The following is a 144,179-nucleotide window of genomic DNA, read 5'->3' on the forward strand; positions in this document are numbered from 1 at the left end:
AAGATGCTTAACCAACTGAGCCACACCCAGTACCCCTCACCCAATCTTATTTGTGAATAGAAAGAGTGCCTTCAGTATGTTTGCTTTCCCAGAACTTTCTCATCAGTATAATGTGAAGAGTTTTTTAAAACACAAGTCCCCAGGAAAACCCCAGATTTTTTTTTTTTAAGATTTTATTTATTTGACAGAAAGAGAGAGAGCACAAGTAGGCAGAGAGGCAGGCAGAGGGAGAAGGAGAAGCAGGCTCTCCACCAAGCAGGGAGCCTGATGCAGGGCTGGATCCCAGGACCCTGGGATCATGACCTGAGCCGAAGGCAGCCGCTTAACCAACTGAGCCACCCAGGTGCCCCAAAATCCCAGATCTTTATCAGAAACTCCAATAAGTGAGATACAAGAATCTGTTTCGTTTTTTCTAAGTTGGCTCCATGCCCAACATGGGGCTTGAACTCATGACTTTGAAAGCAAGAGTTGCATGTTCTACTGACTGAGCCAACCAGGCACCCCAAGAATCTGTAATCTTAACAATCCCTCAGGAGTTTTTTCTGTGAAGCCTGCCAGAGGAAGCTGGAAAGGTGGGTGGGGGATCAGACCAAGCCTTCAGGTAAAGATTTTTGTCTTTATTCAAAGGCAATTGCCTTTCCAGCAGTTTCCACCTCCCCATGAGAACATGCCCCACAGGAAGGACCTCCTCCACCCGCCCCAGAAGGGGAAGCACACGAGGAAGCGCCTGGTGCAGAGCCCCAGCTCCTACTTCTCGGAAATGACTTGGCCAGGTTGCTACAAAGTCACCACCGTCTTCAGCCAAGCACCAACGGTGGTTTTGCATGTGGGCTGCTCCACCATCCTCAACCAGCCTACAAGAGGAAAAGCAAGGCTATTCCAATAAACAGACTTTGGATACAAAAATAAATGAATGAATAAATAAATAAATAATAAAGGCAATTGACTCAATTAAAGGCATTTAAGACAAGGAAAAAAACTTGTTAGGATTCAAATTTTAAAAGATTACCCCAAGGGAGGGTAAAGAGAATTTCTGTTTCCACTTTCTTACTGCTTCTCTACGCATTTCCAACTAGCTTGCGCAGCTTTTGTAATTTAAAAAATAATAAAATTAGCGGTGGATATGTTTATTATCTTGGTTGTTGGTAATAGTTTCACAGGTATACACATAGGTCAAAATTTATTTACCTGTACACATTTGTTTTTCCTCAGCCTCCAAACCCTTTACTTCCCCCGACACCCAGTGGGGGTCTCCAGGGGGCAGAGTGGGCCCAATAGTGCGGGGTGACAGGGTCTAGTGCGTTCGCGTCCGGGCGTCGGAGCCCTCAGGCGAAGGTGGAGCCGTGCCCGCCCACGCTGACCACGTTGGTGTCTCAGGAGTTGGTGCGGATCCTACCCAGGCTGCAGTGCCCGCGACCGGCCAGGACGCCGCACGGCAGCTGTAGGAGCCGTTCTGCGCACAGATCTCGCCCATGCGGAGCAGAATGCGGAGCGCGCTTCTCCCTCCAGCCCTGAAGGCCACGAGCTGGCCAGGGACCCACGATGTCCCGGGCCGGCTTGTCAGTGGCCTGCACCAGCTGCCGAGTCACTTCGGAAGGGAGCCCGGCCGGCGCGGAGGTGCTGGGAACATTGGTGTTCATCACCAGCACTAGCATGCTGGCGGAGGCGCGGAGGCGCGGGTGCACAGAAGCCCACCATGCGCGCGGGCTGCAGCCCCGGAACCTGAGCTAGTGACCGCCGCCGGTGCCACTTCAACTTGTACACTTTAAATATATCCAGCAGAGGGGGGTCTGGGTGGCTCAGTCCCTTAAACATCGCCCTCAGCTCAGGTCATGATCCCGAGGTCCTCGTATCAGCCCCTGGGGGGTGGTTCCTGCTCAGCCAGGAGTCTGCTTCTCCCTCTCTCTCAAAAAACCCCAAAATCTTTAATATAAATCAATCAATCCAGCATATTGTATTATTTTAAAAGTCACTTTGACCCAGACAAAGGTAAGGATAGGAAAACAAATTAGCAACTACTGAAATAGCTTACTTGCATAACAGATGGGGGTGAATTGAATTATGATGGTTGCAACTGGAATGGAGAGATATAAAGATTTGGTGATTGACTGGATATGGAGGGTGTTTGGGGATAAAGAAGAGAAAAGGATCTAGGGGATTTTCCAGATTTCTGGCTTGAACAAGCTGAGTAGAGCAGGTTGCGTTCCCTGGAGAATAGAAATTAGTAGGCAGAATTTTAACTAGACTGCTTTGCGGATCAATACCAATCGAACAGAGAGAAGGAAGTAGAATTAGACAGACTGAGAATTTGATCTACATACAGTCCCAAGGAAGTCTCAACATACCCTATGTGGAGTTCTGGAACTGAGATGTCCCTTCAGAATTGTTCCTCCAATAAGATGAAAATGAAAGAGCCAGACGTCTACGCCCTCACACCAATCAGACATCAGAAGGTGGATGCCTCTGGAAGGAGGAGGAACCTTGCGCAAGGCAGCTTTCTTTAGAAGAGGCAATCCCCAAAGAGGGCTCATATCTGAGGGCAGCCAGCACTCCCAGGAGCTGGTAAAATAAGTCATTCTTTTCCGAAGGGAGGTCTGGGCAGCATAGCTCAGGGTCCTCCACAGCTGATAGCCCTCTCCCTGGGACACAGGACACTTATTTCTCAGATTGCTAACACCTTTACAGATTATGAAGGCACCAGCTGCAAATACTATACTAGACTTAATAAAATTCTGAATTTGGTGCATACAAAGAGGTTTTAGAGGGCTTGCCTTCTAAAATCACACCGTTGGGAGAATAATTCCCCAATTTCTTAAGATGATAATGATGAGGTTTCTATGGAAATAAAAACAACCTGAGGAAATGGCCTCTGCCTTACCTTCCCTCCTCCATACTGCTGGATTCAAACCCTTCTATGAGTAGTCCTTGGATTACCATTACAGCCTTCTAAAACAGATGCTCCTGGGCCCAGGTAAATCATTCTCTACATTTTGGCTAAATAAATGTTTCAACCATTAGCCTTTTGGATCCCCAGCAACTAGCACACTACCTGCTACACCCTACATGCTGAATTAATCATTGTTGGGGGTGGGGCGCGCCTGGGTGGCTCAATCAGTTAAACAACCAACTCTTGATTTCAGCACAGGTCATGATCTCAGGGTCATGGAGGGTCATAGGATCCAGCCCCATGTCGGGCTCTGCACTTAGCAAGGAGTCTGCTTGAGATTTTCTCCTTCTCTCTCTGCTCCCCAACCCACTCACACTCTGTCTCTGTCTCTGTCTCTCTCTCTAAAATAAATAAAATCTTTAACAAAAATAATTATTGGGGGGGAATGACTAAGGAATAATATACATTAAGCTGTATTTCATGTGTGATGTCAATAAAGACTACAGATTTTACCTACATTACATAACATCCCAGTTTAAACCCATTCAAAGGCTCCTCTTGCCTCTGGGATAAAATCCAAACTCATTACTCTTTGCATACTGGTTTCGGCTTACCTCTGCAAGTTTGCTTTTTTTTTTTAAAGATTTTATTTATTTATTTGACAGAGAGACACAGTGAGAGAGAGAGCACAAGCAGGGGGAGAGGGAGAAGCAGGCTTCCCGCTGAGCAGGGAGCCCGATGCGGGGCTCGATCCCAGGACCCCGGGATCATGACCTGAGCCGAAGGCAGATGCTTAACAACTGAGCCACCCAGGCGCCCGCAAGTTTGCTTTTTTGCTCCTACTTCTTTTACTTTCTAAACAGAGCTGCTGAGATACTTTAAAATCCTCAAACATGCCATGTTCCCTTTGGCTTTGGGGGGTCTTTCCATTTGATATTCCCTCTGCCTGGAACATTCTTCACCCTTCCCTATATGTAAGCCAACTTCCCCTCTCGCCCCAAACATTGTCCTACCACATGCTACCATACTTTTCCCACCACAGACACACACTAACTCACTCATAACACACACATACACAAGCATGTAGCTAATTCCTGTAATATGTTTGGGTTCATCTTCCCTGATCACCCTTCTCTGCAAATCTGGGTTGGTTGCTTTTCCTTTGGACTCACCTGGTACGTTTTAATTGCCTTGTCAGAGCATTTACCACCTTTAGTCATAATTGCTTATAATTTTTTTTTTTTACCTTATTCCTCCCATCTCACTTGACTATATGTTCCCTGAGAACAGGAGTTTAGAATGTCTTGCTCATTTTTATGTCCTCCGTGACTGGCACAATAGCTGATATAAGTTCTTAATGAGTATTTGTTGAAGGAAAAAAGTAAATCAAGCATAGCATACATTAAGTTAAATGTTCCATATTAAAAATAAAAGCAAATAATACAGATTTATAATATATGACATGACGCTTACAAATAGCAAATATACAATTTGAGTAATACATTAAGAATTCCCATTCCATTTATTTTCTGTGATCCACTTGAAAAAGGTGACTCCTCCCTGTCATTAGGTCACAGAAGTGACCTAAGGAATTTCTATGCAGAGGCACCTGGCTGGCTCAGTGGGTAGAGCATGTGAGTCTGGATCTCGGGGTTATGAGTTGGTGTAGAGATTACTTAAAAATAAAATCGTAAAATTTCTATGCAATGCTTACTTCTAAGATTTATGCCAATTCTTTAAAGTCAAATTGCTTCTTAGGTGATTTGAGAAAACTTTTTTCTTTTTTCTTTTTTTTTAATATTTTATTTATTTATTTGAGAGAGAGAGAGCAAGCACAAGCAAGGGGAACGGCAGGCAGAGGGAGAGGGAGAAGCAGGCTCCTTGCAGAGCAGGGAGCCCGGTGCGGGGCTTGACCCCAGGACCCTGGGATCATGACCTGAGCTGAAGGCAGATGCTTACCTGACTGAGCCACCCAGGTGCCCCAGAAAATTTTTTTCTAATACAAGATGATAATAGTTATGATTTGTTAACAGTGTTCTTCTTCCTACTAAAGCCATGAAACCCTCAGCTAGTACCATGATCAGCTTAAAAGTCACACTGCTAGAGAAGATGCAACAGCTCTTCTTCATTAAAGACATTTTTCTCCACTGTTCCTGGAAAAAGCTTACCTTTTGCAAGTTTGGGTGCTGAATAAATAATAATAATCTTGAGACCAAAATTTTCTCTTATCCTTTGGCCTTAGGTAAAGCTCAAAATGCCACAGTAATAATTAGAATTTATATTTGCACGGTTCTATGTAAGTTAAATGCTTTCCCATTATCTCATTTCATAACACTCATTAAAATTGGATAAATAATTAATGCATTGCTGAATTGTCAATTCAACTGGAATTTTAAGAACAGTGACTAAGGAATTAACTCACTCTCTAAATCAGTAATCTAGTTTAGTGTTTTAAATTGTATCAGATAGACCAAATTACTAATGATCTATTACTTAATGATTTCAAGCAATAGGATTTCTTGCTTTTGTTATTGCTCTTTTACCAATGGATAGTATTTGTTCATGCTTATTCTTTTTGTTGTTCTTAAAGAATCACTTGAAATCACCTTCTGTCACTGAAAAGAGGGAGATTCCACCAGCACAGGTCATGGGGTACAATGCTCTGTGGACAGAGAAAGAGCCTGGTCTCATCAACAGCATCAGTCACCATACCTCCAGGTCATAGAGCAAGTGATGAAGAGATACAGACCTTGAACGAAAGGTCAGAGAGAGTGTACAGGTGAGTTTTCCAGGCAACCTGGAGACTGCAGAGTGGATGAAGGCATCAAATTTGTTTGAAGTTAGGGCGCCTGGGTGGCTCAGTTGGTTAAGCGACTGCCTTCGGCTCAGGTCATGGTCCCAGAGTCCTGGGATTGAGTCCCACATCGGGCTCCCGGCTCGGCGGGGAGCCTGCTTCTCCCTCTGCTTGTGCTCTCTCTCTCTGACCAATAAGTAAATAAAATCTTTAAAAAAAAAAAAAAAAAAATTTTGTTTGAAGTTATACCGCAGTCCAAACAGCAACAAGCTCTATACCGATTGGCATGGTGAGTTCTCAAAGCAAGCCATTTAACATCTTGGAACCTCAGTTTTATAATCCGTATTGCAGTTTGCCATGTAAAATGATGTGTGTGAAGGACTTAGCACCCTGCTGGCCCCCAGTAAGCATTTGATAATTGGCAGCTGGAACAGGATAGAAGGAGTTAATGCAGCAATGACAACCAGGTGAGCACCACAACAATGATGTGTCCAGTTGATCCCAGGGGGCTCTTCGGGACTAACTTCTTAGTTGTCTGCAGCTTGGCTAACCCCGAGGATTAAAAGAATCTTCTGTGGCATCAGACAAGGCTCCTTTCCTGTTAGTGGTCTCCGGCAAGGATATCTTCTCAGGCAGATAATAGGGACCCAAAGCAGAGTTGAATGTGGAAGTAGCTTGGAACCAAGGTCCATGCCTCCACTTCCTTGTAGTCAGCAGAGGGCAGCCAACTATCCTATTTTGCCCCAGACTGAGAAGTTTCCGGGACCATGGGATTTTCAGTACTAAGACCATGAAAGTCTCATGCAAACTGGGATGACTGATCACCCACCCTACCAGCATCTTCTCAAAGTTGGACAAGTGGCCTGGTTACATGTAGCCTAAAAGGTAGCACAATTTTATTTTATTTTATTTTTTTAAAAGATTTTATTTATTCATTCATGAGAGACAGAGAGAGAGAGAGGCAGAGGGAGAAGCAGGCTCCCGAGAAGCAGGGAGCCTGATGTGGGACTCGATCCCAGGACCCTGGGATCATGACCTGAGCCGAAGGCAGACGCTTAACCATCTGAGCCACCCAGGCGCCCAGCACAATTTTATTAATCATTGCAATGATTAAGACTTTCCACTTAAAAATTTCATATAGGTAATATTGAATATTGAAATGAAGAGAGGTTTATTTCACTGCAATTTACCCAGGCTGCTAAATACTTTGAGAAGCTTTTTCTCAATTCGTTCAATCACTATCCCTTTTCTCTTTTCTTCCTATTAAGACTGTGCCCTATAAGGTTAACAATGGCCCAATCCCTGGAGTATTGTACTATGAATTCCCATGTGAAGCAATCCTCTGAGACACTCAGCAAATCAAAGAAATTCTGAAATAACTGTTTAATTAAACCCAGCAGAAAGAAGAATGGATAATGCAAAGAAACAAAACCTGAACTAGGCATGGGCTGCTGATACTTTGTAACACATGAAATTCTCTTTTCTATAGGAAGTCTAAAATTACAGAATTACTTACAATAGCCAAGATATGGAAGCAATCTAAGTGTTCACGGATAGATGAATGGATAAAGATGATGGGGGGGTGTATGTGTGTGCATGTGTATACATACATATATAAATAATGGAATACTACTTGGCCATAAGAAAGAACAAAACCTTGCCATTCCTGATGACATGGATGGACCTAGAGGGAACTATGCTAAATGAAATAAGGCAGACACAGAAAGACAAATACCACATGTTTCACTTATATGTGGAATCAACAAAACAGACAACCAGAAACAGACTCATAAATAGAAAAAAACTGATGGTAGGGGGATGGGTAAAATACATGAAGGGGATTAAGAGGTATAAACTTCCAGTTATAAAATAAGTAAATCACAGGGATGAAAAGGACAGTATATAGAATATAGAAAATAATATTGTATTAACTTTATATGGTAACCGGGAGTAACTACACTTATCAAGGTGAGCATTTTGTAATGGATATAAATGCCGAATCACTTTGTTGTACACCCGAAACTAATATAATATTGTATGTGAACTATACGTCAGTTAAAAATAAAACAAATACCTAGTCCCAGTGCTAACAAAGAAATGTACTATCAACCTTACTTCTCTTAATTACTATGGAGCAATAAAAGATGAAATAAAAAATGAAACTGGGGTGGTTCCATTTATACATTGTATATACAACTGGTCAGGGAGGGGGGAAAAAGTGCCTTATACTTTGAGAAATGCTACAGGCAACACCCAGTGTTACAATTTTAGAGGTAATTATTGAGCACTGTATATCCATCAGGAATATGTCAGGTTTCTATTTTCTGGGCTAACAAGTTAAGACATCCCCTATTCAGTACCTTCAATTACCCCCTGGCTAGTTTCCTTTTTAACCTTTTCTGCTCTGCATTCCCTAGACCCACCCTCTTTCCCTTTGGTCTCTAGATTCTTGCCCTTTATCATTACTCACTTCCTGACTCTGGTGAAATTCCAGCCTAAGGCAAAGCCGTGAGCCTGGCAAATCTGTGTTCTACTGTTTTCTCCTATCTCCTATCTCTTCCCTCCCTGCTTCCCCATGCTCCCAAATATCGTTCTCTGTTCATCAACAACACTATACCCTCTTGACTTGGGTCCACTGCTCCAAGAATTTAGTTACTTCGCTTAGCTAAGAAAAATCTGGAGAAATTCTGGGTGGACAGCAAATCCCAGTTAATTCAGATTTCACTAACATAGGACTTGTGATAAACGAGTAACACTTTTAACCAGATTGTACTTTTTATTCCATTATAAGAAAGATTTGCTGAGCCAGTTCATAATAGACTGATAAGAACAAAGATATTTATTCCACTTTATATAATGTAATATTTTATATGTGACATATAAATGTATGCATGTAACCTCTTACATGTATGTAGTATGTAACCTCTTACAACTTGACAAAAGGTAATTTTTTTGAGGCACTGGCAATATTTTTCTTTATTAGCAAAGTTCAATATCTGTTGAAGTTAAGAAAATTAGATTACATTTTCATACAGTATTTGGGTATTATGATTTTCATTACATCAGGCTTATAATGTTTCACAGTTTTACTAAATATGATTTGCTGGACTATTGGTGAAAAGAGACCAAAATTGTCCTGTGCACATAAACCTTTAAGAAACACTACTACTGGTGCGCCTGGGTGGCTCAGTAGTTAAGCATCTGCCTTCAGTTCAGGTCATGATCCCGGGGTCCTGGGATCCAGCCCCACATCGGGCTCCCTGCTCCATGGGAGGCTTGCTTCTCCCCCTCCCACTCCCCCCGCCTTGTATTCCCTCTCTCGCTGTGTCTCTCTCTATCAAATAAATAAAATCTTAAAAAAAAAAAAACCACTACTACTTGATGGACATTGGGGAGGGTAGGTACTATGGTGAGCGCTGTGAATTGTGTAAGACTGATGAATCACAGACCTGTACCCCTGAAACAAATAATACATTATATGTTAATAAAAAATTTTTTTAAAAAAGATATACTACTACTAATAAAGCATGATATGGCCATTGATTCTTTTATCTTTTACCTAATATCTCATAAATCTTCAGTGCCCCTAGGTTTATAGAATCAGTCCTAATGAGAAGGGTAGAAACTTAAAGCCAAACAAGGGGCGCCTGGGTGGCTCAATTAGTTAAGCATCCGACTCTTGATTTTGGATCAGGTCATGGTCTCAGGGTTGTGAAATTGAGCTCCATGTCAGGCTTTGCGCTCAGTGTGGAGCAAGCTTAAGATTCTCTCTCTCCCTCTCCCTTTGCCCCACCCCCACCCCCTCCACTCATGCACATGTGCACTCTCTTTCTCTCAAAACAAAACAAAACAAAACAAAAAACCATTAGCAAATAAGACTAGGCAATCACAAAGAAAATAGGTCATATTCTTTGGAGTATCAATTTGTTTTCAGTAAGAAACAGTTTGCCTGGTTGTATTTCACCAATTGGCAATTTGATAATGTAACCCTAAAATTAATTTTTAGAAAAAGCAGAACTGGAAATTGAATGACAAGCTTTCATTCACTATGTCATGAGAACATTTCCATTATGACAAATTTGCCTATGCTGAAGGAGTGTTAGGAGAGGTGCGAATAATACAAAACAAAGTAAATTTTAAAAGAATATTATTTGGCTCTGGACATTGGACCAATACCTAGAGATTTCAGTCTGATTTTCCCCAAGATACTGGAAATAAGGGAAATAAGACTGCTCTCTGAGAGCTAAACTTTAAGATTACACACAATGGATAAGACCAAAGTAAGCAAAGTCATCTTTAAAACACAAACTGGCCTGACCTGACTGTAACTTGATTTTTATTGAAACAATTTTGCTAAGAGGTTTGGGTAGCCATGGAAACGGAGAAAGGAGCATACAGGAGCACTTCAGTGCCCATCCGAGTGCTGTCAAGGAGAAAGCAGCTCAAATCAATAGCATGGCAGGATGTCCCTACTGTATTGGAGATCAATGCAGAAAGTTGCAACCATTGGAAATTGAGTATTTCTATCTTTGGGACAACATCATCCTGTCATGGAGATAGATGAATCAAGAACAACCTATACACATAACTCTACTCGTTCTGAATCTGTGCTCAGCAAGCAGCCTTCAGTAAGTTTGTCTATGTAGTAAATACACTGGCTTTGCAGTCTTGAGTCTTCAGGTATATAAATTGAAAATTAATAAATTAATATTCTGGTTATATATATCATTCTCATGACCTTGGCTAATATAAATTCATCTGATTGCTGGAGCTGTTTTATGTTGCCAAAGAAAGGTACTTCTGAGGCTAAAACATTCTAGGCCAGATCCTAGAGGGTTGGGAAAAATTCACCAAGGTAAGGCTTCCCTGTCCTCTTGGGGACAGTCAGTAGACTTTCCCCTGGCAATGACCCTACATCAGCCAAGCTTTTCCATTTCAAAAGACCATTGATACCAATGGGGGGCGGGGGGGGAGGTTGGTGTGTGCTTGTGAACTTACCTCTGTTTATTATTTTATTTATTCTAACATTGCTGCAGTGACAATCCTTGACCAGATTGGTGGGAAATACAGCTCAGACCAGGAGAGATGGCAGGGAATCCTTGAATTTAAAATATACCATATGTAATTCATAAAGTGGACACAAGTTTCCATTTACCACACATCTACCATATGCTCAAACTCAATATTATCATCATTACAGTCCCTTACTTATAGATACCCTCACTTCCCTACATTATACTTGCCTGGTAAATCCCAGCATGGATGAATGTATCTATCTCCTTCATAGCTGTACCAAAATGCTCTACACTGCTGGAGAAATCATATAAATAAACTGAATGACATATTTTACATCCAACATCACAAACATCAAAAGTGCTCTCAGCAGAGCATGCCAATCCTACTCTGTTCCTCACAGTAGGCTTAATTTTTCACTCTCTTACTTTTGAATCTTCCCCTCAAACTCCCACAAGCCAAGCCCCCTCAGCAGATTTCCTTGCTCCCTACTTCACTGAGAAAACAGAAGCCATCAATGGGACTTCCCTTTTGTTTCCAACATCGAATCATCAATACTCCCTACAGCTGCACCCACTTTCCCTTTCAAAGGTAAATCCTCCATCGGTGCCCTGAATCCACACCTTCACACCTTCTCAGGGACCTCCCTTCCTTAGGGTTCCCTCTCTCTTCTACATAATTGTTCCTCACCTCCTTCTGGATTATTCCCATCATCATACAAACATCATCTACTGTCTCCAATATTTAAAAATGTCTCTCTTTACTCCACATTCCTTCCAGCTACCTTGTTTTTCTGTCTTGGCAAAATTCAAGTTCTGGAAATAACTGACTATCCATAATCTCCACTTTCTCAACATCTATTTCCTTTTCAACTCACCATCATATGACTTTCTGACCTCGTTACTCCACCAAACTTCTTGTAAAAAATACTAGTAACCTCCATGTTGCCAAACACAATGGACACTTTTGGCTCCTTCTTCATATGACTTGACCTCTCAGCAGCATTTAACATATCTGAGTGCTCATGCCATCTTGTAATTCTCTCCTCTCTTGCCTTCTGTGACATCATCATCTTCAGGCTTCCCAGTTCTCTGGCTTCTTTGTTCTTTGCTATGTTCTCCACTCCCACCTAACCTTTACATATTGCTGTTGTTAGGACTGGCCATTTTTTTTCTTCTTTTCCTCTCCCTAAATGATCTAATCTGCTTCTACCACTTTAAACACATGTCTATGGAATGTGTGTGTATAAGTCTGAAACCCATATCTATGAGACTCAAATCTCTCTCTCCAACTCTGACTTCTCCTCTGAGCTCTAGACGTGCATGTCAACTGCATACTTGATCTACAGTTAGACATTACATGAACATCTCAAATTTAACATGTCCAAAATTTAATTTTCCCCAATTTTTCTTTTTAATATTGCTCCACCAACCAAATGATTTTCCTTCCCTCTTCCAACACCATAATCTCTATAAACGTTGCTGTCATTCACCCTATTGCTCAAGCCATAAATCTGTTGTCATTGATTTTCTTCTTCCCCCACATTTAGAAGCCATCATGTCCCACAAGCAAGTGTATTTTAGCTCCAAAATATATGCCAAACCTGTCTACTTCTCTCCATCTCCATGCCTCCATTTTAGTCCAGGCCACTATCATTCTTCACCACTGTAATTACTTCATCACTGCCTAGCAGGGCTGCTGGTTTCCTTTCTTGCCTCCCCACAATCTATTTTTCACACTCTTCACTCCCAGTAATCTTTTTTTTTTTTTAAGATTTTATTTATTTATTTGACAGAGAGAGATAGCGAGAGGAGGAACACAAGCAGGGGGAGTGGGAGAGGGAGAAGCAGGCTTCCCGCCAAGCAGGGAGCCCAATGTGGGGCTCGATCCCAGGACCCTGGGACCATGACCTGAGCCGAAGGCAGACGCCTAACGACTGAGCCACCTAGGTGCCCCACTCCCAGGATTGTTAAAATGTAAAACATCAGATCATGTGGTTCCTCATCTTAAAATCTTCCAAAAACTTTTCACTGCACCTAGATGACATTCTGAACTCCCTAATCTCGCTTCTAAGGCCCCTCTGAATCCAGCCCTCATCTTTCCTTCTAGCATCAAGTTGTGTCACTCTCTCTTTTAACTAAGTTCCAGGCATACTCCTCCCCTAGTTCCTACAACATTCCAATCTCTTTCCCAGATCAGGGCATTTGCAACTGCAGTTCACTTGGTCCAGAGCACTTTCCAGCTCTCTTCGCATTACTGCTTATTGTTATCATTTAGGTCCCAGTTTAAATGGCCCCTTCTCAGAAAGGTACTCAGTGACCACATTTTCTAAAGTAAATTCCTCCTGCTCTTCTCCCTGGTTATTTTTTATCTTGATATCCTGTTTGTTTCCTTCATTGCACATATCCAAACCTATTATTGGATCTGTATCACTAGACCAAGGTCTTAATTGTTCAGCACCTTTATATTCCCATTACCTAGCACAGACAGAAGGTGCTCAGTACATATTTGGCAAGTAAATAACACAAATTTGAGTAGATATTATTTTTTTATGGAAGAATAATTTTTGTAATTTTTTAAATATTTTAGGGGCACCTGGTTGGCTCAGTCGGTTAAGCATCTGCCTTTGGCTCAGGTCATGATCCCAAGGTCCTGGGATAGAGCCCCCAGTGGAGGCCCCCTGCCAGGGGAGCCTCCCGCAGTGGAGCCGCAGGGAGTGGAGCCCCAGGAAGTGGAGCCCCTAGTAGAACCTGCTTCTCCCTCTCCCTCTGCCTGCTTCCCCCACTCCCCCTGCTTGTGCTTTCTCTCTCCCTCTGTCAAGTAAATAAATAAATAAAATCTTTAAAAATAAATAAATAAAACCTAAAGAATATGTAATTCTTTATGAAACCTAAACAAATACCACATATAGTTACACACATACAGTATATACACTGTATGTATGCCCACATTTATCATTTGTGTGTCATAACAATTTTATGACTCACAAACTTCATTACACCTTAAAAGTGATTTCTGATTATAAAATCAGGAAATTATAGAAGGCATGCATACAATTTTTTTTTTTTTTAAGATTTTATGTATTTGCGAGAGAGAGAATGAGAGACAGAGAACATGAGATGGGGGAGGGTCAGAGAGAGAAGCAGACTCCCTGCTGAGCAGGGAGCCCGATGCGGGACTCGATCCCTGGACTCCAGGATCATGACCTGAGCCGAAGGCAGTCGCTTAACCAACTGAGCCACCCAGGCGCCCCCATGCATAAAATATTTTTAAAATCTGATTGTCCTAAGAAAACTATTGTTTGTTTGCTTTTTAAGATTTTATTTACTCATTTGACAGAGAGACACAGCAAGAGAGGGAACCCAAGCAGGGGGAGTGGGAGAGGGAGAAGCAGGCCTCCCGCAGAGCAGGGAGCCCCAGGCGCCCTATGTGGGGCTGGAGCCCCATGTGAGGGTGGGATCCCAGGACCCTGGGATCGTGACCTGAGCCGAAGGCAGACGCTTAACGACTGAGCCATCCAGGCGCCCCTAAGAAAACTATTGTTAACATTACCATTATTAACATGCAGAGTACATTTTTTTTAGTCTTTTCTATGAATATGCACATATGTGGGTGTTTTTATAGCATAATTATGGCATAAGCACATTATGGCATAAGCATTTCCCTGATCATTAAGTATTAATCTGAATTTAATGGGTTCAGAATAGTCCATTATGTGGATGTATCATAATGCATTTATCTACCTTAACCAACGGACAGGTTTTGGTATTATGAATATTGTATTCACATTTCTGGAAAATATCAAGATACCGTCAAATAACAAGGTTAAAGATTATGCATAGTGTAATGTTGTTACATAGTGCCAAACTGTTGGTTGAACCAATTCACACACCCATCCACCACATGCAAGAGTGCTCACTTTCCTGAGGCATATCAACCTACTACAGTCGCCGCCATCTCCTCAAAGTTCCTAGAGAGAGCTCAGGCAAAATCTTTACCGGGCAGCGGGAATTTCGACTGCAGGAACTCCCTCCTTCCAGCAGGAGGCACCGTCGCCTGTCGCCGGGGTTGGGCCGCCACGGAGGCTACACGTGATCTGGCCGTCTCTGCGCCGGGGGGCGGTCTTGCGGAGATTTGCCATACGTACGCCGCGGCATGACGTAGTACGTAGGGGCTGGCTAGCCGCCATCTTGCTTCTTTTTCTCGCTCGCTCTCTCCCTCTCGGGAAGCAGCGAAAGTGCTTTGGCGGTTCGTCCATCCGCAGCTTCGGCTTTCCCAGTCCGGTGGCTCTTCCAGCCACCCCCTACCCCCAAACTCCCCTTCCCCTTCCCTCGATCAGAGCCCGGCGGAGACTCTCGAAGTGCGCAGACACACTCCGCTTGACACTCGCCCTGGCCGGTAAGGAAAGCGAGGGCGTAGGGGCTGTGATCAAAGCGGGCCCCATCGGGGAGGGCTGGCGTGGGGCGGCCTGGGGCGTGGAAGCGCACCCCGACCCTGGCTGGCAGATACTGGGAAGCCGCTTGGAGGCGGCCTTGGGTCTAGCCACCCCCCTCTTTTTTTTTGGTTCCCATGATGTCTGTGTCTGGGGGAAGTCTCGGCCTCCTGGTCGGGGAGCGGGAAACCGGAGTCATACCCGCCCCATGTGGTCTCCAGCGGGAGTTCCGGACCCGTCGGTCTCTTTCTCCCACCCAGTCCCAAGCTCAGGCCCTGCGGGGGGGATTACTCGCCTTGCCGGCTAAAGAAGGGAATTTCCATCCTTGGGATAGGCGGGCGCGCGGTCTTTTTTTCTAATGTGTGGGATGCGTCCCCCAGACAACTCAAGGGCTTCATCTAGGGCCTTGGCTGCCTACTTCTTTCCGTATGTAGTGAGGGTGGAATTTGCAGTGAGCAGTGTCTGAGAGAGACCGGGTTAAAGACCTGGCTCCGTGGGAGGCTCTTGGGGGGAATCTGGACCAACCCTACTTCCGCTAGGGACGTGCTGCCCCAACTCCAGAAGAGGGTTTGGTAGTCATTTCATACCCTAGGCCTCGCCATCCCTTAACCTGCGTAGTGAATCCCACTCTGCAGCTCTCTGTCTTTGAGATAGCGTTAATATTATTGGTGTTACGGTAAAGGCCCCGCTTTAGGACTTGAAGAAAAGGGCATGGGGACCAATGGGAACACTGATAAATTGTTCTTTTGCCCGAGAGGAATGCGTCTAGTTCCTTTAAAGGGATGCATATTTGTTTTGACTTGGTTTGAGGTTTGGTGTGGGTTTTTTTGTTTGTTTGTTTTTGAGGTTTCCAACATGCCTGATGTTTGCTACCCAGACTTCTGCATTGGCCGATCTTCAGCCTAGGTTCATAGATTCATGCCTTGCTAGGGTACTTGGAATTAATTGTACGGTAGGCGGGTGTGCTGTAAGATTTTCATTTGGAATGCACCAGAAGAATCACGATTCTTGATTAAGTGCCTGATAACTTACTCCTTCCTGCAAATAAAAACGATAGAATGATACTTAAGCGCCCACCAAGTCTAACTCCAGCATTTGTTAAAAGTAGATTTAACCTCCTCTGTTGGTGATTAAGATGCTGCTCTGACTGGAGCCATTTTTAGGTGTGTGTCACAGATGCACTGCAGCATCGTTTCTGGCCCACCTCAAATGCATTGATCCCCTAAAAAATTAGGAATAGGTTGAATTTGGATTTTATCTTGAGCATGTAGTCAAATAGTAATTTTTTTCTTTTCAATAATGGACTTGTGAGAATCTAGGCTTTTTACTTTTATATTTTGGTTTGGTGAGCATATATATGTGGCTGTTTTCCCTCCACCATTAGTTGATGTTTTAATTGTACTGAGCATAGTAATAAGCCCTTTACATATATGATCTTTCCTTGAGGGAGGTGTTGTTGTTATCATCATCCCATTTTACAGATGAGGAAATGAAATCTACGATACTAATTTGACCAAGGTCACTGCTGTAGAGATTCAAGCCCCAACTGTCTAAATCCAAAGGATGCTCTGGGCCGTCAAACTGCCTTCCTGTTCCTTGTAATTTTAGGAACTGTAGTAACTAAAGATGCAGCATTGTTAACCTAGTTTTTTCTTTCCTTTGATTTCAGTATAGAAACATTGTTGCTTACAATGGTGAAAGTGTTGCAAGGTGTAAAAAAATAGTTATAACTACTTTGGGGATAGGATAGAAGCTAGTTTTTCTGTCTTTTTCTATTTAAAGGCCAGTTGGTTAAAACTCTTAAATGTATAGTACGGCATACAGTTTTTAAATTTTGAGATCTGGCCTCTATTATTGATAAAATATTTCCTCATCTGTAAAATGGAGGTGATGATAATAATAGTACTTCCCTCCAAGGTTTGCTGTAGTATTAATAAAGATAATGTGTGTAAAGGGCTTATTACTGTTCTTAGTACATAGTAAAAGGCCAACTAACAGTGAATTGGCAGAATATTGGTAGAAGAAAGTACTCTCCCAAGCAGTGAGTAATCTGTTTATTCTTAGAAAAGAGTATATATTCTTTGGGAGTTTAGATAGTTTTTCTTTCTTTCTTTTTACACCACACACTAGATTTTGTTTCTTAAAGATTTGTTCATGCTCTACAGTCAGTAACCCTGGGCTCAGTATGTTGAGCACAGCTGAAAATACAGAAGTTCTGACTCATTCCAGCCCATCTCCCCGCTACCCTTACGCCACCCCACCACCTTTATTGGTAAAATGTCTTTGAAGATTATATTATTTTCCCCTCCCTGCAAGTGGTTTCCTCTTGCCCTCCATCCAAACACTGCTTCGGCTTGTAAGCCAGTTGAGTAACTTCTGTTTCAGATGCTGTTTATGCCATATTTGTGTAAGACAAGGATTGATTACTGATAAAATGATATTGATAAAATTGATAAAAACAAATTGGTACAGAACCCTATTCTTACAGTGAAGGAGATCCAAGAGTTGTGTCTCACTGAGTTATGACTAATACACTTTCAGTAAAGTGAGATTTATAACTTATGAAAAGGTAACACAGTGATAGCTTATCTTCATCATTGTTAGCGTTAACTGTTGCTTAGAAGCTTGAGAATTAATGTTAGTTTTCTGAGTCATAACATTTTAAATTTCTCAATAATAAAGCCTTTGATGCATCAGTGAGGACATTTTGTGGTAAAAGAATTCTCTAGAGAGGGTAACTTCAGTACGTTTCCTATTATATATTTTTCCCAATCCCCAGAAAGGCTAAGTATAAACTGATGTTTTTGCCAGTTATATTTGTAGTCATTTTGCTGTAGATTAACAGAATGCCAGTCATATTTTAGGGCCTGTGTGTGCGCATGTTTGCTGGCAAATCACATGAAACAAGGCCTATTAGTGAATTTCAACAGTGGTCTGGTTGGTAGACAAAAACTTTTATATGGTTAGCATATACCTGAAAACAAGGTAGCAGTTAAGTTATTACTGTTAATGTGATGTAATGTTGTCAGCCCTGTGTGGTGCTGCTAGGTGCTCTACGTTAGAGGAGGATGGGGTGTAGTCAGCATTTGTGGAGCACACAGAGTATAAAAAACACTTGGGTATTACGTACATAGCATATTATCTAGTAATTTTCTTCTTACCTGTGTTCCAGTGCTAGTCTGTTTTCTTTTACTAAATTGTTTCCAGGTCTTCACCACCTTATACAGTGGTTGGCATATACCTAGATTTTATTATTGAATGTATGAGAGTGGGAAACAGAAGAAGAGACCCACAACTAAGATTAAACTGACAGATATCTTAGTGGAGCAAAGGCATACCTTGTCATCCCCCCACCCCCCTTATTTACACATTAGAATAGTATCAGATGCTTTCAAACAGTTTGTGTTTATGTACTATCCATTGTGAGATTTATTTGCAGCAGATTTTCCTTTCTGGTTTTTAGATTTATTCAACAAACATTAAAGATTCTTTTAATTTCATAAGGCCTAGTGAATCAGAGGAATATGGCTTTTGGTTCCCACTGCCAAGATGCTTACAGTTTTAAAGATTAATGTTTAAAGTTATCATGTGATGTTTGGATTTACACCAGAAGATAAAAATAAAGACATAAAAGCAGATAAGGGAAGTTTGGGGCAGAAAATCCATAAATGAAAATTGTCCATAGTATAGATCACGTGTCTAGTTGATTACAAGTGAAGGCATGATGGCCAAGAGAGGTCATGAATAATTGCAATTATTAATATTTGTTGAGCACTTTCCATGCCAGGTACTGAGCTAAGAAAGTTTTGTGGATTATCTTTTTCAATCTATACAGTACGCCTGGGTGGTGGATTATTTTATCCCTGTTACACAGCTAGAAAACTGGAATTTAAAGAGGTTTAAGTAATTCTTCTAGACTTACTTAGCTAGTATATGGGATTCGAATCATTGACCCAGAGCCTAACTGTAGTGCTTAAGTTCCACCCTACATGGACTTCCCAGTGGCCAGTATTGCCCAAACTTAGGACAAGTCATGACTTTTTACATCTTCAAATCACCTGTCTTAATATTTTTCTTTAATAACTTACCGTCTTTTAATTAAGTGAATTTCAAAGAAAACATACAGAATTATTTGGTGTTATGTTTTTTTTTTCCTCAATGTGCTTCAGAATAAACATAATTTTAAATATGCTTCTATGGACCACTTAAAATCATCTAATATGTCATCAGTAGTCTTTTGTATTTCACGCTTTAGGACATAAATGCTATAAGAAATGAATGCTGGGTAGGATCAGGCAACAGTTGGAATTGATGAAGGCCAGAAGTGATGGAAGCCTAGAATGGAAGAGATTCATCGCAGGCAATGGCAGCATTACAGGAGATGAGCTATAATTTAGAGCCTTAACTACATACTCGGGGCAACCATTTCCATGATAAACTGCAAAGTGAAGGTATTTGTTTAGACAGAAATTTAGCAGGATATCTTAGACAATCTATGGCAAGAGAAGGAGAGCAACGATGAATAAGTGACGAAGGAAGTCACTACAGAAATCAGGATGGAAGAGAATAATCTAAAAAATAGGATTATTACAGCTGAATGTAGCGGAGTTCAGAAAGATCTAAGAGAAGTGGCCTTTGGATTTGGCTGAGAGATCCTTGGTGACCCTAAAAGAATTTAGGTAATAAGGGTGGAAGGTGGGCGCCTGGGTGGCTCAGTTGGTGAAGTGACTGCCTTCGGCTCAGGTCATGATCCTGGAGTCCCGGGATCGAGTCCCACATCGGGCTCCCTGCTCAGCAGGAAGTCTGCTTCTCCCTCTGATGCTCCCCCATCTCATGCTCTCTCTGTCTCTATCTCATTCTCTCTCTCAAATAAATAAATAAAATCTTTAAAAAAAAAAAAATAAGGGTGGAAGGTTAAGCAGGGAGGAATAAGTAGTGAGACTTCTTGACTTTTAGGTGACTTGAATACTCAGTATGAGCTCTGGACTATGAGTGTAAAAACCTAGGTTTAAACCTTTTATCACCTAAGTTTTGTCCTTTGTGCCTGCTGTTAACTTTGGGGGCAAGTGACATGACTTCTTCAAATTTTAGATGCTTTTTGAAGGTTCTCACTACCCCACTTTGCTTTTATGAAAGACATACATTATTACTTGCTTTTTCTAACTGAAAATTCTGAAGACGATTTTTGTTTTTACGGAAAAAGGCAAAAAACGGAAATAGCAGTCAGCCATTATAGAGGCAGGGCACACCCTGAGCAGCAAGAGTCGTGCCACCAAGCTCCTTCCCCTGGAACTACACTCAGCATCTAGTTTGTCTCTGTGCTTTATCATCATCTATTTTGTGAATTTGTTAGCAAGACGTGTCCTAAGGTGTCAGAAAAGCCTAAGAGGTTATTTCTCGGGTCTGGGAACAACACAAAAAGTTTTCCATATAAATTAATGGTAATTGTTTCTTTGCTGTAGCCATTTCAGCTTACAAAAGGTTTCAGAGGAATACTTTGCTTTCTGATAGCAGGGGAAACCTGTTTATTCATCTGTGAAATAAGGAAAATACCCATGTCCCCTATCTCAGAGGATTGTTGCAAAGATCACATTAAATGTTTCCATTTATGTTTAGAATTTTATATTCTTTGGTATTGACATGAGCCTTGACCATATTTAAAACAGAAAAGAGAACTATGAAAAGTAGAAAGTTAAAGGTGAGGGTGGTTCTCTATGATGTTTGAAGATCTCCTCCAAATATATCTTGAGTTTACAAGATAAGAGATGGATGCACGTGTGGTTGGAGTATGGGTGGCTAGAGAAGTTAATACTTGATCATCCTTTCCTCTTTACTAATGAATAATCTGAAAGTGTAGGGCTGCTGTGTATAATTGTACAGTTTGTGTATTGCACATATGTGTGGGGGTGAAGGAGGCAACAAGGACTGAAACCTACTCCATGCTCTGCTTGCAGAGAGTCCTATGCTCTGGCTAGGCCTCCCAGGGGTAATTGTGCCTTCATTTCCCCACTTTTTCCCAATGCATCAGCACCTCACCCAGAGGATTACGTGTATCTTCCCGGAAGGGTATGTTTTTTCTATTTGCACAAAGACCCTGTGGAGGCCAGTGGATGCTCTCAAAGACTCCTAAGGAGATATATTAAGGATAATTTAGAACAAAACCAAAAACAGTTGGGAGACTGGAGAAGTGGTCACCAAGGAACAAAGCTTAGTACTTTTTACTAAAATGGTTTAAGTAGTTGGGCAAGTACACATTGACTTTATCCAGTGTATTTTATTTTAAAGATTTGTTTATTTCAGAGAGGTAGAGAGAGTGAGCAAGCATGCACGCACGAGCAGAAGGGGCAGAGCGAGAGAGAATCTCAGGTAGACTCTGGGCTGAGTGCGGAGCCCAACACAGGGCTCCATCTCAGCCACCCTAGAGATTACAACCTGAGTTGAAACCAAGAATCAGAGGCTTAACCAACTGCGCCACCCAGGCGTCCCTATCCAATGTATTTTAAAGATGAATATTGTAGCTTATTCAGTATTCCTGGTAACTAGGAAGCAGATCATATATGTAGATCTTAAGTAAAGAAGCACAGCATAAGAGGTATAGAATTAACTTCTGGAGGTCAGGAAAATGGAACAGATAGAGAAAAACTATAAGTTGTCAAAAAGAATAATGTGGCATTCACCTCATCTAGTAAATGGTAGACACACAGATTTGTTACTTTGCTAGAACAGTAATTTATGGTACAGAAGGTTTGATAACTACATATCTTTTCTGATTGTTAAGGCATTCTGCCCCAGAAACTTAATTCACATGTTTCAGTTTCTAAGAACAGCCTGAGTCCTTCTTCCATTCTGATTAGAATTCCAACAGATTTATTTATATTACACTTTGTTTTTAAAAATGACAATTTTTAATGCTTTTGCTGTAGTGCTATTTGAAGTAGAGGCACTCAACATATGGTGGTATTCTTAGCTTTTCTATTACAGCAGCAAATGTGATCTTAAAAAATATTTGATGTCACCCTAACTTTAGAATTACTGATTATAACAATTGGAGATCGAAATGAACTTAGAAGTTGACCAGTTCAGACTCTTACCCAAAGCAAGACCTTTTCATTTTAAATGGAAAATTTAGTTTCAAATTTGATAGACTAAATGTTTTCTGAAGTTAATTCATCAGTCTCCCCATCCTTACCAACTCCAGCTGCCATGAGAAAATACCATAGGGGCACCTGGGTGTCTCAGTTGGTTGAGTGTCTGACTTCGGCTCATGTCATGGGGCTCAGGTCATGAGTGGGCTCCCTGCTCAGCAGGGAGTCTGCTTTTCCCTCTGCCCCTCACCCTGGCTCATTCTCTCTCTCTCTCTCTCAAATAAATCAATAAAACCTTAGGGAAAAAAAAGGAAAATACTGTAGACTAGGTGGCTTAAGATGAATTTATCACAGCTCTGGAGGCTGGAAAACCAAGATCAGGGTGCCCACATAATCAGGTTCTGGTGAGGTCTTCCTGGCTTGCACATGGCTGCTTTCTAGCTGTGTGTCTTCATGTGGTTGGGAGAGAGCTGTGGTGTCTTCTCTTTAAAAGAGCACTAATCCCATTATGAGGCCCCATGCTCATTACCTCAGCTAAACCTAATTATCTCCCAAAGGACCTATCTCCAAATACCATCTGTCAAGTTGGGAGTTAGGACTTCAACATATGAATTTTGAGAGGGGAAACAATTCTTACATAGCTACCCCCCCTTTTTTTTTTAGTCTTTAGTGCATTGAGTCTTAAGACTTTTTACATTATCATATTTCTACAACAGATGGAATGCATTTTTACTGTATTTTGTTACTATAATTGTTTATTCTTGATATTTTATTCTGTATTGTAATACAGTAAGTTTTGAAAATAAAAACTTGAATCTTAGAATCTCTTAGCCTAAAATCACGTATTATTACATTTTAAAGATTTGATGTTTACCTCTTTTATAATGAAAATTAAATTCTGATTTTCCTATGGTGAGGTTATCTGGGCACTGGCTTTGCCATCAAGTCTGGATTTAATCTTGGCCCTATCTCTTCATGGCTACATGAGTTTGGGGCAAGCTATTTTTACTTGTCTAAAGTTGTTTCTTCATTGGTAAATTTTGGTGACTTGGGCTTTGAGCTCTTTTTCCCAACTTGATATTTTTACATTATAGAGTTCAGATTTTTTTTAAATGGCTTCAAGAGACATCACTACACTAGAGCGTATAGAACTTACATCCCTCTTCATGTTAGAAGTGGGAGACATAAATATGGAAGATTATTCAAGGTTTTAAATCTAGAGGTCAGAGAGGGGTGCCTGGCTGGCTCCAGTCGGAAGAGCATGCAACTCTTGATCTTAGGGGTCATGAGTTCGAGCCCCACGTTGGCTGTAGAGATTACTTAAATAAATAAATTTTTAAAAAATCTAGAGGTCAGGAAAGGTGGTTATGGTGAAGTTGGGGAGAAGAACGTGTTTGGGAAAGCAGGTGAGCTTTTTGTTTTTAACTTGTTTTTTTATTTTTATTTTAAGTAGGCTCCACGCCCAGTGCAGGTCTCAAACTCATGACCCCAAGACCAAGAGTCACATGCACCAGCTAGGCGCCCATTTTAAACTTTTTCTTTTGGAATAATCTTAATCTCATAGAAAAATTATAAGAATAGTGTGAAAAATTCTTGTATTCCTTCATCCCTATTCCCTGATTGTTAGCAGTTTACCATATTTATCACTCTCTGTGGGTATGTGTACACATGCACACTCAATCACATATACAATGTGTGCTTGACTTTTAATGTCTGATGTTCTAAACCCCTCTCATCACCTGAAACCTTAAGTTCAAATCACAAGCTCCTGTGCCTCCAATTTTCTTACTCAGTACATTTTCTCCTGTTTTTATTTTATTTTTTATTTTTTTAAAGATTTTTTTTATTTATTTATTTGAGAGCGAGCGAGAGTGAGAGAACACAAGCAGGGAGAGAAACAGCGACAGCACGAGTGGGGAGGAGAGGGAGAAGCAGACTCCCTGCTGAGCAGGGAGCTCAATGCAATGTGGGGCTCCATCCCAAGACCCTGAGATCATGACCTGAGCCTAAGGCAGACGCTTAACCGACTGAGCCACCAAGGTGCCCCTCTGTTGTTTTTATTAAATGAACAAAGCAATCCATACTAAGCTTGACTCAATAAGCATTTAATAATTACTATTGGTGGAGCTTTTATACAATCATATTAAAATTGGCAGTTCCTTCTGCTGTCTTCCTTATTCTCTTCCACCTTCTCCTGCTTTACTCTGTGGCTTAGACTTCCATGAAATGTTATTCTAACCATTTTCCTGGCAGTATCTTCTGCCTTGCTTTTCTTTACACATATATGGCACAGCTCTAATTCCTTATCATTCCAGCTGCTGTGTGCTTCCCACCACTCCCCACTCCTGAATGTGCTGCTGGACATTAATGAGAGTCTTCAAACTGGCCAGCCTTGGGAATACTTTATATCACTGGTTTCCAGCTTCTACTGGGGTGTCAGCACTGATTGTCAATGCCTCGTTTACCTAGTTGTCTGTCTTTCCTGCCAGTTCTTTGCGAACCTTTTCCAACCTTCTCACATTTCCTGTTATCTCCACTCAGTTGATGAGGACAACATGTCTTTTTCATTTGTTCCTAGGAGTGCCTGATAATGTGGTAGGCGCTGGATAAACATTTGTATGAATGAATAGGGGAATCAAACATTTTGAGTTTGTAGTTCTGTCTAGAAATTTGAGTGGAAACATTTTGTACTATAGACAATTAAAAATGTATGTCTGAAGATTGTAGTTTGAAGGAAAGTTTTGGGAATTATCCTTAGTGAAGCAGTGAACAATAGATGAGATGGCCAAGGAAGAAAGCACATAGAGGGAGCTGGTAAAGAGATGGCAAAAGCATGTTAACATTTATGTAGAGGGATAGAAAAAAAGAGCTGTCAGAGAGTCGCAGAAACCAGAGAATATGGTTTACACAGAATCTGTTTGCTTTTTATATTCGTATTGATACTTGACTATTACTTATTACTTACTAGAGATTTTTTATTTGTTCAGTAAAACATTTGTTGAGTGCATATAGTATGCTCATCTGGTTGCAGGTTCTTTTTAATGTTAACTATTTAAATCAGTGGGACATTGTATTTCATTTTCCAGAGGAACTAAATTCTCACATAAGGTTAATGAGGAAAGAAAGGTAAACAGAGCTTGGATACTTAGAAGCCCATGGTGGCCAGAAAGATAATTGTCATTTAATTGAATTGAGCAGATTGGCAATTTGTGAAAGTGTGTTCTTTTTTTTCAGAAATGCTAGATTTTAAATATCACTAAAAATAATGTTTTTCATATTGAGTATTTTTAAATACTTTTGTAATGGTGAGAAACCATAGAATCTTATAATTTTTGAGACTGAAGGAATTTTAGAGATCGTAGTTTATCTTGTCTTGATGTGGAAACCCTTTACAGATTTTTAAAAAATTTTTAACCTATGATAGCTGTCCTTCATGAAAACCATCCTTTTGTAACCACTGTTGGGTGTCATCCTTTCATTTTGAAAGGTTGATATTTATATTATGACAAACCGCTGTCTTCCAAATTTCCCTTAGACCTTTTGGAAATTGTTTGTTTTTAAAATACTGGCTTTTTTCCTTCTTGATTTCTTCTTTCATCTTAACATCCCCCCCCCCCCAAAAAAAATTGTTAAAAGGTAATATATATTCATTGTTCAAATCTGGAAAACGCAGATGCTCATGTTTTGGTATATCAAATTTCAACGAAAAATACTAGTTTCTTACTGTCATTGCTCAGGGTCACAGAAATATGATTACTTTCTCTTCCCTTAAAGGGGGTGTATTTATTATTCAATAGGCTCTTTTTGTAGACTGACCCTCAGACCCTAATGATTCAGATTTTTAGGTACATAGTAAGTAGGACAGTAATGTAAAAAAATATATATTCTTAATAGCTTGCAAATAACAAAAAGCTTTTAAAAAAAAAAGAAAAGAAAGATTTTATTTATTTATTTGACAGAGAAAGAGAGCACCAGCAGGCAGAGGGAGAAGCAGGCTCCCTGCTGAGCAGAGAGCCCAATGCGGGGCTAGATCCCAGGACCCTGGGATCATGACCTGAGCGGAAGGCAGATGCTTAACCGACTGAACCACCCAGGCGCCCCAAGCTTTTTTTTTTTTTTTTTTTTTTTAAATATTTCATTTATTTGACAGAGAGAGAGAGAGCACAGCAGGGGGAGCGGGAGAGGGAGAAGCAGGCTCCCTGGATCCCAGCACCCTGGGATCATGACCTGAGCAAAAGGCAGATGCTTAACTGACTGAGCAACCCATGCACCCCCAAAAAGCTTTTTAAAATTAAAAATGATACAAATGGAGGATGGAGATCCTTTGTTCTTCTGTGACTGTGCCAGTACATTTTTTGAAATCAGAATCTGACAAGTTGAAAAGAAATGCCCCTGTTGAGCTTACTGTTTCAAGGATTTTTAAATTACTAATTGTGTAAGTTGTACCATTTTGTTACTTAAGATGTGGATCTGCAGAATGCAGCCATACCTTTATTCAGCAACTGAGATTTTTTTAATTAATTTTCTTCAGTAAATAAACTGGGCATTACTCCTTAGCCTAGCCTACTAGACTTCTGCCTACTCTGACTTCCTCTCCTTCCTCTCCCCATGACCTTTACACCTGAACCCTTTTATCCCAGATCAAAATTGGGTTTTTCCCCCCCCAGTGCTTCTCAACTGTGGTTATAGTTGCATACCTTGGGGATATTGAGGGTTCAGTTCCAAACCAGTGTAATAAAGCAAATATTTCAATAAAGGGAATGAAATGAAATTTTTTTGGTTTCCGAATGCATATGAAAAGTATGTTTGTGCTATATTGTAGTGTATTAATTGTGCAATAGCATTATGTTTTTAAATATCTTTTGTATATATGTTTATTTTTTAAGATTTTACGTAATTATTTTAAAGAGAGAGAGAGAGACAGCATGAGCAGGAGTGGCAGACAGGGAGGGAGAGAGAGAATCTCAAGCAGAGTCCACCCTGAGCTCGGAGCCCAGCATGGGGCTTGATCCCAGGACCCTGAGATCATGACCTGAGCTGAAACCAAGAGTCAGATGCTTAACTGCCTGAGCCACCCAGGTGCCCCAGCAATGTATATGCCTTAATTAAAATTTACTTTATTGCTAAAAATGCTAGCCATCATCTTAGCTTTCAGAGTTGTAATCTTTTTGCAGTGTAAGATTCTGCCTCCATGTTGATGGTTACTGACTGGATTATTTTTGCAGCTTCTACATCAGCACTTGCTTTAGCTTGCATTTGTATGTTATAAAGTGGCTTCTCTCCTTTAACCTCATTAACCAACCTCTTCCAGTTTCAAGTTTCTCTTGAGTTTCCTCACCTCTCTCAGCCTTCATAGAATTGAATAGAGTTAGGGCCTCACTCAGGATTGGGTTTTGGCCTAAGGGAATGTGACTGTTTGATCTTCTGTTTGATTGGGATCACTGAAACTTTCTCCATACCGGTGGTAAAGGTGTTGCACTTTCATTCTTGTGTCCACTGGAGTAGCACTTTTGATTTTCTTTAAGAACTTTTCTTTCGGGGCGTCTGGGTGGCTCAGTTGTTAAGCGTCTGCCTTTGGCTCAGGTCGTGATCCCTGGGTTCTGGGATTGAGTCCCGCATTAGGCTCCCTGCTCAGCGGGAGGCCTGCTTCTCCCTGTCCTACTCCCCCTGCTTGTGTTCCCTCTCTCACTGTGTCTCTTTCTGTCAAATAAATAAATAAAATCTTTAAAAAAAAAAAAAAAAGAACTTTCGAATTTACAACTTGGCTAACTTTGGTGCCAGGGGCCTAGCTTTTGGCCTATCCCTTTCTCACTGAACTTAATCATTTCTAGCTTTTAATTTAAAGTGAGAGACATGAGAATTTTCCTTTCACTTTAACACTTACAGACCATTGTAGGGTTATTAATTGGCCTAATTTCAATATTGTGTTTCGGGGAACAGCTGGTTGGTGGGTGGTCAGAGCACACCCAACATTTATCAGTTAAGTTCATTGTCTTAGTTTGTGGTGCCCCAAAACAAGGATAATAGTAACCTCAGAGATCACTGATCACAGATCACCATAACAAATATAATAATAATGAAAAAGTTCAAAATATGAGAATTACCAAAATGTGATACAGACATGAAGTAAGCAAATGCTGTGGGAAAAATAGTGCTGACAGATTCGCTCATTTGATGCAGGGTTGCCCCAGACCTTCCATTTGTAAAAAACACCGTATCTGCAAAGCACAATAATGAGGTAATGCCTATACTTAAAGAGACAGCTGAGGAGCCAGACCCATTCTGAGAAATTCTGATTTAATTGGTCTGGCACAGGGACTATAGTATCTTTAAAAACCTTCCGGGATAAGTCTGCAGCCTGTTGTTGAGAACTACTGATTGATTTTTCTTCCCTTGTGTCATCTTTTCAGAGAGATCTTTCAGACCTTTACCATTGTATCCAGTCTCTTTCCCCTCTTTGCTATCCCTTTACCCAGCTGAGTTTTTTTTATTCTTGTATTTTTATTTACTTATTGTTAAAACTTCCATGAAGGCAGGGGCCCCATCTATCTTTCCATGATAGATCTTAACATCTAAGACAGGGTTTGGCAGCTTATTCTCAACACATTTGTTGTATCTTGTTGAATGAATATTTGTCATTGTAGCAGTGAGGAGGCAATATCAGTCGTATTGTTTCTGTGTAACCTGTAGAGGATTGCTTTGTGAAATTGTATTTCAGAGAATTTACTAAATCATCCAGCAGGCTTTAAGAGGACATTGGTTTCATTATTTAAGGTTTTAGTATCCAAGGACAAACACACACAAGGTATGTTACCCCTTGGAATCTTATGGATGTGAGTTAGGTTCTTATGCCAGTGCTCAAAAGGAAGAGATGTTACCATACTTGCAAGTACCTTTGATGGTGTAAGGAGCATTAATGACAGTTGTGTTATGCTCAGTGAATATTCACTTAACACACAGTAGTTATATGCATCTTTTTGTTACTTTCTCCCATTTTTATTTGCATAAACCACAAGAAGTCAGACGAACGCACACTTATCAACTACTTTTTGTTTACCTATAGTCTTTGTTATTATTCTTCCATATTTTAGTTATGTGTTACACCATTGAGGATAGATGTTTAAATTCTTTTTACTTAATCATATGCATTTTTTCATCTACTGGTCTTGAAACTAATTTTTTTTCATTTCAAGCCATTGCTCTTAAAAACATTTGCAATTTTTTCTTGTTTTCTGTTACAAAAGCAAAGTGCATTTACTGTTTAGATATTGCAGTATGTATAACAAAGAGTCAAAATTCCTTACAATCAGGTGTATAGCTGCTGCTGATAATTTGTGATATGGTTTTGTAGACTTTCATACTTGGCATATATATTTTATTTTTTAATACTTAACATATTATTTGTTTAAAAATCATATATACTTTTTAACTTTATCTTGAGCATCTTTCTGTATAAATCTCTGCTTGTTTTTATAAAGATCTCAAACTAAACATGTTTAAGACAGAACTCTTGCCTCACCTTCTGCCCCATCTTCCCTAAATCTAGTCTTCCCCACCTTACTTCATGTCTTGCTCTTCAAGCTCAAGACCAAAATTGTCCTTGTTTCCTCTCTCCTGGCCTCCTCTACCTAGTCTCCATTTTTCAGCCACAGCTACATCATGTTGTGCCTAGGCTTTTGTAGTCTATGATGTTTCCATGTTCCACCTTTGGCCCCCTACAATCCATTCTCGACATTGTAGCCAGGTTGTTTTTATTTTATTTATTTATTTATTTTTTTTTTTAAAGATTTTATTTATTTATTTGAGACAGAGAGAATGAGAGAGACAGAGAGCACATGAGAGGGGGAGGGTCAGAGGGAGAAGCAGGCTCCCTGCCGAGCAGGGAGCCCGATGTGGGACTCGATCCCGGGACTCCAGGATCATGACCTGAGCCGAAGGCAGTTGCTTAACCAACTGAGCCACCCAGGCGCCCCTGTAGCCAGGTTGTTTTTAAAAACCAAAGTCATGTCTCTGCTCAAAATGAATGCTCAGAATCGCATTGCTTTAAAGATAAAATTTAAAATTCTAATAGTCCTTCTCATCCAACCTTTTCTTTCCCTTTCAACTCTCCCTTTCTTACTAACTTCGACTTCACTAGCTTTTATGTTTTTGAACATGATAAGCATGTCAGGACTTGAGGGCCTTTTTTTTTTTTTTAAAGATTTTATTTATTTATATGACAGAGAGAGACACAGCGAGAGAGGGAACACAAGCAGGGGGAGTGGGAGAGGGAGAAGCAGGCTTCCCACTGAGCAGGGAGCCCCATGCGGGGCTCTATCCCAGGACCCTGGGATCATGACCTGAGCCAAAGGCAGACGCTTAACGACTGACCCACCCAGGCGCCCTGACTTTAGGGCCTTTGCATTTGCTTTTTCTTCAGCCTTGAAGCTGACTCCTTCCCCATTAGATCCAAATCAGAAGCCTTTCCCTCAGAGAGGCCTTTAGTGATCAACTAATCTAAAATAATTACACTTTATTACTTTCTCATATTGTCCTGTTTAGTTTCATTCGTAGCATATGTCACTATCTGAAATAATCCTATTTACCTATATTTTGAATCTCCACATTAGAAAGTAAGACCCCTGAGAGCAGATTCTAGTGTTCTGTCAAAGATTTCTTTATTTAACCCAAGGTTGCAAAGATTTTCTCCTTTGTTTTCTTTAGAAGTTTTATAATTTAGGTTTTTACATTTTGTCTATGCTCCTTTTTAAAACAAAATTGAGATATGACTAACGTATAGCATTGTGTAAGTTTGAGGTGTACATGTTGATTTCATGCACTTACATATTGCAGAATGATTACTGCTGTAACATTAGCCGATACTCCCATCACATCAGTTATTTTTTGTGTGTAGTGAGAACACTTAAGATCTTGTCTCTTATCATCTTTGATGTATATAATACAGTATTTTGACTGTAATCATAATGCTGTGCATTAGATCTCCAGAACATACACATCTTCTAATTTCAAGTTTGTATCCTTTGCTATGGTCCATTTTGAGTTGTTTTGTATATGATAGAAGTTAGGAATCAGAATTCATTTTTTTATGTTATATATGCCTAATTGCTGCAGCACCATTTGTTAAGAAAACTGTCCCTTATTCACTGAATTTTCTTTGCATTTGTAAAAATCAGATGCCTGTATATATTTGTATTTCTATATTCTGTTTCATTGATCAGTCTTTTTTTAGGCCAGTACCACACGGTGTTCATGGCTGCCTAACAGATCATGAAATCAGGTGACATTGGTCCTTCATCTTTATTCTTTTTAATTTAATTTTTTTTTTAAGATTTTATTTATTTCTTTGACAGAGAGAGACATAGCGAGAGAGGGAACACAAGCAGGGGGAGTGGGAGAGGGAGAAGCAGGCTTCCCGCCGAGCGGGGAGCCCGATGTGGGGCTCGATCCCAGGACCCTGCGATCATGACCTGAGCCAAAGGCAGACGCTTAATGACTGAGCCGCCCAGGCGCCCCTTAATTTAATTTTTTAAAGATTTTATTTGACAGAGAAAGACAGAGATAGCAACAGAAATAGTGAGAGAGACCAGGGGGCGGGGAGAAGAGAGAATCAGGCTCCCTCCTGAGCAGGGAGTCTGACTCCGCACTCCATCCCCGATCCCAAGACCCTGGGATCATGACCTGAGCCAAAGGCAGACAGTTAACTAACTGAGCCACCCAGGCATCCCGAACTTTATTCTTTTTAAAGTTCTTTTGGTTATTCTAGGTCCTGTCTATTTTTAAATAAATTTTAGAATCAGCTTGAAAATTCTACCACCCTCTCCCCCAGAAATTCCTTCTGTGATTTTGTTTGGAATTGATTTGAATCTATAGATCAGTTTGGCAAGGAATCACAATCTTACATATTGGGTCTTTTGACCCATGCACAGGGCATAGCATCATGTATCTAGGTCTTCTTTAATGTTCTGTGGTTTTTAATATACTAATCTTGCACATTTTTTGTCAGATGTATTCCTAAGGATTTCATATTTTTAATTGCTAGTATAAGTTGTATTTTAAACTAAAAGTGCTCACATTAACTGGCAAAACCTTATAGTGGAATTGGCCTTTCTGATTTCTATAGTCTTATTGTTTATGGCTACAAATTCTTTGTTTTTAAGAATGCATATTCTTTTATAGCAATTTGGTTAGGTACGTTAAGGGATAGTTTGTCCTTGTCTTTTTTTTTTTTTTTTAAGATTTTATTTATTCACAAGAGCACAAGTAGGCAGAGAGGCAGGCAGAGGGAGAGGGAGAAGCAGGCTCTCCACTGAGCAGGGAGCCTGACATGGGGCTTGATCCCAGGACCCTGGGATCATGACCCGAGCCGAAGGCAGCTGCTCAACTGACTGAGCCACCCAGGCGCCCCTGTCCTTGTCTTTTGATGGAATTATCATTTGACTCATTTATATTACAATTATGTGTATTTGATTTATATTTTTTCCTGGTGTAGTAGGTACTGTAAAACATAAAAACAGGAGTGGCTTATAAGCATATGAAAGCATATACTGCCTGAAAACAGAAGCATATAATTAATGGAAGAATGATGTTAATCATCCTATCATATTTGCATTCCATATGCAGAAACTGATTGATGCCTGTCATCTCAAGCCTATTAAATTGAATAGTATTTGTTAAATAGACAGCATCCATAGATTTACTGTATTTGACCCATTCATTTCAGTATGGGTTAAAATTCCTTTTTTTTTTTTTAAGTAGACTCCACAGGCAATGTGGGGCTTGAACACACAATTTTTTTTTTTTTTAAAGATTTTATTTATTTATTTGAGAGAGAGAATGAGAGAGAGCACATGAGAGGGGGGAGGGTCAGAGGGAGAAGCAGACTCCCTGCAGAGCAGGGAGCCCGATGCGGGACTTGATCCAGGGACTCCAGGATCATGACTTGAGCCAAAGGCAGTCGCTTAACCAACTGAGCTACCCAGGCGCCCCTTGAACACACAATTTTGAGCAGATCAGGAGTAGCATGCTGTACTGACTGAGCCAGCCAGGCGCCTCTGGATTAAAATTCTTATTCTCTACGATACAGTTAAGCAGTTACAAACCATAAGTAACTAATATGTTCACTGAATGCAGGGCAGTTTAGTTTGATTCATTTTGTTGTGTGTTGGTTCTTCAAATTTGACAGTATTAAACAAGTATGACATTATTATCTATACAAGTTATTGAAGATGGATTTCATTCCTCACTGTTTTTATTTTTCAGAATTTTTGGGGACATTTGAATTTACTGAGAGTTTTTTGGGTTTTTTTTAAGATTTTATTTATTTGAGAGAGAGAGCACGAGCAGGGGGGACGGGTAAAGGGAGAGGGAGAGGCAGACTCTCTACTGAGCAGGGATCCTGATGTGGAACTCAGTCCCAGGACCCTGGGATCATGACCTGAGCCAGAGGCAGACACTTAACCAAAAGAGTCATGCAGGCACCCCTACTGAGAGTTTCTTTAAAGTAAGCTAAAATTTTCCTCATTTTTCTTTCTTATGTGTGTCTTAAAGGTTTGAAGGGGTGTGACAGGAGGTTTTGGACTCGATGAGTTTCCACCGAAATGTCGGAGAAGTCAGGCCAGAGCACAAAAGCAAAGGATGGGAAAAAGTATGCAACACTCAGTTTATTTAATACTTACAAGGGTAAATCTTTAGAAACTCAGAAAACCACAGGTGAGTAAAATCAAGTGGCATATTTTTATGATTTTCATGGTTTTGTTTTATTGCTATGATTGGTACTCTGGAGCTATTGCTGTTAGGAGCTAGGATAAACCCATTATTTATGCAACCTTATGTACATTGGGCTTTTTATGTGTGTACTCATTTTTCGGGGGATGAATTAAATGTCTTACAGTAGAAAGTTTATAATTTTTTAAAAAGGATTTTATTTATTTGAGAGAGAGAGAGAGCTAGCAGGAGCATGAGCAGGGAGGGGCAGAGGAGAGGGAGAAGCAGGCTCCCCGCTGAGCACAGAGCCCGTGGGGCTCCATCTGGGGACTCCAGGATCGTGACCTGAGATGAAGGCATGGAGGCAGATGCTTAACCAACTGAGCCACCCAGGAGCCCTAAAAATTTATAAATGTTTTAAAATATGTCTCTTTTTTCCTGTTTGTTGTCAGCAGAAAGTAGAACTATGTGGCTCCAAAGGGAGACTTGGTCAGTGAGATTGGTAGGCATAGGAATATACAGTAGTGGGTACTTACTACTGCTTCTAGTTATGGAAGAGAGTCCTGGGATGTTTTGTTTTGTTTTTTGATACCTTGGGCCCAGTATTTATAGTGAGAGGTGAAACCTGGACCATGTATGGTATATTAGCAGTGTTCATTATGAATGTAAAGTTAGCACATTTATTCTCTAATATACTAAATTTTGGGTTTAAAATAGATTTCTTGAAAAGATTACAAAACCACTTATCGCCTGTGTTTTCCTTTCATAGTATATAGGGTATATAGTATATAGGGTTGTTAGAATGTTTAAATCATCTTTTCAATGGCATGATAGTTTAATATAATTTCTATATTGGATTATTGTTGCAGGTGTGTGGCTTAGTTTAAAAATTCTTATTTTAAGATAAAAGAAATAATAGTTCAAGATTCCATTAACACCTGTTGTCTTTCTATATTGCTTTAAGAATAAATTGAGCAATAAAATAGATATTCAAAGAAAGTTGATGTTATTGATCTTTAGTTGCAGCTCGACATGGATTACAGAGTCTTGGAAAAGTTGGTATTTCACGGCGTATGCCTCCACCTGCTAACCTCCCAAGTCTCAAAGCAGAAAACAAAGGCAATGACCCTAATGTGAACATTGTACCTAAAGATGGCACAGGTTGGGCATCCAAACAAGAGCAGCATGAAGAAGAAAAGTGAGTCAAAGTCAACTAAAAAATGAAACTATTTCTTTGTAGGGAACTTCTTTTTTTTTAAGATTTTATTTTTAAGTAATCTCCACACCCAGCGTGGGGCTCAAACCCACAACCTCGAGATCAAGAGTTGCATGCTGCCGTGACTGAGCCAGCCAGGCACCCTGTAGGGAACTTCTGTTTGAGTTTGTTCTGTGTGCTAGACGTTGAACTCTGTATGTTAGGTATCTCAAGCCATTTGAAGTCATTTACATAGTCACCTTTTGATGAATTTTTTGTGTGTGTGTGAGTAGGTTTAGTGGCAGTATTTCCATGTGTCAAGGTAGAACAGATGACGGAATTGCTAATCACAGCTTTTCGTATGTACTGTGTCAGACGCCCTCGAACCCCCACCATATCAGGCATTCACTTTCTAATATAATTAAGAGTTGATTCTATTAAATAATTTCCATGATGCTAAGAATTTCTGTCTGCCTGGTTCACTGAAACTATACCTGATGCACATTTTAAGTGCTCAAGTAATACTATTTAAATGAATAAAGAATTAGCAAGCAGGCTACAATAGAATTAATAATGTCCCTTTTAATCATTCAGCATATATTTAGCATTCAGTATTTCAGGGATTATGCTAAGCTCTTAATTTCTTGAATGACCAAGTGAAGTAGTGGTAATTTAGAAAAATAATACAAGTAATTGGGTACTTGATGCTTTTTGCCTGTATCTGTTATCAGATTTCTGTACTCCTATTTGGGGAGCTTTATATAGTAAATTTGACTTTACTTGGATAAAACTTGTCAAAGACATTGTTCTCTGTTTCTCAGTTGTAGAATTACTACAAAAGTAGCAAGCCAGTTACAAGGTCTGAGTGTATCAGAAATATATTGCCTCTCTTAAGTCTCTTAACTACTACCTTTTTCATTTTCAAGCATTAACTCTTTACAAAGATTGACTAAAACTGTAGATTCTTTTAAAACACCTTTTACTCGGGCACCTGGGTGGCTCAGTCATTTAAGTGTCCAACTCTTGACTTTGGCTCAAATCATGATCTCAGGGTTGTGAGATCAAGCCCTGCATCGGGCTCTGCACTGGGCGTGGAGCCTGCTTAGGATTCTCTCTCTGCCCCTCCCCCCCAACCCCACCCCTCCAAAAAAACAAAACACCTTTTACTCATGGGGAGGTATCAGGCAAGTTGCTGTTACCTCTTTGAGTAACAGTAATAAGTACAGTGGTGAACCTGTTGACTGCCAGATGGAGAGTTTGCTTAGCCTTAGCCCTGGCTAAGTCCACCAGTCCAGACAGTATGTATGCCTGTAATGTTATTTCTCATTATATATAAATGTTTACTTCTTTAAAATAGATTTTGGTAGCTATACTCAATAATGAGTTTTTCTTTTTTTCTTTTTTACAAAATGAAAAACGAGTAAAGCTATCTTCTCCTTGGGTTATTAAAAGGAAGAAATGAAAGGGGATGAAAATAGCTATACTTTATTTAAAGGAATGTTGCAGAGGAAAAGCATTTGTGGGAGATGCATCTATGAGTAAATATGTAGCCAAAACAGTTATACACAAATTTACCTTAACTACAATATTCATTTTTATTTTTTTGAACATACAATATCTGAAATAATGGATTCATATTTTTTTTAAGAACACCAGAAGTTCCACCAGCACAGCCAAAACCTGGGGTTGCAGCTCCCCCAGAAGTAGCACCTGCTCCCAAATCTTGGGCCAGTAACAAGCAAGGTGGGCAAGGAGATGGTAAGTGGACAGAGGCTGGGGAAACTGGCTAGGTTTGATAGTTACTGAACAGCCATGCAGGAGATAAGGGGTGGATTTTGACAGGGGCAGAGAACGTTGTCAAGGATATACTCAGGTTCTAAAAAAGGGTCTTTCTTTCAACTGTTGGGGTAGTTAAGTTTCAGTGCCAAGACCCATGTATGAGCCAATGATAGGGATTTAAAAAGGAGTCTTTAAGATACTCTCCCACATTGTTTTTATCTTCACCCTACATGACCAGAAAAAACTTTGTACCTTCTGCTTTTTGGGGCATAAAAGTACCCAGATACTGTGTAAATAGCTGGAAGCTATATATTCATCACCATCTGTGTTCCCTAACCTCTTCTATTTCAAACATGTGCTACTCAGGATTTCCATGGTAGAGAAGAGCTGGACAGTAGCCATAAAGCATGGTAGCATGGTAGCTGTAATACTCTCCCCCCCCCCCCAGGAATGATGGACTCCCCAGCAAAATTTAAATTTTCCACTTGCAAAACAGGAAAGATCTATAAAACATTGTATAGAAAATCTAGGCCTTATCTACACCCTCAAGTTAATAAAATCAGATCTTTTAATTTATAGAGGTATATAAATAAATAGGCAAGTAGGTAGGTAGATGGGTGAATGGGTGACTAGTGAGGTGCAATCAGTATCTCAGTGATAAATTTAGTGAAGGCATTTTAGCATCATTGTGATACTTGCAGTGTTGATTCATGTATTGTTTCAATAATATTATTTGATTCTTAGAGTTATTAGCAAAGAAGTTTGACTTTTTGAAAAATGTAAGGAGTTATTGTAAAAGAAAAACAGGAGTGAAATTCTCCTCATTTTCCTTATCATCTTTAATGAGTCCTGAACAGTGTCTGGCAGATTCCTTTCTTAGATTTTTATCTCCGCATGGCTGTTCATTAACTTTCCAAGGGATTCTAATTCTAAATAAATGTTAAAGTTTTATGGATACGAACAGTGGAATAAATATATATAAACTATATAGTATATAGAATTATATATATATGGAATAATTTATCAGAGAAAAGCAGAGTCCTCTATCGTGGGAGGGTTTTTTCATTATCTTCAGTATAAAAATTACATTTAATGTTTTAAAAAAATCTGTAGGAATCCAGGTGAATAGTCATTTTCAGCAAGAATTTCCCAGCCTGCAGGCAGCTGGGGATCAGGAAAAAAAAGAAAAAGAAACGAGTGATGACAATTACGGACCTGGACCCAGTTTACGCCCACCAAGTAAGAATACTTTTTATTTCATAGAAATAGTGAATGAAATTATATTTGTATTTTATTTTGTAACATAACCTGCCCAATATTAGTGTATGTGTGACTTACCTCCTTTGAAAAGACAGAGTAACTGCTGTCATTCCGGTGTGGTTTTCACATGCACAGCATTGGTATAACTTAAGAACATGTTGGAAATGTACATCTTGGGCCTCACACCCAACCCACTAAATTAGAAATCTGCATTTTAACAAGATGCCTGGGTGAGTTCTTTGCACATTAATATTGGTCATTTTTACAGTAGTAAAAATTTTGAACCAACCCCTCTAATATGCAAATATTTATTTGTAAATCATATCCATTTATCTGCTACTCTATTAACATTCAGTGATCCTGTGCTTTCTGAACTCACACCAAAGAACCAAATAAATTTGGATAGTAAGAAATACTTGCATTATGGACATAAAGGAAAAGCTAAAAATAGAAATATAAAATCCTTGAGATTAAGTGTCTTATTTATTAATTATATTAGTTTCCTATTGTCATTACCAAATATCTGAAAGGATCCTGTATACATGGGAGATTTCTCTTTTCGGTGATGGTTACAAATCTGTATTTCTGATAACCTAATACATTTCATACTTATGGCTCATTTCTTGTCTGGTCTGGGCAAATCATCTTTTGTTATTTTTATTTTTAATTGTTATGTAGTTGACGTATTTATATTAGAAATAGATTGTCAGCTGTATTTTCTTTTTTTTTTTAAGATTTTTTTATTTTTAATTTTAAGTAATTTCTACACTCAACATGGGGCTTGAACTTAAAACCCTGAGATCAGGAGTTCCATGCTGTACCCACTGAACCAGCCAGGCACCCCTCTATTATTTTCTTGTTCAGTTGATTTTCACCAGTTATCTGTTCCTGCATAACAAATTTGGCAGCTTAAAACAACAGCTGAACTAGACTTAATGATTTCACACAGTATCCAAGGGTCAGGAATCTTTGAGCTGCTTAGCTAGGAGTTGTGGCACAGGAACTCTCTCAGCAACCTTGCAGTATGTCATCTAATGCTGACTTGACGGGGCTACTGTTCCAAGCTCACTCGTGATAGCTCTTTTATGTGTGGGCTGCTCACAAGATTGCTTCCCCAGATAAAGTAAAGAGTGACAGGACTACTCCCACTCAGGATGGAAGCCCAGTCTTTTATAACTTAACCCCATAGGAGACACAGCATCACTGTTGCTTTATTCTGTAGGTGACACAAACCAATCCTGGTACAGGGTGTGAATACCAGGAGATAGATACCCATTTTGGGTCATCTTAGAGGCTACCTTCCAAAGAGATATCCTTGTAAAATCATTTACCTATTTTACTGAGTGTAGTTTTACCAGATAATATAGTCACTGAATGCCCCCTTGGGCACATGTAACTAGCCATAGTAGCCTGAAAACAGATGAGGGCATTACTGTCACCACAGGACTCTCAACCCTCTTCCCTGAGGACATCTCCAGGTATAACAGTGACTGTAATCTCTATATCAAATAATGGTAAAGCTCAATAGAAAAGTTCTTTTTTTTTTTTTAAGATTTTATTTTTTGTTTATTTGACACAGAGAGACAACAAAAGAGGGAACACAAGCAGGGGGAGTGGGAGAGGGAGAAGCAGGCTTCCCGCGGAGCAGGGAGCCCGACGCAGGGCTCGATCCCAGGACCCTGGGATCACGACCTGAGCCAAAAGCAGACGCTTAACGATTGAGCCACCCCTCGATAGAGAAGTTCTAATATTTTCTTCCCCAACCCCAGTCTTTGCTTTTGGTGGTACCCTCTGTGGTACATCTCTGCTTTGGAAGCCACTGTTCTTGATAGCCTAAACACTTTGAAAGCAGTAGGACATAGATTAGATTTTCACTACTCCTTCAGTGTGTTTTGTTACTCTATTGATTTTTGAAATGTGCCTAGTTTGATTTCACTGTATTCCATTTTCAGCTTTTTTCTTATGCCCCTCCCCCTTTTTAATTTCAGTTCTGAATTCTGTGGTGCTGTTTCTTTGTTTTAATTGAATTTCTTACCTCTCTCCATACCAGATGTTGCTTGTTGGAGAGATGGTGGTAAGTCTGCTGGATCACCTTTGACATCTGACCAAGATGAAAAGCTCTCTGGCCAGGATGAAAGCACAGCTGGAACATCAGAACAAAATGATATCCTCAAAGTGGTGGAAAAGAGGATAGCTTGTGGTCCTCCACAGGCTAAACTGAATGGACAGCAGCCAGCTCTTGCTTCCCAGTACAGAGCTATGATGCCTCCTTATGTAAGTATTGTTAAAGAGGCAAGTTGTTAAATAAGAGGGTTTTGCTCTGGGTTCCATGGAGAGAATTAGAATGGGGAAAAGTTTAGGTCTTTATTTGCATTAACATCTAACTAAAAATTAGCATTTTCCTTGATTATGGATGCAGGAAATAAATCACAGAAGTATCAGGAGTACCCTAGTTTTTATCATTAATAGGGATCATATTTATTTTCATTTCCTATCATATTGTGGATATGGCAAAATATACTCAGTAATACTTCAAAGTAGTTATTAGACCCATGGGTAGCCCCACTTGTTATTTAATGAAAGCACATATATTACCATATCATAAATTTGTTTTTTAAATATTGTGTTAACAAAATTTTAGCATAATTGTTTTCTTTTGTAGTACTCTGTTTTAGATTATGGATTTTAAATGATTTTTTTTTTTTTTTTAAAGATTTTATTTATTTATTTGACAGAGAGAGACACAGCGAGAGAGGGAACACAAGCAGGGGGAGTGGGAGAGGGAGAAGCAGGCTTCCCGCGGAGCAAGGAGCCCGATGCGGGGCTCGATCCCAGGACCCTGTGATCATGACCTGAGCCGAAGGCAGACGCTTAATGACTGAGCCACCCAGGCGCCCCTAGATTATGGATTTAAAACATTTCTATGAGAAGAGATTTCATAGGATTGACCAGACTGCCAAGGGGGGTTGTTCATGGCACAAAAAAAGTTAATATGTGCTTTAGCTCTAAAGTTTTTATTGGTAAACATACCTTTTACATTCTTTTTAATTTCTCATTATGGAATATTTTGAGCATATGCAAAAACAGAAAAATAGTACAGTGAACCACCCCCCCTTCTTCCATATCTACCACCCATCTTCAGTAGTTATCAACTTGGGGTCAGTCTTGGTTCAGCTATTTCCCACCACCTCCAATTACTGAAGCAACATCCTAGATACATCATTTCATCCATATATATTTAAGGTTGTATTTTAAAACATAAAAACTAGGAGAAAAATCCACCATGGCATTATCATACCTAAAAGGAAAGTTTTGGTTTTTTATCTAAAAAAACACTTTTTTTTAAAGACTTATTTATTTATGGGTTGGACAGAGAGAGGAGGAGGGGGAGTCTTAAGCAGACTCTGCCCAGAGTGCAGAGCCTGACATGGGCTCGATCTCATGACCCTGAGATCACAACCTGAGTGAAACCAAGAGTCAGACGTGCAACGGACTGTGCCACCCAGGTGCCCCTAAAAAGAGTTTTTAAAAACATCAAGTCAGTATCCTGATTTCTCTGGTTATCTCATGATTAGGATCCAGATAACATCTATTCTTTGAGATTGATATTTTTTTAGGAATCCTGTTGCCTTTGGTTACTTCTTTCCCTCCATCTCTCTCGCTCTCTCTTTTTTGTGGGGGGGGGGAGCTTGTTATTTATTTGTTATCCTGTGGAGTTTTTCATAGTCTGGAGTTTGCTGATTCTATTTTTGTAGTTTTATTTAATATATATTTGTGACCCATATATTTATATAAATTAATAGGTAGATTTGGTGCCCTCAAACGTTTGTTTGCTCTCAGCCTCCTGTGAAATGATATGGTAAACTACATGTGCCCAAGTAAATAAATTAACATTTTTCAGGAGACCATTAATCTCAAAGAGAGTAAGGGTCTGGTTCTTATATATATATATATTTTTTTTTTTTAAATCTTTTTTTTTTTTTAATTTTTTTATTTATTTATTTGAGAGAGAGAGAGAGAAACAGCATGAGAGGGGATAGGGTCAGAGGGAGAAGCAAGCTCCCCGCTGAGCCGGGAGCCCGATGTGGGACTCGATCCCAGGACTCCGGGATCGTGACCTGAGCCGAAGGCAGTCGCTTAACCAACTGAGCCACCCAGGCGCCCTATATATATATATTTTTAAGATTTTATTTATTTATTTGACAGAGAGAGACACAGCGAGAGAGGGCACACAAGCAGGGGGAGTGGGAGAGGGAGAAGCAGGCTTCCCGCCGAGCAGGGAGCCCGATGTGGGGCTTGATCCCAGAACCCTGGGATCATGACCTGAGCCGAAGGTAGACGCTTACCGACTGAGCCACCCAGGCGCCCCTCTTATATTTGTTTTTATTATGACTTAATTCCTAAGTATTCAGGCTCTAAATATCCATATTTTTTCATATTTTCTATTTCTTTGTATTATTTAATTATTCTAGGGGAGAGGAGGGAAATAAATGATTAAAAAATATATATATTTTTTTAATTTGGGAGCATGATAAAAATCAGTCTTATATGCTAACCTGTAAATTATTTACACCAAACTACTTGTCTCCTAATAGTTTCCAAATTGTTCTTCCAAAGACCCCTGAATTTTCAGGCCTGGGGGTTGGGATGGTAGAAGGGAAAGTTTTAAAAGGGGAGACCAAGCAGGCTTTTTCCCAGTTTCGTCAATCATTTTATAGTTCCACTAACTAACAAAAACAGAAATGTTTTTAAAACCATCAGTATATATTGAGAATTTAAAGATTGTTTCTACACTTATTTTTATGGCAAATTCCTAAATTTTAAGCATTTAATACATCAAATTAATCCCTATGCCTGACTGATCAGCAGAAGAGGGATCTAATGAAACTTTACCTATGAACATTTGCCTCCAACTGTGTTTTTGCTAACTTTCAGTACAGGATGATGTAACCAAAAATTCTCAGCATTCGCCAGACTAAAAGCTTCTCCATCTGAGCTTCAGCTACTGCTTAACTTAAAATTAACTTGCTCTGACCCTACTTAGAAATGCATCTTTAGATGGAATGATCATATAAACATAGCCTTTCTTCAAGTATAGAGTAATTTCTTTACCTAACAGGTTTGTTGTTGTAGTTGTTGTTTTTAAAGAAAAGCTAATCTATTTCAGGATATAAATTAAGTGTTTAAGGTAATACAGTCTTTCTTTCTTGCCTGCCTTCCTTCCCTTCTCACTCCCTCCCACCCTCTCTACTTTCTTTTTTCTCCCTCTTTCCTTCTTTTTCTTTCTTTTCTTTTCTTTTTTCCTTCTTGTATTTTGACCTGGTTATAAGCACATAGCTATAAGCACATCTTTTGACATCTGTTCCCTTCTCTCGGCGGTGTTGTCTTCATACCCTATCTTTAACTTCTCCTAAACTTCACTTCTCAAATCCGAGTTCCCATAGAGAGCAACATCCTTGTACCTCAGTTTATGATAATGATCTGTATATTAGCTTGAATCAGAATCCACCTATTTCCAACCCCTGGGAAATCTCCCATACCCACTATCTTCCTCACTCCCCTGGATTATGGACCATACTTTTATCTAAACTGAATTTCTTGGGGCACCTGGGTGGTTCAGTCGTTAGGCGTCTGCCTTCGGCTCAGGTCATGATCCCAGGGTCCTGGGATTGAGCCCTGCATCTGGCTCCCTGCTCGGCGGGAAGCCTGCTTCTCCCACTCCCCGTTTGTGTTCCCTGTCTTGCTTTCTCACTCTCTGTCAAATAAATAAACTAAAATCTTTAAAATAAACTGAATTTCTTTTTACCAACAAATCTGCCTTCAGTTAATCTGCATTATGATGAAGTGTCACATTATTTCCTTTCAGGTATTTGAACTTAGGGCTTTGCAGGTCTCTGGGGTGCATGCATGTTGTCTTTTTAGGTTTTTCATGTTGGTACATAATCATGTGGTTTTGTTAATGGGATAGCAGAAGTTCTTCCTAGGATGTGTCCTAGTTATTATCCGTATTTGTAAAATCTTGCTAGACGCATTAGTCTTAACAGATGGCTTGTTATTGAGGGTGAATGATGATTTATACCAGCTGATACAACTAATTATTCATAGAATGGTTTATTATAATCTTTCTTTCTATAAATTACCTCAGGTTTAGTTAGGGTGATCTTTTATATATATATATATATAACTTGGTTGCAAAATTTATCAATTTTGTTTTCTTCATTCAGATGTTTCAGCAGTATCCGAGGATGGCTTATCCTCCTCTTCATGGTCCCATGAGGTTTCCACCTTCTTTATCTGAAACAAACAAGTAAGACTATTAAATGATAAAAGTTGCCAAGGCACGAAGGCACATATGCTCATTAAGATTTTCTGGAGGTTGAATGGATTGTAATGATTGATTCATTATTTTGACCTCAAAGTACAGTTGCCATGAACAAATAATTGACTTTTATAAGATAAAACAATACTTTATTCTTCTAAAACTTTAAATTGACGTAGGATTCTGAAAACTGAAAATCATGGCATGACAGTTGTTTATTCCTTCTTCCTTCCATGATGTTAATGATTAATGACTCCCCATTTTCTTTTCTTTTCTTTTTTTTTGCTTAATGTGAGACTCGAGCATTCTCCTCAATGATTTTTCTTAACATTCTTCATTTTGATATTAGTATTAGTCTTAGCCATATTATTCTTTAACATACTTGTTTTATTTTAAATATTTGGCAGTTAAACCCATTTTCTGATACTAAATACTTGTAACAGAATTATATATTGTCCTGAACTTATGTATTAACATTAGAATTTCTTCATACATGTCAGGTGCAAAATATTTTGTACATCATTGAAATGAACTAAATTCCAGTCTTTTAATATTTATGTAATTTAGAATCATTAAAACTTTGTATCTTTTCCCCTCATAACCTCTTGTTCATTAGAAGCCTTCGAGGAAGGGGTCCACCTCCTTCATGGGCCTCTGAGCCTGAACGCCCCTCCATCCTTAGTGCTTCAGAACTAAAGGAGCTTGATAAATTTGATAACCTAGATGCTGAAGCTGATGAAGGTTGGGCAGGTAAGAGGCAAAATTAATTAAGTGTTTTCAGTTTTTAGATGTTTTTAAACAGTCAGTCTGAATTTTCCTTAATTTACTAGGTGCTCAGATGGAAGTAGATTATACAGAACAGCTGAATTTCAGTGATGATGATGAGCAAGGAAGTAGTAGTCCTAAAGAAAACAGCAGGTAAGCTATTGGAACAACTTCCACGAGTAATACTATGAATTCATTGATATAACATCCATTTATGCAGAGAGGTTTCATTAATAGTCATTTGTTCCTTTTTTTATAGAATTTCTACGTTCTACTCCCAAGAACTTACTGAGTGGGAAGTTGATTAATAAGGCAAATTTTAAAGTACAGCTAGTCAAGGAATTAAAGTTTGATGCTTCTAAAGAAAATACATATTTTAAAAAAGATGTTTAGATCCTGGCCATCTAATTGGTGATTTTTTTTTTTTAAAGATCTTCTTTATCAGAGAGAGACACAGCGAGAGAGGGAACACAAGCAGGGGGAGTGGGAGAGGGAGAAGCAGGCTTCCCGCTGAGCAGGGAACCCAATGCAGGGCTCAATTCCAGGACCCTGGGATCATGACCTGTGCTGAAGGCAGACGCTTAATGACTGAGCCACCCAGGCACCCCTAATTGGTGATATTTTGAAAGACAATATCAGGGACTGTTTCAAACTTGTTACTTGCTTGAACTGATTAATATTTACAAAATTGGAGAAAAATTACTTGAATTACTATAGCTGCTTTTTTAAACTTCAGCAAGCAGCATTAAAGTTTGAAAAATGGGAGCTTTTCATCTCTAATACAGGGACATCAGAGTCAGGAATATATGGGTTATATACCATAAAAATTGGGCTCTTAAAATACAAGGAGCTTACATGCACATGCAGTTAGTTGCTAGAAGTTTTGGTAGAATTGGTAGAGTTTTCTAGCCATGGCATTGTAGTTTACTGCTGTTTCGTGATCAGTTATGAGATGCCTGGCACTTGTGATTTTAAAAAATACTATAGTTTGACTTCTGTTTTTTCATTAAGTCAGAATAAATTAGAATACAGGTATTAATTATAATATTACTTGGTTGCATTTATTTTTTTATTTTTATTTTTTTTTTAAAGATTTTATTTATTTATTTGAGAGAGAGAGAATAAGAGAGAGCACATGAGAGGGGGGAGGGTCAGAGGGAGAAGCAGACTCCCTGCAGAGCAGGGAGCCCGATGCGGGACTCGATCCCGGGACTCCAGGATCATGACCTGAGCCGAAGGCAGTCGCTTAACCAACTGAGCCACCCAGGCGCCCCTACTTGGTTGCATTTAGATGAGACTTTTTGGGTGGGGGTCAATCAAAATGGTTGGGATATATTCCTTTGTGAAGTTGTATGTCAAGTGTAAGTGTCCATATTTGACAACTACTCTACTGCACTTTATACCTTGTGATGATAACTTAGCCAAACCTAGGTCCTAACACATTATAGACATATGGCATATATTTACTGAATGAATGAATGAATGAATAAAAGCACCACTAGGTCACAAGACCATCTCATTCCTTGATATATTCCCACTCTGCCCACTAAAACCATATAGAAATAATCTTTATAGACAAAATGCTTTTACTTATGGTGTAGTCTGTCCACTTTACTTTCTTATTTCACCTGGATTTTGATTGCTTAGTGAGGATCAAGGTTCAAAAGCTTCTGAAAACACTGAAAACCGAAAAGAAGCAGATGAAGCTTGCAACACGAAGTCAACTTCTCAGATACCTGCCCAGCCATCAGTATCAAAAGGTCCCTATGGGAAGGGACCTCCATTTAATCAGGTTTGTTGGACTTAAGGAGATCATTGTCATTACCTGTACTTTGGTTGAATTAATCTTGTAATCATAAAATTGAAAGAAGAATTAGGAAAAGGAAACTGTATCTTTTGTCTTGAATAGTTGTACATCTAAACCATAATTTTATTGCATTATTAACAGGAGCTGTCGATACAGTAGCTAAAATTAATAAGTAGAAACTAAAGTTTCACCTTTTTTCTACTTGTAACTGTTTGGTCCTATTAAAGTGGAGGTTTAAACTTTTTCCAAACATTGCTAAGTGCTTTATGGTTTACTGAGTTCTTTGTAAATTCTAGTCAGTATTCATATGTGAAATAGTACGCTGAGTAAGGAAATCATACATAAGGAGTAGAGAAATCTATTAAGTGTGAGTCATTTTGAAGAACATTGTTAAAGGAAATAATGTAGGTAAACAGATACACTTGATTCTACTTCCAAGAAACTGCATTGCAAGCTGGGAATTACAAAGGGCTGTCATCCAGAGAGTCCACTTGACTCATAGTGTACTCAGCATGTATTTGTTGAATTCATACAAAACAGATGGAGGAACTGGTTCCTTCAAGGAGATAAAAGGTAGGTAGCTAACAGTCTCTGTAAAATGAAAAGACCTCAAATATCATTTGCGAGACAGTGTGATAAATGGTGTGACAGAGCGCACATAATGAGTTCTAAGAGCATTCTCTGGAAAAGGTTTTGCAAAAGACTTGGTACTTGAAGTGGGAATTAGCCAGTAAACAAGGGAAGAGAGAAATTTCAAGCAGTGGGAACATGTTCAGAGTAGAGAAGCACAAGAAAGCATGGCACATTCTAGAGGTCTCCAGTAGTTTGATATAGGAGAGGAGTTAAGAGAGCTGCATAACAACCAGTTGTTAAATGTATGATATACAAGGAAGTTTGAATTTTATTCTTACGGCATTGGTTAGTCATTGGAGAATAAATTTGTGAACTCTGAAAAAGGATTTTTCAAGTTTTTTTATTTTTATTTTTATTTATTTCATTTATTTTTTAAAGATTTTTATTTGACAGAGAGATAGCGAGAGCAGGAACACAAGCAGGGGGAGTGGGAGAGGGAGAAGCAGGCTTCCTGCCGAGCAGGGAGCCCAATGTGGGACTCGATCCCAGGACCCTGGGTTCATGACCTGAGCTGAAGACAGATGCTTAACGACTGAGCCACCCAGGTGCCCGTTTTTTTTTTTTAAATAAAATTCATGTTTTATGTGACTTAAATTTACTGGCTTAACATGGGGAGTGATAATCCTTTCCCATGAAAGAATAGAGGAATATCATATACCATATCTTAATGTCTTGATTTTTGTGTGTGTGTGTGTGACATTGTATTAGCAAGTGAATAGTGTTGTTAAGTGTAGCAGGTGAGTATGTATTGTATTTGATTCCAATAAGTTTTAGATGTTTCATTTCTTTAGGTAAATGTCATACATTTAGTTTGCCATTAGGAAAAAATGCAGAAAAAGAATAGGGCTTATGCAAATAAAATTTCAAAATTAAAGGCGTACTTCTCCACTGCCAAATTACCTGTGGTAGAATTTCAGAATTTATACACTAAAATTCTACTTTTTGCAAAGTCCATTTGAGATTCTAATCTTACTAAAATGGCAGAGTGATTTTATAGAATATAATGTTATGCAGTGAGTGGTGTACTTTTATTAAAAAAGAGAAAAGGATGAAGATGGTTTACTGTTTGCAATCTTGTAGTGCCACTGAAAAAAATTTATGTTCAGAAATATTTCCAGTAGATACCTTTTATCTGGTTATTTTGTAATAGTCCTTATCTTTATTATAGGAACGTGGACCATCTTCACACCTGCCACCACCTCCAAAATTGCTTGCACAGCAGGTAAATCTTAAATGCTTCTTTGTGGTCTGTGTGTATTACTTGATTTTATTTCCTTAATGGAAAGATTTCTGTATGTTTCTTATAACTTTTATGAAACAACTAGGGATATTACCTTGTTAGTTCTTTGCATATCTTTCTCTTTTCTGCTCCTCTTCATTCTCAGTTGATAGGCATGCTCCTAATTTCACTAAGAAAATGAGAAGCAACTGTTTTTCCCATTTCAGTGCCCTTATTCTGACTTCTTCCTATCCTTGCTGCTAAGGGCAACCCTTCTTACTGTTCCCTTGCTCCCATCTTCTATCACTTATCGGTAATATTATCTCCCATCTTAAACTTTTTTAAAAATCAACCCTTCTTTAACTCTCACTACCCTCCATCCCCCTATAGTTTCCACCCTATTTCTCTGTTCTCCTTCATGGCAAAATTGTTTTAGTGAGCTATTTGCACTTACTGTCTTCACTTTCTCTCTCATTAACCCTTTACAGTTACACAAACATCACCACTATGCCTTTGAAACTATTATTATGAAGGTCAGTAATGGTTTCCATCTTGCCAAATTCAGTTCTATTGTCTTCATTTTACTTAATTTCAGTAGCGGTTGACGTAGCTAATCTTTCCATCCTTCCTAAAAGACTTATTTTTTTTACTTTTAAGACATCACACTTACTGTGTTCTCTTTCTTCAATTTGTGTTTTTTGTGGGCCTTTATGGGGGGGGAGCGCACGCGCACACACACACAGGAAGGGGGAGGGGCAGAGAGAGAGGGAACAAGAGAATCCCGAGCAGACTCCCCACTAAATGTGGAGCCCGACACGGGACTTGATCCCACAACCCTGAGATCATGACCTGAGCCGAAATCAAGAGTCAGACACTTAACTGACTAAGCCACCCAGGTGCTCCTGGGTGTTGGAGGGTTAAGGGTTGTGTTCTTATTCCTTTTTCTGACTGTACCCTTTTTCTGGAACATCTCATAAATGTGCTTATGGTACTTAAATATATATTATCTTTAGCCCTTAAAGTTCTACCCTAGCTTCAGAAGTCATGTATTTAGTGATCATAAGCATCTCCACTTGGATTTCTGATAGATATGTCCAAACCATAACAATATCCCCCCCATACACATGTGACACACGTGGCCCTGCTGCTTCCCTTGTCTTCCCGTCTTATGTAATGGCATTATCATTTACCCATTTGCTCAGGGTAAAACCTAGAAGTCACTCATAACTCTTCCCTCTTTTTTATCATACATCCACCCTAATCTATCAGCAAATTATGTCACCCCTACCTTCGGAATATATTCCTATACTGAGTAATTGCCTACCACCCGTTATATTTCACTTCAACTATCACAGTAGGTTCCTAATAGGTCTTATTTCCCACTCTTCCTCCGCTTACCTGCCACCTCCATCCTAAATTCTCCTATAGTAGATCAGTCTTGTCCTATTCAGGTCCTTCCAGTGGTCTTTAAGGTCTCTGTCTACTCTCCTCATTTTATCTAGTTTTCTCTTTGTTCTTGCCACACAAGCTTTATTGCCACAAATAAAACGTTTTATTTGCTGTTTCCTCTAACTAGAGGAATATTTTCCAGAGATCCTTCTTCTGTTACCAAAGACCCAGTTAAAATGGAGAGAAACAACATCAGAGATCCTTCTTCTAATCAAATTCTTTGCTCAGGTGTTACCACTTTAGAGGCCTTCCCTAATCGCCCTACTGTGACGGGCATACACACCACAACCATCACCACCATCTCCACCAGTCGTTTTCCTTTTAACTACTGAATGCTCTTTATGGTATTTTTATATACATACAGGCTAAAACTAAACATGTGGAAGAAAGTGGAGGAAAAAATCTTTAAACTTGGGTCAACAAAGATGGTCTTGGATAATTCACAAAAGGCATGAATTAGAAAAAAAAATCTGTCAGTTGGAGTTTTAAAAACATCTCTGAGGCAATGAAAAAATATGTACACAAAAAATATTACTAATCTGACCAGAACATGTACCAGAATATATATATATATATCTTCTTTTTTAAGAAAGAATTTATTTATTTATTTTTAAAGATTTTATTTATTTATTTGTCAGAGAGAGAGCACAAGCAGGGGGAGCGGCAGGCAGAGGGAGAAGCACGACTCCCTGCTGAGCAAGGAGCCCCATGCGGGGCTCGATCCCAGGACCCTGGTATCATCACCTGGGCCGAAGGCAGACACTTAACTGACCCACCCAGGCGTCCCTGGAATACATTTTTTAAAAGAAGTACAAACAGGGGTGCTTGGGTGGCTTAGTCGGTTAAGCGTCTGCCTTTGGCTCAGGTTGTGATCCCCAAAGTCCTGGGATTGAGTCTCGCCTTGGGCCTGCTCTGCCTTTCTCTTTGTTCTCATGAATGAATAAATAAAATCTTAGAGAAAAAAAAAAAAGAACAAACAAAAGACCCTTATAACTAATAATAAGACAAATAGTCCAACAAAATGATTTGAACATTCACTTCACAGAATGAGATATATAAATGGCCAGTAAGCACAAGAAAAGATGTTCAGTATCTTAAACACCAGGGAAATGCAAGTTCAAACCACAGTGAGATTTTGTTACACATCCAAAATTTAAAGGGCTGGTGACACCAAATATGGTGGGGGTATAAAGCAGCTAGCACCCTCATAAATTACTGGTGGGGCTGTAAAACCTTGTAACCACTTTGGAAAACAGTTTGGCAGTGTCTTAATAAAGTGAAAAATACACTTACCACATGACTCGGCAGTTCCACTCCTAAGTATTTATCCAAGAGAAATGAAAACACATGCATTTACACAAAGACTTAGGCATGAATGTCCATAACTGTTTATTCATGGTTAAAAAACTAGCAGCAGTCCACGTGTCCATCCACAAGTGAAACGATGTGCCTGTGATGGAATACTACTGTGCAGCAATAGAATGGAACAAATGACGGATGGCCACCTCCAAACTATTATCCTGAGTACGAGAAGCCAGATACAAAAGAAAATATAACTTGATGTATCCATATATATGAAACTAGGAAAGGTAAAACTACTCTCTGTTGCCAGAAGCAGACCAGTGGTGGTTAGGGGTGCTGGCAGATAAAGTGGTTTGCCAAGACAGCACCATTAGTAAATGGTAGAGTCTGGATCATATATACGTATTTTTTATATTTAGTCCGGTGTTTTCATCATACCATTATTTTCTCATTTGTAAGGATTCTGACTGGTTTTATGGCTTTTTTTTTTTTTTTTAAAGATTTTATTTATTTATTTGACAGAGAGAGAGACAGCGAGAGGGAATACAAGCAGGGGGAGTGGGAGAGGGAGAAGCAGGCTTCCCACAGAGCAGGGAGCCCAATGTGGGACTCGATCCCAGGACCCTGGGATCATGACCTGAGCCGAAGGCAGACGCTTAACGACTGAGCCACCCAGGCGCCCTGGTTATATGGCTTTTGAGATTTCTTCACCCTACTAGCTATTAAAATCAGTATTTTTAAAAGTTCTTTTTAGTTCCTTAACATTTCAGCCCTTCAGGTGCTCTCTTTATTCTGCTTGTTTTGCATAGTTGCTGGCAGTGATTGTAGTTGTTTTAGAACATATCAATTAAAAAGTAGGTCATTAAAACTCAGTCTCTCAAGTGATATCCCACATTCCACTGTGGGTTCTAAGCATGCATTTCTGGATCTTCCAGTTCACAGCTCGAGAACTCTGTCTACACAGGCTGATTTCTAGGAATTTCTCCTCCTTGGAAGTGTCGGCAGTAGTAGTGTCTCCAACTTCTTCACTTAGCAGCTCTGGCTGGCTGTTTTTTCCCTGTAACTGCACCTTTGTCTTCTCAGGGCTCACATGACACTGTTCTGCATCTTTATGGACTTTTCTCCTTCTTTAGGCATTCCATCTCTGAGAGTTGCAGCTCCAAAAAGCACTCACATTCTAAATTTCCTTCATGTCTAAATTTAGATTTTGAAATTCATGTTGTGACAGCTTCTAATTTCATTCAACAAATTTCTGTATGTGTGGTAATGTCTGCCACAATAAATAGGTACATGGCCAAATTAAATGTTCTGGTCTTAGTTTGGGGAATTATCTAAATTTAGTATTTTCCCCATGTTGGTACTTGTTTGTATTTTAATATGTATGTTTTATCAGAAACATTTGTGACATTTTGTGGAGTTTTTCCTTCCCTCTTCATGTCTATGATTTGGCTAAGATCAAGTGTGGAAATAGATTTGTCATATTCACCTGATAATTTATCATAATGTTTCAGCATCCTCCTCCAGACCGGCAGGCAGTACCTGGGAGACCAGGCCCTTTCCCCCCGAAGCAGCAAGTACCAGATGAAGATGAAATATGGAAGCAAAGAAGAAGACAGCAGTCAGAACTTTCTGCAGCGGTGGAACGCGCTCGGAAACGGCGTGAAGAGGAAGAGCGAAGAATGGAAGAACAAAGGAAGGCAGCATGTGCAGAGAAACTGAAACGATTGGATGAAAAGCTTGGCATTGTGGACAAACAACCCTCTCCAGAGGAGGTTAGAGAAAGGGAGCGAGAAAAAGAACGGGAGCGTGAGAAAGAACTTGAAAGAGAACAAGAACGGGAGCGAGAGAAGGAGAGGGAAAAAGAAAGGGAGAGGCAACAGGAGAAGGAGAAAGAACTGGAGAGAGAGCAGGAAAAACAGAGAGAACTGGAAAAGGAAAGAAAGCAAGAAAAAGAGAAAGAACTAGAACGACAGCAGGAAAAGGAAAAAGAACTGCAAAAGATGAAGGAGCAGGAAAAGGAATGTGAGTTGGAGAAGAAAGAAAGGGAAAAAGTGGAGGAAAAAATTGAACACAAAGAACCTACTTCAGAGCCTATGGTAGAAAAACCAGAAAGTGAAACCAACTGTAATAAAGGTATGAGAGTCTTGTTTGTTCTTATTTAAGAGGCTTCATAGTACTTCTGGTGTGGATGTTTGTGTATTTTTAATATATGTATGTATGTAATCCAGATAAAAATGATTGAGGTGGTTTGTTTGTTTGTTTTTAAAGATTGATTTTATTTATTTAGAGAGAGAGCGTGGGTGCGCACATTTGTTAGCAGGGAGAGGGCGAGAGAATCTCAAGCAGAGCTCAACTCGGTGCTGGATCCCAGGACCCTGAGATCGTGACCCGAGCCAAACTCAGGAGTCAGATGCTTAACCAGCTGAGCTACCCAGGCATTCCAATTGAGTTTTTTTTTAAATAGAAGCTGAATTTTATTGGATACTTTAATACGCTTTTTTCTGTAATTTTTTTATTACGGTAAAATATATGTAACATAAAATTTAGCATCTTAACCATTTTTAGTATACAGTTTAATGGTATTAAATACATTTATAATGTTGTGCAATTACCACCACCATCCATCTCCAGAACTCTTTCCATCTTGTAAAACTGAAACTCTACCTATTAAACAATAGTTCCCTATTCTCCCCTCTCCTCAGCCCCTGGCAACCACTGTTCTAATTCTGTCTCTGATTTTTGACTGTTCTCAGTGCCTCATACAGTATTTGTCTTTTTGTGACTGGCTTATTGCACTTAGTATATTATCTTCCAAGATTCTTCCATATTGTAGCATATTGCAGAATTTTCTTCCTTTTTAAGGCTAATAATCTATATCTAAAACCACATTTTGCTTATCTTTATCTGTTCATGGGCACTTGGATTGATTCCATATTTTACCTATTTTGAATAATGCTGCTGTGAATGTGAGTGTACAGATATTCATTTCTTTTGATTACATACTCAGAAATGGAATTGCTGCATCATATGGTAATTCTGTTTTTGATTTTTTTGAGGAACCACCATACTGTTTTTCACAGCAGCTGTACCATTTTACATTCCCATGAACAATGCACAAGGGTTCTAATTTCTCCACATCCTCACCAACATCTGTTATTTTCTGAGGGTTTTTTTGATAGTAGGCTTCCTAATAAGTGTGAGGTGGTATTTCACTGTAGTTTTGATGTGCGCTTTGCCAATGATTAATGATGTTGAGTATTATCTTTTCATGTGTTTATTGGCCATTTGTGAATCTTTGGAGAAATGCCCAAGACCTTTGTCCGTTTTTTAATCAGATTGTTGTTGAGTTTTAGGAGTTGGCTGTACATTCTAGATGTTAATCCCTTACCAGATATATGATCTGCCTCTCTTTAGATAGGTTGCCTTTTCACTCAGGATATTCTTTTCATGCACAAAACTGCACAAAACTTTAAAATTTTCATGAAATCCATCTATTTTTTGTTGCTTCTGCCTTTGGTGTCATGGCCAAATCTAATATAATGAAGCTTTTGTTCTGTTTTCTTTTAAGAGTTTTATAGGTTTATGTCTTACATTTACATCTTTGACCTATTTTGAGTTAAATTTTGTACATTGTGTTAGGTAAGGGTCCAGCTTCATTCTTTTGCATGTGGATATTCAGTTTTCCCAATATCATTGTTGGAAAGACTGTTCTTTCCCCCATTGAATGATCTTAGCAGCCTCTTCTGAAATCATTCAACCATGTATGTGATGGTTTATTTTGGGGTCTTGATTCTATTCCATTGCCCTGTCTGACTTTATGTTAGTGTCTTACTGTTTTTATTACTGCAGCTTTGTTGTATGCTTTTAAATCCGGATATGTGAGTCCTCCATCTTTGTTACTTTTTTTCATGATGGTTTTGGCTATTCTGGGTCCCCCTGCGAGTACATGTGAATTTTAGGATGTGTATTTCTATTTCTGTAAAGAACACCATTGAGATTTTGCTAGGGATTGCATAACTATAGGTTGCTTTTGGTAGTATTAATGTTATCAGTATTAAGTCTTGTAGTCGGTGAGCATGGGATGTGTTTCCATTTATTTATGTCTTCTTTAATTTATTTCAGCAATATTTTGTAGTTTTCATTGTAGAAGGCTTTCACCTCCTTGGTTAATTCTTAAGCATTTTAGGGGTACCTGGCTGGTTCAGTCGGGGGAGTGTGCAGCTCTTGATTTTATGAGTTCAAGTCACATGTTGGGTGTAGAGATTACTTAAATAAAAACCTAAAAAAAATTCTTAAGCATTTTGTTCTTTTTGATGCTGTTGTAAATGGAATTGTTTTCATAATTTCCTTTTCAGATCATTCATTATTAGTATACTAGAGATGCAGGTAAGGTGAGCCGATGATATGATCTTATGTGTAGAAAACCCTAAATCTCAAGGGACCCAGAATAGCTAAAACCATCTTGAAATAAAGTAACAAAGCTGGAGGACTCACACATCTGGATTTAAAAACTTACTAGAAAGTTTATGTTTGTAGGAATTTCTTCATTTCATCTTGCTTATCCTATTTGTTGGTATATAGTTATTCATAATACTCTCATAATCCTTTTTATTTCTGTAGAATTGGTAGTAATGTCCCAATTTCTATTCTGATTTTAGTACTGTGAGTCTTCTCTCTTTTTTTCTTAGTTGACCTGCCTAGTTAAAGGTTTGTCAATTTTGTTGATCTTTTCAAAGAATCCCCTTTTATTTATTTATTTATTTGACAGAGAGACACAGTGAGAGAGGGAACACAAGCAAGGGCAGAGGGAGAGGGAGAAGCAGGCTTCCCGCCGAGCACGGATCCTGATGTAGGGCTTGATCCCAGGACTCTGGGATCATGACCCAAGCCAAAGGCAGACTCCTAACAACTGAACCACCCAGGCGCCCTCAAAGAATCCCTTTTTAGCTGCATTAATTTTTTTCTATTTTTCTATTCTCTATTTTGTGGATATCTGTGTTGATCTTTATTACCTTTCTTCTGGTAACCTTGAGTTTACTTTGTTCTTATTCTTTTCCCTTACATTGTAACACACACACACAAAAATTTATAGTTATAAATTTGCCCCCTTTGCACCACTTTTGCTGCATCCTATAAATTTTGGTATGTTATGTTTTTGTTTTCATTGTTCTCAAGTATTTTCTAATTTCCCTTGCCATTTATTCTTTGATACCCTAGTTGATTAAGAGTGTTTAATTTCCATGGATTTGTGAATTTTCCTGTTTCACTTCTCTTTTTGATTTTTAACTTCATCCCACTGTGGTCAGAGAAAATACTTCATATGAGATTTATCATTTTAAATCAATTGACTGTTGATATTGTGACCTAACATACAGTCTGTCTTGGAAAATGTCCTACGTGCATATGAGAAGAATGTGATGGCTATTGTTGGATAGAGTGTTCTGTAGGTCTGTTAGATCTAGTTGGTTTATTGTATTTAGTCCTTTGTTTCCTCACTTACCTTCTGTCTGGCTATTCTGTCCATTATTCAGAGTAAGGTATTGAAGTGTCCAACTATAAATGTACAACAGTCTGTCCCTTCAACTCTCTCAGTATTTTGCTTTATATATTTTGATGGTCTGTTATTAGACACATATATTAAATATGTGTAAGTATTTATAATGGCTATATCTTGCTGCATTGAACCTTTTATTAGTATATAATGTCCTTTGTCTTATAAAACTTTCAATTCAAAGCCAGTCTTGTCTGGTATTAGCATAGCCACCTTGCTCTCTCGGTTACTATTACTATGGAATATCTGTGTTCATCTTTTCATTTTCAGTCTGTTTGTGTCTCTGGATCTTAAGTAAGTTTCTTAGAGATAACATATAGTTGGATCATGTGTTTCCAGTTAAATCCATTTAAAGGAAGTATTGATTAGAAGGGACTTATTTCTCACATTTTGGTATTTGGTTTTTATATGCTTTATATCCGTTTTTGCCCCTCATTTCCTGCATTACTGTCTTTTGTGTTTAGTTGATTTTTTTTGTATTGGAACATTTAAATTCCTTTCTCATTTCCTTTTGCTATATTCTGTAGCTACCTTCTTTGTTTTTACCATGGGGATTATATAAACATACAAAAGTTTTAACACTAAATTTATACCAGTTTAACTTTAATAATATACAAAGATTCATTCCTTTTCCTTTTCCTTTATCACTTCCATTTGTATTCCTTTTGGTTGTTGTCACAGAATTACATCTTTAACTTTGTATCCCCAGAAACAAACTAATAATTATTTTAAATGCATTAGTTTCTTTTTTTAAAATTCTTTATTTTAGATTTTATCTATTTGAGAGAGAGAGAGAGAGAGCACGAGAGGGGGAGGGTCAGAGGGAGAAGCAGACTGCCCACTGAGCAGGGAGCCCGACACCGGATTTGATCCCGGGACTCCAGGATCATGACCTGAGCCGAAGGCAATCACCTAACCAACTGAGCCACCTAGGTGCCCAGTGCAGTAGTTTCTTAATTATGTGGAAAACAGTGTGGAGTTACAAGCCAAAATATAATGTTGTTAGCTTTTAGACTAATTGCTTTATGTAAAAAAAAAAAAGTATTCATTTCATAAATCACATGGACAGAGTTACACATACTACTGCCTTTTATAATTGCCCATGTATTTGCCTTTATTGAGATCGTTATTTTGTCACGCAGTTTTGATTTACTGTGTGCTCACCTTTCATTTTACCCTACAGGACTCCCTTGAGCATTTGTTGGAGGGCAGGTCTAGTGGTAATGAACTCTTTCATAGCTTTTATCTGGGAATATTTCAATTTCTCCCTCATTTTTGAAGAACAGTTTTGCAAGATATAGGATTCTTGGTTGATAGTTTTTTTTTTCTTTTAATACTTTGAGATGCCTTCTAGCCTCCAGTGTTTCTGATGAGAAATCTTATAGTTTTATTAAGAATCCCCTGTATGTGACTGACTTCTTGAAACTCCTTAGTGCTATCCTGCTGCTTTCAGGATTCACTCTTTGTCTTTTTAAAGTTTGATTATAATGTATCTCAATTTGGGACTCTTAGAATTGGGAGAGCTTCTTAGAAGTTATATTCATGCTTTCATCAAATTTGAGACGTTTTTGGCCATTATTTCTTCACATATTCTCTCTGCCCCTTTGTCTCTCTCCTGCTTCTAGACTCCTTCTCAGTGTGTATGTTTGGTCTGTTGATCTTGTCCTATAGGTGCCTTAAGCTCTGTTTATTTTTTGTTCTGTTCCTCAGACATAATAATTTCCATTGTCCTATCTTCAAGTTTGCGAATTCTTTCTTCTGCTTGCTCCAGTGTGGGTTTAAATGTGAGAGGGATGGGGTGTGTGCCTGGGTGGCTCAGTTAGTTAGGTGTCCAACTCTTGGTTTCAGCTCAGGTCATGATCTCATGGCTCTGTGCTCAGCAGGGAATCTCCGTGAGGATTCTCTCCCTCTGCCCCACCTGCCAGTTTTGTGCGTGTGTGCATGCTGTCTATCATAAATAAATAAATCTTTTAAAAAAAATGTGAGGGGGGGTGCATAGCTGGTACTGTGCTAAGAGATCAATTGACTGATATTAACCACAGTTCATCATCCACGGGAGGCCTGCTTCTCCCTCTCCCACTCCCTCTGCTTGTGTTCCCTCTCTAGCTGTGTCTCTCTGTCAAATAAATAAAATCTTTAAGGTGAAAAGAATTTATAAGAAGCTTGGCTTGGTAATTGTGACAAATGACATTTTCTAGAACAAATATGGCTGTGGTTTTCTTCAGGATGAAAAAGTGTTAGTTAGTAAATAGGTATATAGTTCTTTTTGGTATCATTCTTGATACTCTTTACATAGAATAATTTATATGTTTGACGATAGCTGATGATCACTGTTGTCAGACTTTGATTCATTGGTTTTCTTTATAGATAGTAGTCTGTTGATCAAAAAGCAAACTATTAATGTTATATTTTACGTTTAGGCCATTTGTGTTTTCACATAAGTCCTAGTGAACCACAGGTAAATACTGACAGGATTAATAGTTATTGAAACAATGGGAAATAGGGTAGTATTTGAAGTGTTTTATTATCATAAAGTATCAAATACAAATTTTTGCTTGGTAAAGTATTTGGACCTGTGATCTCTAGCTTAAGAACCTGGCTTTGAGGAAATCTAAGGTTTTGTTACTTTAATATTAACCTCATTGATGGCTTACCAGTATTAGAGTACAGAACAGTTTTTTGGAGTGTTATGGATACTTTCTTCCTCATTAACCTTATTTATATATCAATCTAATAATTTCTTGCCAGTGCACACATCATGTATTTGATAAGTGTCATCAATGAATATCACTATTTTTCACCCTTTCTTTGACAGAGGATGATGCAGTTTTCACCAGACAAGACAGCAGTCGCAGTGAAAAAGAGACCACTCAAGTGGCACATGAAACAGAGCCAGAATCGGGGGCTCAGCCTCGGCCTGCTGTATTATCTGGTTATTTTAAACAGTTTCAGAAGTCTTTACCACCTCGATTTCAGCGACAGCAGGTAACAGTAAAACATTTTATCATGTATGTGTGATCGACAAGGTTTCTTGTTCAGTCTTCTGAGAAGTAGTTTGACATGAAACCTAAAATACACAAAGCACAAAAATTTTCCCTGAAATTCTTTTCCTTTTTAATTAAAGGGTGTTGATAATGGGTTTTACCATAAACTTCTCTGTCATTTTTTCCCCTCTGCCTCGTTTGTAGACACCGTCTTCCTTTCTAGGGTATTATTTCTGCAGTATAATTAATGAGTGAGTAATTTCTTAAGGCGAAATGTCATGACTTATTTTTTGTTCTTTTCACTTACCATCTCTCACTGTTCAGTATCTTTTGAATTCTTTTCCCTGAAGGATTCAAAAAAGCCTGTTCTTATATGAGTGATACCAATTTATCACGTGGAACAAAAAGCTCAGGGTGTGGGGTCCTGCTTTTCCAGGAGCAGATGAAGCAGCAGCAGTGGCAGCAGCAGCAGCAGCAAGGCGTGCTTCCACAGGCGGTGCCGTCGCAGCCGTCCGGCAGTGCCGTCCCTCCTCCACCGCACAGACCTCTCTACCAGCCCATGCAGCCTCACCCTCAGCACTTGGCTTCTATGGGTTTTGATCCAAGGTGGCTCATGATGCAGTCGTACATGGATCCCCGAATGATGTCCGGTAGACCTGCTATGGATATTCCACCCATTCATCCTGGTGAGTTGGAACTGATGTTGTGTCATGGCTCACTGCAGTTGTGCAACCACCTGCCTCCCATTTTCACTCTGAGTTCCTTTAAGATGTATCATCTAGTAAGAACTTACGTAGGGTGCCTAGATAATTTTTTTTTTTTTTTTTAAAGATTTTATTTATTCATTTGAGAGAGAGAGAGAGTGTGTGTGCACAAGTGGGGAGCAGGGTTAGAGGGAGAGGGAGAAAGACAAGCAGACTCCCCACTCAGTGGGCAGCCCAACGCAGGGCTCCATCCTAGGACCCTGAGATCATGACCTGAGCTGAAGTTGGATGCTTAACTGACTGAGCCACCCAGGTGCCCCTAGATTTTTAATTTTTAAAGATTTTATTTATTTTAGACAGCGAGTGAGCACACATGAATGGGAGGGGCAGAGGGAGAGGTAGAGAGCATCTCAAGCAGGTTTCTCAGCACAGAGTCTGACATGGGGCTCAGTCTCACGACCCTGAGATCAAGACCAAGAGTCAGACGCTTAACCGAGTGTGCCACCCAGGTACCCCAGGGTGCCTAGATGATTTTTATTTAAAAGATTTATCTATTCGAGAGAGAGAGTGCGCACGCAGGCTTGGGGAGGGACAGAGGGTGAGGGAGAGAGAATCTCAAGCAGACTCCCCACTGAGCAGGGGGCCCGATTCGGGGCTCAGTCTCACAATCCTGAAATCATGACCTGAGCCGAAATTAAGGGTCAGACGCTTAACTGACTGAGCCACCTAGGTGCCCCCAGAGTGCGTAGATTTTTAATCCAAAAAATTCTGTAACTTTCAGCACAGAGTAGTTAAATGCCAAACACTGTATCATACATGTAACAATACCAAAACACTAGTTTTTTTCTGTTTTGTAAATATTTAAAATTTTTAGTCTGAAAATATTTTCTGTTATCTGCTAAATAGTTTTCATTTTTTTAAGTGTTTAAGCATTTAAATTTTGTCCATGTATTCTATATTCCAGCTTTTCAATTTTCTCTGCCAATACTTGGCGTTTTCACATAGGTTAGCTGAAAACAATTGAATTAGCAGAGTTGTATGGAATCACAATAAATCCAGAAAATTCATTAACAAAGTGGTATAGAGGAAAATTTAGGGGTGTTAAAAATATCAAGAATCATGTCTTAATTTTAAAATTTATACTGCAGTTTTAAAATTTAAGAGGCATAATTAATAGCATGGATCAACTAAACTACATTAATGGAATTCTCTGTAGGAAACATTTTCTCTGGAAATCTATCACTATTGGTGTAATCCTCATTATGTTTTTAACATGCATAGAGGCATCATACATGTTACTGATTTTTATAGGCATTGTATTTTTTTTCCTTTAAAAATAGGCTGCCGGGGTGCCTGGGTGGCTCAGTCGTTAAGCGTCTGCCTTTGGCTCAGGTCATGATCCCAGGGTCCTTTGATCGAGCCCCGCATCGGGCTCCCTGTGGAGCAGGGAGCTTGCTTTTCCCTCTCCCACTCCCCCTGCTTGTGTTCCCTCTCTCGCTGTGTCTCTCTCAAATAAATGAATAAAATCTTAAAAAAATAAAAATAGGCTGCTGTTGTGGTGTGCTTTGTTTGCTTCCTTAATTCTTAAATCTATTTTTTTTTTAAGATTTTATTTATTTGAGAGAGAGAGCACAAGCAGGGAGAGGGGAAGAGGGAGAAGCAGGCTCCCTGCTGAGCATGGAGCTTGATGTGGGGCTTGATCTGGGATCATGACTAGAGCCAAAGGCAGACGCTTAACTGACTGAGCCACCCAGGCGCCCCCTCTTAAATCTATTTAATAGCAACAGTAAAAATTGTATTCACAGAAAAACTTGTATAAATTTCATTGATCATTTCTTGAGTTCCTCACTTGGCAAAAAGTATTTCTTTAGCTCAAGTGTAGAATTCCAAATAGTAATTAATAACCCAGATTCTTTATGTGTATCATGATTGTTTTTCCCATCTTTTTCTGACCTTTTGTATAGGAATGATTCCTCCTAAGCCATTAATGAGAAGAGAACAGATGGAAGGATCACCAAACAGTTCTGAGTCATTTGAGCATATAGCACGATCTACAAGAGATCATGCAATTTCCCTCTCTGAACCTCGTGTAATGTGGGGGTCAGATCCCTATCCCCATACAGAGCCTCAGCAGGCCACTACTCCCAAGGCAACAGAAGAACCTGAGGATGCAAGGTAATTATAAAAATTATGAATACAAATTGAATATTGTGGTAAAATGAAAACTGTAGTGTCCCTGAAGATCATTCTGATTTAGGACTGAGTGACAAATCTGATTTCCTTCCATTTAGTTTATGTCATTTCATTTTTGGACATGCTTTCTTTTTATCTCATTCCTGTATTGATAGAGCATTTTGTCACCTAGTTCTGTACACTGAATTAAATACTGAAATTCAGTGTTATATGTAAAATTGGCAGGCTTCTACTATTTGACATGTAGTCTAGCTTAAAGCATTGATATAATTTATCCACTAATGAAAAATGGTAGACATTTGATTATCAGTACCTCGTGGAAGTTTTCTAATGCCAAGATAAAGGCAAATACTAATTTACAGAGATAATTCGAAGTCGTAGAAAATTGGTGATCTGTAGTAATTTATAACCATAAACTTAGAACTTCTGCCCTTTTTAAGGAGTGTATTTTATAATCCTGATTCATCGGGGAAGATAGATCTACTCTAGTGTACTCTTCGATTATGGGTGGGAATTATTAGTCTTGATGGATTAAAAATTCACATCAGCATGGCCTAAATTTCCTTTTATCTTAAGGAATGAATTTCATTTGTTTGTAATTGTAGGGAAAAAAACATAACGTGGCATCTACTGTCAACGAAATTTTGAGTGTTCAGTACAGTATTGTTAACTACAAGCATGGTGTTTTACAATACATTTCTAGAAATTTTTCATCTTGTATAACTGAAAGTTTATACCCACTGAGTAGCAAATAATTTCCCCATTCCTGCTAGTCCCTGGCAATCACCATTCTACTTTATGCTTGGATGAGTTCGATTACATTATACATATAAGTGGATTCCTACAGTATTTGTCCTGTGATTATTCATTTCACGTAGTATAATGTTCTCATCCATCTGGTAGCATATAACAGTATTTTCTTTTTAATGTCTAAAAGGACATTCTATTTATGTATATACCACATTTTCTTCATCCATCTGTCAGTGGACACTGAGGGTTGTTTCCACCTCTCAGCTATTATGAATATTGCTGCACTAAACTTTTTAAGGAGACATAAAGATTAGGATCCTTTTTAAATGGTTTTTATGATTAGGATCCATTTGTGGTTTATAATTAAAGGGATTATTTTGCTGTACACTTGGGAGAAAGAGTTTGTCTTGGTAGTTATGCTTCTGAATTCTCATTTTTTTTAGGCCTGAAGCCCCAGTGGATCAGGAACAGATTACTGCTGCTTATCCTGTAGAACACAGTCAGTTAGAGGTTCATCCAAAAGCAGACTTTGTCAGAGAATCAAGTGAGACAGAAGTACAAAAGTTTTTAAGCAGATCTGTGGAAGACATTAGACCTCACCATACTGACACAAACAATCAGTCTGCTTGTTTTGATGTACCTGATCAAAAAACTGTATCCACTCCTCAAGAAGAACGGATGTCAGCTGGAGAAAGTCAGCCTGCCCGGAAAAGAAGTGTTTCCCATGGATCTAACCATACTCAAAAATCAGAGGAGCAAAGAAATGACCCATCTGCAGGCATTCCTAAAGTAACCAGCAGATGCATTGATTCAAAGGAACCAGTAGAAAGGACAGAGGAAAAACCAAAGAAGGATGGCTTTATACGATCTTCTGAGGGACCAAAACCTGAAAAACTGTATAAATCTAAATCGGAAACTCGTTGGGGCCCAAGGCCAAGCTCCAACAGAAGAGAAGAAGGTAATGATAGGCCTGTGAGAAGATCAGGTCCCATTAAAAAACCTATACTTAGGGATATGAAAGAGGAGCGAGAGCAGCGGAAGGAGAAGGAAGGGGAAAAGGGAGAAAAGGTCACCGAAAAAGTTGTAAAACCTGAAAAGACAGAAAAGAAAGATCCTCTTGCTCCAGTCCCACCACCTGCAGCACCAGTTCAGCCACAGTCAGTCCCACCACCACCTCAACCAGAACTGGAGAAATTACCTTCAACGGAAACTTCAACTGTGGTTCAAAAGCCACCTCAAGATGCTGAGAAGCCCTTGGAACCTGTAAGTAGTGTTGAGGTAGAGCCTATGGCTAAAACTGTAAACCAGCAAACTGTCACAGTACCAGCAGTGAAAGAAGAAAAACAACCTGAGAAACTCAGTAGCAAAGATCTTGTTTTAGAGAGGCCTCGACCAGATTCAAGACCAGCAGTTAAAAAAGAATCCACTTTACCCCCTCGGACCTATTGGAAAGAAGCTAGAGATAGAGATTGGTTTCCAGATCAAGGATACAGAGGTCGAGGCCGGGGTGAATACTATTCCAGAGGCCGAAGCTATAGAGGTTCTTATGGAGGGCGTGGCCGGGGTGGGAGAGGGCACACTCGAGACTATCCTCAATATAGAGACAATAAGCCACGGACAGAGCATGTGTCCTCAGGACCTCTTCGACAGCGAGAAGAAAGTGAAACACGAAGTGAGAGCTCTGATTTTGAAGTTGTTCCCAAAAGAAGACGACAGCGAGGTTCAGAGACTGACACAGACAGTGAAATTCATGAAAGTGCAAGTGATAAGGATAGTTTAAGCAAAGGTAAACTTCCCAAAAGAGAGGAACGGTCTGAAAACAAAAAACCTATAAAGCCTCAGTCTTCTTTCAAGCCTGAAAATCACATCCGAATAGATAATAGACCTCTAGAAAAACCTTATGTGAGGGATGATGATAAATCTAAACCAGGCTTCCTTCCTAAAGGAGAGCCTACACGGCGAGGCAGAGGGGGAACATTCAGACGTGGTGGAAGGGATCCTGGAGGCCGACCATCGCGCCCTTCCACCTTACGAAGACCTGCCTATAGGGACAATCAGTGGAACCCAAGGCAAGCAGAAGCTCCTAAGCCAGACGATGGAGAGCCACCAAGAAGACATGAGCAGTTTATTCCTATACCAGCAGATAAACGACCTCCAAAATTTGAGCGAAAATTTGACCCAGCTAGAGAGAGGCCCCGACGACAACGTCCTACCCGACCACCGAGGCAAGATAAGCCTCCTCGATTTAGACGTCTCAGAGAGAGGGAGGCTGCTTCCAAAACCAACGAGGTGGCAGTGCCCACAAATGGCACCGTTAATAATGTGGTTCAAGAACCAGTTAACCCTTCTGGGGATATTTCTGGGAATAAGACGCCAGACTTATCTAATCAGAACTCTTCAGATCAGGCAAATGAAGAATGGGAAACAGCTTCTGAAAGCAGTGATTTCAACGAGAGACGTGAGAGAGATGAAAAAAAAAATGCTGATTTGAATGCACAAGCGGTTACAAAAGCCGGAGAGAATGTTTTACCTCCAAAAAGGGAAATAGCAAAGAGAAGTTTTTCTAGCCAGAGGCCTGGTGTAGATCGCCAGAATCGGCGTGGCAACAGTGGTCCACCCAAATCCGGAAGGAATTTCTCAGGTCCTAGAAATGAAAGGAGAAGTGGTCCACCATCAAAAAGTGGGAAGCGAGGGTGAGTACTTTATTTTCAATATAATTGCATTCGTACCTGGAAGTTGAACTGAGCAAAGGAGCCAGTCTAGATAGGGGACCCAGACATTGTTTTCCCCTAAATTTTTCTGTCTGTTCTCAAAGTTAAGGGTGCTTGAACAAGAGAGGTTAATGGGTCTCAGGAGTCTTTGCCTCCTAAATTACATTTTTCTAGAAATGTGTATCTGTACATCTAGGGACCTGTACAGTGTCACAGTGTCTTCCTTTTGGTAAGTCTTTTTTTTTTTTTTTTGAAAGTCATCTTATTAATGATGAGCAGCCCTCCTTTCTTTTTTGGTTTCTCTTTGCAAAACTCTGGTGCTCATAGGTGTCCTCTGGGACTTAAATGAATACTTTTTAACCATATGCTTTATCACTCTGTACTGGTTGCTAGGAAGTGAATGTTGAACCTTAAGAATAAATTATATCTTCCTCGTGAGTTGCAAACTACAGGAAATGATCCAGCTGGGTAGAGGCCCAGAACTGCCACCAAGGCCACCAGTAACACAAATACCGTTGGATTTATTTTAAAACAATTTTTCGAAACTGTGCTAAGTTTGGTCTGTTCTTTTAAATATTAAAATGTTGTTTATGGTAAATTATTAATTCCTTTATATTAGGAAAAATTACAGTAGCAGTATGCCTAGTTTTGTTCATTCATTCTTTCATTCATTTATTTGCCTAGTTTTTAATAGGTTCTGGTACTTACTGCCGCTTCCTCACCAGTAAAATGGGGAGAAAATAATCGTACTTCTAAAAACTGGTGAAGATTATGGATATATTTGTGAACTACATAACATATCTGGTATATAGTAAACAGCTATTATTATGATGTGCCCCGGTTTTTGATCAAATTCCCGGGTTTGCAGCCTGAGCTGATAATTTATTCGGATAATATATTAATCTGCATTGGTTAGTTACAGTGTACTTAGCATTTCAGGTTACCACACCCATCAACAAAAATATTTTTGCTTTCTGATAACTTAGAAAAAAATTTAGGGAAATAATGTGATCAGTTGTGTTTCCTTAGTACCTTGTTAACACAGAATTTGAACCTCTCTTCCAAAGGCCAAAAGAATTAGGATAGCATGTGTAGTTACAATGTAGTTATTGACTGTAACTGAACTATTAGAGTTTTGAGTAGTAACACTCAAGGGAAATCTTGATCTGGTTTTTATGTAATGTAGATCTCAACAACTTAGCAAGACTTGTGCCATGTAGATGACAACTTTGAACCTGCAGAAATAGCAATTATTGGTTGTAATTAAAATGAGTCTTTTGAAAGAGTCCCATTTAGAAGAAATGATTTTATTCTTTAAATGTTTGAGCTCATGCTTTGTGTCAAGCACTTGGTAAGCTTTTATCTCAAGTGATACTATTGGCTAAGATGAAAATGAATTTGTAAACGCATTTTCCATGGTATATTTTCATAAATTAAAAAAATCCAAGAATAAAATTTGATAGGAAACAAAAACTCTGGAAATACATTGGTTTGTGAAGTGAATTATTTCCATATTAAAAGTGGTTTTTTGTATGTTTACATTTATGTATCTGATTGATACACATAGTGTAAACAGAATGCTTTTTAAATTTTACATATGCTGCTCTGTTGTGGAAAAGATCCAGTAACAAATACTTTGGACTAGCTTGGATCACAGGAATTTTCTGCTCTAAACCATGTTGATTAGCTTATTTATACCATGATAGACAGACACAGTAAGAACCTCCAGGGCACAATTGGAATTTTGGAATTTAATTCCTGGAAAGAAAGTTCACCTCCTTTATTGGGAAACTCAATTTTAGTGAAGTTATACTCAACAGAAGTCCCTAAAGCTTACTGGTTTTAGAGTCTTCTATCCCACTGCTATTTCTTCTTAGATTAAACTTCAGAAATTGCCAGTAATTTTTCTTTGGTTCCGTTATGTGGAGGTAGTAGTAACTTGAATTACTGTTTTGTAGGCCATTTGATGACCAGTCTGCAGGCACAGCTGTTGTTGATCCTGTCAATGGCAGCTCTGCACACCACCAGGAAGGAACACCTAATGGTACAGGACAAAAGAACACCAAAGATTCCACAGGGAAAAAAAGAGAAGACCCCAAATCAGGCCCTAAAAAACCCAAAGAAAAAGTAGATGCACTATCACAGTTCGATCTCAACAATTATGCAAGTATGTCTTATATTCCTTTTATGTATATATTATGTTACATTTGAGTCGATATTTTAATAAGTCATTAAAGAGGGAAGGAATTGGACCTGCAAGGTCTAGATAGAGGCTGATTATGAATCACTAACTGATACAATGAACTAAAATAACACCAACTTTTAGCCCAGCCCTGAATGCTTGATAAAGTTCTTGTTAAAGATAATCTACAGGGTTTCACTATTCTTCATAAAATGGGAGAAAATTAACTACTCCACCTTGCCAAACAAGTGTAGGAAAGCATAGAAGACTAAATGAGGATGCTTAGGTATATCTGTATGTATGCTTTATCTTCTATGAAAGAAATGTTAACCTTAGACTTACACCTTTGATAAAATTGGTATCTAAGATACGGTAAATAGAGCATAATAGAGTGGGAGACAGTGTTGCTCTGGATAAATACTTTCAGAAAGCCATGAAGTAATAGGATATGAAATGTTAAGGATAACACATGCGATAAGAAAATATTTATTGAAGAAGTTAATAAGGAATATCTATGAGAAGGCACTTACACATGTAAAAATACTCTGTTTGCCATTCATTCAGATAGACTTAAGCTGGAAATACTGTGTAAAATTGAGATTTACTAAGGCCAGATCATATTAATGGGAAAGTTAGGTTAGGTACTGCTATTCCAGTATTAAAAAATAAAGATGAGAATTTTCATCTTGTTAATGGTTATTTAAATATACAAAACTTGATTTGGGCCCAGGACCTTGCCATTATTATTTCTAGACCAGTCGTTCTCAGCATGTTGTCCCCAGACCATCAGTATCACCTAGAAATTTGTAAGAAATTCAGAATCTTGGCCCCTACCTCAGACCTACTGAATCAGAAACCCTTGGAGCAGTCTGTGTTTTAACAAAATTGTTCAGGTGATTCTGATGCACACAAATAGTTGAGAATTATTGTTCTGGAATACCATTTTAGGATTCCCATGGGAAAGAAATAATCTTAGCTTAATTGCATGTTTAAGAATTTTTAATTAGGGGCGCCTGGGTGGCTCAGTCGGTTAGGCGTCTGCCTTCGGCTCAGGTCATGATCCCAGGGTCCTGGGATCGAGCCCCGCATCGGGCTCCCTGCTCCGCGGGAAGCCTGCTTCTCCCTCTCCCACTCCCCCTACTTGTGTTCCCTCTCTCGCTATGTCTCTCTCTGTCAAATAAATAAATAAAATCTTTAAAAAAAAAAAAAAAGAATTTTTAATTAGATTATGTAGAGCAGTGGTTCTCAACAAGAGTGATTTTGTACCCCAGGGAACATTGGGCAATCTCTGGAGACAGTTTTGATTGTCACAGCGTGGGGCTGGGTGCTACTGACGTATGTAGGTATAGGCCAGGGATGCTGCTAAACATCCTAGAGTGCACAGGATGGGCACCTCAAAATGCTGATAGTGCTGAAATTGGAAAGCCCTGATTTAGAGAACAGAGTAGACCCATAGGAAGCTTGGATGCCAGCCTTAATGGTGGTCCATAAAGAAAGGAGAGTCTAAACCCCGCATTCCTAAAATAGCAAATGAAGATTACAAAAAGTCCACAAAACATGGCAGATTTGTCTTTCCAAATAACAGTTTACCAGTTTTCTTTCTTCAAAAGAACTTTTGGGATAGAAAATTCCCAAAGTATTACATTATTGGATTAAGACATAAAAAGGTAAGAACTCCATTACAATTCTGAGTTGACAATGGAAACCAAGCTATTCATTTTAAAAACTCATTAAGAGTTACTCATCTTTAAGTTGTTTTCCTAATACTTGTTAAGTAATTTCTCTTTAGCCCAAAATGTTACAAAGCACCAGGTTAAGAACAGGGTATTGAAAACGAACAAAGTATCATTCAAATTTCTATAAATGTTGCATGTAGTTGGGTAAACTAACTTCAAAACATTCTAAAGAAGCTCTTTGGCAAACAAATTGGAATAATGGGTGATGGCATGGCTATGAAGAAAAGCTTTATTTATTTATTTTTTTTTAAAGATTTTATTTATTTATTTGACAGAGAGAGACACAGCGAGAGAGGGAACACAAGCAGGGGGAGTGGGAGAGGGAGAAGCAGGCTTCCCGCAGAGCAGGGAGCCCGATGTGGGGCTCGATCCCAGGACCCTGGGATCATGACCTGAGCTGAAGGCAGTCGCTTAACCAACTGAGCCACCCAGGCGCCCAAGAAAAGCTTTATACACACACACTTTTTAGTCAAAGTGGAAGACTGAGATGAACTTAGAAATATGAAGAGGTTTCTTTACCACTGTGAAGTAATGGAGTACATGGCATCCATTGAAATGTTTGACCTTTCATTGAAATGAGCATTGCTCCTTAAGACATATGCAGAACTATCATAGATAAATCAGAACCGATCAGGCTTTTGTTAGAAAAACAATAACACGGAGCACCTGGCTAGCTCAGTTGGTGGAGCGTGCAACTCTTGGAATTTTTAGTTTGAGCTTCACATTGGGTGTAGAGGTCAATTAAATAAGTATTTTTTAAAAAGAAAAAAACAGAATAACAGTAATAGGTTTTTAAAGAGTGGAAGCCGGGGGTGCCTGGGTGGCTCAGTCAGTTAAGCATCTGACTCTTGATTTTGGCTCATATCATGATCTCAGGGTCCTGAGATTAAACCTCTCATGGGGCTCCATACAGCACAGTGTCTCTCTCCCTCTCCCTCCCCCTGCTCGCACACACACGTGCTCTCTCTCTCTCATAAATAAATAAAATCTTTTTTAAAAAGGAGTGGAAGCCAGTTTTAGTATTTATGATTTGTTTTCCTGTCATTGTTTACATAAATGCACATTTTTAGCTATTCAAAGAGAATTGTTTTCAGGTGGATTCCCTATGAACCACTCCCTAATAATACTCTCTTGCCATCCCTCACAAGTTACCACCATCCTGAGTTATATGTATATGTATCATTCCCAAGCAAATAACTATTTTTATTGTGTGTCCCCCCATTAAAACATACATTATTTGCAAAATTAAAATAATTTATCTGAATTGCCTCACCCTTTTCTTATATTTATTTTGGAAACATTATACCTGCAACCACAAGTCGCATTGCCTGAACTATTTTAGTTCTGCTTTTAAATATTAAATTTAAGGGATCTAGATTTCTTACACTCACATTGGGATGTATGATTTTAAGAAGATAGCCTGAATAATTGTTAGTTGGACAGTGAGTTGAAGATACATCTTGAGTTATTCATCAGCTAGGTTATTATGATGTATGTACATCTATGCCACTTTATGTTCACATAGAACTTTCACATATATTTCATTTTTTTTTTTTTTAACAACTACATATTATAGACAAATGATCTACATAGCATAGTCATTTAGAGTCATAAGACCGGCTTGGCTATTCACCAGCTCACCTTTAGCATATCGGCTTCTCAGAGTTTATTTCATCCTTAAAAAGGGGAAACAATAGTAATATCCACCTCTTAGAATGGTTAGATGCAAATGAAGTAAAGTGCTGTGTAGATCTTTATAGCACAATACAGATCTGAGGCTGGGAAAGTAGAGGTTAAGGAATTTGACTAAGATAGTAGGATGATACTGAGTGGTGTTTTGTTTTGTTTTTTGATACTGTTTTACAAGACATCACTGCTATATTAATGAAGAAAAAAAAGATGTATATCATTCAGAGCACTTCAAAAAGTCAAAAGACGGGCACCTGGGTGGCTCAGTTGGTTAAGCGACTGCCTTCAGCTCAGGTCATGATCCCAGGGTCCTGGGATCGAGTCCCGCATCGGGCTCCCCGCTCTGTGGGGAGCCTGCTTCTCCCTCTCCCACTCCCCCTGCTTATGTTCCCTCTCTCGCTGTGTCTGTCTCTGTCAAATAAATAAATAAAATCTTTAAAAAAAAAAAAAGTCAAAAGACTTTAAGCTTGTTTATGAAATCTTTTTATATGTCTATGCGTTCTTTTCAAATCTTACTAATAAATGGCCATTGTGTGGTATGGGAATTGGGTTATACTGTGAGTTATAAGAACTAGATTTTTGTCTTGTCTTTTTTTAATCATTACTGGACTAAACATTTCTATTTACCTTTTCAATTGAAAAAATATATATCGTTTTAAATCTTTTCCCATACCCATAGGTGTTGTTATAATTGACGACCATCCTGAAGTAACAGTAGTTGAAGACCCCCAGTCAAATTTGAATGATGACGGTTTTACTGAGGTGGTTTCCAAAAAACAACAAAAACGTTTACAGGATGAAGAACGTCGAAAGAAGGAAGAACAAATCATACAGGTTTTAGTTTGTTGCTAGTTATTTGTTGCCCAAATGTATTAACAAGTGGTTAAGATTTCTATCTATAATGTCAAGGCTGCATTCAAGTGTTCAGAATGACTTGATTTTCACAATTTTAAACTTTTTACCCAGAATTGAGGTAAATTTTAAATAGAACATAGTCACTGTAGTAGCTCACTGTGTGCCTGAGAGTAGACCATCTTTACTTTAAATCAAGAAGATTTCATGTTTCAGTACTGGTCATCTTATTTATCCCATCTTACTTCATGGCAGAGGTAGAGTTAATTTTAAGTTATCTTGGAAATCTAATGAATACAACCTCCATGATCTAATAAATTGCAGATTCTTCACCTATAAAGGTTTTGATTATAATCTAAATTAGTTCATTTAAACACACAAAATGAATCAAGATTAGTTATTCCATTTAAATCAACCCAAACACCCATTTTGCTAAATGCGGACACAGGATAAAAATAAGTAAGACACATTGATCATAGTGATAACAAGCTTGAATGGAGAAGCCTCAAAACAAAGAAACACTGTAAAAATCTTACGTGAGGGGTAATATTAAGTTCAATCGAATATAGACCTTGGGACTAGATATTTTTAGAAGTCATTCATTGATTCATTTGTCTATTCATTTATTTTGGAAGGTAAAAATAGTGCTTAAATCCTGTATAGCATAACACCCCAGCAACACCCACAGATTAATGTTTCTGTGGTAAACATGAGTGAAGTTGGTAAATAGCTTTTTGGGTCAGATTTTGCTGCCAAATGAATTCATTGAAAAATTCCTTAATTTTTTGAATTTTAGAATTATGGAAGAGTGATTGTGGAACCACTTATCAAGAACGTATAATACATATAGTCTTTTTTCCCCCTTAGCATCTTTGCTTTTCATAATTTAAAATCTCCTTAGCAGCCTTGATGTTTTTGCTCTATTGAGTGCCTATTTTGAAAAGTAAAGGAGCTAAATTAGTAGATCTTGTCAGAGACTGTGTTCATGAACTGTACTTTCAGTTACATTATTGACAAAAATGGTTCCTACCAATTTTTTAGGTCTGGAACAAAAAGAATGCAAATGAGAAAGGAAGAAGTCAGACTTCTAAGCTTCCTCCACGGTTTGCCAAAAAACAGGCTACAGGGACCCAGCAAGCACAGGCTCCAGCTCCAGCTCCAGCCTCGGTTCCAGGTCCAGCCTCAACCCCAGCCCCAGTTCCAGCCTCAGCCCCAGCTCCAGTCCTAACCTCAGCCTCAGCTCCACTCCCAGCCTCAGCCTCCGCTCCAGTTCCACCCTCCACCTCAGCTGCAGCCTCAGTCTCTTCGTCTTCAGCTCCAGCTCCAACCCCCATCCTTGCCTCAGCTTCATCCCCAGGCTCTGTCCCCATCCTTGCCTCAGCCTCAATTCCCATCCTTGCTTCAGCCCTAGCCCCAGCTTCAGTTTCAACTCCAGCCCCAGCCACCTCAGCCCCCGTAGCCCCCACCTCAGCCCCAGCTGCCCCAGCCCCAGCCACTACCCTAGTCCCTGCTCCGGCTTCAGCCCCAGCACTAGTCCCAGTCCCCGCTCCAGCCCCCAGTGCACCATCCCAGACTCAGGGACAGACTCATAAACCAGTCCAGAGTCCGCTACAAACTACAACACAGTCTTCAAAACAGCCACCACCTTCAATTAGACTACCTTCAGCTCAGACACCTAATGGCACAGATTATGTAGCCACAGGAAAGTCCATCCAGACCTCACAGTCACACGGCACACTTACAGCTGAATTATGGGATAACAAGGTGGCCCCACCGCCTGTGCTGAATGACATTTCAAAGAAATGTAAGTTCAACAGAGAAGTGAAGGATGGGGTCTGGCATGAGAATGTTGGGGTTTGTTTTGAATTTTATTTGTATACTCTGTATGTTTTTTCCTAACCACTTCCTTTTTCTTAGTAAGAAGCAGTAATAGTAATTTTTTTCTTAGCTTCCTTTCTTAAAACCTCTGTTTCTTGTGTTATGATTTTAATGGCATATTTTATGGGCACGATTTTGTGTTGATTAAAAAAATACACAATGTTTGGGAGGGAGCTTATATTTATTTTGGTATGCTGAAATCTCTACCTGTATTGTGAAAATCTTTGTTTTATTGTCTAGCTGCCATTAAAAGAAAAGATAATTAGGGATCATTATCCTCTGAATTTTAATGGTTGCATTTCCCATAACTTCTTCTTTTCAGTAGGTCCCATTAGTCCACCACAGCCACCTTCAGTCAGTGCGTGGAATAAGCCCCTAACATCGTTTGGATCAGCTACTTCATCAGAGGTAGGAATAGACTTAATAATGGCCTTAGCAGGGTTAGTGTAGCAGTTTCCTTAACATAGTTTCCCAAACTTGAGTGTGCATCACAATCACTTTGGGCGGCTTATTAAAATAGATTGCTGAGACTCGTGCCCAGAGTTTCTGTCTCATTAGGTCTGATTGAGGGCAGAGTACATTTCTAACAAGTTCCCAAGTGATACTGCTGCTGGATCTCTACATTTATAGGCTGCTTCTCACCTTTAGACATAATAAGGTTAACATTTTTTAAATCAAGTCTCAGTAAAAGTGCTTATGATACAGAGAATATAAGTGCAGTTACTAGTTTTTCGACTTTATACCATGTTTTTAGCCTAAATAATTAGGCAATATAATTACTTAGAAGCAGAGTTTACAGGAAGTTCAACATAATTTCTCAATGTGCAGTATTGGTAAATGACAACCTAAGTCAGCAGTTTTTCACTTATTCATTGAACAAAAATTTCTTGAGTGTGATATACCAGGCAGTTTTCTAACCCATGGGCTTACAAAACAGGGAGAGAGTGTGATACAAATGGACAAAAAGCCCTGCAGTCAGGGGGCTTCCATTGTAAATGGTGGGGGTGGGGACCACTAATACATACCAGGTAGTATGTGGTGGATAGATAGTGGACCAGTAATATATACCAGATGTATGTTAAATGGTGATCAGTGCTAAGGAGAAAAGCAAAGTAGGGAAGGTGCGTAAGAAATTTCTCAAGGGATCTGGAGACAATTTAAAAGAGGTTGGCCAAGATGTGCCCCTTAGGTGACGTTTGAGTTAAAGACTTAGAGGTGATAAGAGAGCATGCTATTGAAATTTCTGAGGAAAAGTGAATTCTTGGTTCAGAAAATAGCAAATACAAAAGCCCCAAGAGAGGGGCATGGCTGGTGTGTTTGAGGAAGATCAGGGAGGTCTGCATGGCTGTAGTGAAGTTAAGGGATGGAGAGAGAACAGATGAAGCTAGAAAGATAACAGAGGACAGACCCTACTGGGCCTTGGGGAGATGTAGGGAGACAATAGATAGTGTTGAGCAAAAGAATAATAGGACCTGACTTTTTCTCAGAAGATTATTTTGAGTAGTTAAGACTAGTCTGTGGAGGGCAGAGAGTAGAAGTTAGGATGCTGTCATAATAATCAAATGATGGTAACTTAGACCAGAGAAATGGCATTAATGGGCGCCTGGGTGGCTCAGATGGTTAAGCGTCTGCCTTCGGCTCAGGTCATGATCTCAGGGTCCTGGGATCGAGTCCCACATCGGGTTCCCTGCTCGTGCAGAGCCTGCTTCTCCCTCTCCCTCTGCCACTCCCTCTGCTTGTGCTCTTCTGTCTATCTCTCTGTCAAATAAATAAATAAAATCTTTAAAAAAAAAAAAAAAAGAAGAAATGGCATTAATGATGATAAAGAATGGTTGGTTTCTACTTGAAGATTTGAAGATAGAGCTGACAAATACTGAAGGATTAAACATAGTATGTGAGAAAGAATGAGATTTACCTCCAAAGTTTTTGACTTGAGCAACAAGAGGAATAGAGTTGCCTCAATTGTGGTTGGAAGCTATAACATGGGATCCGCATTGGGGGAAAATATAGAGTTTGGTTTGGGGCATGTTAGATTTAGGGTGTCTGTTACACATCTAAGTGGAGCTGTTGGGTAGGTTGTGAGATGGAAGAGTCTGTAGTTCACAGGAGATAATCTAGTTTGGAGACTTGAATTTCACAGCCATTAATTAGATGGTGCTTAAAATGAATGAGTTGAATGAGACCACCAAGGGAGAATGAGTTCTGAGAGTGGTTAGAAAAGAGAAGAGAATCAGAAGCTAAGTCCTAAGGCTTTCCCTCTCAGGGGATGTGGGGGATGGAAAAGTGTCCTCAAATCTCAGTGAAAGGTGAGTTGAAAGGAGGAGGGATAAATTAAGTGTGTCCGATGCTGCTGGGTGGTCAAATAAGTTAGGCCTGAGAATTGGAGCTAATGACATGGTGGTCACTGGTGATTTTGACAAGAACAGTGTCAGTGGGGCAGTAGGTACAAAAGCTTGGTTAGAGTGAATTTAAGAGAAGGTGGGAGGAAAGGTGCATTTAGAGAACTTAGAGTAAGTTTTGCTCTAAAGGGGAGCAGAGACATGACAATAGATAATAAAGGTACAATTTTTTAAAAATTTAAAGACTTCTTTATAGAAGTCTTTCTGCTGCCCCAGCACGCACTGCAGCTTTTTGACTTAGGTCTGGAGAAGATTTCTCATCTGTTTTAAAAGTTCTACAGAGGGTGCCTGGGTGGCTCAGTCGTTAAGCGTCTGCCTTCGGCTCAGGTCATGATCCCAGGGTCCTGGGATCGAGCCCTGCATTGGGCTCCCTGCTTGGCAGGAAGCCTGCTTCTCCCTCTCCCACTCCCCCTGCTTGTGTTCCCTCTCTCGCTGTCTCTGTCAAATAAATAAATAAAATCTTTAAAAAAAATAAAAGTTCTACAGAGATCTCAAGTGAAATATGGAATCACTGCATTCAGTAGTTAGGATCCTCGATTTAATCATTTTTCTTCTGTGTGTTGGTGTTGACATTAGGATTAATCGTAGCATTTCTTACATAGGTATTTCATGCTAATATGAAGGACAAAGTGGAAAGTTTGTTTCTTTTGTTTTGGGTGGGTGCGCTGGATTTAATGAGTTTATTAGAATGTCTGGTCCCAGTTTTTAAATTGACATTCAGTACAGGAATAATGATTTCTCAGCACTCTGAGCTGCAAGATTTCTCTTGCGCACGTTCTACTATAGGTTTGCAATACTGAAAGAATGCTTACATCTGCCTTCAGCCAGTTGGAAGAGGAAGATACTATGGTAGTATCTCATTTTTTTCACACACATCTTTCTTCATCCTCTTTGTGTTCTTTATGTTTTCTGGATAAAACGTGTTATTTTTGGTGGACGTTCATTGCACATGATTTTGGAATATTGCCTCATAGTGAACTTTTGAGCTAGCAAAGTTACATTTCACTTTTAATTTATTTCAAAGGATGGAGAGTATTCCTTAATGGGACTTCCTGAATTACTCTAGTGAAGTACAGTTCTTAATGATTATTTTGTTCAATGCTATGAATGTTAGATACACTGAGTAGTCTCACAAAGATTGATAATATGATCTAAGCTTTATTATCCTTCCTTGTATTATATATATTTTGTACATATTTTTTGTTTCAAAGGATATGATATTCTTCCTAAAACTAACATTCTCTAATAGTTCTCTTAACTGTCCATTTTTTAATTTCATTGAACTATTTATAACTTATTAATTGTTTCTGTACATAGTCAATAGATTTCACTGATTAATTACTGTACTGTTTCACTTTTCTAATACTAACTACATTTATACTGAACTAACCATAGAATTTCAGCATTGACTAAAGCAAATAGAGATTTTTATTCTAAGTTACATCAATAATGTTTGCCTGTAGGGCACCTGGGTGGCTCAGTTGGTTAAGCGACTGCCTTCGGCTCAGGTCATGATCCCAGGATCCTGGGATCGAGTCCCACATCGGGCTCCCTGCTCTGCGGGAAGCCTGCTTCTCCCTCTCCCACTCCCCCTGCTTGTGTTCCCTCTCTCGCTGTGTCTCTCTCTGTCAAATAAATAAATAAAATCTTTAAAAAAAAAAAATTAAAAAAAAATGTTTGCCTGTATTTGAAAGAGAATGTTCAGATATTAAAAATAAATCTGGGGGCGCCTGGGTGGCTCAGTCGTTAAGTGTCTGCCTTCGGCTTAGGTCATGATCCCAGGGTCCTGGGATCGAGCCCCGCATCAGGCTCCCTGCTCCACGGGAGGCCTGCGTCTCCTTCTCCCATTCCTCCTGCATGTGTTCCCTCTCTCACTGTGTCCCTCTCTGTCAAATGAATAAATAAAATCTTAAAAAAATAAAAATAAATAAATCTGAATGACTTGCCCTGTTCATAATGTTGACATTGTTACACTGATAAATGTAACAGTAACCTTACACAGTAATTGATACAGAGTTCAGGGATGCTGAAACTGATATGAAGTAATGATTTAATTATAAGACCAAAGCCTGAAGTTGAACTTTGTCCCAAGTTTTGTCTATTTATTTCTGGAAATGTTAAGTAATTGTTATAAACATCTCTGGCTTATAAAACCGTGTGTTGTCTAGCTTTCTACTTGTTCGTCTTCTACTACTGCTCCTACTACTGCTCCTAATACCTGCCATGTTCCAGCCTCACTAGCCTTTTTTTTTTTTTTTTTTTTTAAATTTTTAACTTTTACACTAGGTGTTTGCTCTGCCAGAAACACTTCCCGGTGATTTTGTCTTTTACATTGAGTTTCAGTGTGACCTCCTCAGGACCTTTTTCTGTCTGCCAGTCTAAAGTGGCTTAACCATATTTCGATTTTTGCATGTCCCCCATCTGATTTTCTAGTTGTTCATTTTCTCCATTCACTCTAATGCAACTTCTGCAAGTTAGATTCTTAGAGTCTTTCTGGATCAGTGCCTAGCACAAAGAAGATTCCACATAAATTAACAGTTTAATTGGATTCTAAGGTGTGTGCACTTTATTACCAATCACAGAGTATTTTCATGGACATTGTTTCATTTTATTTTCAAGCATACTTTTTAAAAGTGGGTGACACTGGTGTTGCTATCTTTCTTCTTTCCCTCATTCATTCATCTGTTTATTTGTTGCTGGTGCTATCTTTGTGTGTTTGTTGCTTTTACATTTGTTTTAAAGGAGCACATAACTTGAGGCTATGATTTGCTCACAGTAAAACTCATGACACTTAAAGCCAGGACTTTAAAAACTTTTGTCTTGGGGGCCTTGGTGGCTCAGTCAGTTGAGCGTCTGATTATTAATTTCGGCTCAGGTCGTGATCTCAGGGTCCTGGGATCAAGCTCCTCTCTGGGCTCCATGCTCAGCTCAGTCAGCGTCTCTCCTTCTCCCTCTCCCTTGGCTGCTCCTCACACTCTTATTTTCATGCACGCGTGGTCTGTCTCTCTCAAATAAATCTTTAAAAATAAACAAATAAATAAAAACTTAAGTCTTAGTTTTCATTTTATTCCTTTTTAATACAGATCAGTAGTGGCTAAAGGAAAGTTTCTCAAAACATGATCAATGTCAGTTAATACATAGATCACTTCAGACTTCTTCTGTTGTACTTTTGAAATATGTGCTACTACATACATCATTCAGTCATATTTGACCTCTGTTTGCTTGGATAAGCAAGTTTTAAAATATTCTCTTCCTAGGGAACAAAGAATGGTCAAGAAAGTGGAGTTGAAATTGGAATTGACACAATCCAGTTTGGTGCTCCAGCTTCAAATGGGAATGAAAATGAAATTGTGCCTGTACTTTCGGAAAAAACTGACAAGATACCTGAACCTAAAGAACAACGGCAGAAGCAGCCACGGGCAGGCCCTATCAAAGCCCAGAAGGTAAATTATAATTCATATTCCAGATAGACCTGTATGAAAGCCACTAACACTTTAATGGGAGAACCTAGTAATGGTTGTGAAATTGAATTTAGTTTTCAGTGAATGTCTTTGATCATGATACCTTTTTGTCATAAACATTGAATTTTTAGCTTCCAGATTTGAGTCCAGTAGAAAATAAAGAACATAAACCAGGTCCTATTGGAAAAGAACGTTCATTAAAAAATAGAAAAGTAAAAGATGCCCAACAGGTGGAGCCAGAAGGACAAGAGAAACCAAGCCCCGCTACAGTCAGAAGTACAGATCCTGTAACAAAGGAAACCAAAGCAGTTGCGGAAATATCTACTGAAATAGGAGCGATGATTTCAGTGTCGTCCACAGAATACGGCGCTAACGTGAAGGTAGGCAACATGCGGTGGTGATGCAAACCATGTCGAAAATGAGTGGGGAAAATAGCAACGATATTTGTTTTTTCTGTTCTTCTTTTTCTTCTTTTATTTTGGCTTGAGGCATATAATTCTGTAAACCATCTGGGTTACTATTTCTACAGGGAATATTTTATTTCATCGTATGCATTTGTGATCTAAAGAAATTCCTTACAGTAAGTTATTTCTTTATGTGGAAATCTCTTAATTCTAGACTGTTGAGTAGTTTGAAGTGAAAAATGAGTACATAAGATTAGAATGCTTTTTGCTGGGTTTACAGGCTTTGAAAGGATTGCTCTAGATTTTTATTTTGTTAATGGAGTTACAGTGGTGCCTTATCTTGCCCACTAGTAAGATTTTGAAGTAAGGAACTAAGTCAAATTAAATTTTTAGTAACTCCAGTATAGGCAGTTTTCTTCCAGGGTTGGAATAGATCATTGTTTCATTGGTTGAGCACTAGAGGAAATAACTAACTTGAATTTAGGGACCACGTTGAATGAAAGGTGCATATCTTTAAAAGTAATCATTAAGGCAAGTTGCAAAGAAACACTGAGTGACTTATATGGACTCACATTTGTGGGAATAGCAAAATTTATATCTGCCACTTTGTGTGTTCACTCTGGTACATATTGGGAAGAAAGGTAAGTGGGAACTTTCATGTTATTTGTATATTTTTCTCTTTTAATTGCTATACAATCAATATATGTAAATAAAAAACTCTTATGATCCACCTCTACCATATTTAAAGAAGAGATTCATGATGATAAACAAGTTTATCCTAAAAACTAATTGCAACAACTAAGATCTTGACATAATCAGTAATTGAAAGTAAGCTATAGATTATGAGAACCACACAGAGTTCTTTTAGTAACCCACAGAAATAAATAGTACTGTCGGCAACTTCCTAGTATTGTGCATGCATTTAAATTATTAACAATTTTTTAATTGAATTATAGTTGACATATAATATAGCAATACATTTTTTGAAAATGTACAGGACCTGGCAATAGTTGAAATGTTACCACTTCCGTGGTGAGTCCACATTTGTTTTATCACAGTATTGGTCTTTAAGATTTGAGTGACTTGAGTCTTAAGATCTGCTCTCCTCTCCTGCTTTCCTCCAAAACAACTTTACAACTGTTAGGTTGCCATTAGAAAGTGAGTTACTAATTTAGTTTACAATGTATTTTTTTCTATTACTCCTCCACAGGAGTCTGTAACAGACTATACTACACCTTCTTCTTCTCTGCCTAACACTGTGGCTACTAATAATGCAAAGATGGAGGATACTTTGGTTAATAATGTAAGTAATCAACCTCAAATGTGGAAAGTGTGGTTAGGAACCTGACTATTGTTATCTAATACATAGTGTGTGACCAGTGTTTAATTCTTGTCTGGGAAAGGATTGTAGTGAATTTGCATTTTGGAGCACTAATAATTAGCAAAAATAGTCAAAACTTAGGCTCAGTTTCATGAGTACTAATCCTGTTAACCTGGTTTCGGTAAGAATTTTTGTTCTTCCATTCTACATTCTGCAAGTTCAGTAATTTATTTGGTTGGTAATTTTGTTCTTAAATGAAACCTTTTTACAGTGCAGTGAAAGCTCACTCAAAACAAAAAGACTATCAGGGTGTTACCAAGAATTCAGGGGTTTCTTTTTAAACTTTAAAAAAAAAAATTTTTTTTTTTTTTTGCTGTACCTTAGCAACAATCCTGTAGTGAAGTTTGAGCTATAATGTATATGTAAGTACTTCAGAAACTCTTAAATGCTGTGTTAAAAAGTGGTAGTAAGTCATGTAAATTTTTAGGCTGTAGTTTTCCAGAACAGCTATGTTATAATTCAGGATTACGTTAAGGCAGTACAGTTCATCATTTTGCCTAGTTCATTGACTGACAGGCAAAAAAATTGTAAACCCAGACAAGTTAGCTAACCCCCTGTAGAAAAACATTTTAGAAGTCACATGTATGACCCTTGTTTTGGAGGGCAGGTGTGGTAGAAATTTGGTCAGCTGCTCTCTTTTTTAAATATAGCTCTCTATAATGAGCAAAGCTCATTCTTTTCAAATCTCCTTCACAGATTAAGGTTTCTCACAAAGGGCTTTAACTCTGGCATTTTAAGAATAAAAATTGTATGCCTTACAGTATTTTTCCTATGCTGTCTATTCTTCTTTCTAGCATCAAATATAGAATTGTAGAGAGGCAAGATGCATTAGGGATCATTTAATCCAACTTCGATAGTCGGGCTGTAGAGCTTGAGGAAAAGAGAAAGAAGCGACTGTGTCACATATTTTCTCTTTGTGGCAGGAGAGCTTTGTAGGAGCCAATTAATATGATTTCTCCAGCTTTCCGATGTAGTAGAACTTCACTTGATGTGCCAGATCCTTTTCCCTTGGCCTTTTGGAGGAAGTCTTACATTTATTTAACTTCCTGTAGGAAGTAATGGGAAATTTAGGAAGGACAGAAAGACTCCCTGTCAGTGGCACTATGTCGATTACCAAATAATAATGTCTCAATAAAATTTAATTTTACTTAAATTGTGTCTTTTCTCATTTAAAAAATATAGAGAATTTCTTAGATGTCACTTTTTCAAGAAAGCATATAATGCTTTCTGCCAAATCACCCTCTAAAAATGCGATTTCTGAAATACGAGTAAGGAAGGAAAGATTATTCTCAGAACACTTAAATGTCACTGGAAATATCCATATTGAGTGTTTTAATGGTTTCTGTGTGATCTAATTAAAATGTAATATGACTCGTGCATGCAGGACAACTGAAGGGGAGAGACCCAGTCTTGTATCTAAGCAAATAGTCTACATTTGATTTTTAGCTGTGTTATCCAGAGCATGTTTGAAAACAGAAACATCCATTTTGGGTCAGGGAGCATTACAAATGGTCATCAGTTTGGAATGATTTCACAGTATTGCGTTTTCTGCCGAGTGTGGTGGTGATTCTGAACTTGTCTAATGTGTTAAAAACAACTGTCCTGCATGGGGAAAATTTTAGGACCTTTTGAAATGTTCCTTTCTCCTTAGTGTGGTTGAGGGTTCCATTTTATGCATAGAACTTTTATCTTTTGAAAAAATTACTCTTGATAAGACTTACTCCCTTTATCAAAGCTTAATCTACTTTTTAAGGATTTTTTAGCTGGTTATTTATTGCTTAGTGTTACCTAATATGACAGTCATTTTGAATCTTGAGTGTCTTAAAGATTTAAATGCAGGTGGTATTTTTGATTATTCCTAGCACAGCTATTTTAAAGATTTATATTTAAAGTCATCTCCATTAAGTAGTGCATAGTATTATCAATCTCTGTTAGATACTCCATAGTACCACAAAGTGATTATCTTAAAACCTCCAAGTATCTCAGTCATTTTATCTGAATAAATGAACCATTAAAATCAGTCATACAGTAGTACCTAATAAAATTTCAAGATTCACAGACTTAAAGGAAAAAAGAGATATGGTTAGTGAGTTTCTAATATCTTCACATTTCTAAAAATATTTGCCATAGTCATGTTATAACTATAGTGAAGCAATTTGTTTAATGTAAGAGGGTGGTGGTGATATTCCGTACTTTCCTCCCGATTTTACTTTTATTCTTGAGTCTAGTTATAAGAATGTTGACTATAGGGGCGCCTGGGTGGCTCAGTCATTAAGCGTCTGCCTTAGGTTCGGGTCATGATCCCAGGGTGCTGGGATCGAGCCCTGAGTCAGGCTCCCTGCTCTGCGGGAAGCCTGCTTCTCCTTCTCCCACTCCCCCTGCTTGTGTTCCCTCTCTCACAGTGTCTCTCTCTGTCAAATAAATAAATAAAATCTTAAAAAAAAAGAATGTTGACTATATTGCAGGAAAGAGGTTAATTTCTTAATATTTACAGTATCATTTTAAATGCTTTTCATAGAATCTGTGGATCCCTTAAAGGTGGAAATTAAGAGCTTTGCTACACAATGTATGGTCCACTGACCAGCAGCATCACTGCATTTGAAGTGCAGAATTTCAGGCCTTACCCCAGACCAACTGACTAGAATCTGCACTTTAATAACATCCCCAGGTGACTGTTGTACACATTAAAATACATGAGGCACTGCCTTCAAGTATATACCTTATATTTGGGACAGATTCTTTTTCTATAATTATGTGCATTAAAAAAGCAGATAGTATTTCTCTAAGATGTCCAGAATTATCAATTAATGCAGACACAATGTATCTCTAAATAATCAAATATTTCTTTTGGCTCTGATGAAAAATAAATACCCTAAGAAGAGTACATTAGCATTATCTGTAATGGGACTTTTGTAGCAGACTTAGATTATGATATGTGTTGCCTACCTTTTCAGGTGCCCTTGCCCAACACCCTCCCCCTCCCTAAGAGGGAGACTATACAACAGAGCTCCAGCCTAACTTCAGCTCCTCCCACTACTTTCAGCCTCACCTTCAAGGTATGTACAACATCCTTCTCTAAAGATCCTTGATGATGCATGCTAGGGTACATAAGTTAAAAATACTCTTTTGCTATTTTTATTCATTTTGTATGGTAAGCAACAATACTAAGCTGAGGAAATAGAGTTATGTCAAATTATACCTTAAAATTTTATTAACTTCTAATACCACTTTAAAGGGAGGCCTATTATGCTTGTGAATTTTGTCTTTAAAACACAGGAAAGCATTTATATTTCATGTTTATACTGAATTCCTCTTAGAGACCTTGATTTTTGAGTATATTAGTTGTGTATAAAACCAACTGGCTTGGTGTGTTGCATGTTTTTTTGGTTTTGTTTTGTTTTTTTATATCCTACGTTCCCGTAATGGTAAGACTGCTAATTTTCTGTCTTTCCTATAAACTGTGTGAAGTGAATGAATGCACTGTAACAATTAGAATATTTTATGAAGAGGTAATTGATTAATACAAGTGATTTTGATTTGATTTTTGTTGGATAATTTTTTAGTAAGAGGGCAAAAGAGATTATAGACTTTTTTTAATATCAAAAAATAAGCCTTTATTTTTTTTATCTCCTATTGTGTTTATAATACTGAGCTATGTTACTAATGCTTTTTGTACAGTTATTTGAGAGAATTTTAAGTCAGTTGTTCATCTCCAGATTGGTCAGTGGTTAAAAAAGGGACATGAAATTAAGTGAAGATGTTTTTAAAGTGCATATATTTATCCCATTTTTGGTGTTCAGTTTTATAATCTGGGCAAGTATTTAACCTCTATAGCAGGACTTCCTAATGCTGCTGTATTGGTTGACAGGGAATCTTTGATGGTCTTCATGAGAGGGGGAACCATGTTGGCCAGTGTTCATTTCTAGAAGTTTAAGAGTAAAATTTTATGAGACAACCACTTCTGCTTTATGTCAGCCCCCATCGTTGCCCAGTTCTTACTCTTTACTGCCAGTTCCTGCTCAGCCTTTATAGTTTTCCCACTGGAATGACTATCTCAGTCTGTTTCTGTGTCTTTTGTGTGGTTTGACTACATGCTAGTCAAGGCTAGTCTAGTTTCACATAAAAAATATAAGATCATAAATTATTCTTTAGGCCAGTTGTTAATTCTTCAGAGAACTCATTCAGCCTTGCCTTTCACTTAAAGTTTTTAATATTCCAAGAAGAAATAATGTAAATTAAATTTCATTAGCTTTACACTTTCTTTGGTTTCTTTACTTCTACTACTTCTGACATTTCTATTTGGGTAATGTATAAAGTATAGAAGAGTTTTATTACATGGATTTTATTGACAGCATATTTGTCAAGGGGAAAATTAGTATAATTAAATAATTGTACTTGTTTCCTTGAATTTCCAAAAATAAAATCTAAATCTCCTTGTTGCTGAAGAAATGAAATGAAGCCATATGTGTGTGGCCCGTATATTATACAAGTTTGATTAGCTATAATTTATGTGTTCCAGCAAGACAAAACTAGTATAAAAGGCATTATGTGCTCTATAAAACTGCTCTAAACCATAAAATCTCAGTACAAATTACATTTTGTCTAACTTCCTAATTTTTTTAATTATTTATTTATTTTTACTTCTCAAGACTTTTGTTTTAAAATAAAACACATTTGAAACTATCAAGGTGATTGTGAGAAGACTCAAGCAAAGTGTCCCATGTTTTGGTATTACAGTGATGATATTAGTCATCTAAGAAAAAGTTAAATTATAAGTAACATGTGTTTTAACAAGAAAACAGGGAAGATATGTAACGATTTATCATTCTTACAATTAAAATAAGGTTAAAAATTTTAAAGTTGGTACTTCAAGGGCCGACAGCTTCCTAACTATGGTATTAATAATTGTTACTTGATTTTTTGGTAGCTGAATTTTATAGATTACCTTGTGGAGTTTTTTGTTTGTTTGTTTTTTCCTCAGCCCAGTATTTGACTAGTAGTAAAAACTTCACAATCTATGTATCTGTTTCCTTCCTGTTGAGGACCTACATCTGTGCCCTCAGTTTAGGATCCACTAGCCACGTGTCGTTATTAAGCACTTGAATGCAGCTAATCCAACTTGTAGTATGTGCTGTAAGTGTAAAATAAAATACACTGGATCTGAAATGTTAATATTTAAAAAGTTAAACGGGGCGCCTGGGTGGCTCAGTCGTTAAGTGTCTGCCTTCAGCTCAGGTCATGATCCCAGGGTCCTGGGATCGAGCCCCATATCGGGCTCCTTGCTCGGCGGGGAGTCTGCTTCTCCCTCTCCCTCTGCCTGCTGTTCTGCCTACCTGTGCTCTCTCTCTCTGTCAAATAAATAAATAAAATCTTTTAAAAAAATAAAATAAAATAAAAAGTTAAAACATGTCAATTTTTGTGTTGATTATAGGTTTTAATTATATTGTAGATACACTGGGTTGAATAAAATATGTCATCAAAATTAGTATTCTTTATTTTTTTAAATGTGGTTATTAGAAAATTTAAAATTATACATATGACTTGCATTTATATGTTGAATAGCACTGGTCTAGACAGATCAAATAAGATGTGTTTCTACATTTTTGAAAAAGATTCTATTAATTTTAGAAAGAGGGGCACACAGGCAGGGTGAGGAGCAGAGGGAGAGGGAGAATTTCCAACGCAGAGCCCGACTGAGGGCTCAGTCCCCCAGCCCTGAGATCATGACTTGAGCCAAAAACTAGAGTTGGATGCTTAACTGACTGAGTTACCCAGGCACCCCAATCTGTTTCTACATTTTAAGAAACTAGAAGACTACAGCTAAAACCTATAGTCACAAATACAAATGGCAGCAGTCAGTATCTGAAATGCTTGATGAGGTCTAGTTGTAAAACAAGACATATTTTTACTGCACCCAAGCCTAAAACCTATCTGGTTGGTTACTTTGCCTTTTAAGACACTGAACATAAAACAGTCAAACAAAAGGTACCTGTCATCTGCCATTGAGAACCCGCTGCCTTACAGAGAAAGAATGGAAGGAATGGGTATTTATGGAGGGCCTTTAGTGCCTTTCTGACTGGAATCAGAGCCTTAGGTCAGTCCTAAAGGGTCATGGTATTTCTGTTTCCTTATTCACCAGTGGGATAGGGACTCATTTACATGGTACAGAAGCGTGACTTCATATTTTGCTGACTTCTTTGCCAAAGCTGTCAACAAGCTCTCTTTAGAGACATAATTACAGCCCACTGTCTCCCAATTAGAGTAAAGAAAGATAAAGGGGAAAGTGAAAGGTTTGAAAGCCTTAGGGGTCTTAAATCTTTCATTTTTGCAGTTTTTTGAAAGATTATATTTGGGATTTAAAAATATACACACACGTATGTTTACGTATATATATTCTGTGTTAGCATAGTGTTTTTTGTTTTTTGGGTTTTTTGCTTTTAAAAAATGTCCATTGTATTGTAGATGGAGTCTGCACGCAAGGCCTGGGAGAATTCTCCAACTGTAAGGGAGAAGGGATCTCCAGTAACTTCCACAGCACCTCCAATTGCAAGTGGAGTCAGCAGTAGTGCTGGTGGACCAAGCACTGCCAATTACAGTTCATTCTCAAGTGCATCCATGCCTCAGATTCCTGTTGCTTCAGTCACTCCCACAACATCACTATCAGGTAGAAGGTTTTTGTACCTTTCCTTTAAATGTCTTAATTATTTAAAATTTCTTATGATCTTTTCCTGTTTACTATCCCCCCAAATTTATTATTTATAAAATCTGTAAGACTGTACAAGATCTAATTATCAGCTATTTTGTAAACTCTTCTTGCCATTCTTACACCCTCCCCTCTCTTAGCCCCTCTTCCAATTTTAGTTTGACAGTCATTGATGGTTTACTAAAACACTTTGCTTGCTGGACCTTCTGCCCGCCCCCATGCCCTCCGTGTCATGCTCCCCTGCCCCCATTATAGGCATTAATAAGTAATTGGTGAAAAGGTGTTTATCTTGTTCCCCTACATTTTTCTATAAAATTCATCTTTTGATTTTTATTTTTTAACTCATATACAGCTAATTAGTCCAACTCAGAAATAATACAGAATCACACAGGTGGTAAATTTTTGTGGTCTGTATCTAATTTGAAGGAGCTGTTGGCCTGAATCTTTTGGGATGACGTATATTTTCTGGTGAAGAGTTAGGGGTAGAGAATTTCCAGTTTATTATTTGAGTAGGTGATATATATTGGGTTTTTTGGCCCAGTGGGGAGAGGGGGTTGTTTTGCTTGTTTTATAAGGAGAGTCCATCAACATCCCAAGTTAGAAAGTGCTTTTCTTCCTTAAATTTTTCACTAGCACGTGATCCTTTCATTAAACTGTATTTCATTTGGGGGCTTTACAGTTGAATAATTTCTGAAATGCTTGACTCCAGGAAAGTACACCCTTTTACCATATGTATAACCATGTTTCTTCTGTTGAAAACAGAAATTTCCTTTCAGGCTTTCCTGGTATTATCTAATGTTTCCAAAGCAGCAAAAGCTGCTTTCCAAAAGATACAAGATATATCCAGCACGGAATTTACGTTCTTTGACTGGTTCTCATTTAGTGATGCTCTCCTGGTTTTTTGGGGGGGTTTTTTTGTTTTGTTTCGTTTTGTTTTTATTCACTATTCTGGCATTCTGTACTGAAAGACTTGGTCTTTGGGATGTACTACAGTTATTTTGATGTTATATGGAATCAAAAGTATGTATTAAGACAAACAGATTCAAATCAAAGAGCATGTTCTATTTCTCTTCCCTAAAGTCTTTAAGACCATTTAATGCATTCCCTACCATCCATTTGTAAGACATCTTCATTATGCTTACTAGCTGGAACCCCAGTCATTTGGGTGGGTAGGGGTTGGGGCTATAAAGCAACCAGGAATACAGTATGGTGGAGAGATTAGGAAATAAAGGGACTGGGAGGGTTCCCTTCCTGTCACAGTTGACCCTTAACGCAGGGGATAGAGGCCCTGACACTTGCCGACCAACACATGCAGTCAGAAACCCAAATATCACCCCCCCCAAATTAACTACTAAGAGCCTACTATTGACTGGAAGCCTTACTGATAACATAAATAGCCAATTAACATACAACTGTATTCTTACAATAAAGTAAGCTAGAGAAAGGAGAATGTTATTAAAATTAGAAGATACATTTACAGTACTGTACTGTATTTAATTGAAAAAAAGTCTGCGTATAAGTGGACCCACACACAGTTTAAACCTGCATTGTTCCAGGGTCAAGTGTACTCCTTTCTTCCAGGTCTGGTTTCCCCACACTCTCCTCAATTAGGATAAATTTTTATATTTCTTGCCCAGTCATCCTACTGGTAGAGACTCAAGTGGAAGAACAAAGGTACCTTGATCTTGGGTCCTCTCTTAGATCAAACGTCATTTGAAGTCTGAAAATAATGATGACTGCACTCACTTTTTAATCAGATACCAATATTGTCATTCACTCCAGTATTACAGTCATCAACACTCACTGATCAGCAGAACTAATTGACCCTTCAAGATCTTAAGTTTTATAATTCTACTTACTTAGTTTATTTTCTTTTTAAGGTATTATTATATACCTGTTTTTTTGCTGGTATATATACAAGGAGAGTCAGGACTAAGTATAACCTTAAGTTTATATGGCTGTTAAGGAGCAATTGTGATCTGTAAAGGCCCCTTTCACCTTAATGATTATTAAGGTGTAGCACTTAGGTGTTCTTATGTTTATGCCTGACCTTAGTAAATGTTTAAATATTTATTCATAAATGAGGGGCGCCTGGGTGGCTCAGCTGTTGAGCATCTGCCTTCGGCTCAGGTCATGATCCCAGAGTCCTGGGATCGAGCCCCGCATCACTCTCTGCTCTGTGGGAAGTCTGCTTCTTTCTCTCCTACTCCCGCTGCTTGTGTTCTCTCTCTTGCTGTCTCTCTGTGTCAAATAAATAAATAAAATCTTTAAATAAATATGTATTCATTTATTTATTTATTCATAAATGAATGAAGGTCTTAAGATTACCTGTAAGGTATTTGCCTGTAAGGTATTTTGCTGGAAAGAAGAAAAATCTGACCTTTTGTTCACATGACTTTTTAGGAGCAGTTGTGATCTCTCCAGGTGCATTTACATTTTCTTTTTAAGTTTATTTATTAATCTACATCCAATGTGGGTCTTGAACTTTTGACCCTGAGATCAAGAGTGGGTGCTGTTCCAACGGAGCCAGCCAGGCACCCCTACATTCTTAGTTATTCCTAAGGTGCAGCATTTTGTCCTTCTGTGTTGTTATATTTATGCCTGTTCATAAATGAATGAAGCTCTTGACCATCCTTTTCTTTGTGATGATTAAAAAACTATTCGCTTGAGGCTAAACTAACAATCTTATAGGCTCTTGGCCACCTTATTTTGTTTTATCTTTTAACTTTCTTCTCTTTGCATTTATCTATTGTACTATATTTCTCCAGATTTTATAGTCTTGTTTATTTGGTGATTGTTACTTAAGCATGTGCAGGGCATAAACATGAACTTTCCAGTGTCCAGCTGGCACTTGAGTTGTTTTTACAGTGAACCACTGCAGCACTTTACGAAATGCTGCCTTTTCCCCTCTCCCACGTATAGGAGCTGGTACATACACTACCTCTTCTTTGAGTACAAAATCTACAAGCACATCAGATCCTCCTAACATTTGTAAAGTGAAACCCCAGCAGTTACAGACGAGCAGCCTGCCGTCGGCGGGTCATTTCTCACAGTTAAGCTGCGTGCCTTCCCTTATTGCCCAGCAGCAGCAGCAGAGCCCACAGGTCTATGTGTCCCAGTCGGCAGCAGGTAAGAGCTTTGGGGGAGTGGGGGACGGGCACATAAGGGAGTCAGAAGAATTGTTTACAGGCGTACTTTTGTTCGCTCAAGTTTAAGTATTTGATCTGCTTTGCAGATTTGTTTCATCATAGAATTTAATGTTCTGTCTCTTTGATAAGTATTCTGGGGGGCTCTTGGCAGTTCTTTGTTACACGTATGTTATATATGTATTAGATTCGTGTCTAATAATTTGCAGAATAACTTACACATTTCATGTTATTCCAGTCAAGTTATAAAACTTTATTACCCGAAACTTGACAAATCAATAATAAAATTCATAGGGAAGAATAAACCTAAGATTGGCAAAGAAGAAAAAAATTATATGTTGGATATTGGGGTAACTTACCCTACTAAATATCACAATATTAATCTTAGTTAAATAGTAAATATTTGAAAAATATTCTAATTCACTAATGATTTAAATTCAAAATAAAAGAACAATGAGGCTATTTCTTGCCTTTCTGTGTGGGAAATATTAGAAAGATTGATAATACCCAGTTTCTATAAGGGTCAAAGGTATTATTAATAATTTCTTAAAGTGCATTACTGGTTAGTATATAAATTGACATAATTCTTTTAGAAAAGGATTGGAATATTTTACATGTACATACTTAACTGTAGTAACAATTTTCATAGGAATCTTATATAGGTAAACTTAGCTATTAATGAGAGACATATATATGAGAGTGTTCATTCATTGCAGTATTTTTTATAATGGTGACAAAAATAATATGGGAAGTTCTCCAAAACATACTATTATATAAAAAGAGCAGATCACAAAATAATTTATATAATACACAGAAATCTGTTAAGAATATAAACCAGATTTCTTTCAGTTATTAAATACCAGTTCCTTTGAAATATTTTGTTAAATTCTAGTAACTAGATATAAAATTAGAATAGATTTGCTGGTAAACTGGTAGGTTCATTTTCACTTTGAGTAGATCATGTCCAATTTCACTAGTTAATACCCCACTGGCAGTGTATGAGTGTCTGTTTTTCCATACCCTCACAAGTACAATTGACCCTTGAACAATGCAAGGGTTAGGGGTGCCGACACCCTACACAGTCAGAAATCCACATACAACTTTTCACTCCTCCAGATTTAACTACAAATATCTTACCTTTGACCAGAAGCCTTAGTGATAACATAAACAGTTCATTAACACATATTTTGTAGTTTATCTGTATTATACCCTGCATTCTTACAATAAAGTAAGCTAGAGAAAAGAAAATGTTGCTAAGAAAATCATAAGGAGAAAATTACGTTTACAATACTGCACTGAATTATTTGAAAAAAAAATACGCAGTTCAAACCCATGTTCAGGGGTCAACTGTACTAGAATTTTGTTTTAATTTGTATATACTGTCTGCTAGAAGTTTTCTGTCTTCATATTTCTAGTTTTTCCTTGGCTGTATTAGTTTTCAGTGGGCTCACTTAATTTGAAATCTGCTACAAAACTTGGTTTTTAGTTACTATTTGGAAAATTCTGAAGCTTAGACACTTAAAACTGCTTGTTTTTCCTGATGGTCTGGTCTATATAGCTCAAATCCCTGCTTTCTATATGGACACAAGTCATTTATTCAATACCCAACATGCACGCTTGGCTCCACCATCCTTGGCTCAACAACAAGGCTTCCAACCAGGTCTCTCTCAGGTAAATACCACAGACTTCTTCCATCATGTATTTGTTTCTTGGCATGCTAATGGTGTAATAGATATCTTAGGCTACAAATAAAGGCTCTTAGAAGTTAAAATCTTCTATCGACAACATGGGACAGTCCATGATTACCTTGATGTGTACTGGCAAACTTTTCAAACTTTCCCAAATTTTCCAAAGCTTAATGGCTGACAATGTAGAGTAAATAATGTATTGAAAGGAAAATTTAGATGCTTCCATTTGGTTTTGTTTTAAAAGGGAGCTGATATATATCTATATCTATATATAGATATGTATCTTTTATTCTTTTCATATCTCAGATTTTTATTTTCCCAAATATCGTGATTTGTGTATGTGGTGTTCATGTGTTTTTTATGGCATTGCAGCCAACTTCGGTTCAGCAGATCCCAATCCCCATTTATGCACCGCTACAAGGACAGCACCAAGCCCAGCTGAGTCTGGGTGCTGGGCCTGCTGCATCCCAGGCTCAAGAGTTATTCACTTCTTCACTTCAGCCATATAGGTACGTGCTTTTGTAACTGCTGAGCCATCTTGCCATATCCCTACTGCTCCTTCTTTTCCCCCAGAAGCTAGGATGACCCTTTTACAAAATGCCTTTAAATGATTAAGCATGTTGATTGTAGGTCCTGAAACTTAGCTTCTGGTGGTTTCAGTCAAGACTTTATTGAACAAAGTGAGACCTTAAATATTCTTGAAGACAAGGATAACAACAATCCCAGAACAATTGGAAATCAGAGGAAATAGTTGTTAAGGGACCTAAAAGGCCGCATGCCACCTTGCCACAGCAGCTGTAAATCTGCGCCTGACTTGGGGTGTGCGTGGGGCCTTGGCAGAGAATAGCATATAGGAGGCAGGAGCGGGGGTGGAGAGCGCCAGGCAGGGAACAAAGGCAGTGGGGATAGTGATGACAAGTAGAGAAGAAACTGTGGTTTTTGAAAGAGTCACTATAAGTTAGCTTTGTGATTAAGGAAATCTTTTAATTGGTATTAGCTACTTGCAACATTGTTGGAAAGTTTGGGGCTACTTTCCAGCTGTGCAAAAAAAAAAAGAGCTCGGTGATTAATTAGTAATGTCTTCCATAGCCATGGGAGGTGGGGTAGCAGTGCACTGACATTTTGTATTTGTAATCCCCATTTTAATGATTGCCTTGGAAGATCTACTTCTTAAGACCGGGCCTGTTCCATAGAAAATAATGTAAGGTGTATATATAGTTGTGACTAATGACAAGTGTATTGGAAGGCACAGGTTTAGACTTTGAAAGCAATTGTTTGTATCCCTGCCATGTCATTCTGCTGTTCTTGCTCTCAACCTCATCAGCATAGTGTTTATTAATACAGAATCCCTGAATTAGGGCGCCTGGGTGGCTCAGTTGGTTGAGCGACTGCCTTCGGCTCAGGTCATGATCCTGGAGTCCCGGGATCGAGTCCCGCATCGGGCTCCCTGCTCGGCGGGGAGTCTGCTTCTCCCTCTGCCCCTCCCCCCTCTCATGTGCTCTCTCTCATTCTCTCTCTCTGAAATAAATAAATAAAATCTTTAAAAAAAAAAAAAAAAAGAATCCCTGAATTAACTTCTGCCAGGACGGGGTAGTTGTGGGGTTTGTCTTTTCTTTTCTTTTTTAGATTATTTTAGAGAGAGCATGCCGGGGGAGGGGCAGAGGAGAAAGAGTCCACACTGAGCGCAGAGCCTGATTGATGCAGGCCTCTGTATCTCAGAACACCAAGATCACAACCTGAGCTGAATCCAAGAGTTGGACGCTTAATCGACTGCGCCACCCAGGCACCCCAGGACTGGGTAGTTTATAACAGTATGCTTATGTTTTCCCAATTTATATTTGACACATAGGCATAAAGACTGCTTGTGACCCTATTCTAGCACTCCTGCTTAATGGCTTTTGTTTCTGCCACAAAAGTCAATTTTAACAAAGCATAATGATGTTATTTATTGATAATATTATCTTTAATCCAGTACTTTGATATAGTTACTTACTCTTTATCTTAGCATTTTTAAAAGTATAGCTTGAAGGCCCCCATTCCAGAAATAAGAGGGTAGTCTGAAGTTAGATTCCAGCATTGTAGTTTTTTAAAAAACCATTTAAATATGCCACAGTATTAACTATAGTCACCATGCTGTACATTACATCCCCATGACTTATTTTATAACTAGCAGTTTATACCCTTTGACCATAATACTGTGTTGTGATTTGAAAGTTGCTGAGGGGTACCTGGGTGGTTTAGTCAGTTAAGCATCTGACTCTTAATCTCAGCTCTGGTCATGAACACAGGGTGGTGAGATCAAGCCCTGCGTTCGGGCTCCATGCTGGGCGTGGAGCCTGCTTGGGATTCTCTCTCTCCCTCTCTCAAAAAAAACAAAAACGGAAATTTGCTGAGAAAGTAGATCTTGAGAAAAGTTCTCCTCACAAAAAAAAAAAAAAGTTTCTTTGTAACTATGTATGGTGACAGATGTTAACTAGACTTACTTGATGATCATTTCATAATACATACAAATATTGAACCTGAAACTAATACAGTGTTAAATCTCCATTATACCTCAGTAAAAACAAACAGAAACTTTGTGGGTAACCCTGATGGTGAACTACTACTCTGCTTCATTCTGTAGAGGTCTTGAGATTTCTTATAAGAAATATATGGGTGCCTGGGTGGCTCAGTTGGTTAAGAGTCTGACCCTTGGTTTCGGCTCAGGTCATGATTTCAGGGTGGTGAGATCGAGCCCTGCATTAGACTCCGCCCTCAGCAGAGTCTGCTTGCAATTCTTTCCCTCTCCCTTTCCCCTTCTCCCCACTCACTTGAGCTCTTTCTCTCTCAAAATCTTTTTTTAAACACACACACACGTGTATGTATAAATGGAGTAATGAAATACAAATAATAAAAGTCAGCTATTGGTGCTGTAAATATGAATAAAATGTTAATACCAAAGAGAAAAACAGGGGCGCCTGGGTGGCTCAGTTGGTTAAGCGACTGCCTTCGGCTCAGGTCATAATCCTGGAGTCCCTGGATCGAGTCCCGCATCGGGCTCCCTGCTCGGCAGGGAGTCTGCTTCTCCCTCTGACCCTCCCCCCCTCTCATGTGCTCTCTCTCATTCTCTCTCTCAAATAAATAAATAAAATCTTTAAAAAATAAATAAATAAATAAATAAAGCGAAAAACAGATTTGGTTCTGAGCTTGCTAGTGAATACATGAAAAAGAGAATTATTCTTGTTGTTCAAGAGGAGAAAATCTTGTTAGTTCCTCAGGAAGAGCAAGCCTTTCCCTAGAACTCTGTTGTGTATGGAGCTCTAAATCATGAAACAAGTACCTTAGACACAGTCTGCATTCTTTCTCTTTTCTTAATTGTGCTTATTAGAGTACTTGGTCATTTGGGATACTCATTCCTGGGATTTCCAGATTCCAAAATAGAATTGACTACTAACACAAGTCTTTTCTCTTTAATGCCTGTGTAGATCTCAGCCAGCCTTTATGCAAAGCAGTCTGTCCCAGCCATCTGTGGTTCTTTCTGGTACCGCCATCCACAACTTTCCAGCTGTCCAACACCAGGAACTTGCAAAGGCACAGTCAGGTCTTGCCTTTCAACAAACTTCAAATACGCAGCCTATTCCTATATTGTATGAACATCAGCTGGGTCAGGCATCAGGACTAGGAGGTTCCCAACTAATTGATACACATCTCCTCCAGGTAAGACAGGAGCACAGAGGCTAGAATCATTCACTATCATCGTCTTCCTGTGCAGCAGATTATTTAAGAAAACAGTTTTTAAAGAAAAAATGTTAAAAGACGTAGTGAAAAAATGAAGGTCTTTTTATCTAATACTAAAATTCTTAGAGATTGTTTTGAAGCCACACCCTTGATGTCTGAATTGGAAATTTTTCCATCTTAATGCTGTTTTCTTACACAATTTTTTCTAGGCTAGAGCAAATCTTACCCAGGCTTCAAATCTTTATTCTGGACAAGTACAACAGCCTGGTCAGACAAATTTTTATAACACTGCCCAGTCACCAAGTGCTCTCCAGCAGGTAAACTATGGCATGGTAAATTTCCTCAATTTTCTTCATTATTATTATTATTATTATCATTATTATTATTACATTTACTGCGTTTGTTGTTGCTTGGCAGTTTAAATAGAACCAAGATGGGGAGATGGGACAGTGGTTTTCAGACTTTTCTCTGAGGTGTCCTAGGAATTCCATGGGGTCCACTGGTGGTGGAACCTGCTCAGTCCCACAACACCTCTCTCCTCAGCCCCACTCCAGTCATTTCTGCTTTTTGGCTCTTTGTTTTAAATTGGTTTCCATGTAATCATTTATTTTAACAAAGGATTCCATGAATATAAAAGTTCAAAAACCATTGTCCAGGATATACAGTTACGTGTAAGCGTGAGAAGTGCTTTACCCATCTATGCTGGGGGGAAGGAGGACTCTAAAGACCATCACACTGGTTAATATAATACTTAGAACACTGTGGCAGAGTATGACAGAGTGTAAATGACAGACATGCACGATCTAGCAATGTCATCAATCTACTGTTTAAAAGTTTGTGGAGGACTGAAGGAGAGAGGCAAACCATTAGTCATTTTCTTATAAAAAATTTTGGTGGCTATTTTAGGGGTGAAAATTCATAAATGTATTTATTACCTTATTGACATTCAAATTAAATACTGTTTGTATGAAAACTGAAAGGTTATTTTTCTTCTTGTCAAAGCTCATTTTAGTCAGACCCGAAAACAGTATAGAAATGTCTGTTTGGGAAATTGCAACAACACTATTTCTTAAATTGTATCCCATGATTTCATTGTATTATGTGTTTATTAGACACATACCATGGATTCATTCAAAGATCTTCATAATGATATATAGTGTCTGTACTACTAATCTGTTTTATTGTTGCGCCTTTAATAAAAGAATGGAGGTAGTTACTAAGCAAAAGATAATATGTGGAATATATTAATAAATCGAAGTATTCTGTTTAAACTGTTACTCAAAAGGTTTTGAAGAGTTGTATAGATAGTTATAGGGATATACAGATGACAGGTATAAATAAATTGCCGTAATTTCTTTCTGCTTATTTTCTAGGTTACAGTACCTTTACCAGCATCCCAGCTTTCATTACCTAATTTTGGATCTACAGGGCAGCCTTTAATTGCTCTGCCTCAGACTCTTCAGCCCCCATTACAGCATACCACTCCACAAGCCCAGGCCCAGAGCCTGAGTCGTCCTGCACAAGTAAGCCAGCCTTTCAGAGGATTAATCCCTGCTGGAACACAGCATAGCATGATTGCAACCACAGGAAAAGTAAGTGAGGAGAAATTTGCACAGTTTCTTTGAGAATTTAAGGCTATATGTTTAGATATATGCATCTGTGTATCTATTTTTAAAAAAAGCATCAGTTTTTACCACCCTCTAGTAAATCTGAAACCCTGATACGCTTTTTTTTTTTAAGATTTTTTTTTTTTTTATTTTTAAAGTAATCTCTACACCCAGTGTGGGGCTTGAACTTAAAACCCCAAGATCAAGAGTTGCACACTCCACCAACTGAGCCAGCCAGGCACCGCAAGCCCCAGTGTACTTTTTTTTTTTACTTTTTAAATCTACTAATGTGTTTGACTTCCTCTGGTTTTTACCTGATAACGAAGAATTCACAAATTTTGTGGAAGAATTGGGTTTACACAATCTCTCAAGACTTTTCACCCACAGATATGGCCTTGATAATTCCATGTTATTTGAAACTTAATTACAGGATTTTTGTACTAAGATTCTTTGCCTTGGGGCGCCTGGGTGGCTCAATTGTTAAGCGTCTGCCTTCGGCTCAGGTCATGATCCCAGGGTCCTGGGATCGAGCCCCGCATCGGGCTCTCTGTTCAGCGGGAGGCCTGCTTCTCCCTCTCCCACTCCCCCTGCTTGTGTTCCCTCTCTTGCTGTGTCTCTCTCTGTCAAATAAATAAATAAATAAATAAGATTCTTTGCCTCTTTAGCTTATGGAATTCCAGAAATGCTAAGTCTATTCTGTTTTTTCTCAGATGTCTGAAATGGAACTGAAAGCCTTTGGAAGTGGCATTGATATAAAACCAGGCACACCTCCAATCAGTGGTAGAAGCACCACACCAACATCTAGTCCCTTCCGGTAAAATGGGCATTTGAATTTCCAAATAACTAAACATAATTTGTTTGTTAGATACTTACTATGTCACCAGGCCTGTGGTAAGCACAAGACATTCTGATAGTTTTATCTAAAATGTGAAGCTATTAAATTAAGAATGTGTATGTTATACCATATTTTTAAGAATTTTTTTTTTTAAATACAGGGCAAATCTAGCTAGTATTCTTTCTCACCTCTGCCCCTCCAGTGTCTCTCCACTACCATAATGTTTGGTAACTCACCTTGGTAAATTTTCATCAGCTACCACATATGAAGAATCTACCAAGAGCAATGTCTCTAAAAATCTAACAGCATTATTTATTTGGCACTACTGTACTGACCAGTGATGGCTTTTTTCCAAGGGCTACTTCCACAAGTCCGAACAGCCAGTCCAGCAAAATGAACAGCATTGTCTATCAGAAGCAGTTCCAGTCAGCCCCTGCCACTGTGAGAATGACACAACCATTTCCTACACAGTTTGCACCCCAGGTGGGCAGATATGAGTGAGAAATGAGTATTATTTACTTGGAAATGATTGCTAATCTGGCTAATTATCTGATTTCATAATCTTGCCATCTAACTAGTTTAGAAACATAGTTTTTAATGAGAAACAGTTTCTTATTTAACAGTACATTTATGACATTCATATATATTCTCCGCAATTTTTAGTGAGATTAAGGTAGTAACCATATAGTTCTAAAGCAGACAAGAGAAATAATCAAGAATCCCCACACAGCTCTGGTCATTTCAGTCCTGTTTCTTTTATCTTTTTTGAAGAAGTGGACTTTTCAGAGAAGGGTCCCAGTGCTTAAAGTTTTCTAGGTTTAAAGTTTTTTTTGTTGTGTCGTCGTCGTCGTCGTTGTTGGTTTTTTTGTTTTTTGTTTTTTAAGAGAACTATGTGTAGTTGAGTTAAAATTTCCAAAAGATGTTCTAATATATGTGTAAAAATATTGGCTTCTCTTCCCTTCGCTGATCGAATGGAAAGACTAACTAAAACTGATCATAACTCTCACAAATGAGAATTGGTTCCTGAGAAAACACGTGTTTGTTGAATTGATGTTATTTTTATTTATCTTCAGATTATGTTTGGTATAAGTGTGTGCCTTTTCTGCAATTATATCTTTTTAAAAAGATTATCCTAATTAATAGCTTTTCTACCTCCCCTTCAGAATTTGTAGCTGAAATGTTAGAACCAACTACAGTGCCATAGCATGCTTTGCCTAATTTTTCTGTTAGATTCTCTAAGCATGGCCTATTTGTTCTTGGTCCCTGTAATAGAATGGCACAGATCCCTACACTTCCTTTCACTTGGCAGAATGGGCACAGATTTACTCTAAGATAAGCCAACCTGGTCTAGTTGGCAAAATTTTTTTTTTAACAGTTCAATGTTGTATGTTTTGTTTTTTTCACTCAGATTCTCTCTCAGCCTAACCTGGTCCCTCCATTGGTAAGAGCCCCACATACTAACACCTTCCCAGCGCCTGTTCAGAGGCCGCCAATGGCACTGGCCAGTCAGATGCCTCCTCCGCTGACCACAGGCCTCATGAGCCATGCTCGTTTGCCACATGTAGCCAGGGGTCCTTGTGGATCACTATCTGGAGTCAGAGGTAATCAGGCCCAGGCTGCGTTGAAGGCTGAACAAGACATGAAGGTTAGTACAGTGTTAACAGCCAACAGAGCAAGAATCTGTCTCTGAACCATGTCTTAAGATGCCTCTGGACCCATAACCACAAACCCAGGCATTCATTGTCTTAGCTGATTTAACCAAGCTAACTACTTATATTCATTCCTTTTTTTATTATTATTATTTCTTTTTTGTTTCCCCTATTCCCCCCACTTTTTTCTTTTTTTTTAATTTTTTAATTTTTTTTTTTTTTTAGTTTTTTTAGTTTTCTTTTTTTTGCAACTATAGTTAGCAAACAAGTTAACATTTTAAACTCCGGCAAAATGAATTGCTTATAAAATGAATATTTGAGGGAGATCTGAGTTTAGCTGCTACATTTCTTGGAAGAGCAAAAAAGTAATTTGGATTATTATAGCCTTCCCCATTTTCTTCCTTGTTTTTTCCTTTGTTTTCTTTTTTATCTCTCCCCCCTCCCTAGACTTAAGATATAAATCATGGTTATGTGAAAATTCAGAGTGGGTAAGAAGAGATTTTACCTATCTTGATTTTCCTTCCTTCGTGAGTCCTGCAAGTACAGTTTTCTTCTCAAACTGTTTCCATACTTTTTTTTTTTTTTTTTTTTTTTGCCTGCCACTGAGTTGGCTGTATTCCACAACAGATTGTGCAGTTGTAGATGAAGAACTGAAAAAAGCACTTTGGGATCCTTCATAATAAAAGGCACTGATAAACGTGAGGTTTGCTGATGCAGAAGAGTGCCTTTAGGAGTCTGTGTGGGGACAGTTTTTATAGCATAAGCCTTACCTGTCTGCCTGTACGGCCAGCTGAATCCATTGATTCTGTATTTACTTCAACTTGCCTTTAGAGGTCTTAGTAATTTTGCCTATTTTGTCACTATGTATATGTGTATATACGCGCACATTCACGCTAGAACAAAGAAAAGCTTGCTGCCTTTAAACAAGGCAGTATGCATAGTAGTGCTTTACTCTGGAAACAATGTTTATGATCATCCTACTAGAAAATTTGGTTGACTAGCTAGTTTCTTTCTACATTGCTATCCCTCATTTCTCATTCTGAGTAATCAAATTTAAAGACTACTCTGCAGTGAAACTCTTAAGTGTGATCTACTTTTATTAAGGCTGTGTGCCTAGGATTTCCATCTGTTCATAACTATTAAAAAATGTGTAGGAATCTTTGGAAACTATTTGGCCATGGTTTCCAGTTATTCTGTCTCCTTGGAACTTGATTTGCATACCTTCCCATGTTGGAAATGACATTAGAGCTTATAATGGGGTTGGGGAGGGTAAAAATTTCTTGAAATTGCTTTAGATCTTTATATAGTATAGGTTTCCTGTAGAACATGAAGGGCTCCTTGTTATATGCGAGAGGTACAGAAACTTAAGTTTTAATTGTGTACGTTACAGTGGTATAATTTACAGATTGACGTAAGTATATTCTTTGGGGCACATAGTCAATAAAAGTAGGAAATTATTTTACCAGCTCAGAATGTGGTAGGAGCTATCAGAACTTAGTGATCAAGTGAAGTTGTAGTTACTAATTTCTGATGCTCTTCCCCTGCAGAAGAGAGCTGTGGGAAGAGGACTCAGCCACAAGACATTTGGTCCTAGGTGTTGGTAATGCCACGATATAAGTGCTTCCTTTTCGTTTTATTGTAGACCACATATTGATAACTAGAAGTTTTAAGTGTTACATATATGTCTTCAAATCTGCAAGCAGTCTCCCTAAATAGAATTTGATATCAGTAAGTTTTGTTCCGGAAAAGTTACAGACCAACAGCAATTTCTGTCTTACTATTTTATAAGAGGGCAAACTTTGAAAATGGGGTGGGAGGTGGTCCTGTTGTTTTCAGATGTTTAAAAAAAATCACATGGAATATTTGCCAAGATAGGAAGAAATCTGTCCATTAAAAGCTGAAAGATCATTGAGGTACTTTTGGTTTGGGCCAAACACGTGGGGCAAACGGATTTGTGGTTGGTGAAGAGTAAACGGAGATGGACGGACAGGCTTTGCTAATGCTGCAACGTTCTCAGCCGTTGTTTCTCATTTTTTAAGGCAAAGCAGAGAGCAGAGGTTCTTCAGTCCACGCAGCGGTTCTTCTCTGAACAACAACAGAGCAAACAGATAGGAGGCAAAGCCCCGAAAGTGGACAGTGATTCAAGTAAACCTCCTGAAACACTGACCGACCCTCCTGGTGTCTGTCAGGAAAAAGTAGAAGAAAAGCCACCCCCCGCACCCACCATAGTCACCAAACCTGTTAGAACTGGACCAATCAAACCTCAGGCGATCAAAACGGAAGAAACAAAATCTTAAAAGGCTGTGGTTTATTGCAGGGGGTTGGGGGAGGGGAGAGGGGCACGAGGGAGAATGAGGTCGGATAATGCCAGCAGCCAAAGGGGTAAAGTGGTCTGTGACGTTATCTTGTCCAGAGCTGGGAGGTGCGCAGGGGACACAGGAGCAGTTTACACTGACACACAGCCGCTGCACCAGTAAAATGAGGCTTCGCCAGCCGGCACCTACTGTACAATGCGCACTCTGTTGATCCCGTGCATCTTCAGTCAGAATTCGTATACAAGTATGTGCACACATTCCTTGAGTGCATATCATTTAGAGCTGAAATCCTTATGGTTAGATGAAACACCAGAAATACGAGGAAAATAACCCCGCCGAGGAATAGCTGAGCCCGAACAGTGGTGATTCCAGCTAATACATCAGGTGTGGTTTCTTTGCTCCCTTATGTTCTTTGGATGTGATTGTAGCATTTGTGGGCTTGGTGGTCAAGAACTGAAGATAACTGGTGCTGGATAGAGGAGCCTTATTTTTTATTATGGCAGCTTGCTATTTTTGTAACATTGTGATTGAGTTGAACACAATCAAAGTACAGTCACTGACCTCCCCTTTTTCCTGGATAAGTGAGCAGGTGATGAAACATGCTGTCCACATCCTTGGACATGTCCAAATGGGCAGGGTTTGGCTACTACTTCTGTTTGAAATGATGCTGTGTTTTGGTTGTGGCCCGAAGCTTTGAAGTGCTACTTGGCATCTCCTTTCTTCCACGGAGTTGTCATGTCTTCAAACATGACAGATTGGGTAAAATACTAGTGAGGTTGAGTCTGGCTTGCCTCCACTCGTCATCTTTGTATGAATCCAATGGGGTTTTGTTTGTTTTCAACGGTTTTTAACTGACGTTCATCAAGAGCAGTGAATACCTAAAACTATGCCCTTAATGGAGGAAATTCTATCAAAGAAGGTGCATTTCTTTACCAGAGCTGTGTCATACCATCCTTTGGGCCCTCTGCTGGAAAAGTAGAATCAAGTCTCAAATAATGCCTTTTTAATTGTATCCTCTAGTATTATAGATGTAGGACAGTACTGTATCATACCTCTGTGAATGTAAAATATCTTGTACCTGCTTTATGATACGTAATAGTGACCGTGCTTTATCAGAGCTGTTTTTAATGACGTTATTCTAGAATGTTTTCTTTCCAGATGATGATTGAGAAGCTAATAAAAAAATGGTGCCAGGTACCACAACAGTAACAGAACTTTGCTGTTTTCTGGGGTTTTGTTTTTTTACCTTCCCCCCCCCTTTTTTATTAATGGAGTGTGCTGGATGTCTCTATAATTTTGTTCAGATGACTGCAGAACCTGGAAAAGCTGTTGCTGCTATTGATGCATAACATACTGCTATTGGTCTTTTTATATAAATAAATATATATATATATATACATACATATACATATATATATAAATAATTTGAATTTTTGGAAACTTTAGCTGTGCTGTCAACTTTGGAAAAAGTATCCCAGTTGTACCGTGTTGGGTTGGCATTGTACAGAAATTAACAGCCATATTGGTCTAGAAATGTTAAACATAATTTTTTCCATTTGTACAGGGGTAACGCACTGTATTAAATATGTAAGGTCTTATCTACATGGGTTTGATTACAGAAACTAATAAAGTATTCTCTAAATAATGAATCTTGGAACTTCTAATCCATTCCTAAAATCTGAAGGAAGAAGGTCTGTCATGTACCAAAAATAGTGATCAAGAGTACATTATGCTCTAAGGAAAAGATTATCATCCAAAGACTCGATTCTGACTTTTAAGAACTATAAAGTTTATTCAGTCAAAGTAAATGTTGTCATGGAGGATAATAGGGCCTCTGTTCTCAGGGTAGCCATACTCTTTTTGAGAGCAAGTCTGTTAAGGAGGAGGAGAGAAGTCTTTCTGGATAATGCCAAGTGCTGAAAGTAGAAAATAGTTTCATCGTTCTTCAGGGCAGAAATTGAAGGGCCCAAAAGAGATCTCAGTACTTAAATTTTGTATTTTTCCTAGCACATTCATAGACTATCACCTGCATAAGCGGCCTGTAAGGGATTTGCTTTATTATTTACTCATTTTGTAACGTGAAGTGCTGAGGGATTTTAATTGCCTAAAATCCCATATCCAGAACCCAAGGCTTCCAGACCCAGCTTTAGGAAAACTAGTAATTCAGTCGCTGATGACCTGTGTACCTTCCTTACCCACGGATGCTAGGATTCTTAAACATTTAGAGCACTCAGGTACTGTTAAGCCATACCTAGATGGCCAAGCTTTTCAGTTTTAAGGTTTTTTTCTCAAAATAGGCTCTACATTGGTGTGGTGGATAAGGCTAGGATCACAGACCTGTACCAGAAGAGCTGTAGTCACCACTTCACATATTTGCCTTCTTGCTAAGTCACTTCTGTTGCCTCTGTTTTTCATATTCTAATCCTTAAGTTCAGTCCTTCTAAACGTTAGGACTTTAGAGCAACCAACTACATAGTTTGCACTTTGCATTTGCAAGCAACCATGTATGTGCTGTTCAGTGGGTTGTGTTAACTCGAAACCATGAACACCTTAGGCCCTTTGCTAGGTAGGATCATACAGTGGGTCTCCCACCACCACCACCCCTTAAAAAAAAAGTATCCAGTGAAAGTAAGGTATTTATGTCAATGCTTCTCCACAGTTTGGTCCTACAGTTCTTACCTCTGGCTTTTCTGGCATGCAACTAGATAACCCAAAAGATGTTGCAGTTAGTTGGCGGCGGTAGCTTTAGTCAACTAACTCTTTGAACATTTCTCTGCCCCTTGAACTGTTCTGGTAAGAGAGAAGATGGTGCTTTTGTCCTTAGTTAATAAATTGTACTTTATGATGGAAGAATAATTGGGGGAAGCAGGCTGGGGAATGAGGATAATTTGAAAAGGCATTTAATTTGCTTATTTTCACAATACAAATTACAGAAGTAAAGTTCCAACATACTCTTGGCTGGAGGCAAGATGTAGAAGAAGATAGAATCAGAATATGCCCTAGCGGAAAAAACCTGAGAGGCCCATCAGGACTTCAGTGTGTCCGGTGCACCTGCCCGCAGGTGCCCAGCTGATCTCACAGCTCATTGGCATCTTCAGTATTTCCACGTGCCCTTTCCAATCTCTTTTCTACCTGTAATCTACAGTTAGCCGCAGTTGACCTGTTTGTGGAAAACATCTCAATTTGATTGTATTTTTAGGTGATTAATAAATTTCAGCCATAAGATATCTTTGTATGAAATGAGCTAGAAAAGAACTGGACAGTGATGTCTTAACGTCACACTGGCCATCTTGGCATTTGCACGTTGCTGAAGGGAATCATTTGCTCAGCCCTTTTCCTCCTCCTGTGTGCTGGTCTTCATTCACACCCTCAGGTGTAGGCCTGAGCCTGCTGTTGGTGCCCAAAGTTATGGTGCTCTATATGGTTTTCCTGAAATAATCCAGAAGACAGTGGCAACATATTTCAGGCCAAGAGTGCTATTGATTTTCAGCCTTTCTTGGGGTATGATGGGTTGGCAGGTCATGTTCACCCCACCACAGAAATGAAGCTTCTGTGACCTGGTGTCACGTGGATTCTTAAGTGGAAGCCCTCAGATCTGGGGCGCCTGGCTGGCTCAGTCGATAGAGCATGTGAGTCTTGATCTCAGAGTTGTGAGTTCAAGCCCCACATTGGGTGTAGAAATTACTTAAAAATAAAACCCTGAAAAATAAAAGAAGCCCTCAGATCTTTCTGGACTGGGAAATAGAAAATTATGAATGCCTTAATTCCTTGATTTTAGGTGTACGTTGATTTTCCATTCAATCTTTTGATGAAGTCTATGCCATTTTCCTTGAGATGCCTGCTAGAGTCTTCTACGTAGGGTAAATACAGAGTTCCTTTGAATTTTTACAGATACTTTCCCTCAGTTTTCCAATTTTCCCCCACACCTAATTTGACAATTTTTTAGAGTGAAATTGGTAGAAATCAAATAACAGACTTAACAGCCTACTAGCTGTGGGCATCAGTATGAAATCTAGCAAGTGGTTAAAGTTTGCTTAAGACTTGCTAACGTACTCCATATTCCAATGTAAATTATTTTTAAAAACACATTTCCCTCAACAGAGGAATAAGATACCATAGAAGAAGAAAATTTTACCTGAACTGGAGAGTTTAAGCAAGAGATGAGACTCTGGTAACATTAGGCAGGGGGTCAAGCATCAGTTACGTATCAGTTGCTAGGAATACAGAAGTCCGTTTCTTAGCTCAACATAGTCTGGTGGAGGAGGCAGAGATGCAGGCGGTGGCCTGAGGTCGGTCAGACTTCCATCACTAATATCCTGACCTGTTTTCTGGATGACTTGAGCCATCTTCCCTTTCCCCTCCATCTGTCTACGTTGCTGACGTTTCTAAATATGATTAAGGTCGTTTTTTTTTTTAAGATTTTATTTATTTGACAGAGACGGAACACAAGCAGGGAGAATGGGAGAGGGAGAAGCAGGCTTCCCACGGAGCAGGGAGCCGGATGCGGGGGCTTGATCCCAGGACCCTGGGATCATGACCTGAGCTGAAGGCAGACGCTTTACGACTGAGCCATCCAGGCGCCCCTGATTAAGATCTAAAGGCCTTTAGACAGTGCTTATCTGGCTTGTTTCTCACCATTTCTTGACACACCAGCTAATAATTAGTGGGATTGTAAAGTTTCATCTTCTAGGTTTCTGAGCAAAAAAAAAGTCAACATCGTTAATGTAAAGGGAGCCCCCAAATGCATTAGTGTTCAGTGGAGAATTAGAGCAGGGAAATTTCATTAAGCAGGCCTATGCTTCCAGATGAGTCAGTCTCAGGTCCAGGGATCATGTAGAGGAGCAGAAAGGATTTAGATTTGCCAAGAGGGAAAGTGTTCGATGTCCGTTAAGTTCATGCTGTTCTGTGTGGAAGGATAACTGGGGTACTGACTTAGGGCCGTGGTTTTCAAGCTGGAAGTATACACACTTCAACTGAGGCAGTTTTCAATATTTGTTTGACTAAGGGATTCAATGGCTTGTACAAAATATAAGTATTAACATAAAGAATGTTAATCAGTGCCAAGGGGGAGCTGTCATCAAACTGTTCAGTATGAGAAGCTGAAAAGAGTATCACACCAAGAGTAAAGGTATGCTCCCCACAGAAGCTTCTAGGGCTACCCACGATGGGGGGGCCGGGTTGACTGGGTATCGGATTTCTATAATCTGGGATAGAAAAGGATGTTACAAATTTTCCTCTTAAATAGCTAAGTTACCAGACTTTATATCCAGCTTAAAGGCTCACAGGGAAAAATGGAGTAACTCGTCAACTTTACCCACCTTGTCGCTCACACACCACCCGCACCACCGTAGCCGAATCAGGGCCGTTCAGGTACTTGAATTTTTTAACCTTGGTCCCAAAGGTACTTTGGGATGTAATCAGGAAGCACAGAGTGGCCAGGTAGGCCTCCCACGTGAGGCAGCCCCATTCTTACCCATGGGGAAAGTACATGGTACTTTTTATTCCAGAAGCATTGCTGCAGCACCTGACAGGTGGTAGGCATCATCCTCACTAGGTCCCCAAAAAGACCAGTTTGTGGAAGGAGGGGAGGGAGGGGGAGGGGGGGCGGCATTCTCTTCAGCTGAGGGCAATTCTGGGCAAGGGACTTAGCTTGAGCCCACACTGTCAGTAGCTGGGGATTGGAGCGCCTCCGTCCAGGAGAGAGGGTCACAGCATCAGTGTGGGCCAGCTTCTCACCGTTCACACATACCGGTTCCAGACAAGCAGCGCTGGGAAGAGCTTCAGACTCTGGCTGGTTTCTTCCTGGAAGAAGGTTAGTGTGCAAAACATAGACCCTGCCGTTGCAGCTGGTCTCTAGGCCAAGAGACATCTTCTCTTCTCATTCTAGATTACTCTGTCACCTCGCACCTCTGCTAGTCAGGATGGCTTAACCAGGTCCTAATCACTGAGGGAGGCTGAGCCCGTGTCCACCAGGTCTTTCTACAACAGGCCAGCTACGTGTGTCTGAGAGTCAGGCATATTCTTCCCTGGTCCAATGTCCTCATGACTAGAGTCCAGTATCTCTGCCAAACAGTAGTTTCCCTCCTTACTTGTTCCTTGCCAAGTGACCCCAAAGGAACTGTAAACTATATAATGGGTATGTTCCTGGGGCACCTGGGGGACTGAGTCGGTTGTCCGACTCTTGATTTCTGCTCAGGTCATGGTCTCAGGGTCGTGAGATCAAGCCCTGCGTCAGGCTCCACACTCAGCACAAAGTCTGCCTGAGATGCTCTCTCTCTCCCTCTCCCCCTTGCTCCTGCTCTCTAAATAAATAAATCTTAAAAAAAAAAAAAACTTTAATGGGTATGTTCCTGTGTCGCTAGTGGATGTATTCCTCTTCTCAGAGCAAGAATTTCTAAACCCACAGGGCCCAGAGTTGCAAGGATGAAAAACCCAAATTCTCCAAGTGGGTCCTTGGGAGTGATGGTAAACTTAACTCCACCCTTGGTCTCTAAAAGGGCAATCCATCCATGCTGTTACCCAATGCTGTGTAACAAATTATCCCAAAACTTAGTAGCTCAAATGACAAATACTGTCTCTGTTTCTGTGGGTCAGGAATGCAGGTGCAGGTCAGCTAGGTACCTCTGGCTCGAGGTCTTTTGTGAGTGCCGTAAAGCTCTTGACAGGCTGCAGCCTCATTTTAGGGCTCATGGTGAGACCATCCCCTTCCAAGATCACTCTTGGTTGTTGGTAGGCGTCCGTCCCCTCATCACTGGGCCTCCCCACGGGGCGGCCTCACGTTACGGCCACTGGCTTCGATCAGTCCAACCGGCAGTGAGGAAGCACCCAAGACAGAAATCACATTCTTCTGTAACTTTGTCGTGGAAGAAACAGCTATCACTTCTGCCCTATTCTCTTTCTTAGGAGCCAGTCAATAGTGCACACTCAGGGGCGGAGATGACGCAAGGTCGTGAATGGCAGGAGGCCGGATCATCAGGGAGTCCTAGAAGCTTCCTGCCACACCCTCTTCACAGAGTATTCTCTCCAACCTGGCTCCTCCGCAGGCTGGCAGCTTCTAGGGGGTCCCAGGTGAGACAGACACAGCGCGCTCCCTGGTTACATGCCCACTGCACGTCTCTTCTGATGTCATGTAGCTTCTTTGGTCCCAAGACACGCAGGCTACCACCAGGGTGGAAACACACTCCCTAAGCTTTCCGCCAATACCAGCTGAGGTCCAGGCAGAAAAGGCAAAGCCATATTCAGAATGTGTATATTCCAGTCACCCACGTGTGGGATGGTTTTCCAGTCATGTTATTTCTAAGCTCCTGACCAACCAGCCACGCCTCTTACCGTTTATATTCTCGTTTGGGGCCACTTCTTCCCCCCCCGACCAGATGTGTTGCCCAAAAGCACCTGTTGGGACCGTTTCCCCTCATCGCTGTCGTCTGGGGCCACCCTGGCTGCAGAGAAACAGCTATGCAATCGGGGCTCGAACCCACCTACCGAAACGACAGAACCAACCCGAGTTTGTCTCCTTCTCTCTAAACTGACCGTCAGGGAACCTTCACACACACGGAGGGGCAGCTTAGGGAGAGGTTCCGGTGTGACGTTCGTGGAAGCTGTGGGGCCCTGGGCCACCTGCTTGTCCCTCAGGCCCTACGTCGGCACAGTTCTGGGTGTGTCACAGCTCAGGACTTTGAAGGGCTGACAGAACCGCTCAAGCCAGGCAGCTCTGGCCGTGTTGTCACTTCATATCCCAAGGCCAGGGGCTCGGCTTCTCCCAGGAACCTTGTATAAAACTCCACTGTAGACGGTCTTGCTTTGTAATTCTGCTGCTGGAGCTCGGCGCACAGCAAGCAGCTCGTTTCCCCACCAATACCTTTAATACCATCAGGCCTTCTAGTTCGGGTTGCCCACGTGGCTGTGAGCCCACTTGCCCCGTTGGTTGCACCTGCTCCAGAACCTGCTCAGAGCTGGCACACTAACGTGTCGCTCAGTCAGTAGGTTGAGAATATTCCTAAGTCCGGAATATGCTGCTTCAGAATCCAAAGAGGCCTCCTGGTCATTGTGCTCCACTAAGAAGAGTGGCAAGAGGTGGGAGGCACAGTATTCTGTCCTTTAATTTGGAGGGAATGCAGCAGCATGCCCCAGACCTCTGGATCCCTAAAAACTTCACTGATGGGGTCGGTCCACATCAATCTGCTCTAACAAACATTCCTTTGGACATGGCGGCCGCCATTATGTGGGGCTACAACTCTGCTGAGTCTGCGTGGTCTTCAGTGAGGTTTTTGTAGAGGCCAGAGGGGCAAATGAAATGGGGACGTTCAAGGAACCCCTACCCCTGAACCCTTCAGGTTTCTAAGGAAAGCATCAGTCAGGGCTGTTCCCACCTTGCCACAAGGTATTTACTCTGGTGGCTGGGAGGAGGCGACTTAGCATTTCCCACGGTGACGGCTCTTGCCTCAGGCCCCATGTTAGAACACTGCCAGCCTGCAAGTGTGTCCATTCCAATCGCATACTCAAAACATATGGATGGAACGCCTGGGCAAGTCGTGGGCCCCATGGACTCCCTGAGTCAGACCTGGACCAGGACTCTCTCTTGCCCCCAGCTCTAACAGAGGGACCATGCTGACACTTCCAATATCAGCATCAAGCTGAATCCTGTGTCCAGAGTTCTTCAAAGTGTGTGTCCCCCGTGTATGGCTCTTTGAGTAAATGACCCTGGGTCCCTCTTGGCAGTCATTACCATGGTTTTACAGGGTCTCTCCTCCCCCTGATTTCTTTTAGTCGTTGGGGTTCCAGGTCCAGAAACTGAACAAAGAGATGGTGACTTTTTATTGAGGTGGCTGCCATTGATCATTGCTTGTAGAAGTATCCACCATTGATTTGCTTGTAGAAACCGAGCGATACTTGTTGACTGTTCACCATTCCTGGGAAGGCTGTGTTCTATTAACCACCTCTATAGTTCTGTGGCGATCAAACCACCCAGCTGCCGCTCAGATTTTGCTGCTCACTATGGTAATTTTATCCACCTGTTTCTGAGCATGGCACATACCTAGCTGACCTCTTATTTGATTACCTATTCTGCTTGCTGCTCTGTGAGGCCAATTCCAATCATCGCATCTCGCGCTGTCAGCCCTGGCCTCCAGAGGACAGCCACCCCTGAGCTTCCCAATGATGCTGGAACCCTTTTGTACAGTACTTACTTTGTGCCTTTGGTAAAGTGAGTATCCTTCAGGCTCACCCACAGAGCATACTCCACTGGTGAGTTTTCTGCCTTTATACAGTATATCCAGTCTAGAATGCCCATGTCTCTAATCCTTTTGTTCCCTTCTTCCATCTGTTTTAGAATTTCTACTTTATTTAATATGGGCCATCCCTTACTCCCAACTTCCCAGAGCCATCATGGGAGCAGGCAAAGATGACTTCTAGGTTTGAGGCTCAAGCAGCCGAAAGGATGGGGCTGCCATTAAAAGAAATGGGAAAGACAAATGGTGGAACACGTTTGAAGGAGTTGATTAGAGTTCAATCTTGGACATGTCACACGTAAATGGCTATTAGTTAAATGGAGATGCCAAGTAGGCAGCTAATGTATTAGTCTGGAGTCCAGGGGACAGATCTGGATCGTAGAAACAGACGAATGTTGGGCACCTGGGTGGCTCAGTCGTTAAGTGGCTGCCTTCGGCTCAGGTCATGATCCCAGGGTCCTGGGATCGAGTCCCACATCGGGCTCCCTGCTCAGCGGGGAGCCTGCTTCTCCCTCTCCCACTCCCCCTGCTTATGTTCCTGCTCTCGCTCTGTCAAAAAAATAAATAAAATCTTTAAAAAAAAAAAAAACAGACAGATGTCCTCATCCTATGGATGGTACTTAAATGATGCAACTAAATGAGATTAACAGGGAAATGGGCACAGAGAACAGAAGAGATTGAAGGACTGAGCCTAGGATGCTCTAATGGTAAGAGTCTAGGAGAAGAAACAAGCAAAAGGAACTGAGGGTGTAACCAGTGAGCTTGGAGCAGGGGAAGCATGGTGTCCTGGAAAGTCAAGGATAGAAAATGTCTCAAGAAGGAGGAAGGGATCTATGGTTTCCAATGCCACTGGAGTGGGTTTGATGGAGCATGAAGGAAAGGAATTGGAGACAGCGGATATAGACAACTCTTTTCCAAGAGATTTTTGCTTATTTGTTTTGTGGTGGGAAACAGTGGGTTCAAGAGGGGATTTTAAGATGGGAGAAATAACATGTCTGTATACTGGTGGGAACGGAGAGGGAAAGTTGATGTTCAGGAGGGGAGGACTGCTGAGCAGAGACCTTGAGTGGGTGAGAGAGGATCGGGTCTGGTGCCCAAGTGCAAGGGTAGCTTCGGAAAAAGGTTCAGAGGGCCAACAGCTCACCTGTAGGTGCGGGAGAGGAGGCAAAGAATATGGGGAGATGTGCTTTGCGGGTTCTTACCACTGCTTCAGTTTTCCACGCTGAATGAGGATTGGGAAGAAGTGTTTGAGGTTTGAGATGAGAGGTTCCTAGGCCTGGATGAGCTCCCACTTGAAGTTTGCAGTCACGACTCTAAAGTGAGATTAGTCACCAGGCTGTTTCTCTCTAGCCACCCACAGCTGCAGGGGGTGAGCGGGCCTCGGGTCGGCACTCAGCCAAGCAAGTGCGAAGATTTAGGAGTGGGCCAGGGAGCTGAGCACCCAGTGGGGACTCAGATGTCACGTTAGTCAGTGCTGCTTCTCCTACAATCTACAAACATCCTACCCCGGGTTTGTAAGGTTCGCGGCAATCATGACTGAGTCACAGTCACGGTAGAGGGCTGGAGCAATATGCTTCTGTTGTCGTAGGGATGGCGAAGGAATGGAGTCCCTAGACTTTCCAGGTCACGTCTTCCCGTGAGGCCCAGTACGGTCCCCCATCCTGTTCTTCCGAGTCGATTCGCGTCCATCTTCTGCCACGTGGAGAGCTACCAAGAGAGCCTAGCAGAAGGTTCGCTGCCCCAATTTCGAATTAATAATCATGTTGGTAGTTGTATATTTGTTGTTTCTAGAGAATATATGTTCTCATTTTATCTTACCCACCCATGTGTTTTGTGAGTGGACCAACCTGGTTGTTAAGTTTATAAACTTTGATGCCAGGCTTTGCAAGCAGCAAACACCTTCCAATAGGGTTCTGTCGTGGTCAGTGTGAAGAAAGACCCTCTTCCTGCCAAACTGCTTCTTACCCATCTGGACTGGAAACTTCGAGTTTGGGTGTCGGGATTCAGAAACGTGTCTTAGATAAGTGTGGACCATCATAAAGGATACTGAGCGTAGGAGGCAGAGACGGGGTTTGTATTGTGTAAATTGCTTTAGATGTATCTGAACCACCTCAGACTTCCCACGCGTTCCTACGTAAAGCTGAAATGTTGTTCCCCAAAGCCGCTGTGTCAAAACAGCAACAAACACACACAAAACAGACCGTGTTAAGAAATCGGTATGGTGGGCACCTGGGTGGCTCAGATGGTTAAGCGTCTGCCTTCGGCTCAGGTCATGATCCCAGGGTCCTGGGATCGAGTCCCACATCGGGCTCTCTGCTCCTTGGGAGCCTGCTTCTCCCTCTGCCTCTCTCTCTCTGTCTCTCATGAATAACTAAATAAAATCTTAAAAAAAAAAAAAAAAGAAATCGGTATGGTCACTGTGTCCGTTCTGGAGTCGGTGTGCAATAATTGCTTCTGCCATATTCAAACACCATGCACACATTTGTTTACACTTTGAAAACCCTACACAGTTTAGAGACGTGGGTAGTCATATGGCCGAAGGAAACAGATGGGAACACAGTGCTGTCGCAGATTCTGACTCAGGGTAAATCATTGCTGGGCTCCCACTAGGATCTCAATGCTCTGCCAGGCCCTGGGATAGGAGGGAAGGGGAAAAGTGGAGCTCCCGCTTTCAAAAAGTATGTTTGTGAGGAAAAGGCTTACATTCCTGGCATTATATGAGGGGCAATCTATGTATACGCACAGATTCATATTCATCCTGGAGCTAAATATATTTATTCATTTATATATATCCTGGGGCAGATATTTAAACATTTTAAAATGGAAAAAAAAAAAAGGTAAAATGAGGGATTTTTGCAAATATTTTCTCACCCGTCACTACTGCCCTAGGAGAAAGAGTGTAAGTTACTTCCCTTTTACAGGTAAGAAAACCGAGGCTCACAGACATTAAATCACTTACCCAGGATCACTCAGCTCAAAAGTGAGAGTCTTGAAATCAGTGCCTTCCGTTCCAAAGCCGAAGCACCTGCCCTCTCCGCAGACGTGCTGTGAATCATCAGGAAGTCGGGAGCAAGGACGGTGCTGGGAGGAGGGGTGCCCGGGAATTCTTGGCTTTTGAAACCGTGGCCATTAGATGTCACACTTACCAGCGTCTAAGGCGGGGGCTTCCTCGTCGCCCTTCCCGGCTCTGCACTCAAGACCCATCTTCTCCCCACATCTGTGGGGATTCCTCATCGAGGTCACGTCTGCAGGGAAAATTTGTGTCAGCTGCGACCTTCCAAGGGGCAAATCAATCCCATTAACGCCAGCTCCCGAGAGAGCCTGACGCCACGGGGATAAAAGAAGAAGCGGGAGCTGACGGTGGTGGCATTTTTGGTCTTTTCCTCCTCTGAGGAGGTGGCATAGCTGACATGTGGATCCAGAGTCTATAACGGGGGCATTTCTTTCCGAGACCATGAGCTCAAGCGTGGAAGGGGCCCCAAACTGAGCTGAGCGGGGATCGAAGGTAAATCCATCGGGCATCTTCCTAAGAACAAACTTTTCCAGCCAGAAGATCAGGCTGGGGAGCTCAGGCGCTCGTCATTCGTGCCACAGGGTCACCTCGAGAGTGTGCTGGGGGTCCAGGGTCGGAGACGCCTCACCTCTTCCTTAGCGATGTCCAGTCACCGGGGCCGAACTGGAGGGTCGCTTGGCTCCGCAGTGGAGTCTTTGAAGCCAGGCAGGCCTAGGTTCAGATTCCAGCTCTGGGCCCCTGGGGAAGCTACCCCATTCCTCCATGGCTCAGTTTCCCCATTCCTTCAGTGGGGGTCCCAGAGCCTCTTTTGCACAGTTACTGTGGTTCTCCAAGAAGATAACGGAAAAGGGCACCCCAGGGTAGCCGGCCCTGAGTGGGTGGCTGCTATAACCTTTGTTGTCAGCATCAAGCCCCCAGTGTCTCCCACGTGCACATCTGTCAGCCCCAGCTTGGCGCATGGCCCTTTCCTGTTCGTTTTTTTTTTTAATTAATTTATTTTTATTATTATTACGTTCAATTAGCCAGCATATAGTTTCCTGCTCTTTAGAAGGTAAGCGCTCTGGGAAGAAAGCCCCACACGTGTCAGAGATGCCAAATGGCCCTGGGGCGGGGAGGGCTCCATGGGAGGAGCACCTGTTAGGGGGGAAGCAGTACGGGACAGGGCCCAGCTGTGCGACGTGGGGAGAGAGCCGGCACCTCTCTGGGCCTCCATGTCCTGAGCTTTTACCCTGGGGGGGTCAGGGTAACTGCCCTTGATTTTGAAGAAATATCTGTCTTTTGCCCGGTGGGACTGGGGCTGTAGGGAGGCCCCGCTGAGAACGGGACAGCGGACGTGCTGTGCTGGACCCACGCCTGCCCCCTGAAGTCCGTTTACTGGCGCTTGTATTTTAGATTCATAGTTGCCGTGAACCCAGATTCCTTGAGTCCTCTGAGTGCAAGCCCATGGCTCAGAAGAGCCCCACGGTCAATGGCAATAACCTGCCCTACGGAGACCTGGCCTCCGAGGTGACCAGGCGCAGAGTCACCATGGCCACCAGGTACTTGAGAGCTCTCTGGCGCACTTTGGGCGCGGGGTGGGGGGATGGAGCGGCCGATCCCCACCAGATGCCTGAAACTGCAGGAAACACTGGTCTGCATAAACGTGCTCACACGTGTTCGTCTGTTGCTTCAAGGCCGATTTTATGGGTGAAAAACCTCTTTGTCACCCACCTTGGGAAGTAGATTCATGTGGTCTTCCAACAGACAATGAGAAGGGTGCTGGGATGAATTTCAGATCAGTGGCTCTTCATCGGGGGGTGGGGATCGCTTTGGTCATTGGACAGAAGTGGTGATGCACCCTCCCAGTATAAAAATGCATGACTTTGCAAAGTTTGGGGACAGCCTGGACTCTCATTCCCAACTAGGCCGTAAGCTCCCTGCAGGCAGGCATTTCCCTCCCCCTCAACCCTGCAGCCCTGGAGCCCAGTACGGGGGCTCTTTGGAAGAGATGCCCGCAGCCGGTCTGGTCCTGAGGAGAAGCTTTGCAGCCGCTCTGAACCCCCACTGCCTGACACCCTCTCTTGATGGTAGGGTTAGTGGATAAAATATAGGGGGCCTGGTGCAATTTGAATTTTAAATAACAACAAAAACGTTTTTTGGCCTAAGGATGTCTGCGCAATATTTGCGATATGCTTAGAGTAAAAAATCAGTTGTTGTTTATCTGAAATTCAAATTTCACCGGGCACCTTGTGTTTTGATTTGCTAACTCTGACGAGCCCATGATGGCCCCTGTGGAGTGCCCCGTCCTCTCTCTGGTCTAGATCCCCAGATCTAGTCGGGTGCCCAAGACCTCTGCTATATAAAGGTGCAGAAAGAAAAGATTAGGACTCCCAATTTCTATGAAAACCGAGCTCTACTGAAATTGATGTCCAGTTAGCTGCAGCTCACTTGCTGTGTGTCAGGTGGTCAGGGGTCAAGTCTGAGGCTTTCCTGTGGGGGGATGGGAGCTACAAGCTGGAGGAAGCGGGGGGGGCTTCTTCACTCCACTCGCAGCAAATGCCAATATGTTGCAATTTACTTCTTGTGTTGGTTAAGTGGATTTACAAGTTATGTTATCTAGTCTCAATGAATGGAACCCTCAAAAGAGACAGGAAGCCTAACAAAATTTCTGTCAAGAAACCTGGCTTGAAATCATTCTAATAATGCCAAGTGTGAGTAAGCAACAAAAATTGGCAGAGCTGACACTTTTCGTTTGAGTTCTTTGTCAGGTACAGTATGAACGTAAGAATAATGACTTTATTAAAACTGATACGTAGTTGGCCAAAAAATAAAAATTGACTTGAAATATGGACCTCCATCCAGTATTACTCACAATGCTTCTTGACCTTAGAGTTTGGGGGGATGTACGACATTGGCGAATTGATAACACACCTTAGGCACAATGTCTTATCTAGATACGGGATGTTGCAAACTTTCACGGACAGGAGTACATGGCAGATTTGACACCCCTGGTTGATCTCATGAAAGTGGGCCTTGTCTCTGGGGGGTCATGGTCACTCTGCAGCAGCATCTGCTGAAGAAGGAAGAGATTCCACAACTCTGAAGCCTCCCCTAACCCCCCTCCCCAGCACCTCCTATCCTTTCAGCAAAATTAGGGGTCAGCTCTGACTGGGAGATGCAGTGGTGAACTCGTGGTCAGGAGATCGGAGCCTGGATTCCTTTTACTAGCCACGTGACCCGGGGAAATCCCCTTCTATCTCCTCCTCAGCTGAGAAGCTTATCAGGTGTGGCTGTGAATCTGCAGGTCTGAAGTTTCTAGCTCCACGTTCCTGACTCTTTAAGCGCTTGACAGGCCAGTCCTCTCCTCTTGAAGATGGGGTTAGCCCAGTCCTGAGGAGGATGGGAACACCCTGGCAGACCCCAGAGAAGGGTAGGATAGCCTGCAGCCTTGGGGGGCCGCAGGGGTAAGTTAGGCAGAAAGGAGAGGCAAAGTGAACTTAAGGCTGAACTGGCCAGGGGTGCCTGCATGGCTCTGTCGGTTGAACGACTGACTCCTAGTTTCGGCTCAGGTCATGATCTCCGGGTCATGAGGTCAAGCTCCGCACTGGGCTCTGTGCTCAGTGGGGAGTCTGCTTCGGATTCTCCCTCTCTTCGTCCTCTGCCCTTCCAAACCCCAAATAAGTAAATAAAATATTAAAAAAAAAACTGACCAGAGAATAGCTGAAATGCAAACGAAACCTTCAGAGAGAGAGAGCCTGCACTCAGCTGAAATTACAGGGTGCAGACTGGTAGGGCTGGACCCACGGGGCCAGGGGAGGAGACAGCTGAGCTCTGAGAAGAGCTGACAATTGAAGCATGAACAGAGTCCATCTCCATTTTGCCAGCTGATAGCTCTGTAAGCCTGGGTGGAGGAGTCAGGAAGGATGTCCTTCAACGTGTTGAGTGGTTCTCTTTAGGTGCTGGGATCTGAGGGTTTCTTTTTTCTTTTTTTTTTTTTTTTAAAGAATTCTATGTGTATTTAAAAAACATTCACTGTGCCTTTCCTCCCAGAGAAGAGAGATTTACCAAGAAAACTGATGAAGCCAGGGAGATGCCCTCCACTCTGGATTTGGAGCAAGTCCCTGCTAGCGTGGCCGGCCCTGCAGAACCCCCTGCCCCTCCTCCTTCACCCGTGGAGGACTACAGAGTCTAAGGGGGCTTTTACAGCACTCCGGCGAAGTTGGGGGTGTCTTTGAAGACTGTCTTGGAACATCTTTGTTCTTTCTTTCCTATTTTTCTTCTCTCATGATCACTGCTGAGTGGTATTTATGCCTCGCTAATGCACTTAGAGCAGTCTTTGGTTTTTCAAGTCAAGTCTCTGAAATACGTCCACATTTGATCTTTAATTTGTGTCATTCTATAGAACATAGGCAATTGTATTTGAATTAAAAAAAAAAAGATGAGGCTTCAATGTTTGTTATTAAATCTGGATGAGTCAAAAGTGCAGGAATCTGTGACTTTAAAGATTTGAGCTCCAGAGAACCATGAGATATTTGGGTTTTCAGAACTCAGCCTGGGACACTACAGTTTTACGGGTTTGTGCACTAGTTTAACTGAGCTGCATCCTATCTGCTGGTGCCAGGCTGATTGTGGTTCACATGCATGGACAGTATTTCCAAGGTGTGCTTCTAGGAGATTTAAATTAATTTCAAACTCTGTAGCAGAAGAAACCCAACCTGAAAGGCAGCCAAGTGCAGAGTGAGAGAGAAGTCTATTGCTCAGATCCCATGTGCAAGACTCTGCACCCATCCCAAAGCACTTCTAAGGATTTCCGAGGCTCTTCTGAGCAGTTTGAAAGCATCAAAAATGTGATCATTAGGCTCAGGTCATGATCTCAGGGTCCTGGGATCGAGCCCTGCATCAGGCTCACTGCTCAACAGGGAGTCTGCTTCTCCTGCTCTCCCTGCTTGTGCGCTCTCTCTGTCAAATAAAATAAAATCTTTAAAAATAAAATTCTTTAAAAAAAAATGTGATCATTCAAATCCACATATGGGAAATATCCTGAATGCTAGCTTTTATTTCATCCACTTCATAAGGTCCTTATGGGTGTCCTCTCTCCAAACCTGCCCTTAAAAATGTACTCTGGTCCCCCTACCTGACTGTGCCTTTGATCAGGTCAGCTTCGTGCAGCAGCACGGGGCAGGGGTGAGGGGAGCATGCGTGGAGTGCCTGTCTTTGCCAGCTGGGTGCTCCATATACTCATGACCACCTCCTCCATCCAATGATGAAACAAACCTACACTGCTCAGTAAGATAGCCACTAGCCACATGTGGCTACTTACATTTAAATTCATTAAAATTAAAATTCAGTTCCTCAGTTGCAGTGGCCACATTTCAAATAGGAGCTTATTGGGCTAGTGGCCACTGTAATGGATGTTGCAGATAGAGAACATGACTAACATTATAGAAAGTTCTATGAGACAATGCTGGAACAGAGAGGTTAAGTGACTTGTCTAAGGTCAAACAGCCAGTTAAGAATAGAATCCAGGAAGGCAAAAGTGAGAAAGACTAACCCTTGTGGTATTTTATTTCCAGTTCTTTTTTTTTTTTAAGATTTTATTTTTAAGTAATCTCTACACCTCCCAATATGGGGCTTGAACTCACATGATCCTGGGGTCCTGGGATCAAGTCCCGCATCAGGCTCCTTGCTCAGCAGGGAGTCTGCTTCTCCCTCTGCCACTCCCCCTGCTTGTGCTCTTTCTCTCTCCAATAAATAAAATCTTTAAGAAAAAAAATAAGTCACCCAGCAAGTCTTAAATACTAGCCGACCAAGCCTGTCCTTACTGAATACTGAAAGGACTCTACGTTATCCAAATAGAACGTTGTGTGTGTGTATCCGATGAGTCTGCTAATGTGCCAGCTTTATTAAATCACGTGACACAAAGGAACACCCTGAACGATCCGACCTCCAGCTTGTAAATCAGCAATTCAGATCAGAGGCTCTTGTAGAAAAACGTGTCACTGCTTTTGGGAATCATCTTCCGAATCAGTGATTTCTCTTGCGTGTGCCCGAGCTGTGGCTGGGGAATCTGCTCCAGTGTCCGGCGGCAGCGCGCCCGTGAAACCCCTGCTGACCGCTCAGGGCCCGTCACGGAAGAGGGGGGCTGGTGAGACGGTAAGAACGGTCACGAGGGGTGGGGGCTGGGGAAGCTCATCCAGAAGAGGTGACCGCGGGTTGCCTGGGAGCTCGACCTGGTGCAGTCAGAGGCTCCTCCCTTCCCTTCCTTGTGCTTGGAACGTGGCTCGTGCTTGCCTTTCCCGCTCCCAGAGGCTGCTCCCGGGCGTAGCCTTGACACCGGGAGGTGGTATTGAAAACACCTGCACGCTGGGTGATGGACACTGGGGAGGGTATGTGCTATGGGAGCGTGTGAATTGTGTAAGACTGATGAATCACAGACCTGTACCTCTGAAACAAATAATACATTATATGTTAAAAAAAAAAAAAAAGAAGATAGCAGGAGGGGAAGAATGAAGGGGAAGAAATCGGAGGGGGAGATGAACCATGAGAGACTATGGACTCTGAAAAACAAACTGAGGGTTCTAGAGGGGAGGAAAGTGCGGGGATGGGTTAGCCTGGTGATGGGTATTAGAGAGGGCACGTTCTGCATGGAGCACTGGGTGTTATACGCAAACAATGAATCATGGAACACTACATCAAAAACTAATGATGTAATGTATGGTGATTAACATAATAAAATAAAATTAAAAAAAAAAAAAAAACACCTGCACGGCAGACGCGCCTGAGCCTGGTGAAGGCCTCTCTATAAACTTTTGTGATGTGGCAAGTAGTACAAGGATCCACTCATCCTGCTGCCACCCAAGACAAGCCTGCGTGTGAGTCCCCTGTGCTTGCAAATCTGCCACCTACCAGCCTGGAGTGCGCAGCCTTCCTCCTCTTTTCCCTGCCTTCTGCATGAGTGGGCTGGCTTCAGATTTCGCCTGGGAAGCTCCCTAGATGGTTTCGAACCAACAAATACATTCCGTGGGGTCAGGAATTGATGGTTTTGTTCAGTGTTAAGACCCTAGAGCAGTGCTTGGCTCACACAGTAGATAGTCAATATTTTTTTTTTTTAGTCCATATTTTTTTTCTAGCAATTTATTCTTTTTAAGATTTTATTTATCTGTCAGAGAGAGAGAGCATAAGCAGGGGGAGTGGCAGACAGAGGGAGAAGCAGGCTCCCCACTAAGCAAGGAGCCCCATGCGGGACTCGGTCCCAGGACTCCAGAATCATGACCTGAGCCGAAGGCAGATGCTTAACGACTGGGCCACCCAGCGCCCTCAGTGGTGCATTTCAACAGGTCTTGACCACAGATCCCAGTGGAGATCAGGTACTTCCCCATCACCCAGCAGTACCAAGTAACTCATCCATCCCAGCGGGATATCCCATTTCAGTAGGTAACTCCTTTCCCGGACGTGATGGGGCTTGGTGTTCTCAGCACACAGTGCAGTCACACCTGGTGAGAGTCGGGGTACTGGCCGCCTCCCATGACTTCCGTACCTTTACAGCGGCGGGTTCCTCCCTGGGCTAGCATCTGGGCAACAGGCCCTATGGTTGATCATTCAAGTGTGTGCAAGACTGGGACAGAACTTTAGTCCTCCCCACCATTGTTACTAACTTGATCTGCCCCTTTAATATTCTGTGTTTTCTTTCTACCAGCCCTGCTGCTTGTGTGTTATAGGGGAGACAGAACCTCTGTTCAACGTCACGTTCTATTGCCCAGTCTAGCATGTCGTGATTTTTGAAACGTGGCCCCTGATGGCTGTCTCGCTGATGAGGGTGTCTATCCACAGTCGTTTTTCTTCCCCCCTAATGCTTGCAGCTTGGTTTGCATGGCGACAGGGGCAAGCTGGTGCAAGGCCACACGCAGGGTCCACAAACCCAGACATATTAAGAGCCCTTGCTCAGAAGGATGGCCCAACAGGACCAACTTGCCAATCTCTCGTGGGCTGGGAACTCTGGTGGATGGCCCCAAACTCCTTTGGTGGTCACCTTGGGCATCGTCAAGAACACACGGACATGCGGTCACTGCGTTGACTATGTCACTGTACTTCAAGGGCAAGCCAGCATTCTTGCCAATCCACCCTCTACCTTGGGCACTGCGGTGCCACTTGTTCTGTGCGCCCAACCCGCCATGTCTACTGAAGAGCCAGTAGTTAGGGCTCTTACCAAGCTAGGGCATCAGCTTCCGAGCTGCCTGGGGGGTCAGCGCCTCATGAGCCTGGACATGGAAGACAGTGAGGACTGCCTCAAGCTCTTGCAGATGCCCCCAGATGCCAGATGTGTTGCTGCATATCCTGACCCCATAAAGCCTTACTCATGATCATCCATCCCTTGGCTTCCCACTGTTGGGGTCATCAGTGCAAAGGGTTAGCAGCCAGGGCTCATGAGGGATCACTAGCCAGGCCGCGGGCTCTGAGCTCAGCCCTCGGGCTGCTGTGTGAGAGGCTCTACCCGGAGGAGCGCTGTGTGCACCTGCTAGAAGCTGGTGCTCTACTCGGGTATGCTGGCTTCTAGCCCCTTTCGTAGCTGAGACCCATATCCCAGGGGTGCTCTCTCCTTGGGTGTTCTTTCTGCCACAGTGCCCAGCCCATACCTTCTGGAGTTCCAGACACATCTAACTCAGTGGCAGCCCTGCTTGGGAGACGCCCAGAGCTTTGATCTGCTTCACTCATAGTTTTGCTTTCTCAAAGGCGGCTTGTTGCTCTGACCCCTGCCCACATGTGCCCTTTCTTGACCAGACAGTGTAAGGGTCAGAGGCTCTGTGCCAGGTGGGGAATAAAAGCCCTCCAGACTCCAAAATCCCTGCAAAGATGTGCACCTCTTTCACATTCTTAGCGATCGGATAAGCGTGTACCTCATGGATCACAGCGTGTGGGACAACCCGAGTCTTATCTGACCAGACTACTCCCGAAACCTTATGGCTGGGCCTTGGATTTTCTGTGGGTTCACTGCCCATCCCCTTCCCCACAGATGCTCCAGCAGGCTCAGTTGTTAGAGCATGTGACTCTTGATCTTGGGGTCATGAGTTTGAGCCCCATGTTAGGTGTAGAGAATACCAAAATAACAACAACAACACAGAACAGATGTCCCAGCAAAGCCTGCAGAGTGTCCCCCCAGCAGAGGCCAAACTTCACAGGTCAGCATTACATCATCAATGTAATGGGTCTACTTTACTTTGGGGAAGGACAACAGGGACAGTCTCAGGCTGTGCAGGTGGGCTTGGGAGAGCCTGTGAAAGGCTTATTTTCTCCCTCCCACATGAGGCAAATCGATCTTAGTTATCAGAAACCCGTCAAAGTACTTTTTATTGAATTTCCTTGAGGATGAAGCACTTTAACAGGAATAGTACCCACCCGCCCAAAGCATCAGAGTAAAATAGTAACTGTCTGCAAATGCCAAAAGACTTTTAAAATGGCCATGGTTAAAGATCCGATGAGAGTTCAGTATCATGTAGTCGACAAGGAAAAAAATCAGTATCATGTAGTTGATAAGGAAATTTGGTCATTTGTGTGACGTACATTTTCAAATAATACTGATATCATTCTACCAGAAATTTCATACAACTATAGCTTAGAGAGAGTTTAGCATCACTTCTTATTTGACAGTTTTTCCCATGAAATTTTATGTATACAAAAAGTTACATAGTTTTAAAAAAACATAGCTCTTGTAATAGAGAAGACTCTGTTTCTTAAGTAATCAAAGACCTGATAAAGACAAGACAGAATCTCTGTTTTCTAGACAGATGACATTAAAGGTAAAGAAAAACCTTACAATTTCTTATTACAAAAAAACCCAATAATCTAAGAAAACTTCTTCCTCTTAATAGAAAAACAAATTCTATTTTTTCACCAGTGTTTGTTGGATATTAAAACTTTCCGTTTAAAAAAAAAAAGTGCATAAATCCATTGCAGTCTTAGCTTGATGACACATAAAATTCCTTTCTGAATATTCCTTTCCCACAAACCTTCCATAACTTTCTGTATCCATTCAGCTTTTGTTCCAAAACTCCAACCAGGAGTCAGGTACCCACTCACACGGCTCTTCACTGACACTTGTGATCTATGGAGCTTGCGGGCTAGATTTGGGGCAAGGAAGTCTGCATTCTATTAAGCCTCTACTCCCTCCTTTTTTTTTCCTCCAGTCTCTGGGCCATGTTTTGGTTATTTCCTGGGGGCTGTGCATTTCAAAGACATGACAAGATTTACAACCACAAGGGGCAGAGAAAGAATGCAAGTTTTCTCCTAGGACCTTGGGGGGAATGGCTGTTTAAAATTTTCCTTTGTTTTAGGGGTCAGACAGCATGGGGCATTTTGTCCGTTTCCTCTTCATTCTCATCACTTTCCCAGAGATCCCACCGCCTCATGTCCTAACCAGGCTTTGTCTCAAGTGCCCAGCTGTTAGCTTTGCAGAGCGATCTGCTAAGGCCTCTAACTTATTCTCCTGCTCCCCGATCTGTCTGTGAGCCCCAAAGCCAGCAGAGCAGGGGACACTCCCACGCTCTTCTCTAACCTCAGCTCTTCCAGCTTCCTAACTCAAGCTCAGCCTCTAGTTGGGCATCAGTCACCCTCCGAACTACCCACAGGAGAGGCCAGCCCACCGAGCCACCCATTTGTTTCTGGGCTTTGCTGCAGTGAGCGATGCGCGCTTTCTCAAATAAGCCCCTTATAGCAGCCGCGTTTTGGGGGGTGTCCCCGTACTCACATCGCAGTCCACAAGCATAGACAAACCAGGCCCCGCAACCACCCCCCCCTACACACACACACATACAGAGGCCGGTGGCAACCCGGGATCTCCCCTGCAGATGCCTCATTCCCAGGGCCCCGTGTCCTCTGTCTCCGGGCTGGCTCGCCACGTGTTGGCTCATGAATCCCTCGGGAGCTTCCTGGGTGTGATCTGAAATGGGCCCCATGCACTCAGAAGGCAGGGAGAGACTGAAGGAGGAAACAGCCACTCCCCGTTGGTAGGTCCCAGGTTTAATAAGCAAGGGAACTTCCATACAAGCCTTGTCTTGGGCGGCAGCAAGATGAGTGAATCTCCGCACCCACCCGCCACATCCTAAAAGTTGATAAGGAGCCCTTAACTGGGTTCAGTCACGTGAACGGTGCAGGTGAGGTACATTTTAAAATAATACTGATATCATTATACCAGGACATATCGGATTTTAGAAATTTCATACAACTATACCTTAGAGAGAGTTTAGCATCACTTCTTATTTGACAGTTTTTCCCATGAAATTTTATGTATACAAAAGTTACATAGTTGTTAAAAAACATAGCTCTTGTAATAGAGAAGACTCTCTCAGCCTCTAGGGGCAGGAAAGGCAAGGGGAACCCACATCCAAGGACAGGGAGGGGGTAAGGAGCCTCCAGTTGCCAGCATCCAGCTCACACGTCAACTGGCAGTCATGTCTTCTCAATGACTTTCCACAACATTCCAGAGAGGGAAGTGTGATGAAAAGTATAGACAATTTAAAATCAGTGGATTATACCATATGTCAGGAGACGATAAATGTAATGGAAAGGAAATTCTGAAATAATCAGACAGGGTCAGGAAGGTTGGAAGTTGCCAACGAAACAGCACGTCAGCTGCAATTTTAAATAGGGTGGTATGGGTTGGCCTCCTAGGAAGGTGACAGTTGAGTAAAGACTGAAGAGGAAGTTAGGTGTGTGGACATCTGGGCAGAGGGAAGAGCCAGCGCAAAGGGCGCGAGACCAGAGTGTGCCTGGAGCATTCAGAGGAGGGTGAGCAGGCCCGTGTGGCCCGGCTGGAGTGGAGGGAGTCGGGGACATGAGTAAAAGTTGAAGTCACAGGGGTGGGGGAAACATCATGGGGGACTTTGTAAGGACTCTGACTTTGAGATGGGAGGCCATGCGGGGTTTTCTGGAGCAGAGAGGCACATTCTGGCTTGTATTTTAAGGGGGCCATTCTGGCCACGATGGTGAATAGGCTGTCTGGGGGCAAGGAGCAGAAGCACTTGAGAGGCTGTGTAGCAATCCAGAAAAAGACAACGGGAATCTGAGCAAAGAGCCGTTGGCGAGGTGAGAAATGTGGTCAAATTCTGCACAGATGTACTCGAAGATGGAACCAACAAGAGTCTCTGATGGATTGAATGTGGGGTTTGAGAGCAAGGAGTGAAGGATGACTCCAATTTTGGCCTAAGCAACTAGGGGAATGGAGTTTCTACCAGCTCCAAGAAGAGCAGATTTGGCAGGTATGACCAGGGTGAGGTAGAGAAACTCAGAAATTCTAGTTTTGCTGATTGGATATGCCTCATAGATATTTTTTTAAGATTTTATTTTTAAGTAATCTCTACACCCAATATGGAGCTCAAACTCACAACCATGAGATCAAGAGTTGCACATTCCACTAACAGAGCCAGTCAGGTGCCCCTGCTTAAGAGACATTTAAGCGAAAAGGTCAAGTGTGCAAATAAATATATGAATCTGGAGTTTAGGAGTAAGGTGTGGGCTGGAGGTATAAATTTGGGGGTTATCAACATAGATGCGGCATTCAGAGCCATGATGCTAGGTGAGATCAGAAGAATGAGCAGGTAAGGAGGAGACCGTTGAGCCCCGAAGCACTTTAACCTTAAGAGGTTGAGGCTAGGGACGCCTGGGTGGCTCAGTCGGTTAAGCATCTGCCTTCAGCTCAGGTCATGATCCCAGGGTCCTGGGATCGAGCCCCACATTGGGCTCCCTGCTCAGCGGGTTGTCTGCTTCTCCCTCTGCCCTTCCTCCTGCTCATTCTCTCTTTTCTTCTCTCTCTCAAATAAATAAATAAAATCTTTAAAAAAAAAAAAAGAGGTTGAGGTGATGTGATCGTGAGTTTTGTGTGTCAAATTGACTGGCCCCAGGGGTGCCAGGATGAGACACTGTTTGTGGGTGTGATGTGAGGGTGTCTCTAGATGAAATTAGCCTTTGAATCTGTGGACTCAGTAAAGTAGACTGCCTTTCCCAGTGTGGGTGGGCATCGTTCAACCCACGTAGGGCCTAAATAGAGCCAAAAGCTGGAGGAAGGAGGAGTTCACCCCCTCTGCCTCCTGCTTGCCTGCTTGAGCAGGGACATCTGTCTTCCCTGCCCCTACACTGGGGTTTATGCCAACAGCTCCCCCCAGTTCTCAAGCCCTTGGACTCGGACTGAATTACACCATCAGACTACTGGGTCTCCAGCTTCCAGAAGGCAGATCGTGGGACTTCTCAGCTTCTACAATTGGCATGAGCCAGTTCCTCTTACTAAATCTCTTTTCATATCTATATCTACATCTCTTACTGGTTCTGTTTCTCTGGAGAACCCTGACTAATACGGGCTGAAAAGAGGAACCAGCTAGAGAAACCAAAAGGAGCGATCAGTGATGTAGGGGGAGTCTAATATCCTAGAAGCTAAGTGCAGAAAGATTTCCTCCTTCTTCCCTCCTTCATTCACTCTCTTCTTCCATCCCAAAGCCAGAGGCAGAAGCTGACAGAGGGAAAGAAAAGGAGCCATGGGCTGGTCTGTATGAGGATTCACCTCACTCGCTTATGAGCTGTGACGGCCTGCCTCCTCACCCAAAGCTGTCTCCTCATCTTCCACTTCTCATTCGAACACCTGACAGCTACAGGTGCTCAGAAGGGTGAATGAGCTCATGCATTCCTACTTCTGGGGCTTCTAGTCTTTAAAAGCCTGCTATCAGTGGGGTGCAACGGTGATATCCAGCTAGTACGGACTGAATGGTGTCCCCCCCACCAACCCAGATTCGTATGTCGAAGTTTTAACCTCTAGTACCTCAGAAGGTGACCATCTTTGGAGATAAGACCTTTAAAGAGGTAATCGCAGTAAAATTGTGTCCCTGGGGGTAGACCCTATTCCAATTTGACTGCTGTTCTTAAAAAAGAGGAAATTAGGGCACAGACGCACACAGAAGGAGGACCGTGTGGAGACTTAGGGAGAAGGCAGCCCTCTACAAGCCAAGAAGGGAGGCCTCAGAAGACACAACCCTGCTGACACCTCGATCTCAGACTTGTAGCCTTCAGAACTGCGAGAGAATAAATTTCTGTTGTTTTAGCCACCCCATCCATGCCCTTTGTTACGGTGGCCTGAGCAGACGAATACGCCTGTGGAGAGACATCTCAGCCTCTTCAGGCTCACGCTTGGCGCACATAGCCTCTATGAGGATTGACTCTCAGGGGGGAAGAAACGTTATGTTCTGGGTTTTGCTTTCCAAAGTACACTTTTTAGAACTCATGATACAGAGATTTGTCTTTAAAGTCAAGGTTTTGAGGTCGAAGTGCTGGTTCTCTTGGAAATCAAAAGACTGAGCCCTGGTCCTGTGAACAATGTTTGAGAAGAAAACAGGAAAAGGGCTCGACTGTGGCCTCCCTGCAGTCTGCATGAAGTCTGGGGGAAGCCAGGAAAAAGGAGAGAAAAAGAGAGCTTAGATTCTAGAGAATTCTTGTCAGGCCTTTGTGTCGCAAAAGGTTTGGGGCATGAGAAGGCAGAAGCTACTTGTTCTTGCTTCCAGGTGAACCCTGTGTAGGTGGTGAGGTTCTAAGGGAAGTGGCCCCCGCACCAGCAGAGGAGTGGAAGGGGCCCGAGACCGATCTAGCAGAGAGGGCCTGAGCACCCCGAGTTTCCTGTGGTGTACGCGAGCTCCTGAGGGCACACAGACCAGGCTAGGGAAAAGCAGCAGCCTGCTGGAGCTGGCCTCCAGGATGCAGAAGTCACCCGAGCCGGAACCGGACGCGGAGACGAGCGTGTCAGCAGCAAATGCTGGAGGCTGCACAGGTAACTGAGACCAGGTGTGGGAAGAATCTCAGGCCTGGACACCTGTCTCTCCTCGCCCGAGGGCCCTGGCTTCTCTCAAGCACAGATGTCACCTGGAGGAGCCCGGGGAAGAGGAGAAACCTGAACAGACTGAAAACATGCTAATGGAACAGAGTCCAAGCTGAATTGGCAAGACAAAGTGTTCTCCTGCTAGGAATGGTGGCACCTCAAGATAGCAAGTCCAGTTACTAAAAACCAATGGGGTCAGGTCTGCTCACCTGGGGTTGTTGTTTATGGAACTCAAGCCCAGGACAACCAGAAAGAACCAACACGCAGCCAGGGTGAAGAGAGGGTGAGTTGGGGAAAGATAAGATGGTTTGGGAAGAACCAAGAGCACCAGGAGTTGGGGATGCGGAGGGGTGGGTTCCACTCTTGGCCTGGGGTCGTCCTGGGCAGCACCGCAAAACTGGGCACAGGCCTCTCAGTCTCACACACACACACACACACACACACACCCCACACTGTTAGCGTCCTGCAATCACAGCTCCCAACCAAAAGGAATTATCTGATGGCCGGAATCAATACTCTTCTCGTAAGCAAAGTAGCCCACAAAGTTCAAGGAGGACAGTATGTAAGATGGCTTTATTTCACAGGGCAAAGGCCATGCCCCACTGGACGCTACGTAAAGCATTAGAAGCCCACCATACAGACGGTGGCCACAGGAGCTGCTCCTCTTCTTCTAACTGTGGTGTGGGGTAACCATGTCCCCAGCATGCGGGGACGACCCTGGTGCCATGTGGGGCAAGCTGTTTCGCCCGAGCTCTTCTCCACACATTTTTAGCCAGTGAGGGCCTTTTATAAAAAGCCTTGTGGTTTCCATGAAGAGACTACTATGCCTTATAACTTTGGCCCCAACTCACCACAGAACTTGCACTATTTCGTTTACACAGCCCTTTAAGAGCTGACCGAGGACGAGCCCATCGACTGGGACACCGTCTAACCTCCCCCCTACCCCCGACTGCTAGTCCCACACCCGCAGACCTGGGGCCCACGCACATTCTTCTGGGTGAATAATGAAAGCTGAGAATGCAGAGAAGAGCTGCAGGGGCTTTGGCAGGCGGGCTCTGCCCCCCGGAGCCCTAACCATCGTGTCCGGCCGCCTTTCCTGATGCCAGAGGCTTTTCACATCTTGGAGAGCCTGATGTCGTAGGTGACCATGTTGAAGTTGTCCCAGGCGAAGAGCTTCTTCTCCAGGGGGTTGTAGTCCACCATGCTGCTGTATTTGTAGCGGTTCTTGAAGGGGACGCTCAGGGCCTTGCTGCGCCCCGTGGCCGTGTCGTAGGCGAAGTTGACCGTGGCATCCGGCGATGAGTAGCTGCTGACGGTGTACAGGCGGCCGCAGATGAGGAAGGCGTTGGCCACCGACTGCTTCCGGATGTTAGTCTCCCAGGTCTGTTCAAGGGCCAGACTCTCTGGGTTCAGTCTGGAGAGGACGATGGCGCCTTTGGCCCCCTGCGTGCTGTAGATGACCCAGAGGCCCGTCTCGTCCACAGCCAGGTCGATGTCCGTGTAGCCGCCCCACGAATAGGGGAACTGCCCGTGGTAGCCGGCCCCCGGCAGCTCCTTCTCAGCCTTCACGGCCTCGGTGGTCAGCTCGTAGCGCACCAGCGTTCTGGACTCGGCGCCCTGGAAGTAGAGGCTGCCCCGGTAGACCACGGCGCCCGTGCTCTCCAGCGGCCGCGGCAGCACGTGCACCTTGGACGGGTAGCCCTGCAGGAACTGCGAGACGCGGTCGTACTCGAACACCTGCCGGATGTCCGTGCCCACCGTGTCGATTCTCCACGTGGTCTCCGGGGTGTGCGGGTAGGCAGGCTCCGGGTCTCTCATCCACACGCCGTACTTGCCCGCGATCGTTTCAGCTCTCCTCAGGGTGAGCGGCTCTCCTACCCAAACCAGTTCTCCGCATCCTGGGGGAATTAAAGACACGCATAACCCAGAACGCTTTCCACCATCTTTCCGCCCCGTGGCCGCGAAAGCCAGAACCCCGGAGACGGAGCGTCTGGGGTTAAGGTCAGGCTCTGCCCTCCGCTGACTGGGTGACGTTCAGGTCCCTCAGCCCCCTCGACCTCGGCTTGGTCATTGGTAGAGGGGATAGTGTTTTGGGGTAGTAGGGATGTTGTAAATGTTAAATGGAATTATACATGTTATGTACTTGGTAGAGAGTAAATGCCCAGGAAGTATTATGTGATCAAAATGTCATATGAATTGAACTTCCCCTTTTCAGTATCAGTTGTAAAGAGGAAGGCTGCACAGAGGGCTTCAAACTGTATTTCTAATATTTGATTGAAGCCAGGCAGGAACTCACAGGTGTCCATTATGCTACTTTTTATGACTTTCATGTCTGATTTACTTCATTTTTTTAAATGAAACAGGGGCACCTGGGTGGCTCAGTCGGTTGGGTGTCTGCCTTCCGCTCAGGTCATGATCTCAGGACTCTGGGATCGAGCCCTGAGTTGGGCTCCTTCCTCAGCAGGGAGTCTGCTTCTCCTTCTCCTTCTGCCCCTTCCTCCCCTCCCCTTCTTGTGCGTGCTCTCCCTCTCTCTCTCAAATAAATAAATAAAATCTTTAAAAAAATAAAAATGAAACAAAAATCTAGTCATTATAAGAAACTCTGTAAAACAAAGTTCTTCAAGCCCAAACTGATGGGCCACATAAAGGCACCATTTTAATACAATAAAACCCGAACATAATTTTTAAAATGTAATGAAGAGATGGTTGAAAATTTAGATTTAGCTGAAATAAACACAACAGATTTCTGTGCTTTTTTTTTTTTTTTCTTCACTTTCCTTGTAGAAGGTGGGGAGTCTTTGCTGCTCATGTCTCAGGGAATTGTTTTTTGAAGACTTCAAAACGTCCCCATTGCATGCATGATCTTCAGCTGGGAATAATTGTTAATAACATGGATAGTCACAGTTTCTGAAAACCACAGCCTGCCTTAAGTCTGGCTTTCAGGGAACACTTTGGAGAGGGGCACCTGTACTTCTCCTCAGTACCCAAGTTCAGAAAATATACCTTTTCTGAGTATGTGCTATGTGCTGAGATGGTGCATCCATCCAGCCCTAAGATAAAGAAAGATATGAAGGATCTACTAAAAAATGTAATGAATTTCTATGTGGCAATCAAGTGGGTAAAATAAACCCATCTCTCCTCTTCCCCCAGTGCAGCCCAGCTGAGCCCACCATCCCCAAGTGGGTGGTGAGTGAGATACAGGGCTTTGCTAGGAAAGGCCGACATCCTGCCCACGTGCTCTGGAAAGGGAGCAGAGAGGGGCTCTTCCTCTCCCCCTTCCCTGCCTCCCTGCAAAGCGGGCTGACCAACTCTGAACACAGAACAGTCACAGATAAAGACCATGTGTGTACAAAAGGGAAGAAATTTAACTTCATACCAGGGTCTCCCTCCTCATTCTCGGGATGGCCAGATGGACTCTCCTTCAGGATTCGGGAAGCAGGAACCTCAGTTAACTCTGACTTCAGTTCCTGGAAGTTCATGGTCTCCACATTCCATTTAGAAACTATATTAAAAGAAAGAGACAAACTTGTAGTATGAGGAAAAATGGCCCAAAGACTATGCTGAGGATGGTATTTAAATAGACTTCCAAAGATATGATGGTTTGGGATTTGTTTTAAGACAATAAATATGTAGGGGTTTGGCTGGCTCAGTCAGAAGAGCATGTGACTCTTGATCTTGGGGTCGTGAGTTCAAGCCCCATGTTGGGTGTAGATGGGTGTAGAGATAACCTAAACAAATAAAACTTTAAAAGAAGATTTTTAAAAAAGATAATAAATATGTAGCATTGGGGTGGAGATAAAACAAGATCGGATTTGGCGGACAACTGTTGGAACTTGGTGATGGGTACACTGGGGTTCTTGTTGTTCTCTCTACTTTTGTGAATGTTTGAAAAATTCCCATAACAAAAAGCTCACAAATAATAAATTGCATAGCGATGTGCCTTGCACAGAATAGGGTATTCAAAATAAAATAAACTTGTACAAAATTAAAATAATTTCCTAATTTATGAGCAGGTGAGGTGTGATTCAGGGATATTGAGAAGGTCTTCACCATCTTCGGGATGCCCGAAATTCAACAATTAACGATTCCCTGCATGACATAAGGTTCTTTCCCCTGTCATGACGCAAATGTTCCTGTGAGAGGTAACGTGTTCAGCTTTACATGCTCAACTGAAATACTCTGTCAGATTCCTTTCTGAGACCAGTTTTGGACAAGGACAGAGTGTGCGGAATTCCTACAAGAATTCGCGGGCTAGGGTGGGGGTTGCGCACGTTGAGGGAAGGGGTGTGGAGGACGCCGGTTAGATATGAAGTTACCACACTTTGTCACACTTCGCTACTTGGGTTTAGGATTAGGCTTATACAAGAGTCCTTGAATACAAGGAAAAAGCAAAAGCCACGAGGAACAGGCTTAGCTGTTTTAAAATGTAGGTTTATGATTCAGGTATGATGAGGCCAACAGATCAGGAGTTGACAGCTAATGAGAAGATAGTCTGTTATACTCACTACTCCCAAGGACACCCACGCCATAGGGGCCACATGGGGCAGCACCAGGGTCACTCAGGCAGGAGGGGAAACATGGGCAAGAACCTTTATTGTTTTTCCTGTGGGAAGGAACGGGTGAGGCCGGGTAAGCAGGCTTAGGATTGGCTAATGTGAATAATTTCAGCAGGCTCTGGGGCATGGGGCTGTCCCTAGTTGGTCCCCGGCTCTGAGGTGATGCGGGCAGGTGGACAGTGGCCTTGAGTGTGAGAGCCAGAGCCCACTGAGGCGGAGCGTGGAAGGGGGGCGGGGCGTGGAGGCGGGGCGTGGGCGTGGAGGCCGGGCGGGGCGTGCGCTATGGGTCGGTGGGTGTGCATGGGAAAGGCGTGCTGGCAGGTGAGTCATACAGGATCTCCAGGAATCAGCTAACCCTGCGAGGCCCAGACGTCAAAGCCTCAGAATAAAAAGATATGCTTGAAACATTGGCCTTTTCTCTTGCTGGCCATCTCAGTCAGCTCTCTGCCCCTTGAGTGACCTGGCTCCCCACTCAGGATTCCTGTGTCACGGTCTCCGAGGGCAGTCAGTGCCTGGGGCTGGGCTCCTGCACAGCTGAGAAGGTGAGGAAGACGTTCTGTCTCCTATCACGTGTTTGCTTCACTTTGCTAAATTTAACCTCGCAGGCACAGAAGCTGACAATGGAACACTGAACCCCTCCGGCTACACACATGTCATCAATTTTAAGCCACACACATTTTTTCACATTTTCACATGTCTGGACTCAGGTACCTCTTATAGTTGCTGGTATTTAGCTTCAATGCACAGTACTAGAAGGAGGTAGAGAACATTTCCTATCCAGCTAAGAAGCTCTCAGGCTTGTGTGGGGCTGCCCGCTGCAGAGCTCTCTGCCCGGTGTTAACTGGCCTCCCCAGGAGTGACAGGTCTGGAGGGGGTGCGTCCTCCCACCCTGGGATGTCCCTCAGTCCCGAGTGGGCTGCATGAGCAGTTAAGACCCTTAAGCCAAAATGTGTAACCAACTGAGGACGTTCTAGATGTGAGCCCCAAACTCCAGGGGCGATCAGGAATACCTCCAGGGACATGGCACGTCTTCAGTCTCCCCAGCCTTGGGGAGCTGTCCACCCATCTAAATAGCCAGCCCCTCTGGAACACCTACCGGTGCAAAGTTGTGCAAGGTGTGGACATACACGGTGAATAATTACAGTCGGTCCCTGGTCCCCTTGAGGAGTTCATGTTCTGGCAAAGTCCTCTCGCTGAGGAGTAACGTGGGTTCATTCTAGGCTGCTTTGGGAATAAGGACCCCTTGGACAATTCAAATGGCTCCTGGAGGGTCCTAGGAAATTCATTTGGTTCCCTGAATCTCCTTCTGTCTGCCTGAAAATCTGTGGAGGCGAGAAGACTCCTCTGCTCCCCACTCTGAAGATTGCCTCGACCTAAGAGGGTAGGTACCCAGGGCAGAGGCTGATTCACTAGGTCAGATGGAGGTTCCCTAGACCAACTGAGGACACTCACGACCACCGTCCTCCTCTCCCGGGAATTGGTGCTGACTGGTGGTCGGCATGGCAGAGGCGGGGTGCCCGAGGTTCCCTGCTCTTCCGTGCTGCCAGAAAAAGGTAAGAGTGAGGGACCCCCTTCCCCTACAAGGGGCGAGCAGAGCTGTTTGTAACCATCCCTGCTTCCTGGAGTGCAGGCCTTCACCCTCTCCGTCTGCCTCTCCCGTCTCCACGGGATAATGACAGAGCCTCGACCCCTGGCTATCAGGAGCAACCCACCCCTGCCTTGCCTGCCCAGGCTCCCACACTGAGCAGAGGCTCAAATACGCGGCAACACCTGGCAGGGCAAGTTCTCAAAAGCAGGTCATTGAGCAAACTCCCGGAGGTGAGCGGTTTCTTTTCCTTGGTACCTTTCCTCCGAATAATTCAAACTGCTTTAATTGTTTCAATTAATTCTCAGGATATCGGAGCAAGTTTTAGGCAATGTGAGGTGAGAAATACTGCAGTGGCATTTCTACAAAACTTCTAGAGGATTCCCTTGCCCCAGCCCAGTTCCCTGCCCTTCAGCTCCAGGACCCACAGTTGCCATACAAGGGCCTCCCCTGTACCAGCTCCTTCTTCTGTGCACCTGATGCACATTATTTTATTCTGTGACTGTGGCTAGGATGATCATGGAGCTTAGTGACTTACTGAGAAATAGATATATACTGAGAAAAGTCAGGGTACACACCTGCAAATCAATGAGAAGAAAATTAAGAAAAATGCCCACTTTAGCCACAGAGGGGATAAAGAAAGTGGGGAAAACAAACCCAGACCAGCATTTTCTGGGGTGACTTCCCTGAAGATCACTAAAATATTGAAGTACTGAAAACAGATCCTTTGTGAAAAGACACGATTAGCAGGTACTTATGGCTCTTTCCACATTTCAAAGCAGTTTCATAGAAACTATTTATGTGATCTGATATCTTCACAACTTTTAAAGAAATAGAAAAAGGCTTTAGGATTGCAGTCTGCCACTAATTTAATTATTAGTGCCTCCTATGATTCAGGTTCTGTGCGTATCACCTCTATTCCACATAACAGTCCTGACGTGGACGATATTATCTTCATTTTGCCAAAGAGGAAACAGGCTCAGAGAGGTTAAGTAACTTGCCTAAGGTCACACAGTTAGTTAGTGGTGGGACTAGGACTTGAGCCAAGTCTGCCAAGGCCATGGCAGTTGCAAAACTTTCCAACCTGTGGTGGGGGAAGTTTGTCAGTTATAAATTAATTGCCCCTTGGTGCCAAATGCATCCTTCCCTAGATGCTTTCCGAAAAACAAGGATTTCTCCTGTAAAGTGGGCACGATGTCAAGCTTTCTCGGTAGAGGGCGCTGGAGGGACACTGTGGGAGGGCGGTCCGCGGCAGTAGCCCCCGGGGACTGGGTTGGCAGTGTGAGCGCGAGGACATCGGGTGGAGCCCTGCCCCAGCCACGGGTCCAAGACGTGGTTCCTCTGTGACCTTGCAGCCACAGCCTGGCCATAACCTTTCCACAGCCCTGTCAACACGGAACCCAGAGTCCCTGCACAGGGACCCCGTGCTCAGCCGGCCTCACCTGCAGGCCCCCCTCGCGCAGCCTGTCCCTGCCTCCACTGTGTCCACGCCGCAGGCTGCCGGTCGCCCTCGGGAGGTGGTCGTTCCAGCTCCAGCCTGGAGAAGCTCTCCAGCTTCTCCGCTCTCCGCTGGGCTGCACCTCCCCTTCCTCAGTGAGGCCTGACCCCCTTCCAAGTTTGTCCTTCCTCTGGGACCTTCCCTCGGCCCTGGGGTGCCGTGTGGAGTTTACTTATATCTCATAGTTGCTCTTTCATCGTACCCCATTCTTTATATTTTTAATATATAACTTACAAGACTTAACTTGCCGTGTGGATTCTGTCTCCTGACTGGGTGCAGACGGCTACCTGAGGCTTCCTAACAGCCTCCAACTTGCGCCTCAGAACTTTGGGGGGTGACCCACTCCTGGAGCCGAGCTCGGATTCCGGCGCACTGCTGCGCGTGCGCACACAGCTCCCAGTCCGTGCCTCCGCGGACTGGCCGCCAAAGGAGAGGGACCAGGTGCCTGGCTGGTGCAGAGTTCCTTGCCTGGGGCCACCGAGGCCCTCGCGGCTCTGCACAGGGCTCCTTTTCTTCCTCCCTCTCCCGGTCTCTTCCTCTCTGCCTCTGCCTCTTCCTCTCCCTCTCCCTGTCTCACCCCCACCGCCTTTCTTCGCGGTTGCTGGAAGCACACCTCATGTGCCGTCTTGGGAGTAAACAAGAACCACAGTGAAACATACTGTCAGGGAATGGCTTTCGGAATCACTGCACGGCCCTTTCTCAGTTGGCAGATGGGATGGGTGGATGACAAGTCCGCTGGCTGCTTCTTGGTTGTGCGGGCCAGGAGCACCTGGCAATGGTCAGAGGCATGAGGACAGAAGCCTGTGGGAGAGGATGCACACAGCCCAAAGGCTGGGAAGCAGTTGTGTGAACGAGCCTGGATCGGGCCCCAAGTCATAGCTTTCCAGGTCGGGCCAGCCCTGTACCAGGTGTGTGACTTCGGCCAAGTTACTCGCCTCAGTATTCTTAGCTCAAACTATACATGAAACGTCCTCAGTAAAAATGTGTCAAAATTAAAATTTCTCTGGAATGTTTAAAAATCACTCATATTTCACTCTGTGGTGTGAAAACAAAAAGAGGTTATGAAAATATTACGGACTGTATTGTACCCAATAGCTAAATATTTTTAGAGCTTTTATTTGTTTCTATTAAAACTCAGTCCTTCTGTGGTTGAAAAGTTCATGTCTCTTACAAAATTTTGGAAATTTTCTGCATGCTCTGCCCTATCTCCCTTACCTCTGCTTTGCAGACACATTCTAGAGAGCTTAACCTAGAAACTCCCCAGGAAAGCGAAGATTAGCTAGCAGACTAACGTCCTGGGTGTTGCTCCAGGTACTGTCTCTCAGATCAATATGTGTGTTACAAAAATGTTATGTACGTGTTGATGTTTTAATCATTAAATGATGTTTTAAAACAGTAGCGCAGCTAAAGCAAAAGAAACCCTTCAGAGTTATGATCCACTTACTGCATGCCCACCCTGTGCCGGCACTTCTAATCTGCATAGCAACCCTCACAAGAGATTATTATCTGCAGCACTTGCACTGAACACCTCTGGTGCTCTTCCTCCATATCCTGCCCACCTTTTCCCAGTCATTGTGTGGCCACCTGCCTTGTGCCAATGTCCCCTGCGAGGACCCTGCCTCAGCTGCCCTGCCCCGGCTTCTCTCGCTCTCTGCAAGAGCCAGCCTGGTGCCCACATCTGTGCAAACTGGAAGTGGGATAAACCCTCTGGCGTGATGATCCTGGGCCAGCAGAGTATCGGATGCACGGATGAATGCTTCCTTCCTCCACTGCATTTTACACAGCTCCCCAGAAGGGCGTGGTGGGCTCAAGCCTCCACCACCCACTGTGGGGCTCCACTGGAGAATGCCCCCCACTCCTTATTGGCTCCCCTTCCTTCCCTGACTCACTCTCCCCTAACCTGGCTTCTGCTCCCTGCCCACATATACCACTGCACACAAGCCCCCATCCCAGGCTCTGTTCTCTAGGAGGACTAATCTGAAGTAAAGGTCAGATAAAGGGAAAGAGGGGCTTCTCTTGTGACACTGATAACCAACTCTGATAGATCATCTGGTAATCTGTATTTTTCTACTTTGGGCTTAATAGGCTTTTTTTTTTTTTAAGATTTTATTTATTTATTTGACAGAGAGTGACAGCAAGAGAGGGAACACAAGCAGGGGGAGTGGGAGATGGAGAAGCAGGCTTCCCGCTGAGCAGGGAGCCCGATGTGGGGCTCGATCCCAGGACCCTGGGATCATGACCTGAGCCGAAGGCAGACGCTTAACGACTGAGCCACCCAGGTGCCCCATGGGCTTAATAGGTTTCCAGACATTTTGCTACAAAGTGATTACTACAAAATTATATATATATATATATACTATCTCAATTCTCTCACGTGTACACACACACACACACACACACAACAAGTAATTTCTGTGTTTCTAAGGAGACCTTTTTCTAGGTAACAATTATATGATAAAGACAGCGGTGGTGACAGTTTGAATGACAGGCAGAGTGAGAAAAAGTCCACCTTCTGTGGCCTCCCTCGGCTGGAGGCAGCCTCACTAAGCCCTTCCCTCCACTCCCAGCCCCCCAGCTCTTGCTGCCCCTACATGAAGCACACCCACACTTAAATTCCAGTCGCCCAGAAAGCCCTTTACCCTCAGATCTAGGACCTTGAAGCCCATCTTTTGTTCCAAACGTTTCTTTCCCTGATGTTTAAATGTAACCTTCCTGGAGCGCCTGGCTGGCTCAGCTGGTGGAGCACATGACTCTTGATCTCAGGGTTGTGAGTTCGAGCCCCACGTTGGGTGTAGAGATTATTTAAAATAAAATCTTTAATAATAATAATAATAATAGTAAACTAAAGGTAGACTTTCTGTCTTTTATCTTTAGGTTCTATAAACTAGAGGTCACTTCAAGGTCCTGAAGGGCCACTGGACCTCAGGTGGGAGGGACTGAATTAGAATTCGGTTCTGGCTCTGCCACTAGCTGACTAGGTGGCCACAGACCAGCTCTGGGCCTCAGTTTCCACATCTGCACAAAACGAGCCAGTGGCTCAGAGGCTCTGCAGCTCTACATTCCTGGGCTAATGTAATTCCTCCTCATGGAAAAAAAAAATTGCTAAAAAGACTTTCCAAGCTTGGAGTTCACTCTAAGGGGCTGTTGTCCTTATTTCAAAAGTAGAGCAGCTAGAAAGAAGAAAAAGAAATGTAAAATTAGAAAACACATCTAATAAATTCCCTAAGTCTTGTTAAATGACCACAGGACAATAAAAAAACCAAAACGTTGCCTCTGTTTTCACACACACACACGCACACACACACACACACAGGTTTTTGTTGAGAATATGACTCCATCACTTAACAGTCTGAAATAAGTAATGCTTCATTGTGTTTCTATTAATACTGATTCTTTTATCTGTGCTCAGAGACTCAGGTTCAACAAATCTTCGTGCCACCACCGATCATTGTGCCTCCCGGGGCCCTTGGTGTCTTCAGACCTTATTTTTCTTTGTTGTAAAATTTAGAATCGAGTCTCTTCCAACTATAGAAATACAGGATTTTTAAAAATCCTTTACACTTAAGAGTTATTTCGTTTGAACCCCACAAAAATCACTCAGAGGAAGAATTTTCATTACCACGTAACAGATAAGAAACCAAGGTGCAGAGGTTAAGTGACTTGTCCAAGGTCATACCCTGGCATGGACTCTTGGGTTTTTTCAGTCTCATTTACATGCAGACTTTGCCTCTCAGGTAGAAAGCCTTTTTTTTTTTTTTTTTAAAGTAGGCTCCACGCCCAGCACAGAGCCCTACGTGGAGCTTGAACTCATGACCCTAAGATCAAGACTTGAGCTGAGGTCAAGAGCCGGATGCTTAACCATTTGAGCCACCCAGGTGTCCCTAGAAAGCCCTTTTAAAAAAATAATCATTTTATTTTGAAGATTTCCAAACCATTTGAAAAGTTGAAAGAATCATATAATAAAGCACCCCCCCACCGTGTGCTCATCACTGAGATTCACCATTTGTTAATATTTTGCCACATTTGTTTTTCCTTTGTTTCTGTCACTCTTGATACATTTATAGTCTTTGTTGAACCATTTGAAAGTAAATTGCAGCCATTCTGACAACTTACCCCCTAGTACTTGAGTCTGTGTCTCCTTAGAAGAAGGATATGCTTCATAACCACGGTATCATCTCTCAGCCAAGAAACTGAGCATTAATCAATAATAAGACCTAAGAGGTGGTCTATCTTCAAATTTCCTCAATGATTCCAAACCTGTCCCTGTGGCTCTTCTCCCCTGGATGTAAGACCCAATCCAAAGCCAGGCACTGCATTTGGCCGCCACTTTTCCTTAGCCTTCTACAATCTAGAACAAGCCCCACCTCCTTGTCTTTCTTTCATGATGTTGACGTCTCTGAAGAGTCTGGGCTAACTGTCCTGCTCACTTGTTTCTTCCTGATCAGAAAACTAATTATGAAACAGGGAATATTTGGGAGCACAATTTCACAAAAAGTGACACAAATACCATCCTCCCGAATAATGGAGAGAGAGTGCCCCCTGTCGCAGTGCACATGCACGGACTCACCTTCGAGCAGAGACCAGGATGAATGGAAGAGAGTCTCAGTTAGAAAGAGCCACCTCAAGGAGTGGCCCGGGGACTTGAAAGCAGGGGTTCTCCGATTGGGCAAAGAGTAAGAAAACTTCCCAAACAACATAGTGAGGAACCCGACAAAGGGGTTGCCACCTCTTTATTTTGCCAAGACAGCACATTAAAAAAAAAAACAAAAAACCCTACCATCTATCATGGTTTCATAAATCTATTGTTATCTCATAAATAGAGGTCATTTTAATAACAAAAGGTAGGAATCACAATTTCCAAAGATTCACAAAAGAATAGTTTTCTAGGCAGGATAGTTGGCAACTTTCTACTAATCATATACACATACGTCTCACCTGGTCCTTATATTTCGCACTTTGCTATGACTGGGGGAGCCATCATGGGAGGCACAAGAACTCGGAACCACCAGCCCAAATGGAACTCTCAGGAGCTAAATGACTAGTAATATGTGAGAATGGTTGCTTTGCCCTCCTTCAGTCGTCTGCCTCGTGCTAGATGGACGGTCTCGGGGAGAGAGGAAAGGGCAAGGAAACGCAAGCCCGGGCCGCCCATAACAGGTCACTATGAGCCATGTCACCTTCTGGACTCGGGGGCCCCTTCACCCCACGTTCTTACCTTCCCTGGAGCCTGGTGGCACGTCCTGAGCGGAGCTGTGGGCCTGGGGACACTGGCCCTTTCTCAGCCTCGCTGCCTCCT

At 41.3% G+C, this 144,179-nt stretch overlaps 3 protein-coding genes across 15 annotated transcripts in view; 2 read left to right on the forward strand and 1 right to left on the reverse strand.

Annotated features, from left to right (window-relative positions):
- Positions 1 to 14,861: 14,861 nt before the first annotated feature.
- On the forward strand, positions 14,862 to 105,826 carry PRRC2C (proline rich coiled-coil 2C). Of its 13 annotated transcripts, XM_081824605.1 has the most exons (36): positions 14,862 to 15,092; positions 33,759 to 33,920; positions 34,935 to 35,112; positions 36,758 to 36,867; positions 38,002 to 38,127; positions 40,199 to 40,422; positions 44,373 to 44,455; positions 45,084 to 45,217; positions 45,298 to 45,385; positions 46,880 to 47,024; positions 48,841 to 48,894; positions 53,154 to 53,775; positions 60,009 to 60,178; positions 60,614 to 60,863; positions 62,846 to 63,056; positions 64,268 to 66,517; positions 68,494 to 68,702; positions 72,822 to 72,976; positions 74,036 to 74,798; positions 75,195 to 75,280; positions 80,529 to 80,714; positions 80,864 to 81,112; positions 82,347 to 82,439; positions 85,472 to 85,573; positions 88,980 to 89,181; positions 92,143 to 92,349; positions 93,925 to 94,037; positions 94,427 to 94,563; positions 97,519 to 97,750; positions 97,981 to 98,103; positions 99,145 to 99,363; positions 100,089 to 100,192; positions 100,570 to 100,696; positions 101,622 to 101,858; positions 103,410 to 103,462; positions 103,902 to 105,826. In XM_081824605.1, exons 2-36 carry the CDS (start codon positions 33,809 to 33,811, stop codon positions 103,972 to 103,974), a joined length of 8,427 nt encoding a protein of 2,808 aa, XP_081680731.1. In that variant the 5' UTR covers positions 14,862 to 15,092; positions 33,759 to 33,808; the 3' UTR covers positions 103,975 to 105,826. The 13 variants fall into 13 exon arrangements, with proteins under 13 accessions (XP_081680731.1, XP_081680724.1, XP_081680735.1 ...); XM_081824598.1 differs by lacking the exon at positions 103,410 to 103,462; XM_081824609.1 differs by lacking the exon at positions 101,622 to 101,858.
- Positions 105,827 to 116,257: 10,431 nt separating this feature from the next.
- Positions 116,258 to 121,204, forward strand: MYOCOS (myocilin opposite strand). Its single transcript, XM_031031287.2, has 3 exons — positions 116,258 to 116,909; positions 117,810 to 117,955; positions 120,447 to 121,204. Exons 2-3 carry the CDS (start codon positions 117,861 to 117,863, stop codon positions 120,586 to 120,588), a joined length of 237 nt encoding a protein of 78 aa, XP_030887147.1. The 5' UTR covers positions 116,258 to 116,909; positions 117,810 to 117,860; the 3' UTR covers positions 120,589 to 121,204.
- A 10,594-nt stretch (positions 121,205 to 131,798) lies between these two features.
- MYOC (myocilin) overlaps positions 131,799 to 144,179 on the reverse strand; it is a 13,019-nt gene continuing 638 nt past the window's right edge. The window contains exons 1-3 of the mRNA XM_006736389.3: positions 144,099 to 144,179; positions 134,621 to 134,746; positions 131,799 to 133,142 (exon numbers count right to left, since the gene is read on the reverse strand). The exon at positions 144,099 to 144,179 is cut by the window's right edge and continues 638 nt beyond it. Coding sequence (XP_006736452.2) covers positions 132,358 to 133,142; positions 134,621 to 134,746; positions 144,099 to 144,179 — 992 coding nt within the window. The 3' untranslated portion in view covers positions 131,799 to 132,357. The remainder of the gene's footprint in view (positions 133,143 to 134,620; positions 134,747 to 144,098) is intronic.

Source organism: Leptonychotes weddellii, chromosome 6 (assembly GCF_054177405.1).
Source record: "Leptonychotes weddellii isolate Sample4059 chromosome 6, ASM5417740v2, whole genome shotgun sequence".
Taxonomy (NCBI): domain Eukaryota; kingdom Metazoa; phylum Chordata; class Mammalia; order Carnivora; family Phocidae; genus Leptonychotes; species Leptonychotes weddellii.

Excerpts from the sequence above, each read along its gene's own strand:
- PRRC2C (XM_081824598.1), top strand. The coding sequence starts at position 33,809 with ATGTCGGAGAAGTCAGGCCAGAGCACAAAAGCAAAGGATGGGAAAAAG. Across the intron at positions 35,113-36,757 it reads GAGCAGCATGAAGAAGAAAA|AACACCAGAAGTTCCACCAG; the intron begins GTGAGTCAAAGT and ends ATTTTTTTTAAG. Across the intron at positions 94,564-97,518 it reads TCTTCACTTCAGCCATATAG|ATCTCAGCCAGCCTTTATGC; the intron begins GTACGTGCTTTT and ends ATGCCTGTGTAG.
- MYOCOS (XM_031031287.2), top strand. The coding sequence starts at position 117,861 with ATGGCTCAGAAGAGCCCCACGGTCAATGGCAATAACCTGCCCTACGGA. Across the intron at positions 117,956-120,446 it reads AGAGTCACCATGGCCACCAG|AGAAGAGAGATTTACCAAGA; the intron begins GTACTTGAGAGC and ends CTTTCCTCCCAG.